General features: G+C 42.3%; 1 protein-coding gene across 3 annotated transcripts; it reads right to left on the reverse strand.

Annotated features, from left to right (window-relative positions):
- Positions 1 to 63,421: 63,421 nt before the first annotated feature.
- Positions 63,422 to 121,351, reverse strand: stxbp6 (syntaxin binding protein 6 (amisyn)). Of its 3 annotated transcripts, none has more exons than XM_034576325.1 (7): positions 121,017 to 121,351; positions 110,544 to 110,764; positions 76,423 to 76,553; positions 76,144 to 76,309; positions 72,595 to 72,693; positions 66,228 to 66,385; positions 63,422 to 63,796 (listed from the first exon to the last, which is right to left on the reverse strand). In XM_034576325.1, the coding sequence occupies exons 2-7, from the start codon at positions 110,695 to 110,697 to the stop codon at positions 63,773 to 63,775; spliced, it is 732 nt and encodes a 243-aa protein (XP_034432216.1). In that variant the 5' UTR covers positions 110,698 to 110,764; positions 121,017 to 121,351; the 3' UTR covers positions 63,422 to 63,772. The 3 variants fall into 3 exon arrangements, with proteins under 3 accessions (XP_034432216.1, XP_034432215.1, XP_034432217.1); XM_034576324.1 differs by having other exon boundaries at positions 110,544 to 110,769; positions 121,017 to 121,349; XM_034576326.1 differs by lacking the exon at positions 72,595 to 72,693 and having other exon boundaries at positions 110,544 to 110,769; positions 121,017 to 121,340.
- Between the last annotated feature and the right edge of the window lie 1,887 nt (positions 121,352 to 123,238).

Below are 123,238 nucleotides of genomic sequence, written 5' to 3' on the forward strand. Positions count from 1 at the left end.
TGGAGCTAGAGTCTGCGCAGTGTAGACACCGGGGGATGGAGCTGCAGTACCGAGGTTCCACCAACACACGTGCTCTCAACCAATCGGGAGTCAGTTTCAGCTGTCAATCGTGTCATTTCACCATGTTCTTAAAGCATCAAATAACTTAATATCAACGAAAAAGTGAGCACGAGGACGTACATCAGCATGATAAGAACTACCTAAAACTGTATTTAATGTGTACTGGGACTTTTTAGTTTGGTCCATGTCCCATCCACTAACAGGGAGGGGGCAGGATTTATGACCTAAACTGCAGCCAGCCAGCAGGGGACGGTCGGTAAGCATTGGCTTCACTTTCGGGGAGCGGCCATGTCGTATGTTTATATAGAATCTATGGTGAAGAGTATTGCTATTGAGTCTAATCTTTAACGTAATGTCAAGGAGGGGCTTTCTATGAGGGGCTAATCCCTAAAGCTCCAGTTAAGAGCCAGAAATACTGTATGATGAGGTTCAAAAATATGTTCCAGAGGTACCACAAAGGATATTTTTACTTCCTCAAACCCCTGCCAGTATCACGTCTGTCACGTTTACAGTTTAGTGCAGATTATGAGTCTCCTTCCTTTTTTCTTTGACGTGTAGGATGGGTTGGCCCTGGCGAAGGAATGCGCTCCACTCTAGTTGTTAACATGCACAGGTTTCCAGAGCAACAAGGGATTACAGTGACATCTCAGGTGGCTTCACTTTCCAATTCACCTAAAAATAACGTGCTTGAGATAGAAATGCAGAGATGAACTTTCAGGAGGATGAAAATGTTTGCTTTTTAACACATGCATTTCATTGCATTTGATTCATAGAACGTGTGTCATTAATATACAGCACACTGAATCACAGACGGCCTCGCTGACGGTTATACCACCATTAAACCGCTCTGACTCGTCCATGTTTAAAGTGATTACTTTTCACACCAAGCAGCAAACTCGCTTCTTTTCCCCGGTGACACCGCAGACAACTCCACATGACATCCCCGGAGAAGCATGAATTTAAACTCCTTACAAATTTCACCATTAGGCTGACAAATGAAATGCAGGCTTTAAGTCAGCAGAGTGCGCCTCAAAAGCTGGTATGGAGTGGATGGAAGGAGATTAAGGCGTAGGGCCTCGTCTCACCGCATACGGGGCAGAAATCGCTGACAGTCACGGCGATGCGGAGTGTCACGCTTCTGATGCACAAAGTCTGGAAGTTCATTACCCCTCATATCATCACCGAGCACACTGAGAAGAGAACCCCGGAGCTCTCTGCATTCCACCCTCGCTTCTGTCTCCCTCTCTCTCGCCTTCACGCCCTCTCACTCTCACTCTCGCTGTCTCTCGCTCATTCCCCACTCTCTGTTGCTGAAGATTATGAAAGATTTGGGAGCCCACAGTCATCATTATGCACCTCAAAACCCCTAAATGTGTCATGGTTGGGCCTGTCAGGAGGAATAATGGCCACTTACTCAGACTGCGAAAGCCATTCTGTGGTACAGTAATGTGGAGAGAGCGAGAAACGGGGACATGCAGGAAATATATTGATCTAATTTGGTTAAAATTGTTGTTTAAGTGCAACCGCAGGATCTGTGAAAAGGCAATCGCTCACGCTAACAGCTCACAATGTAACAGGTGCAATTGCGTTCATGTAAGAATAATTTAACTAAATTAAGGCGTTTAATCCGCCTCCCAAAGCACCTGCACGACACAGTGACTCAGACGCTTCGCCTCTGCATCTCCATGGTGACACCACTCCTCTCGCCGGGGGCCAGGGTCACCCACTCAGGCGAGCTCGTTAGGGCTGTTGTCACGTGAGCTGTGCTGCCCCTAGGTGCCTTTGACGATGACACTGTGTGTGTGTGTGTGTGTGTGTGTGTGTGTGTGTGTGTGTGTGTGTGTGTGTGTGTGTGTGTGTGTGTGTGTGTGTGTTTATTGAACGTGCTCATGTGTAAGCAAGTGTGCATGTCTTTTAGAGGTGTGTGTGTGTATGTGTGTGTGTGTGATATAGTTGGACAGCACTATGTTTTTAGTAGAAGCTTCTTGCTGCATATCAACGTTACACACTGATGCACACTGATACAAACACGCACGCACACACACACACACGTATACACACCGACCCCCCCTCGATACCCACAGAGAAGCTCCTGAGGAAAGTAAAGTGAGATTGATTAGTTCAGATGATTTCCGAGCCGCTCTCAATAAAGCGTGGCAGTGCTGGAGAGTAGTAGAGATGCAGACAAATGAAGCACATGGCAACGAATGAGACGAATGAAAGAGCTGATGAAAGGGAAAAGTTTTGGGTGAGGAAGACTTAATTCTGTTTGTAATGAATTTATTCCTTTGTCATTTGCTTGGGGATTGTCAGAACCTCTGGGGTCTTGTCTTTACTTATTAATTAGCTGTGACTTTGTCAGAGTGTGGCAGAGCGCTCAATAATAAATTGGCAGAGGAGTCATGTGACTGCGACACGCCCGCGCGCCCGCGCGCGCATGCACGCACGCACGCACACACACACACACACACACGCACGCACGCACGCACACACACACACACACACACACACACACACACACGCGCGGAATGGAGCGAGCTGCTCAGAGTAGAGACGGATAAAGGGAATGGAACCACCCTCCCAGTTTCTTCTCTCACCAACATGAGATGAAATGAAATCCTCCTGGGGGCTGATCTTATTCTGACCTGTTACCTCGACTCAGTGGGTGAGAGAGCAATACCTCAACTCACCTGTGAATCATCCTGTTTGAGTTTACTCTTTGGGATTCTGACCAATCGGTTTGGACATCATCTTTCCGCCTTGTCAGCAGGTCTTGATCAATTTTGTTGTGGATTTTACTGTACTGGCACGAGATAATACAATAAGGCAAATTGATCATATGCCTATTTAATGAAAACAATTATAATCTTAAATACAAAAATAAGGCCAGTGCATTGTATCATTTCTTTTCAGGAAATGACGACAACCAATTGACTGCTAGGGCCTGTCTATGTTAGTTAAACCTTTCTGTTCCAGTCTATAGGTGGCAGATTCCGCACACAGATTCCCTCTTCCTTGTACTTTGTTCTTGTCTTGTATCACTTCACTTATTGGATAGTTAACCTGATGTGGAGCATCACCAGGGAAGACAAGCAGCAAAGGACTGGACCTGCAGCCACCGCGGGGGGAATCGAGCCTCTGTACACGGGGAGCCTGCACCACCATGCAAATACTTTGAACCAACAGTGTCTTGTTGATTTCAGACAAAGGTAGAGACAGAAGCAGACCTGTTGATTTAGTCGGCTTTACACTTTAAAGCTAGATCCTGATGGCTTCATAACTGACATGTGGTAAAGGACCGTGGCCATTTAGTTTGATAATCACTGTAGCAAGTAAATGGTAAATAGACTGCACTTATTTAGCACTTTTCTACTCTAATTGACCACTCAAAGCGCTTTACACTACACTTCAGTCACCATCTCACGGATTCAACACTCACTAATGGTGCAATTATCAGGAGCAATTTTGGATTCAGCGTCTTGAAGATCGGAAGAGCTGACAAATCTGCAAAAATGATTTGATGTCACCATGGAGCAGAATCTCAAATGAAAGTTACCAACATCTGGTGGAATCAACACCCCCCCCCAAAAAACAACAACAACAGCCAGTTAGAGCAAAAGGAGGCCCTAACCAGTATTAGTATGGTGTTCCTAATAAAGTGCTCACGGTGAATATACTATATGTTTGTTATAGCTTGATGAGGGAAAATGTAAGATCAGACTCTTATTTAGCAAAATAATCACATTTGGCCATTTATAGGGAACAATTCTTTACATTTTCAAGTTAGCATGAGGACTAACCGATGTGTGGATGAGCTATCTGGAACAATGCTGTGTCTGTGATTACTGGTGTGTAAACTTTCCCGAATCCAATAGACAGCAGGATACATGTGGAGTTGCCTGAAACGCTGAGAGTATCCAGAACTGGCTTTACGCAGCGAGGAAATACAATACTGTGGATTTGCAAACACATACCCTACATGCTAATTTAGATAAGGATTCACGATGTGGTGAGGTCGACATGCTAACATCTATGCTATTATTTTGGATTTTGGGAGTGTCGCTCTTAGAACTTAAGCCTATTGTCAATTGACAGTCATCTTGTACTTAAATGAAATGGTCCCAGCTCACCATTTGTACTAGTGGACCCTTTAAAGTTCACATTATTCCTCTCTCTTGTTCTCTGGCGTACAATGCGTCCGCTGTCATCACAGTCGTCTGTCTTTTCTGTTTACAAGCTACAGATGCACAAACTAGAACTCCTCTGGTTTGTTTCCTGTGTGCGCTCTGAGAGGGGCAGACTACGCTGGCCAGCCTCCAGAATGGATTCGCTGTGACACTGTCTCTTCGAGGGCCTCATGAAGGGAGGCTCAGCTCCCCTCAGAATGGCCCGGGAGCTTGTCAGTGGGCTGCCTGTCAGCACGCGGCCGGGCGGAGGACGTTTGATGTACCCACACGAGGATGAGAGGTTGGACTGGAGGAGAGGGAAGAGACGGATTGGGAAGGGGGCGAATGAAAAAGGGAGGTAAGAACAGGTGAAAATAACACATGCACCAATGGAGGGCAAGTGTGGGCACAGCGCTTACAGGGTTTAGTGTTCCCTTTACGCTTGAGATTTGTTGATGCTTGACAGGTGACACATTTTAGGATAAGCAGCGTTGGATTTTCAGAGGAATTGATTAATACATTACTCAAGGCAGAAGGGGGGGGGGGGGTCGCTAATTAGACAAGTATTGACTGGGATCCACGTTTACTGCATAACCTTTGGGGTAGAGAGGCGGAAATGGAAAGGATTTTCCAATTAAGTGCCGACAATGTCACAAACTGAAGAGGATGGGGAAATAGGAAATTTTAATAAGGTCATCTTCCGAGCCAGACTCGGTGATGACGAAAAAGCATATTACACAGATCCCACTGGGTGCAAGAGGAATGTCCTATTCCACTGAAATGAAATAATTATTTCCATTTTAAATGTACCATGAGAGTGACCATGGAAACAGCAATTAGGCCCTGCTGTGTAGGAAAATTGCATCAAACTCATACTAATCACGACCCACATTTAGAAATAATTTTTGGAAACGGAGCAAAAGCTTCTTCCCTTCGCTGCTCTTGTCTCGACCCTTTTCGAAAAAGAACGCTGGTGTTTCAATTACATGACGGAGAGGGAGGAAAATAAGGGTCTTTTTGGGCACGCTGCCACGCCTGCATTCTTGGTGGCCTCATTAAACGTACATAAATAGTCGGACTCAAACAGCCGTATTCCCCTTTATCACACGCGGCACATGGAACATCGCATCCCAACCCTGCTGAGAATCTCCGTATAATGGACCCTCCACTGTTCTCTCGTTTATTCTGGGATCCTTCCATCCTGAAAAAAAAAAATGCTGAACCAATCACATTGTCCGTGAAAACAAGGAGGATTTTTTTTCTCTGTATTTTAAACCTGAAATCTGCTTAAACTCCCCCACCGCCTGTCACATTAGACACATCACTGCATGTGTGCGTATGTGTGGGATGTAAACAGCAGACAATCATTATCCATGTTTGCCGCAGTCCAGCACCTACTCAACTAACGTAGGGAGTGTAGGTGACTGGCCTCCAAACTCTGGGGCTTTGGGTGCGCTCCAGTCACACTAGAGGCACTGCACCATTTGTTGCCCTAATTAAGAATTCATTGGCCACTAACGATGAGTCCTGACCTCCATTTCCTGCACCTTTGTGTCCCCCACGGTGTGGTAAATCAGCCCAGAGTGATAGGTCTGACACACACACACACACACACACACACACACACACACACACACACACACACACACACACACACACACACACACACACACAAAGAGGATGACTGGTAGACCACGGCATGCACCAGAAACGAGGAGGAGGAGCGAGAGAGGGAGGTAGAGAGAAGAGGGAGAGGGAGGAAAAAAATGAAGAAGGGAGGAGATCGAGTAAACAGCAGAGGAAAGTGGGGAGTAAAGAAGGGAGGAAGGGGAGGAGAAAAGGGTTGGCCAGTCTCCAAAGCACACCACGTAAAGATGCAGAGTAAGGCTGGCATTAATATGGAGCCTTGGGGAACGCCTCTGGTGCTGATAAACACATCCGACTGTCTGTCTGAACTCTGTTATCTGCTGCAAGGTGCTGTACACACCACTGTTACCCCTGCGGGAGACGGGAACACCACTAATCTCCCCCTGAGGTGACACTTACACCTAAACATTCCCCAGATGTTGGAATGCTGATTCCTGCTATTATTATTTTTCCGTCACCGCACGCACTGTGACGGAGACAGTGGAGTTGTTATCTATGGAGCAGTTTCATACTCAAGCACACAGTCACGTCGGTGTGTGTGTGGTACAAGATGTCAGAGAAGACACAAAGGATTATAATGCCTCAATGAGATTAATTAAAAAAGGAAATTCTCAACCTGGGTCTTATTTAAAAAAAAAAGACTTATTAATTCTGTTAATGGTTTTTGTCGGACTCAGCATTTAAAAGTACTGTAGGCAAATTATTGTAGGCAAACATTGTTCACACCGATATGAGCTAACCTCCATTGATGTCCAAAGTTCCAAAAAATAGCAAATATTTCAGGCTGAATTTGGGAAAATGTTTTTTAAACATTTGAGCAATGGTAAATATCTAAATTTGGCACAAGACAACTGGTGTCTAAGGTTAGAATATTTCACTTAGCATCAGAACCTTAAAGCTTCACTGAAGCACAACACAAATGTAAAGGATTAGTTTATTATAATGAAACTTCATGTGTAAAGTGTTTTTACACCTTTTGAATGACAAGATTTAACATGTTAATTACTTTAGAGCTTCAGAGGTGATTGTAGGCATCTATTTAAAGCTCTGGACAGATCCAGACGTCTTTATCAGCTGCCGCCTGTCGCTTCATATTTATGTTATCAATCTCCTCATCTTACTCCGAGAAAGAAAACACCAAACCATTCCTTTAACTGATTACTTCATTTGCATTTAAGACTGACACTTCATTTGAAAGTGTTTGATCCAATCAAAATTGTGTTTTGAGATACACTGCAGCACAGTAATGTTGCTTTCAGACACGCACTGAACCCTGGATATTCTCCTGAAATTATCCGGAGGGGCTTGATGTCACAATGCAAATGTCTGAGTCATTTGCTGCTGACATTCTCTGGAGCTTGTCCTGCAAGCACCTCTAGTAAAAACTCCAAATGTCCAATCGAGCCCATGTGGACTTCAGCTGGATATTGTTTGAAGGATTCACAGCGAGCGAGTCGGCACATTGATGATGTTTCTAACATGGGATGGATGCAAAACTGAAAACAAAGAGAACACAAATATCTCAGGATGGGAAAGAGGTGAAATACACGTAGAAGACGCAGATGAAGATGTCAACTTGGACAGACATCGCAATTCGAGAGCTTTTGGTGATGAGAGCCGACGCAGGTGTCAATGTGCTGTCAATAAAAATACATGATCTCCGCAGTGGCATTTATACATTATGTCCTTCCTGCTTTACCCAGGCTCCACCCTTCACCCAAACCCTCCAGAGACTTTTCCAAAGGCAAACTCTGGATAATGTCTGGAGGAAATTATCCTAGACTCCATGCACAGTGAGGGTTAACTTCGATACATTACTAATAAATAGATATGTTATGGTCTCTTTCATTGTTTGATGTGTTGCAGTGGCACGGTCCGCTCGTCTCACCCTCTCCTCCAAACCTGATTTAGCGTCCATCAGAGATGCTGCAGCTCTTCCTGCTGCATATGGCAGAAAACAAACGGATATGTTCTCGGCATAAGCACTTCTCACTGCCAGAACAATGTCAACTGTTTTAAACTGCCACAGCTTTCCTGTCACCACGGGCAGGGCTGGGGCCAGGGCGGGATATGCTTGGCTGAATATGAGCAGGACAGATTGCTCATTCAGGCAACACAACGACAAAGACGGATCCTTCAAAGTCCCTCACTTGCATGCGCACATCCGAATGCACCAAACTGGCACGCAAACAAGCATCCTTCACCACCAACGCACACACACACACGCACACACACACACACTACTCGGCACGATAGATGGGAAAAGACACAAAGGTCAGCAGTCAGCAGGGCTTCACTTAGACAGGACTCTGGTTCTTTTACATCACCTTGACTTAAGAGATGGAGCTGACCCAAAGCGATCTTTTCCCCAGTTGTTGCACTGTAATACGCAGTGCCGGTCAGCAACTGTTTTAAAGGGGCTCGAGTGCTAAGCGGCCTCCAGTATCCCCACCGCTATTTAACCTGCGCCTTCCGCCGTCACGGCCCAACTGTTTATTATTACCCGTCCTCTGGCATGTGAAGAAGAGATCCCATGTGGTTGTGAATGAAATGCGCATTTATCTTGTCCCCGTTTGCAGATCAGCACTCCCGTCAGTGTGATGGTATATCTCCCTGAAAAGCTACCCTCCAGGGGAAGTGATATACAGAACATATCATTCTCACACACACACACACACACACACACACACACGCGAGATTACACAACTTGTCGCTGAGAGGGCGAGGTGACTGGTTGTCACACCCGATGACCCTATGTCTTCACTGTGCTGTAACTAGACAATACATACCGCAATTAATGCAAAGAACATGTGAAAGCTTCTGTTTCTGCTTCTACTTTATGCTGTTTTACCCAAGTATCTCAAATAATAAAGATTTTTGAAACTGATTGTCACATTTTGTCATCATCAGACATGTTCACGTGTCCATGGGGAGACCTCGGTGTGGACTCACATAGAACCTGTTGCAGGGCAGATTGCGGTTAAGCTCCTCTTTGCTTCCTCAGACACAATGGCACATATGGCCAGTGCCAGGATCTAATTAATGCTGCTTGACCTTGGTGTGAGGAAACCAAGGGGCAGTACAAAATGTGTGAGGATGAAGTGTTGAACCCACAAGGACTTTACACCTGATTCAGTTTACCGGCTTTATGAAGTATTTTTTTGTTTAGCTGCCAGTACCAACCAATGCCAGATTTACAGCCTAGCTTGTGAACATAGGAGAATATAGACATTTAAAACCCAATAAATTTCTCTCCCCCCCTCCAAAAAAAGAAAATAATTGAATACATTCACTGCAGTGGCTGTATACAACATGTATTTTGTCAATTCTTTTCCGATAAAACACCTGTAAAGTGTTTACCATCATCGACAGGTAGGCAGACTTTGGCTCAACATCAGCCCTGCTCCAAAGCTGCTACAAAATTACATACTATGCCCCAATTCCAAAATATGCCCCAATTCCAAAATATGCCCCAATTCCAAAATATCAATTTCACTCTGTTATAATGTGTCAGTGGGTTATTTTCAGCTCATCATGCTGCCCCCAAGTGGATAAAAGTAACTTGTGTATCTTTAATGCAAATAAAACATGAATGTTGGCAAATAATTTAGTTACAGTATGTGACAAGAATAAAACAAATACTTTGCTGATCCAAGAATTACAATAGAATTTTTAATATGACAATAAAAAATGTTTTTCAAAGAATGAACTGGAGTTAATGGCCATGAGAAATATGTTGCTCTATTTCATGCGAGTGCATAATGAACCTCTGATCAAAGCTCATATTTTGGTGACACTGTTTCAGTAAATAGAAATGCCTATTTTGATTAAATGGGCCAAGGCACACTCACTGCATTCACTCCGTGTGGGTTGAATTGGGTTTTGTTTGTTTCCTTTACGTCGCTGAATAAAGCGCAAAGTCTGTGGCCAATTATCTTTTGACTACAAGGCTTCACAGGGAAGCAAACTAACTTTGTTTTTACTTTGTTTGTCACTTAGCCTTTATCCCCGTAATGGAAAGGATTGAGATCTCATGACAAATCACGTGATCGACGTGATCCCCATTGTAACCTCAACCACTCAGCCGAGTCTCTCAGGGCACGGTTCTCTCTAGGACACACGACTACGAGTCTAGCCGGCAATGAGCTTGGCAGCCTCAGGTTGGAGAAGAGGGCTTAAAGTAACGGGATTGGGGAGTTTACGATTGGAGGAAGGGATGGTAAAGTGGATTACAATGTAAATGATTCAATTCCTCTTTCCAAACTGTGGAGCTATCTTGTGTCAGACATCAGACATCTGCCACTTGATGCTCACTTAGCAGTGTTACACAACATGGAAGACCCACCATGTGCATGGGAATTGGTGGCATGACCCCTCGTGCTTCTTGGATTTCAGCCTTGCATCGTTCACATTTAACAGACCACACAGGACACCGCGGCAAATAAAAATCATCTACCGAACCGAAGTATCTCGATGCATGTTGCTCAGTAGAATTACATATGAATGCTTTGTTATGTATCATGTTGTGGAAGAATTCCCATCAGCTGCCGTACGCCGCTACATGTCAACTTACGCTCAGCGGTTGGCAGAGAGTATTCACTGAAGTGTTGCCCAGCTGTGGATTAGCAAACAAGGGAGATCTGCTTGGCCACGGCTGCCGCTGTGGTGAGATAGACGGTGTAATTAGCGCTTAGTGCCAGCACCCAGGGCGGATCCACTGACTGGTGGGAACCCACTGGGACAGAGAGGAAGACGCTTGCTAAAGGGCCGGAGGCTGACTGACAGAGAAGAGGATGCGAGAGGCAGGGAAAGCAGAGGGAGAAAGAGAGAGAGGACGATAATAATTTGTCGTAGCTCTGGGGCCTTTGAGTTTTCGAGAGCCATGGGCCTCCAGTGCTGCGGTGTCCCCTTCAGTACATATATGTGTCTGTTACATGGAGAAACGGAGGGGAATGCGCTTACAATAACACCCATTTTATCATGTATTATGCATGTCCACACAGCATATTCATCCCAGATAATGGTAATGCAGCAAAAGGACTGTTTACACTGAGGGTCTGCTTGGGACGTGCTGTCACTTCAGTTTAAGTGATTATGTTCAGCATGGATACTTCTTCAGAGGGCTGACTGCAAATGATTCTTATTCAACCAAAAGAATAACAGTTTTTTTTTTTTATTTCAGCTGTTCATGACAGCGAGTTAACATTGTCAGGGACAGGCAGTAAATGTTGACATTTTCAGGAATGAACACAAGAGGGTCCGGACATTTTACGGAGTTTGCTTTCCCACGCAAAGAACTCAGCAGGAGATTCTCGGTGTCGGACGCGTTCACAGCAACAGGGAAATCTTCGGATTGTTTCAGAAGTGGGTGGGGGGGGGTGCCGGAGTAAAGGATGCAGGAGGCAGGACATGATATCGGCCCTTATCGTCAAAAAGCTCTCAAATCTTGTTCTCTCTCCAAGTTGATATCTTTGTCAGCATCTCCACGACACCTCTTTTTTAACCCAAGATATTTGTATTCTTTTACATTTGATCAGTTTTGCATCCGTTACGCATTTGAAACTTCCTCAACTCGCTTGCTGTGAATCCTCTGAACATCTCCAGAGTTTTTACTAAAGGGCTGGCAGGAGAAACTCAGGAGAATGTCAACTGACTCAGACATCTGCGTTCTCACATAAAGCCCCTCTGTATAACTTTGGGAGATTATCTGGAGTTCAGTGCATGTCTGAAAGCAGTTTTAGACACATGCAATCTGCACCAACACAGGTAGACATTAAGGAAAAATAGGTTTAAAAGGGATCTAACTCTATTTTAAGCGTTCAAAATGAATTACATGGCCCTGTAGTGACATAGCAGCGTTACAAGGCGTAGTACACTTAACACCATGGGTGATTCCCTATGTAGCTCCCCATGAGAGGGGCCGCTGACTGACATGCTAATTCGGCAGAATAAAAGGTCAGTGTGACAGAGACCCCTCTCCTGGGAACACTGGGACGACCGGTGTAGCGACTGTGTGAATTCTGTGTGCGTGTGACGTGATGTACCGTGGTGCCATTAGCTGCACTCACATGTCGTGAAAGGTGCAAGATGTGTAGTGTTTTTATGTGTGTGTGTGTTAATGCATGTGCCCAATAACAAGGGAGCAACAGTGTGTGTGTGTGTGTGTGTGTGATTGCAAATTGTGTGTGTGGTTGTTTATTGAGACAGAGTTAAGTGTGTGTTTTTTGGTGCGTTCCTGTTGGTGCTAGGCTGCTTAAACAGCACATCGTGATTAAGCGGCAGGTCAGTCTGGTGGTATTGAGGCCATCACTCCAATCCCTCCATATCCATCACAGGCTGCGGACCTGGAATCACAATGCTGGTCCCACCCTGACAGGTTAAGGCTGGACCTCCACTGGGCGGCCGGGCCCCTGTTTTGGGCTCTATAACTTATGGCCTCTGGTGCTATTTGGCAAAAGATTCATGGCCCTCCTCCCTGCAATACTTCAATACTTAAGACTGATGAAAATCTGTGATCAATAAGCAAATAGGAGCTGAAAGGGCGGTCAGGATCAGAATTTATCGGCATGGGAGACCGGGACGAGCTGGTGGTGTGGTGGGGGCTCTGGATCCTGCTGCTCCATCAATCCTGCAGCTCGACACCAGCCGGCCTGCTCCAATTTCAACTGGAAACTAGCTCGTGGAAGCTCTTTAACGGCCAATCACTGTTTATTGCATCTCACTTAGAACCTATTTAGCCAGACACCTTAGTTACTGCTACCACTATGGCTGCAAATTTAACCGTAGTTTTAGGTAAAAAAAAATCTTGGTGTAAATGAAGACAGTATGAAAATACACACAGAAAAAAACATGTAGGATGCAGGAAAATGTGTTTTATCAACATGAATATGATCACAAGGTTTATACTAGTGCTAGTGAGACATATCAAGAGGTGTGTGTGGAGGGCACTGCACAGGATGCTGAATATGAAAACAGCTTAAATCTGCCTGCGTCTACGAGGGGGAAGATTGATGAAATAAACAAATCACAGCTGTCAGAGGACTGCAGGAGTCACGGCTACTAAATCAGAGCGGGTGAAGATTCATAACCAGGCTACAATCTAATCCTTCACTGGAAATCACACGCTCCTCTGCCACGGAACTGTGTCAGCGGTCCTGAGGGAAGGGGGACAAAAAAGTAAGAGAAAATACTAATAGGAAATATTGTGTTTATTTTTATTCTTTCTGTAAAATGGATTTAAAGTGTAAAAAAACACAAAAAGAGGGGTTTTAGAGTTATTTAAGATGTTTTGAATTTTATGACGTCTTAACTGTTCCTTCAACTAGATGGTAATTCAAAGATGGCCAATCAGAGAACACTAAACCTTCTTGTCTCTGGATGCAGATGAACCAGATATTGCTCAAAACTGAAATTCTTAAATTTGAACTCTGGAAGCTGAACTCACTTCTGCATGAGATGGATAATATATGTATACAAACTGATAATATAATGATAATATACTACATCTACCTGACAACAACTAATATGTATGATTCTGCAGCTATAAGCTAAGTTGGAGTTTCTAATTATTCGGTTCACAGAAGACAATGCATACAATGAAACATCAGCCATTCTTAACTACTCTATAGGTTTGATGTCCACAATCTCTGAGTAAAAAGAGGAGAGGGTGTGTTTTTGTTTACACAGACGTAAACTCATAATTCTCGAATCCACAGTTGTGAAATTAAAAACTGACAAAGTATACAAAAGAGGGATTTAGAAATTTTGGGTTTGTGCATGATGCTGTTAAACACCGCGTTCATTAAAAAGGCCCCAAAAATGTCTACACGTGGATTGCGGTAGCAGCAGTTAGTCCTATTTGCACAGAGCAGGAAATTAATTACAGCTAAAACAAACAGTGACAGGATCAAATCCCTCAACACGTGACCGATGGCTGCAGGGGGAATTTGTGCTCTCTCTCTCTCTCCGCTCATTATGGCTGTAATTAATTAGCGTCTTCTGGAGATCGTCACAAATGCAGCTAGTGAAATGAATCCTTCTCTCTTTGTCTTTAGCTCAAGGAGAAAGTGCATCTCTCTCTCAGGTAATTCTCCTCATTTGACCTTTTGTTGCTGCACCAAGGGAGGGAAAAAAAAAAGTTCATCAGAGTGCATGGGAGTTCACTTCAGTCGCCGCGGGACAATTTCTGCATCAGCTCTCAGTAACAATTCGGCTTCTATCACATCCATCTGAGAGCTCAGGAATCTCTGTTTTAATGTGGAGAGAAAGCCTCCGAACGACATTAAGCTCTTCACATCAAAGAAAAAGAGTAAATGGTTTTCTGAGGGCTTTTCTCCGCGGAAAGGGAGAAGTGGAGGCTGATAAAGCACGGCAGCACGGCAGCACTGCATGGCAGACGCCGTGATTGAGATATCGACCTAATAATGTACAAAGGGCCCCTTGATGTACAATCTCTCTCGGTCTACCCCTATCTTTCTGTCTCTCTTTCCCCTTCCAAATCCTCTCGATTTTTTCCTCCCACTCCCTCTCTCTCCATTTTAAGGCCTGATTTTGCACCTCCCAGGAGGCTGGAGAAACTTCTGAGAGCACACCCATTTATCCCAATGAGTGGCTTTCAAACTCAGCTCATCCCTCAGGGACCGACGGGATTCCAAGGAGGAGACCAAGGGGAAGATGGAAAGAGAGAGATAGATGGAGGAAGGGAGGATGGGGAGAGGTTATGAAAAGACCGAAAAAAGAAAGACTGATATGAGTATCAGAGGTATGAGAGAATGAGAGCAAAGGCGAGCTGAGAGCCAGGGAGAATGTGTGAGTGTGACTCAACCACCTCAGCAGGAGAGCAGAGGAAGGACGAGCAGGTGATAAATACAGCGGGATGACATCCCAGCGCCCTGGAAAGCCTTCTGACGCATTTCCTCTCATTTCTGCAGAGCTCCACACTCCATGGAAACAATAGACTGGCCCAGGAGCTCCACGGTAAAGTGCAAAGTCATATCAAACCTATACAGCTTACCAATAGTGCAGCAGGAATAAATTAAGACAAAGGGGAGGTTTTTTTATTTTTTACTAGTGTCCTCTCTCGACCTGCAGTGCAGACAATTCTTAAACCTAGTTGGTCAAGTGTGATCATTGTAAACTCAGAGAGTGGACAGGCAAAAGAATCATCTTGAAATCATGTGTGGTGTTGTAAATGATGCCTGTGAATGTTTTAAGGGACTTTGGGGGACTCAGGCAAAAGGGACCCGAGGGGGCCCAAACCACCAGAATGAACATGTGATACCAAACCACATCGTTCCAATCTTTTTGTATCAAAACTATAAAGACAATAATACATCAATACGAATAACGAAGTACATTTTTAGTGCAAACCCCCACCACCATCCCAGGTACCTTATAAACACACATTTAGACGTTATAGTCTCTAACCAAACCTCTTAAAATGAAAATTAAAAGGTTTTTGCAGGAAGTTATTGGCCTGGGGTCTCGTTAGGGGGTGTCCGACTTTGGTGTAGTTGCAGTGTCCTGTAGGGTTGGGGTCCCAGGTGAGTGACCGGTTTGTCCACCTTGTTTCAAAGCCCCTGCTAATGTCTTTTCCTCATAAGGTCTAGAGCTGCTGCAGTGTTCACAAATGCTCTTTAAGGCTAAATCATGTCTGAAACAAGCAAGTGTTGTCTAACCGGGCGTAAAGGAAAAAGCGTTTGTACCTGTTCCAAATGGTCACACTCCAACACGTAGCTTAAAGCCAGAGAACACCACACAGTCTTGGACTCTCTTTAAAGGCATTCACCATGCACAACCAAAACCAAGACCAAGAGTGATAAGCTGTTCTGTAAAGAGAGCTCGAGACAGAATTTAAAACTCTCTGCATACGTTCTACTTCACACATCTGGCACCTGTGTGAAGTGGGTCTGTTTATTCCATCGGCGATTGAAGAAAATTGCAAATATTGTCCCCAAAAAAAACCTGTCACGGGAAAAGCGGGAGCCACATGTATAAACAATGTGTGTAAACAAAACCTTGCATATGGCATTTTCCACATCATTTATAAAAGAAGAGCGTGCAGCGTGGATGTGGGCACCTCATGCACACATTTCTAGAGCCAGATGTGGTTGACAGGAGAAGGTAGAAAATATATATAAATTAAGAGATGTAATCTTATGGAAATAAAAGATAGCTAAGTGTGTTTTGCCAAATTCTCAGACTGTGCTGGAATTCAAAATAACTGAGCGTTAATAATAATAAATAATTGTTTATCATCTTTCGGACACTTAACAATGATGATTGAGATAGTTCAGCCATGATGATTTACAGACGCAGTGGGGGCGGTATAGATGACAACAGCAGTATGTAATGCTCGTACATAAAGACAACTGCTCTGATTATGTTGGTCGTAATAGTTAATACACACAATAGGTAAAAGCTGCACTCTTTCTTTGCTGTTCCCACTGACAGCTCTAATGAGCGGTGGATCGGCCTGAAGTATCATTATGCTCATTAAGAGCATTTCTACATCCGCTGATGGCGAACTGTGTGAGTGGAAATGAGTTTTTTTCTATTTACACAAAGGCCAAAATTTATAGAACAGATGTCTGGTCTACATTTTTTTTTTTTTCCGGTTGATTTTTGTTCCAGGTTTGTTGGGTTTGAGATATTTAATGCTTCCCCTCTTTGACAGGCCCTTCATTTAAAGCTATTGAAGACTTTCCACCAGGAGCAGCTTGTGTCCTCAGAACCACGCAGGATGGGTACATAGCTTTAAGGCTTTATCCAAAAGGACAATCGACTGGGGTTTGATTCCTTTATTAAATCCACTTCAAGGTTCCAGTAGAGTATGATCTGTATTATTGTGCATAGCTGTTGAGCCTGCCTTTAGGCTAAATGCATTGTTACACTTCTATCATCAAATACTGAAAATGCTCTCGGTCTCTCTCATGCATATAAGCGAGCGCTTTGAGTGGTCATCCAGACTCAAAAAGGGCTTTATAAATACAGACCATTTACCATTTATATACATGCATGTTCATGGAGGCATTGGATTTCTAACATGGCAATCAAGTCTGACTTAATTAGTGATTGGTTATTCTTCTTGTCTACTAGAGACAGGCCCAGCTAATGAGCTTCCCACCCTCACACCAGGAGCCATTCGGGGAAGGATCATAGCTCACACATACACACACACACACACACACACACACACACACACACACACACACACACACACACACACACACACACATGCACATGCACGCAGCACACACACACACACACAAACACACAGGCAGATGTGCCGAATAGACAACAAGATGAGTGAGAAGAGAGGTGGCAATTAGAGTGTTGCAGACTACCTTGAAACAGCAGAATCGATGTTAGTATTAAGTCGACAAAGTGAAGCTTGTCGTGGTGGTCTCACAGGAAATGTGATTAATGAAGCACAGGTCAGAACTGGTTAAAATGTGCCTCTCGTGGAAAAACCAGGAGAAATAAATTCCCGGCAACTTCATATGAAGATCGTCCAATGGATCAAGTTCCTGAGAGTAATTGAACTATCCAGTAAATTTTCATATAATGAAAGACATGTCTATTAAATTATTTTATTAAGTAATTGCTTTTTCAATGTGATATGTAACAGATTACATATCTTTACAAAGCCTTGCTAGAGGATGGAGCATAAGTAAAAAAAAAGAACCCATTAGGGGCAATTCCAGATTGCAATTTTTTTTTTTGACATTCTATCAATTTCCCAAGAAATAATTTACGGATCTTGATGAAAAAATAGAATCTGGCCTATTTCTGGGACTGATGTCTATGAGTGTGTGCAATGTGGTGCAGCTTGGTTGACTATAAGGGGACCGTTGGGCCTTGTGGGAGGAATGGGCTCCACTCAGTGCCAATTAAAGATGTGCTTCCATTTATAGGATAATCAATCGATCAACAGGTCTTTACAGTTTAATAAATTTAGATTCGAAAAACAGACGCTCGGAAAAACCAACCCCATGTGAAAACAGCAAAGACAATAAAGGAGGTGTGATCGAGGAGACACCCAGAGACAGCCAATCCCAATGGACCAGAGGATACTTAATGATAATCCAAGCTGCAGTTGACCTGATAAAACAGTGTAGTTCAATCACTATATCCCAGTATAAGCTCCTTCAGTATGATGGTATTTCTAGTTCAGCCTTTTAAGAACCCAGAAAACTTGCCACAGTGGAGAGTTAAACCAAACACAAACAAACCGAGGGGGTCACACGCAGAGCCCAAGTTTCAACACGTCAACAAAAAGCCGAATCTGGAAGTGACACAGTTTTGAGGGTGATTAATTATACATTTGTTTTGATGGGATGATAACACTTCTCCTGGTAGGGTTGTTTCAGTATATGTGGATGCTGGGGGTTTGTTGACTGTGTCCTGCCCTGGAAAGCACAGGTCAGGTCAGTGTCTATCCATGTGGGATGACAGGTTACCCTGCTGATGTCGGCCTTTTTTAGAGGTTAGAGCACGACAGGACCGGAGAGGTTCTCTGCATCCGCCCGATGACATGAAATATCTACCGTGACACCCCGTCGAGAGAGGGGGGGAGGAGGGATTCCATAAAAAAATCTGCTGACACCTGCAGATGTCGTCTCCTATTGCACAGCAGCCATCAGCAAAGTCATTTTCATGGGATAGTCGTCCAGTGTCACCTGTTCTCTCTGCTCTATGCTCGGTTCTTCACTTTCCTTTTCCCTCCTCTTATTAATCGGATAAAAGGTGTAACACTCTCTCAAGTCCAAAATAGACAGACAGATATTCTTCACTGTCCACAAAGGGAAACTAATTTGCCTTAGGTACGTACCATACAGACAGTGAAAAAATAAATAAATCACATAAATAATACAACACAAAACCAATACAATACAAATACCTATTCTAAAGACACCTACGTGTGTTTGTGTTTGGATGTGTCTGAATTCATTTACAAATATCTAAAAATGAAGGATTTTTCATAGCTTAGCTTGTCATGCTTTGCTTTTTCATTCCCGTTATAGTCTAAATAATTCAACAATTCCTTCGCGCTTTTGTTTTGATAAGGAAATATTCAGATCTCATCCTGTGTACTCAGTGTGTTGCCCGACACTGGGCGGACGTGACTCACAACAACTAGTGTTTATGCATCAAATCAAATGGTTTACAGCACAGAAACGAGAGAATCATGCAGTTTTCTAGCATGGAACAGGAACATGATGAGCCTCTGAATTACTTATCACACGTTAGCACCGGCTAATGTCCAACGTCGGTAGAAAAACCTGATAAATATGTGTAGTAACCACCTGAACAAGTCACTTGGACAAAAGCATCTGCTAATGTAGCTCAAGGCCTGAAACGTGTACTCCCTGTATTGTAAAATACAAATATGCAGTGATTCATTATAATAAACAGTGCGTAATACAGAATATTTTTATTTTATCTGATGAGCTATTGAACGTCTCATTCTGAATGTAACCAGCAAGTGCAGCAACATGTTCTGTAGATTTCTCAGCCTCTAGCTCTTGTTTCTTGGTCTTTATTTGCGAACATCAACAAGCTGTAGTATTCAAATTTCCCTCAAGGCCACGAAATGTCAACATGATTCATACGTATACGAGTAAAAGGACGTGAATCAATAAATTAAATGACATTCATGACCTTTCAAACTAATGAGCACTGCTTCAAGAACATCTTATTAGCTTCAATAATCCGTATGGTCTCCAGTATTTTAAAATGATGAGGAAAACAAAAAATCAGGCATGTTTAGGGGACTGATACTTATGAGTTGCAAATTGGTGCAGATCCAAATAAAAATCTGGATCTAATGAATTTAAATGTGGTTTTATAAGGGGAGTATTGGGCCTTTCTAGTTATAAATACCTATAAATAACATGAAAACACAAATACAACCATATATATATAACTTAAAGATTTCTTACTTGAAACATAAAAGTAAACCTTTTCTTCATTGTTTATTGTGTCAAATACACATTTTCATATTGACACATTAAAGTCTCATATTGTAGAATTATCTACCAACCAATATATTGGTCCTTCTCTAGAAGAAACAAATGTATATGTATGTAGAATGTATATATGTGTTGGTCTGTATTTGTACATTATACAACTGAAAGCACGTAAACCTCATGTGTATATTTGTGCTTGTATGTGTGAGTGTTCGTGTGTTGAGAGTCATATGATTAAATGCCATTAAATGTTTGAGGTTTCAGAAGTAGCACCGCAATCATTCATTAATTAAACCTCCAGGGCTCCACAAAACCAGTACAGCAGAGGCCATTAAGATGCTCAAAATGGTGTGCACGTGATGGCTGCAGGGACAAGCTGAGACGTTAGTACAGCCTCTTCATAGGGCTCATTTGTGTCCTTTGCACACTCTACTGTCTTTTAACATGCAGCTGACTTTGTTCCAGAGGTCCACACAAAGATGAGTCTCTGTTAAATACAGATGTCCAGTAGCAGGTCAGTGCTACTCCAACTTCTTTACCTCGCTCCACCAGCCAAGATAATTCATGTGGCTTAATAAATGCGATGATTGAAGAGTCGCCACTGGTTAGAAAAAGCTCTGACATGTCAGTGTTACTCAACTGGACCTCTTGTTTTGATGCGTCTGCCCGGCATCAGTAGGGCGGGGGGGTACAAGGTCAGACGGGGTGACAAACACTCGTTGACAGACAGCTTAATGCCTGCAGATGCCACTTCACTTGCCCCAGACACCGTGTGCTATTCCCCCGGCCGCTGATCTTTTCTGCCACACTTATTTTCTGCTTTTTCTGACCATACAAGTCGAGGCTTGGCTCCACGTTTTTTAACCCTCGTTCATAGCCTGGAGAATCCATCATCCAGCCGTCTGACAGTCTATTGTAATAAATTCTATCGTGCCCGTCATAAACTATCCCCCAACTAAGCTTTTTATGAAGTGGGGTTTGCATATCACAGCACTTCCTCTCTGTCCTTCTGTTAAACGCTCAGCTCCCCGACTTTAATCGAACCGTGTCAAAATCACGAGGATTATGAGATTTGCATTGTGTGCAGATGAAGCCGAGTGGGGGGGCTAGTTTTCAGATGTGCAAAAGTGATCGCTTTGTTCAAAACAAAAACACATGCGTGCACGTGCACACTCCAGATAAGCTGCTTTCAGACACGCACTGAACTCTGGATATTCTCCTGAATCTGTCCCGAGGGGCCGGATGCCACAACGCAACTGCCCGAGCCATTTGGAAAACTCTCCTGCCAGCCCCCAAGTAAAAACTCCAGAGAATGTCCGAGTGAACCCATGTGTGAACACAGCAGGAAGATGTCAGGAGAGGAAATGTCGAGCAGGTGGGTGTGTGTATGACTTTTGAAACACGTGACAGATGAAAAAAAAAAAAAAAAAGATGTAATTTTGGAAATACAAGATGAGGGCCGACGCCGTCAATGTGCTGTAAAGAAAAACACACAATTTCTGCAGCAGAATCCATACGTGAGGCCTCCTGCATGCTCCACCCAGACGCCCCTGTTCCTGTTGTTGTGAACTATTTGTCTGGGACAATCTCCTGCTGCCTTCTTCACCTGTGAAAGGCAAACAACGGAAAATATCCCGACCCAAATGTCCGCACGTTTTCCAGAGTTAATGTGTGAAAACGGCTATAAACACACGTGCGGCTGTGCAGAATGAGGTATTTTAAACACAAGGCGAGGCCCACACTGGGATTTGAGAGGGGACGATCCCAGCAGCAGCAGCAGCAGCAGCAGCAGCAGCAGCAGCAGCAGCAGCAGGCCCTCGGCTTTGTCCACCTCAGCTCTCTCAGCACACATCATTAATAACCTCGCAGAAGAGGAGAGAGGGGAACAACTGCTTTTGATTTATGGCAGCGTCGCTGTATTTAAAAAGCGGATCCAGAGTTTCACAGCACAGGGTCAGAACAGCGGTGAGTAAACCAGAGTAAACCGCCGGTCCCTGGTGTGCAGGGGTCAAGGTTTGCTTTCAGATGGGTCATCTTGTTCTGGATCAGGGGATGGAGAGGGACTGAAAACACACACAGAGAGAGAGAGAGAGACAGGGAGCAGGGGAAAGAGGGTGTGTGGTTTCCAGACTCACATAACATCCCGCTGTTTCTCATTCAGCTCCTGGAAGGGATTTGTCCCTCCAGCGACTCTCTGTGCCTCTGTCTGTGCTATTTCAAGAGCAGCATGCCTACGGCTGGATCAATACATGCCCGCAGCAAACAATGAGAACTGAGCATATACCCTTTCCTGCTGCAGTGCAGAGGGGGGGCGGGATGAAAGGTGTGCAGACTCCACAATGTTCTGGGACGTGCTGTTTGAAACTGCTCTCCCATGCAGAGAGGGTTCCAGGTTTGGGCAGATGGAGAGGGCTGAGTCAGGTATAGATGCTTTACTGTTCAACAGAGTCAGAGTCGTGTTTGTTCTCTCCGTCCCTGCAACCTCTGTTCAGTCTCAGTGAGTGAAGGTGACAGGTAAGTGACACTGAAAGATTCTCAAACTTAGGGAGAGAGGATTGAAAAAAATATATAAAAGTGCAACAAGTTTCCTGAAGAAGAAATAAAGATGATGGAGAGCTTTCTTTCTTTTTTCTTTCCTTTTTGACAGAGTGAGCAGGGAGGGCGTGTTTTTAAAAACCAGCCTCAGTTCACCGCCGGTATCGATATGCACACGGAGGCGAGAATAGAAAATGTCCGACAAGCACCCCCCCCAAGAACCTATAGCGGGGGCCTGGCAGCTCCAGTCCCCAGAGGCCTCCGAGGCTTAGTGTCAGAAATGAGGGACGGAGAGGGCGAAAGATGGAGAGATGGGAGCACAGAGGCAAAGACAGTGACTGAAGGGTATGAGCAGAGGGAGTAAAGAAAAAAAATAAAAAGAGGATAAATGTACGAGCATCAGCACAAGTACAAAGTTTAGAATTTTTGTTGCAGCAGCAATTAAATAAGCAGAAATCTCTTTAGGCATGGGGTAGCAGCAGAAGATAAGTGGAGACGGTGTCAAGCCTTTTCTGCTGGATTTAAAAAACCCAAGAAACAGAAAGGATCAGATTGCATTCTCCCATCAAACCTTATCATTAATTCACACGTCGAAGTGAAGTTTTGGCCTGTGTTTAATCAAAATGCCCCGGCTGTGGCTCGGGGAGCCTGTTTTTCAAATCTGCAGCAGTTTTATGTTTTTCCATCATATCCTAGGGAGGAGGAGGAGGAGGAGGAGAAGCTGGTGTTTAATTAGATTATTTTTGGTGCTCTCCTGGCTCCTTTGGGGGAAACACCTGTGAGCTACATCGCAGTTAATAATGCAGCTAAAGAGATATACACATATAATGAGTTTAACAATTATCAAGCACATAATTAGGCTGGAATTAACAACCCGCTTTGGCTATTAAGCTACAGGCACTGGATGTAGCCAGCACAGAATAGAACAGGGTGGTACTGATCTTAGATTTACATAGTTTCATGCTAATGTGTTTATACGTTTCAATAACAGCTGGACTGTATTTTTTCATTATTATTTAATGTTAATTCATTTTATTCTAAATTGTAATGAGTTCATGGGCTCACCCTGGCCCATTTACATTGATGTTTTTAAAGGTCAGAGCTAATTACTGTATGCAGCCTCCTATAATTTAACAAGTGAACAACAAGCAAAGTTAATTAAATTGGAAGATGTCAAATATACAGTATATATATGTCATTAGAGCATTTTATATCAAATACATTTTTTCTTTGTTGTATACCTCCATTAAGGACGGTGTGTTTTCACTGCTGCTTGTCTGTAGCAGCATTATAAGGAAACTACAGAACCGATTTTCCTGAAACTTGGTGGAATGGTGGGGGATGGGCCAAAGAAGAACCCATTAACCTTTGGAGAAGATTTTATTAAGGGGGCAGATTCAGGAAATTGTTTTCACTTCCTTTGAATTTCTCAAAAAAGAATGCACTCTTAGCATATATGAAAAACATCAGGCATGTATACTGTATACCTATAAACATGTGACATTTGGTGCCAATTTTTTCAATCAAATTAAATATTTGTATGGGGGGGGGGGTGATCTTTATTCAATTACCGTAGAGCAAAAAATATTCTATCTTTATCAGAGAATGGATATTTTGCCTGCATTTAATGTGTGTGTACATGGTAAATGTATCTGAATCAATACATGCAATATGGTGATAAAGTGGGAGGTATACCTTGGGGGAGGTATGTGCTCTCATGTTGGAGTCAGGGTTGTGCACATCATTAATTCAACCAATCAAATGTGATTTGGGGAAACTAACCCATCTTATCAGATACAACTGTTACCTGCTGGTTTACAGAGAAAACGTGTGTTTGATCTCAATCTGGAAAAAGAATTAACAAAATAGCTTTTTTTAAATTAATTTGACTCTCATTGTTCTCTTCCTGATCTTTCAATGTGATGAGAAAAGTGTGGCTGGAGTTGATTAGTGTGATATCCCATTAAAAATGAAGAAATTCCCTCTGAAATATGTCAGACACAGACGGCAAAGATGCTCTAGCTTGTGTTTCACTGTGACTTTAAATAGGTGCCGCGTGTTGTGCTCCATTATGTAACAAAATCCTCACAGAGGAACTCGTGTCCTCGGCCTTGTGACCTTGACATGGCCTTTTAACAGGAAATTACAGAGAGCGCAGCTTATAACCGAACCGAGGTGAACAACTTTGTATGTAATCCTCATGACAGGAAAAAGAGCCTGTGAGGATTTGCAGCGGAACAATGACAACCTTTTACCAGGCCACCTCAAAGGTCAGGCTGCCAAATGCATTCCCGGTTCAAGGAATAGCACCGTTGCCAGAATACACAATTCTCAAATTCCCCCGGTGCAAACAGAATTATAGACACTATGTCAGCGCTTTTGTCTCGTCATATATTACAAGGTTAGTCGAAATGTCAGCTGCTCTCGCTGCCGTGGCATTCAGTTTTATGGCTTTACGTTGTAGTCTCTTCCCCCTGATTTAGACTTTACTCAGGATTATATGCACTCAGGAGCAGAGGGACAGCATCACAGATCAGTGCCACACCTGATAAACCCCAAAAATAAGCCATAATTTTAAAAGATTTTTAAAATAGATAATATACAACTTTCGGGAAACTGAAATATTATAGATTTGAATAACACTTGCTGATAGACTAAGAGATTCTGCTGTGACATCTCCTCTCCCTCTAGATACGTGTCACCTTTAAGTCATTGAAACATCTATGGTTTTCCAAATTGACCTTTAGCCGAGATTTCTTGACAGATTTCAGGTTTTGTTTCTAAGCAAGTTCCCGTCGTCTCGAAAAAAAAACACAATCATTGCATAATTGGTGGTTGATGTACGAGGGTGTACAGCGTGGCAGGCTTTAAGCACCATTAACCCTCTCTATAGATCCACAGCTCACTTTATGGGTCTTGTTGGCAGAATGTTTTCTAGGAGGGCGATTTTTCAAGGGCCCTATCAATATCCAATGGCAGCGTAAGCTCTGAGGGCAGAGCAGTGAGTGATGAAGGCAGCGCTGTCATCATGCAGGGAAGGCTAATGAGAAAACAGTTCCAGCGCCTGCTCCTGCATTGCACATATGATTACAGAGGTGGGGAAAAAGATGTTGTGTTAAATGATAGCTGATGACAAGGAAACAAATTCTCCGGCTCTGAGATACAGTATCAGTGCCATAAATGCTGCAATCTGCAGCCCTGTACATTTTCATGGAGCTGTAAAAGACAAGATTGAGTTACAGTGCTCTGCCTGTTTCCCTGACGTGGACTACAGCGTGTGGGTGGATGGGATGGGGGGGTGGGTGGAGGAAGACGAGTGTGTATGGGGTTGAAGGAGTCAAGGTTCCCCAGAGGGGGGGCTTGATGGTAATGTGGAAACAGACGTAATTAATCTCCAGATCAGCGAGGGGGTGCTGGGCAGCCGAGTGTCTGTGTCGTGCCTCTCTGTGCTGGGGTGTTTTCGTGATGGCCCCCACATCCTCCTCACACTGGGCCCCTGGGGCCATCCTTCATTCTTATTTATGAGCTTCCACACGACCACTCAGCTCTGCTGTACCACCTCTGCATCGATTCCTCAAGGTCGACCAGGAACTAAGCTGCTGCCGGTGAGCTGTATGCACGAACAGCCATAAGAGGAGAGCTGTGTGTGTGTGTGTGTGTGTGTGTGTGTGTGTGTGTGTGTGTGTGTGTGTGTGTGTGTGTGTGTGTGTGTGTGTGTGTGTGTGTGTGTGTGTGTGTGTGTGTATGAAGACAGTGGCTTCTGACAGTATTTACGTATAACTTTGAGCAGCCGTGCAGTAAAACCTCAGGGTGCCACACCCAGTCCTGCTGCAGAACCACATCAAGGTTTTCTCTCAGAAAACAGAGACACACCCTACAAATCATGACACACATGAGTCTTAGGGCCTCCTGGAGAGGGACCACTGTTTGAAAACCTCTTACAGGCGTGTGCTACTGCTCTGTGTGACCTTTGACCTTCGACAGAGTGATTGTAATCAGTTCATTCTTGAGTTCGACTGAACATTTGTACCAAATTTGAATAAATTCCCACAAGGTGTTCTCGAGATATCATGTTCACAACAATGGAATTGACGTACGAACAGAAGCATCGATGGACGGATGAACAACCCAAACATATCTGCTGTAGGAGCAAAAATAGATGAATAAAGCACAATATTCGGTATACAGACATACGTGAAACAGAGGATGGGGGAAAAGTTATCGTTAACATTATGTATCCTAGTGACCTTCGCCCCTTCCAGCTCCAGCCTACCTACTTCTTACAACTCTATTTCGTCTGAGCTACTGGAGCCTTGAGCCTGTTGTATTCTTCTATGACTCAAATGACTTATCTTCCAAAAGTCCATGCATCCACACATGCCTGCCCCGTACGCTGCGACTTGGGCATCAAAGTTTTCAGTCGAGCTGTGAGCCAAAGTCTGCAGCGTCATCCCTTCTCTGATAGAACTTTGTGGCCCTTGTGCATAACTGAACCGCTCAAGGTCAAAGGTTAGCAGCGAGGGCACTGGGATTCAAGTTCGGGGGGGGGGGGGGGCTGTCATCGCTGTAGCCAGGCTGCGAGATTCATGCTCTGGGGAACGGACTTCCTGCTCCGCCCCCTCGGGGGTGCACAGGCACTTGGTGGGTGAGTGACGCAGAGCTCATAAAACCCCTGCGGACGGAGGCGCTACATTTCACAATCTTACTCATGTTGCTCCGGAGCGTCTCCTGTGACCGTCAATCTGTGAGTCACACCTGGCTTCCGGTTTCCTGCAAACAGCGTTTCCATCCGACTCGGGCTTTGACTTTCATGAAGAGAGTTGACCGTCTGGTTGCTCTCACGGGACCTTTATTGAAATGGGGAAAGCGATCACCGCCATAACCGTGTCTCACAGTAAAAGTAGTTTACGGTTGTGGTTGGTGAAATGAAGACAATGTCCAAATGTGTTTGTTCAGACACGTGAAGCACAGGCTGCAAATATCCCAGAATTACCACACAACGTAAAAATATAACGACTCGGCGCCTTTAAGTTTATCATTTACGTAATCTTTTATAACATGTGGGGTACAGTTTTATTTCCTATACATGCTGTGGCCATGCATTTCCAGTGTTTTCATTATGTTATCCACCCTTTTGATTTATGACACATCTAAACTGGTATTGATAGTTCAATAGAAATCTGTACATGTGGTCATTACTCTTCGGACTTATATGAACATGCCTTCCTGGAACTGAATTATACTGAATGTTGTACTGAAACCGTACAGTTTCTAATATGCAGCCTTTGCCTGCTGGTTTGAGCTGCTGCAGCAGAAAGCTGTCTGTTAATGGGACGTATCTCTTCTTGCAATATGTCCCCAGGTGTGTGTTTATACTCTAATGTTGAAAGAAAAAAAATCATTTAGTCACACTAACTGATATGCATGAAAAAAAAAAAAGAACGCCTGCACAGTAAGACACAGTGGGAGGCTCTTTATTTCCTCGCATACGTTTGTTTTCTTTAATAATTCATATTCTCCTGTGCATTTGTCCTCCGATGTACAAATATGACATGTCGTAAAGGGTTTTCAAATATGTTTGCGCTCCTCTGATATGGTTGTCATGGTGAGCTGGCTAATTTAAGTCATTCCGCAAATTTACATTATTGTCCTGCTTCACAATATTACGAGGAAGATGAAAAATGCATGACCACAACATGGCCCACAGTGCCAATGGGCCATGAAGATGCCCCACCATCACTTGGCAGGCTAATGATGTGGCCATTGCTTTGATTCCAGTCGCGTCGGGAAAACTATCTCGCAGGCAACACGAAGCATGAATACCATCAGTGTGCGATTCAGGAGACGCAAGCACGAGGGACGATTCGTGGAGAACGAGCCAGGCAAATGAGAAGCTATTACAAGTTCAATTTCCCAATGTAAAAAAAAACAACCATAATGTATTAGCTGAATGGGATTCACAATTTTGGTCTCGTGTTGTTAACTGAACATCTGAAGACCAACAAATGTTAGTTTGACAATAACAGAGAAGGAAGGATGGATGTATATATTAGACAGGTGAAGTTAAAGTTATAATATGTAAGAAATCATTAAAATAGTCTAAAAAATATCATGATTTGCGCCTGAGTCCCGTCGGGTGGATTCTCATCAGCAATGGTGGTGAAGGCAAAAACTCCCATGATCCCACACTGCTTCACGACATCATGAAATTAGGTCTTTTGTTATTGTCTTGATTGAGAGACCCCTTGTGGCCGAAGTTACTCGTAAGTCAAAGTTTAATGGCAATGCACAAAATTGGACGATTGTAGAACATGTGACTTTCTAAATGTAAAGGTGCAAGGACTGACACATACAATCCTGAAGGTAACACAAAAACAGGGCACAAAGACAAACAAATACTCTTTTGATATAAAACATTTGTGTTGTTGTTTTAGAATTGATCTGAATGTTTTATATTTATTCTGTACAATATTTTAAAAGATCACTTTCTTCATAATTTTCTTTAATGAGGGTTCAAGTGGAACCTGACAGATGGTGTCATCTCCCTGATGCGCCTCCAGCAGATTCCAGTGCTCTTTGTCTAGAGCTGACAAATGAAGACCTTCCGGGGACACAGCTCCATCCTGTCCATTCATATATATAGATATAATACTGTCCATGCATGCATGTATTCAGTTACGCCGATATATCTCCCCTCAGCACTATCTGACCAGATCACAGTATAGTGGCGAGCAAAATTGGCTTATGGAACCAACATGGCCGGCACAGTGTTTAGTGAAAGGGCAGAGTGTAGCGAGAAAAGAGCTTTGTGTGGGAAATTGAAGAATGCTGAGAATAAATGTTTGCTCTATAGGATGTGCTGGCCACAGTGTGCTGTGTTGGTGAATAAATGATGAAGAGGAAGAAGGCCCTGTCCTGCTGAGCTTGTCAGCTTTGCATAGCTTTGTGTGTGTGTGTGTGTGTGTGTGTGTGTGTGTGTGTGTGTGTGTGTGTGTGTGTGTGTGTGTGTGTGTGTGTGTGTCTGTGTGTGCGCGCGCGCACGAGTGTGAGTGCAAGCAGAACTGACAAGATAACTGGTCCACTTGGGTTTGTTTTCAGGCATGTTTTTAAGTGAACATTTCATTGTGATTGAAATCATTTTTTGCAAAAGGTCAAAGATTTGTTCATCGAGCAGATTCTCTCCTCATTTCACAAGAAACATCCTTTTGCATTTCCTGTCTCTGAAGTAGAGTTTTAAAAAAGTCGTGTTGTTGCACAGAGTACACAGGCAACGAACTGACTTCTGCAAGTGTTATCAATATGAAGTTTGTTATATTTTGAAAGTGAAAAACCAAAAAACTGAGTGAGGGCATGCTGATATTTAGATGGTAAGAAATATGTTATCCATCTTGGTTTAATGTGGCAGCGCTAACATTTGCTCCTAGAATTACAAAAAATACAACTGAAATCCCTCTGGTTTTGCAGGCAAACAAAAATATTGGGCAAATTACAACTTAATAATTCATCTGGAGGGCGACACTGATTGCTCAGCCAAAATTCATGGAAATTTAATGAGGCCTCACAAAGTCTGAGGCCACTTTCCCAGACTTTTGGACCTCAGCGTGTCGTTCAAATCCCAAACATAAGAAACCAATGGTGGCGCTAGAGGAAAACCTCCAAGTTTCTAAGGTTTCCTCCTCTGGGGACCATGACAAAAGTTAACAGCAATCCATCCAGCAGCTGTAAAAGATGACCTGGTCTGGACTAAAGTGGTGAACTTTGATCATCCTTCATGGAGCCACTGAGCTGGTCTAAGTGAACAAACCACAAAATCTTCAGATATTATTATCTATCCATCTACGAATTCCAGAAATCCGTCTGTCTGAATGTGGAAGGTATACCTGGAGAACCGTCCATCTTATCGGCTTCACACTTAGCATGTGTGTTGTTAAGGGCCCAAGGATGAGCAAGGTTGAATTTGGTGTGATTTGGAAATGCTATATTAATACACTTTTAATAAACAGGTGACCAGTGCTCTGGCAGCAGCGGCTGGGACTCATTAATGTAAATGATTCATGTGAACAGCTCTATGTGCAGCAGCGGTGGAGCAGCTTCAGGGTTCTGCTAACCGAGTCCCTCGACGGGTCTTTACTTACTGCGGCTTACTTTTACATTTTCAGAAAGAAAGCGACAACCAGCATCCCCACAGGACGAGCAAACAGCCCATTCCAAACATGCAGGATTAGAACAGGCACTGCACCAGCTATCAAAAAACCCCCACAGAAACCAACACCTCCTTGCTGCAAGCAGCCGATATCCCAGTCATCTTCTCTGCAGGGATACTGGCATCTTAGCATGAAGTAATGAGATCCAAACAGACTAACCAGTTATCCATTCTATTATCATTCATTTTTAATCAAAATTCTTCTTTGCATGAAGCCTGACGAAATATTGTCCACATCCAAAATGTACACTATGGCTGCAAAGAAATCTATTGTTCCAGAGAGAAATTCTCAGTAAGTAATAGTTATTCCCTCTAGGATTTAATGATTGAAAGCGGCTTTAGGCCCCTTCGCGCTGTGTGCACACGCAAGTATTAGCATGTCTACATGTTAGAGTGTTTGTTGGGAATCTAGCAGCAGTAATGCAGCATGGAAACAGAAGAACTTTTCGAATACCTGTCAAAGGATTTGGGTTTGATTTGTGGCCACTTACAGTCCACGATCTACACAAAGCCTCTGGAAGCTCTTTACTGTGTGCTCCAGATACACATGAGACACTCCAAACAATCACAGACAGTCCCAGCAGACACATCGCGGTGTGTCACCAATCCATCAGGGACTTAGTCTGCTGCTCCCTCTGCAGCACATAAAGCAAAGATGCCAGGAAGTCAAGGACAACATCTTCGTAGTCTACAGGATGACGCTGGTGCCATTTTTTTCTTTGGCGCCACTGATATGATGTCACAGATGTAAAGCTGACATGCACCAACCCACAAAGAAGTTCTGAAAATCCTTGTGAAGGAAAACAGACAGATCTTCAAGGACATTCGTGCGGAGATCTTCGCCACGTGCAAGAGTGCATGTTAATGTTTAAAGGCGTCTAAGACAGGAGGCCCTGGCACCTACAAGGACACCAGCATACACTCTAAACTTGTGGTGTGAATGTGCGTGTGTTTGCATACGTGCAGTATTATGATGAGCCATGGAGGTGTCACCTGCCCCTGCATGTGGCAGCATTCCTCTGTGGTGTTGACAGGGAGAGGGGGGCTGTGGGATAGGAGCGGCGACAGCGGTCTTTGAGACTGCAGCAGGTGCTGTCAGCCCATTGTGTTCCCTCCGTCTCTGCCTTCATCTTCCTCTCTTTCTGGCTCCCTACAGCCTCTTTCTTTTATTCCAGCCCCTGCTGTGCACACCTCACTGGCTTCTCTAGAAATGTCTATTCTCTCCGTCAGCATGCATCGCTACTTCACATGTGTGAATACAGGTGAAAGGAGATTCACGGTATTTGTAGATCAATAATATATATTTTCGTCCTTCAAAGTCTTAAGATTTTAAGAAGAAAAATGTGAAATCACTGGATTTACATGAGAAAAATTAAATCCAGGGCCCAACCAATATGGATTTTTGGGAGACAATGTCGATACCGAATGTAGGGGGTAAAAAATTACTGATACATATACATCTGTAAAATATAAACATAAATCTCTTTTCTGTATTGTTTATTCTGTAAAATAGACGTTTTCATCTAAGCAAACATAAACGCAGGTATCGATATGTCTGTGGCTCATCTCATATTATTGTCCAAAAAATAAATGGGTCCGGCTCCACTCACAATATCGGTAACTTTAACTTTAATCAAAAAAAGGTCAGACGAGCAAAGTTGAAACACACTGCGCCTGAAGTCATGGCGATTATTAAGCAGCCGCTGTATGATGTTATTTAAGACTGGCTAGACAGCTGGAAGATTTATGGGATCATGACTTCCAATCAGGCCCAGGCATTTTCCATAATGGCAGAGCAGATGGAATGTCAGCCTGACCACATGTAACATGTCTAATATCATCAGATAAATCAACAAACATACCTAAGCCTGATTAATCTGCAGTGTCACGCATTTCAGTAAATAAAACATACAGGGTGCAAAATCTGTTCGACACACTGCTTAATGTAGATATATGGCAAATACACAACGCAAACATGCAGGGTGTGATTGGTGGTGAAACAACTGTACAGGGACTGATAGCAAACAAGATATTAAGCTGACAGCTGTCAGTCAGTGTTTTATGCCCCACAAAGGATTAGTCTGTGCTTTAACAAACACCTAATTACCAAACTGCTTTTCATTCAGATTCTATGAATATTTATTGGAACACAGTAATGAAATTGTGTAGACGTAAAATTAGCAGCGCGGGGCTAAACAGCAGAGCCGGGCGAAACTGCTATTATTAAACCACGCAGGCCGCTGCAGCACGAGGCCCCTTTTAATGCAAGAGTAATTAAAAAATAGGACGAAAATTATCGACAGCAACAACAATGCCATAACGCTCACTCACGGCTGAGGGATTTAAAACATAATGCAGTTCTTATCATAAATTTGTCTAGTAATTAGACGCCTGAGCTGCAGAGTAAACACCAATAAAGACTGAAACAACAAACTTTATGGGAAACACAATTTATATGCAAAAGCCCTTGGCTGCTCGGAGAGAAGCCATTAGTTAGCCAACCGTGCTAACTAGTCAAGGTATATTCTTCCTTTGAAAACAATGGAGCTGAAGCTGGACAATGCTCTCAGTAAGAGCCACCAATTAGCCTCTTTTTCTTGTGAAACCCGGGGAAAGAAAAGACATCAAAAGGGCTTGTTCCCTGATTTTCAGCTGCGTGTTCACATGCATTGTACTGGACAGGTATTGATCCTCTGAGAAATGAAGAGGAGGGGAATCAATAGCTTTTACATGAATGCACAACAAGCAGTTTTTAGTGTATGTGTGTGTGTGTGTGCAGGGTGAGGGCCGAAAGGGTAAAGAGCACAATCGCTACTGTAAATTCACAAAGTCAGACACATACTTTAAGGGTATATGGACGACAACAAGCCGGGATATATAAAGGAGTGCATGAGTTGATAAAACACTGTCCCAGACATTTACATATAACCAAATTTGTTGTTAGGGACAGAACCTGTAACCTGCTCCTGCCGTCATTACCTCCATGACGGTGAGAAAGTTGGGGCGAGCTGGCCACATTCCACAGGAGCGATATAATAGGTGTATGGATTATAGCCAAGGATTTCCTTCCTCTGGAGGATCAGGGCTGACAGTGGCTAAGGTTCCTCGTGATACGCACATTAAAACCATCAGAATGCATCTCTCACTTTCTGTATAACACCCCCCTCTCTCCCCTCAGAGAGACATGCAGAACATTCATAGTCCTGTTACAGATTAGGTCTAAATGACCTGTCATTACATTGGACCAACGGTTAATCAGAGCAGACGGAGACACAGACAGACAGGATGACGCCGGTTAGATCTAAATCTACAAGCCAATGTGCCGCCATGGCAGAGCGAACAGATCACCCACACCGCCCACGGAACCATCCATCAGCCACGAGTCCTGACCGCCATTAATCTTCGTTGCAGATCTTAAATCTCGCTCGTGCACTGAATCTGGCATGATGTCCAGACAAGGGTTAGGATCACAGTGCTACCTCGAGGATTGTTTCCTTGCACTGTTTTCCTTTATAGATTAAAAGCTGTTTTTAATATGTAGCTTCTGAAAAATTCTAATATAATTTGGGGCTAATCTGCTTCATTGAGACTACGTTTCCAGGATGTGATATTTTCAGACTAAAGCAGCAGTTTGTGGCAAAATCATTTCCATTTCAGTCAAATTGCTGTGATTAGTGGATTTGTTCCAACATTTGTATGAGGAGCCAAAAATGGAGGCAATTCATTAGCTGCGCGTCTTTGTGCTATTTATTTAACACTCCTCTGCCCAATGCTCCACAAACAAGGGAAATGATTTTCAGTAGGACAGGAGTTGATGGTCCGATTACGTTTTTTAGTGACTGAGAGATTTTCTATCATATAGATGCTTTTAGTTTCTTACCAACTCACAAAGTATGTCCTCAAAAAGTTCTGCCCTTGTTGAAATTTCTTCTTTGTTTCCTATGATTGTTTAACTTGAACTATCACACTGCCCCCCAAAGTTTTTTGGTGGTACTGCTCCGTTTCGTCCGTATCCATAAGCCTTTAGAAGATGTGCACATATACGGAGAGAATGAATGAGGAGTAGGAACAGAAGTCTTCGTCCATTTCTGTATATGTATCTAACCTTCAGCCTAAATGAGTCGAACTAGACTAGTTATCAAGTTTATGGCTCCACAGATGTATAAGGAGAGATGTTCCGACATGTTTCAGTGTTCGTATATATTTGCTGTAACCACTCTTAACACTTTTGCACAACTTTTAGCCCATTTGTGCACAAGCTACGTATTCAGAATCATTTTTACTTGATTTCCATTCGGGGTTTTTTTATTGCTTACCATGAGGTGTGTGGAGCCGGGTGTAGCACTAACTCCAAACTTGTGAAGAAGGCAGGAGCGCAGCCAACAAAGTGACACATCAAACGCTCCTCTGAGTTACAGTAATCAGGAGAGAGCCTAAAATCTGCCAGAGCGAGGCAGTGAGTAATTAAGCCTCGCTGGCGAAGCAAAGACGGCGGACAAACGTTTGATTTCGCTAATTCCTTCGTCTCTTTGTCGGTGTGAACGTGTCAGAAGTACGTGGCGTGCGTTCCAACGGATTCGCGCGTCCTTTCCCTCCTGTACTACGTGGTTTCATGCAGTCCTTGCTGTGCATTCAATAGCATAAAGGTCTAATGATTCTGTTGGAGTGATGTGTATGTATATAGGTTTTTTTTCTTATTCAACACACATGCACACACAAACCCACAACTGTCAGTGTGGGGCGTCTTGCAGCAGGAGCAGAGGCTGTCACAGAGACCCAATGTCAAAGCGGAGCTGAAGTCACACTTAAACCTGAAGGCAGAACCAAAGTCCCTATCAATTGTCCTTCCTCTGTATTCTCCATCTCCTCATTCTCTCCTTATCTTTTCACGATAACAGGGTAAAAAAGAACTTGGCTCACACGTTTGTTTATCTTCAGTTGTACCCGTTTTAAATTGTAAATCGCGATAGATCGGCGCCAGCGTCTTTTCAAATCACCGTTTCAAAGAAGCAGTCGCCTGATAAAGCAAGTGACAGTAAGGACCAGCAGTGCATGTTTGTGGGGGATTGGAGTCTTTTCCTCGTATGACACGTGTCTACAAACCCATGACCCCCCCACAGCTCAGCGCTGGCGGGCACATTAGTCACTGTGGGCACATAAAGCCCGTCGTCTTGCCTCTGTTTTGTCAGCTCCGGGAGTTGGATTACATCATATCTGAATCAGATTATTCTTCTCTGACCTTCTTCATCAAAATCCAATGGACAAGACTTACTCAAATACAGTAGGTTTATCGCAGGCAGACACAGCCACTTAGTGACACATGCACTAGTTTCGTTTTAACTTGCTTTTGGTCTGTTTCACTCTTTCCTGCTGAGCTTTTGTTTGTTTTTTGATATTTTACAGGAACAGTAATTTCACAACCATAGCAAACAATGCATGTAACTGGAAACTATTACAATTGAATTGAGCAATAAATGAACTGATGAGATGAGTAAAACCCACAATTAACTACCCATCAGATCATTCTCCATCACTTCAATTTCAAACCTTGTGATTAATTCCCTTAATAAAAAATGTCACTGATCATCAATTAATGATCATGATTTATTTGATCCATTTAATAAAAACGAAGTAGCTGCTGATCAAGCACATTAAAAGTAATTTATTTTACACAGAGGCCTATAGGTCTACAGAAGTATTATAAGGGAAATGACGGGCAGTAAAAAATATATTCTTCTTTAGGGTTACTCTTTCACACTGTGGACCAGGAAACTACTAGGACTACTACTGAAAAATTAAAACAGAATAAGGAAGTGTTGAGGCCACACTCATCTATGTCAGATGGAAAGGGAAACGGGAAAAGGAAGGAGGGAAGGAAGCATTTTATTTAGAAATTTTAATTACATTCCCAAATTAGTAGGTCTAGATCCAGATCTGGTGCTGGACTAAGTGACCTACTCGGCCTGACAGTGGCTGTAGTTACTCTCTTTCTGTCACTGCACTTAAAACCTGCTGACTTAGATACAAGGAGATTTACATAAGAATAGAGGAACACTTGAGTGCAGATAATTATTCACCAGTGAATCACTGTTGCCTAATTGAGTCACGATATCGTCCGTCCCACACAGACACATCAAAGCAGGTGCGAGGGCAGCGGACGATCAAAAGGGCGAACCCTGCAACTGTTGCCATGCTGATATTTGAAGTAGAACGCTGGAAGTAGAAGGTCAGCGAGTCCTTGAGCAGGTTTACGATCCTGATCTAATCCACACAACTAATGAGGAACAATCAGCTTATGCTCTAAAGGCGATGCGTGGACTACCTGGACCTGTGTGGAAAGACACACAATTCAAAACAAACCACAGGAACATTAGCTAAGCTAGTAAGACATTGAGTCTAATGAGTTTACGAGTAGACTTTATGTAACTTAATGTAACACTGCTAATGAGATAGAAGGAAACTGCTTCGATACACTGATGTTTCTCTCAACACTCTGCTGCCTGCTCTGCTCGCCAAGCAAGGATGTGGACTCTGGCCAGCAGGAGCAATGATTATTTCCTTGGATAACGTCCATAATGAAGCACCGGCCAGTGGCGATGACACTATATTACTCCCAGAGACAGCTCTTTCACCTGCTGGCCTCACAACGTAACTGTGCTTGTTTTATGAGCCTGTGTCTGGTAAATGAACAATCTGAGGAGAAGGCAACCTCCTCTGTTCTCTCTGGCTGTTTTATCACTTTGACTGTGATTATCAGCGTCCTTCCCAAAAAACCTCCTTCTTGATCACTTCACCCTTCTCTCTCTACGTGTCCCTCTCCCTCTCGACACTATCTTGTCAATCACGACTCTTTAGCAGTGAGAAGTTTCTCACTTCACTACAGCTGCTGCACTGATTAACCAACATTGGGCGCTCTTATCCGCCGTGCATGTTTCTCACTGTATGCTTGTGAGTGGACTGTGGCCCTGGATATACCACATGATTGGATGGTAATCTGGTGTGTGGTTTGGCATTTTCAATTTAAAGCATAGGTGCTATTTTTTGTTTGAATGTGCAGGTGTAGTTGAAGCAGAAATGTTTTTATGCATATTTAGCTACATGCTAATGTCCTGTGTGTATCTAGCTTTGATCATTGTGCATCAAATAGCTAAAGCCGCGTTTCGAGCGGCCTGGAAGTACCTGGAACTTTTGTTCTCATGAACTTTTTTCAAGGTTCCTGCAGATCACATTTCAACTGTGGTCTAAAGACCATTTAGCAAATTATCCTGCAGGTATATGAACGACCGATGGCTACAACAAGCTGTTCCACTCCAGTCCACCAGGCGACAGTAATGAAGACTATACAACCGCGATGATGCTACATGAATGACCTTAAGGAAATTAGATCCCTGGGGTGGAAGCGCACACAGTTTCTGCAAAGGTTCCTCGTCCTTGGGGAAATTCCTCTGGTCGAAAAGTGGCGTCAGTGTCTCTCGAGGTGACGCATTAGCCCCTAGCGTAACATTTTGCAATGTGTATATCTCAATGTGTGTATTTGCGTGCCTGAAAAAAGCCCATACGTTGCATTTTCATCTCTCCATCAGCTTTTCCCAATCAGACACGCGATATGCGGTGTCATAGCGTGAGGGAAGCTTCATGCATAAATCCGCTTACAGGGAAGAAGTTTCCCTCTGCCTTCTGCTCGAGAATCCATCAGAAATAAATCTGCAGTTCCCACTGTCTTCCCTGCTGTGTCTGTCTCACTGCACGTCTCCACGTTTGCCAAGCTGCTTCCTTTTTTTTTTTTATTCCTTGCCTCTGTCTTAATTTTGTTTCCCATCCCCCTTTTATTTTGAGTTTTTCATTTCCCCCCCCTGGATCCCTTTGCCTTGCTCACCTTCAGGAGGTGTCCTCTCGTCACCTCCTCCCCCACTTCTTCTTCCTCCCACGTGAGCGAGAGTATCGGTTTCAGCGCCAGGAACTCGTAGAACTGCAGCGGGTGGACAGAACCGAAACATTCACCACCACCCCTCCCTCCCTCCCTCCCTCCCTCCTCTTCACGGGGATCCATGCTGGAGAGATAGATGTGAATGAAGGTCATCTTGTAGCTGACTAAGAGCCAAACACATTGCTAGTCCTCCTCAGCTATTCAAACACTGGGGCACTGCTCTGTTTTCTCTGCTTCAGCTATGTATACAGCCGTGTGGACAAATGGCACTGCATGCATACGTGCATGTGTATATCTGTTTGTAACATGCATTCATCTGTGTTTGTCTGTGTGGTTCATATGTAAACCTGTGAGAGACCTGTGGTTTCAGGGGGGAGATCAGAAGTAATTACTATCGGACCTCACTTCTGTTCCTCTTTTACATTCAAATTACTTTTGCCTTTCTGTTTTTTTCCCCAGGTGCTTCGTGTTCGACGTCACAAACGCACCAAAGACTGAGGAGCTCTCTCACCCCACTGTTGTGACAAATTAGTGCATTCACCGAGGTGTAAAAACCTGCGTGTACTGCGAAGCCATTTGACGCGGGAGTGAATGCAGATCCATTCCCATTGCAGACAAAAGCCAGATGTTTAGTGGGTGTTATTGGCTTTTTTGACCTGTGAAAAAGAGGCTTTACTGACCCTTAGCATATATAACACCCAATAATGTATGTTTAAATACCTGATACGAGCAAAGAAAAGGGGAAAAGGAAACTTTTAGTAATATCTCTCATTTTTACAGCAAAAGTAAATCCCCAAGCTAAACCGCAGTGAACGTCTGTATTTCTATACGTTACAGAGCTTTCTGTGCAGCCATGTTCCGTCTCTGCTGAGGCTGTTTGAAATCTTTGCTTCGCCCATTAGGGAAAGAAAATGAACAGCACACATGAGTCTAAATCCAACCAATAAAGAAAAAGACCCCTCAATCAGACAAGGACGCAGTTATTATTCCTCCCTCTCCCTCCCAAACGCAGAAGTAATGTAAGAGAGGACCTTGGGGAGGACTTACAGATACAGGGCTTGTGCTTGTGCTACTCCCTTTTTATAATCCCCCCTTCTATTTCGTGTAATTCCAAAGACCATCAAATAGTACATGTCCTCTCTATAGGATGGACTGTAACTCTGCTCTGGTTTTCTATGTGTCCACTGCTAAAGGGTTGCTGACTGAATTTAATCATCACAATATCAACATTGATCTTTTTTGCCCCATCTTCATTTTTGAATCATGAAATAAGCAACTTCTGACTAATCCAAATTGGTATCGTGTGCAAAGAACTACAAGTAGTTTGCTTCAAATTTCAAAAAATATTTGATTTACTAACAATTATAACCTGACCTCCAGTCTCTAGACTCACTCCAGCCTTCAGCAGTGCTTGAGGACACTACAGAGGGGTATTTCAGTTGATTAAATCATTACATGATAATAACAAGGTTGTGTATCGATCTGCATTTTAGCAACAGGGTCATATATTGATCAGCCTTTGATTATCATGAGGGTCATTTATTGACGACTTCCATCCCAGATCAATCTGTGCCCTTTAGACAGTTCAATAGTACGCTGCCTCTGCCTCAACCTCCTGAACCTCTTCATCTTAGTTACTCTACCGAAACCGAAGGGGGGTTGTGGGATCATTGGAGCAAATGGGTATTGGTGCAGCAGCTGAAAAGGAAGCAATACGATTGGGCTGGAGGTTGTTTGGAATATTTAAGATACCAGATATTCTACCTAAGTTTTGATTTGAATCGGGGGGAAGATTTTATAAAATAAGTAAACTGTTAAGAATCGGATGAAGCATTCAACGCTTTGTTTGGATACTTGACAGTTTCAGATATTTCAGTGTGCAGACACATTTTGATCAGTACTCAGAAACTACTGAGGTCAATACAGGCCTCAGGAAGATGGGAAGACGTTGTCGAACATCAGTAGTACAATACTGTGCAGTATATGCACAAAAGTGATAGCACGTCTCCACTTAGAATCCAGGAGATAATACTGTAAGTGTCAGTGTGTGAGTGTGTGTGTGTGTGTGTGTGTGTGTGTGTGTGTGTGTGTGTGTGTGTGTGTGTGTGTGTGTGTGTGTGTGTGTGTGTGCACTGTATGTCTGCAGTGCAGCCTCAGCACCCAGATGAAGTGTCCCTAATAGGATCCCTGTGGGATTCCTCAGCAGCTTTCCACCGTCAGCAGTCAGCACTGACAAAGCCAGAGTCTAAAACTCAAGATAGGACACACCACTTTCCTGCTCACACACACAAGTCATCAAAATGCATCTGTCAGTTTCCAGCAAGCGTTTCGGAGACTTGAGTTTTGAGTCTTACCTCCAATTTCTCCAGGTGTTTTCTTATTGTCTCTCCGACACAAACATGAACACGGTCAGTGTTATGATCCGTTAGGAGGTTTGCTTATTAATCCATTTTTGGGTTTAGATGTATTGTTATGTGTATAGCAAGGTTATAGGGGAGACTGACACTGCACACAGGGGTGGGGTCAACTCCCTTTTTAGTGGAGAACTCGGAGACGACACCCACACCACAGAGCGAGACGACAGCGGACAGGTGGCCCAACAAACCTCCGTCCAAGACGTCTCTGAAGACAGTCACTGACCCACAGAAAGGACTCTTTTCGCGACACAGGGACACTTCCCCTTCAGTTATGAACTAAAACCATACGGCAGCTTCTGAGCTGGCTGAGCTCGTGGCCGAAGGGGACGCCCAACAGACACGAGGTGGCTCACAAGCCCGCTGGTGGAAGAAGTCGGGAAGTTCGTCTGAAAAGCAAGAGTAATCCATAACCTCCCTAGTCAGTTAGTCTGCCTACACCAAGGTAAGTGAGGCGTACCAGTAAACTAGTAGCGAGCCAGTTCACTTTGCCTCGGAACAGTTATTTAATAGGCTTGCTGACACACAGCTATTGATGTGTGTGATTCCTTGACTAAGGTAAGACACTCTCAGAGGTGATCAGACTTTCAAACCACTAATTGGCAGCCATGGGGAAAATAAAAAGCACATAGATGGGTTATTGTTCAACTCTTATGTATGAATAATAATAAAATAGATACATGGATTCTGTTACTTTTAACTATCTGATCTGTTGGCCATTAACACGTTTAAAAGCAGAATATAATGTGAAATAAATTGGCTGTTCTTGAGCCGCACACTCACAGAATCACCCCCTCCCAGTGCAACATCACGTATCTAAGAGCCTGAAGGGCTGGTGAACATTATAAAAAGTAATTAGCCAGTGCTTCTCTTTAGCTAATTGGAGATTGCGAGTGTGATAGTCATTAGCGGCTCCCATTTTCTTGTCCAGGCCACGTCGCACAAAATGTAAGAAAGGGCGAACGTGTGAACATATTCAGTTCAAGTGGAAATTTATGGAGGACGACAGAAGACACCAATTTAAAAAAGAGAAATTATGGAGGACACAATACGAGTGCTGCCCTCCTATCGGGTCCTTCTAGCCAGTTATCGCCGCCTCTGCCAGCTGGCTCCCATCGTCACTCCATTGTACATCTGATGCAGTCAAGACAGCCAGACCAATTTAGCAAATCAATGTCTTTCAATGAACGACTGAGTGCAAGATAAGGGGGAAAAAATCATGTCAACACATCTGTGCGACCAGACAGTGGCCAAGAAGAGGAGATTCTCTCTAAAAGTAGAGCATGTATCATTACGTCTCACGAAGCAGGGGCGATTCGGAAGCCGGTTCCGTTTTGTTACTGCCACTCTGATAATTATGTTCATTTCTTTCAAGCAAGGAGGATCCCTGGACTCTGTGCTGAGTGTTTAAAACGTAAGACTCAGAGAATCAACAGCTCTTAAAAGGTAAAGATAAAGGAAACATCATCATCCGGCTAAAAATGACTTGGCATGAGATCAGAGCTGCCCGGCTAAAATAAGCTGCAGTCAAGCCTGGGATGATTTCAATATGGTCCACTCGTGGAAGACGGGTTTTATCGAGAATTTGTCCAAATCATAAATTATTTATATTATATATTCTAAAAGGTTCGATCGATTATATATGTTTGGGTGTGGTTTTTATGTAAGTAATCACTTGTTTCTACCACAACCCACTTTCTACCATTTTAAACTAAATTAAATCCAATGCACACAATGACAACAACAAAAACAGATCTACAGCCATCTTACATAACCATAAAAAAACCAACAAAGCCTACACTTGGCTAGAGACATATACACACTTGGATATGGCACATACAAAATGGGGAAGAGGACACATAGCAATAGCTCACACATGCAATAAACTAGAATCACAAATATGCTAAATAACTTTGACATGAATGAATACACAGATATGTAGGAAAATACTCACTTACATTTACTGCACACATAACAACACACTATAAAGAAAGTTGTGCCCGTGGGGGAAGATTGAAGGCCTCTCTATCTTGAATCATGCAAAAAATACAGAGGCTATTACCTGTGTAGACAGGGTGCTTTAGTATCCAACTCATCTGTATGCTGCTGAGCTTGGAATTTGAACTCATTGTGTATTCATTATACTCTGCTGGTGGATAAAAGCATCAGCTAAATGCAAAAATAAAAAAATGTTTAATGGAATGTATTCACCTCTGTGTGCAGACTGACTGACCGGCTGCATCCAGGAGTCCGACTGTCTGTCTCTGGCTGTTTACATCAGGTGCCACCTTGATGACAGAATTACTCCTCAACACCTTCAATCTTTATTTGGTGACACCCAAGGTCGTTCAGTTGTCTGCGTGTGTGCATGTGTGTTTACAGCCCAAGGACATATACGCACAACCAATGCACTGCTGAACGTATGTGTGTGCAGGTGTGAGGGTGCGAGCAGTGTGTGCATGCGCCTTGTAACATCCTACCGCTACCTCCCAGCATCAGACACCTATCCTCAAGGTCACAAATCAGGCCAGGTGGCCATTGGAAAAGATTAAGGACATGTTCCTAAAAAAGAGACACCTTTGATTTATCATACACTGCCAGTAGCCACAGTGATCTCTGCTATACAAGGGCAGTAGTGAGAGGTTATGGAGCCGGGCTTGTAACAGACATCAGGTATCAGGCGAGAAGTTATAATCTCTCCTAAAGCCTTCTGCGTGTTACACCTCAAAATAATGGTGGTGAAAGTGAAGGAAGATAAAAAAAAGTGGGAGAAGGAAAAAGAGGTGAGAAGGGGGGGGGGGGGGGCTTTAAGAGGCAGAGTGTAAGTGAGACAGAGACAGTAAACCCCCACTAGTACCCTCTGACAGATGCTCGGTGGGGCGGCATGCCAGGGAGGCACAGTCTTAAGGTGACAGGCTCTGCCATAGTAAACACAATTGATAATGCCATATGGCTGGAAGAGTGCGGCTGCGAATTCCAGTCACGGAGCCACGAACCAGGAATAATCCCCCTTCTGCTGTTGTAGGACACGGCTTTACTCCCCCTGTAAGACTGGGAGGAGGGGAGAGGCAAAGAGGGGAACAGGGATCAGGAAGAAGGTGGAGGAGATTGGAAAGGAGGAGGGATATGCTGCACGAAGGGCTGCACTGATGACCACCCCCCTCTCCTCCTCCACCCTCTCCTTAGGTGCATCCCTCTGACTGAATAGGAAAATACTCTGTCCCATCTCATAGCTGTGGAGGATTTCTGGATAGTATCACAAGGGCTGACATAACAATTTCTTGTAAATCTAATAAAGACATGCTTGCGTGTACAGATAACAGGAGGATCTCAGCAGCCATTTTGCATACACGCCTACTGCAGGGGGGGGGGGATTGTGTAATGCCAGTGTTCACGCGTTAAGCTTTATAGAGATGTGAACTGTGTAAAATGCAGACTCACAGTCACCTTTTCCCCCAGGTACAGAGAGCAGACGGGGGGAGGCGGCGGGCCTATTCTGTGGCGAGAAGCAATTAATTTGGAACGTGCGGCACCAGGAGCTGGGAGGTTAGACTTAAATGGAGCAGAGCCAGCTAGAGACTGGGCCTTAATTGTTTGATTGATTGGCTGCGACTGCGAAGGCATATTTTCCTGAAGCCCCTCTCCGCCGATCAATGTGTCAATGAGCGCCTCGCCGAACCTTGCAGCTTCCCGGCCTTGCAATTCAATTAATGTCGAGGCCTTGGTGGCCACTGCCTGCGATCGTGTTACAGCCCTGGAGACAAGCCTCTGCTGCTCCCCCCCCCCCCCCCCCCCCCCCCCCTGCCCCCTTTGCTTCTTCATTGAACTGGGAAGCTTATTGCAGCAGATACAAGTGGGGGCAGGGTGTGTTGAGCAGGGAGGGGCCAAGAGGTGGACGCAAAGCAGAGGGGGTTGGCTTTATTAGATTGGTAACAGACACTACATACTGTATCGGACACAAATCGAGTTACCCTCCTAATCTGTCATTTAAACAAATTATCTTGGGTGGTGATGCATCAGCGGTATCGCTCCTCTCCAGGGGGTTGAGGTAAGGGGGGAGGGACGGAGGGATGGAGGAATGGGGGAAGGGAGGCGCCACGATGGAGAGTTGAGGCTAATAGAGACACAGGAGAGACTGACACTTTGTCAGGAAAGCAATGCACGAGTGGAGGGTGACTGGAGGTTCAGGATGCGAGCTGAGGTCATTTTCAGATTGCTGTATATATTCGCCTCAGTCCAGATCGTGATTAACCTGTGAGCCAGCGTAGCCAGAATCAGGGTATTGTTTTCGCCCGTGTGTGTGTGTGTGTGTGTACAAAAATAACTCAACAACACATGGACTTTTCACCAGGTTATCTCCAGATGATTCACCTTTGGATCTGCTCAGCCAAAAGTCAAGGTCAAGATCAGGTTATTAAAAATAAGGGCCAAAAAAACACAATAAAGGCTTCAATTGATCAGAAGATTGTATCATAAAGAAATCATATAAGTCACATGAAGTATCTGCCTCCTATAGGACTATACAAATGAACCTAAAGCTTATATAGATTGAATAATAATTATGAATATATGGAAGGAAAGGTGTCATCGTGACATCACTATGAAGGCAGCCAATAGGATTGTAGAGACATGATTTACAGCTTATTTAGATCAACCAATGGTATTAAATGAAATTATGATGGCGTCACTAACCAAAACAGACAAAATGATTCAACATGCACGACTGCATTTGACTCAACTGAATATTCAACAAGTCAAAAACAACACAAAGAAATAAGAGAACCAAGGGAAGAGGGAACAATCAATTAAATAAATAGAAAGTGTAGGAGAGTAGATCATTTTTTTCCAAACCAGCTGTAAGATGGAGAGAGATTTTCACCATCGCCGTGTGCTCTCCTTTAAAATGGCAGACAGCTCTGACATGTTGTTTGGTCCACGTCAGGGCCAAGACTGAACCCTCCATTACTGGAGACTGACAGGTTCATTGAGGGGAAGACGCAACGATAAACAGGCCGACACTCTCAACTGAAGGGCTGCAGTGCATTGTGGTCCATGCAGCACAGTGTAAACACAAATTAAAGTCGCCGTCCCGGTGATGTGTGTCATCAGGAATACTACGAACACTGTGAGGCCAAAAAGGTTCTAAAGGCAAAACTACAGGTTCTGATGTGATCCTTATCTTTCTACCTTGCCTTTATTAACACCAGAGACTCAACACTTTCTGGTCATTACTTATCTGGTGCTGAATGTCTATGTCCTCATCTGCCTCCTCCTCACCCACACATTTACGTTTTCATGCCGGATGTTACAAAAACATTTATTTAATTGACTGTCCGAAAGGCTAAATGTCAAATATATCTCAAGCCAGACACAAAACAGGAATGTGGTATTTAAGCGTTTTTAATTGAATTGTATGTACTTGTCATCGCAGATTTCCTCAGCACAACTCCTCTTTGTTATGGAGACTGCAGACGCCTGTAGCTCCAGGGAGCAGGTGAGGCGACAGTGATGTAGGTGTGGATGAGTGAAGTGTAAATTGAAGTGAGTTGTGTGATGTTACATCATTTCCGTGGGGGTTGCTGAGAAGGGTCGTGTATTAATTATTATTCCCAAATACAGTGTCTTTGCAGGGTACTGACATCAACACAAACACGGACACGCTGCAGTTACCAGGGTCAATGACGTTTGAATAACCTGTGCAAAGAATGTGTGGCTATAACTTTGTATGATTTTAATATCTGCATGCCCATGACTTTATAACTCCTGACTCAAATGCAGGATGTCAAATTCACTTTGAAAGGTAAGTGGATCTTGACGAGGCCTGAAGGAAAATGTTCCACTCTCTTAATCTGGAAAATACTTCACCAGGTGCCATAAAAATGAAACATTGTCAGAACAAAATTTATATGTCAGATTTAGATGTTCCCTGTTCAAACTAAATTCAAATCCCATGGGATGTGGTAAGAATCTGACAAGTAGTCATGATTATGGTAGAGTTTTATTGTTTATATTGTCCTAATGCTTGTTTTACAAGAATCTATATGGAGTCCCCAGTGGATTTATTTTACTTAAAACCGTATCCCACTGCATTGTAAAAAAAAAAAAATGCTAGCGCACACATTACATCACAGAGCGGGATGCTGTGAGCATTGACCAGGAGATCAAGGCAGGTCTCAGAGGCCCAGCGCCTCCCTTTGACCCTCCAACCTCTGGAGCGCCACTCAAGTGTCCCAGCTCCTCCCATTCCCTACATCTCATCCTCCTTCAGCTCCCTCTGTACAAAGCAGTGGGATGCTGAGTGCACACTATCCAACTCTGCCGACTCAGAGATGCAAAGGGTCAAGGTACAAAGGTCGGCTTTACATCGAGACCCCTGCAATTTGCACATGACACCAGTTTCCTCTGCAGAGCTTTGTTTCCTATGGAGTCCACTGCTTTTTTCATTATTAATTCAGGCAGCTCCTTGTATTATGTTTTCTCAAAGAGCAGGAGGAGGTGCTGTAACCTAACAACATGAGATGTAAAGGAAAAGAGTCTTTTTACATCACACATACAACGCAGTATATGTACTCACATGCATGTACTGATAATAAATACGTTTACTATTCAATTTACTTTCTGTGTATTTTCAGTGCAGTTTCTCCTCCAGAATACCCCGTTGCATTAACTGCATCGTTTCTAAGAAACTACACACCAGCCAGTGGAGTTTGTATGTGTCTGTTAGAACAGTTGGATTATTTGGATTGATTCATAATTTGAAATGCGACATCAGGTAAAAACCTGCAGCCCTCTCTACCATCAATGTTGTCTCTTTTCAATATTGTGTGCATGTTGTTTGTTTGATGACATTTATTATTATAATGTTTATTTTGCCTCAGCTACAAGAAAGGATATCCACTTCCACAGTGGCTCCAATCAATCAGTTGCATTATTGATTGGGTGCAATTTTTGGGGTGTGTCAAGTCGTTTTGGGGGTGGAGTTTCGAATGAGCATTAACGGGACTCGTATATTGTTTTTTATGTTAAATTTAAATATCAACAGTCTGACTCGCCTACTCCACCTTTAATTCCTACACTCCACTTTAACAGGTTGCTTTAGATGTTTGTCTGCTGTATAATATTAAATACCACCAATATAATTCTGTCTAATATAAGTGATAAGGAAATGTACCAATATTGGCCTGGAAACAGCAAATAAAAGTTTATTTTGTAACAGTCATTATTTCTTTTAACTCAATCATTCAGGGTTTGTCATTGCCGTAAGTATGAATAGATTATCACACTATTATTGTTTTAGTTATTTGTTTCACCTGATTGTTGTTTTACGAGTCAACACTCGTAAAACAACGATCAGTAATTTGTTGTAAATTAGGTTGTTTCTTAAAATGATAATTTCCCTTGTTTATTTAATGGATGTTAATGGGATCCTGATGTAAGGTTCAGGTTAATGGGCACAAATAATGGAAATTTAGTGGCATGTAAATTCACAACATTAAAAAACTATTTCACAGCCCCTAATGTTATTTTAATGGACAAATTCCACAGAATGTTCAAAATAAAGCTTGTTATTCGAAACAGTATCTGAGTCAATTTGACTTTAACTGATGCTTAACAGAGCAGCTGTTCCTAAAATGTCTTCTGTCAAATTTAATCCTTTAATTTTAATCTGACGACAAAGTAGTGATGAGTAACACAAATATACTAAAAAGCATTCGTCACATCTTTTCCGTGTGAATTCTTACCCACGCTCTTTTCGGGTAACACACGAGCGGATGATGGTTATTGAAAGCAACAGGCTGAACATGTTTTGGTCGACCACAGTCATGCATATATATTAAAGTTTTAATGCGGGAGACTCTAAACCAGCGTCCCTTTCCAGGCTTACCAGAGACACCCGACGACAAAGTAACGTCTCCGTTCACTGATAACAAAATGGGCTAAACTGATTATTTTCCATGAAGATATTAGACACTTGGGACTCGTTTTGTTCAGGCTGTGGGGAAACCAGCTCTCAAAACTAATCACCTCAACGGCCAATGAATAGCAGCTCTGCTCACGAATGGAGACATTTAATTTTCTCCAAAACGCTTCCGTGCATTGGATATCAAGTGTCAGGAAAACAACTGTGCTGAGTAAGACGGGGCTCATCCGAAGACACAAGGACACTGGAGACAAAGTGTGTGCATGCAGTAGGTGCAGCAGGACCTGTTTTCGGAGTGCCATTGTTAGTATATGCATGACTTCAGGAGTATGTGCTCAGTGCCTGTTGAAAAATAAATGCGTGGTGCAGTTGCCCTGCTTCTGGAGTCACCGTCTTATCGCAATAAGCTGGGACAAGGGAATTCAGGAGGCGTGGGGCTGCTTCTAAAAACCATTTCCACTGCCGCTAATTGTCTGTCACTCCGAGCTGACGGGCAGCAGGACACAGACGCTGGTCACACAGACAGGACATGATTGGATTCTGCGAAGATGGAGACGATCTAAGTGCCCGAACTGAGAGAAAGTCAGAGACGTGTTACACAAGATTTTATAATGAGAATACAGGAAGTTACCAGCTGTGGGGGAAGAAGTATTCGGATCTTGTATTTAAATAGGTGAAGGCTGTAAGATACTCCTGCAAAACCTTACTTGTAAAGTAAGTAGGGAAATGTTATCAGCAAACAGGAGGTACTTCACAAACGTAACAACAACTAGACCTATTAGTTCTTTAATCAATAGGTTGAACTGTTTCGATCGTTTATCTCGCTTATTGGGGTAAAATAGCTCAAGTAATTCATTCCGATCTATTTGATAATGTCATGTAATTCAATGATAATGATAATAATTGTCAGTAGCGGCCATTATCTCATCCCTTGATTCAAATATTGTAATTTGGAGCCATTGACATTTGGGTTTTCTTAATCACCATTTGCCTAAACATTTTATTTCAACATCTGAATAAAAGTCACAACATATGTTCACACAGGCTTCTGTGTCCTGTCATTCCCACCTCGTTTCCTCTCTATATAGTTTCAGGTAAAGACGGCATGAACGCTCCTTGTGGCAAATAGATCATTTCTAAAGCCCCAAAGTCGGGGTTGTATTTCCCGTGGTGATGCACCGTGGGTACTGGATGACACTGATTCCCCCATTTGCTGGCGTGGGGCCTGGCTGAGGGGTGAGAGAGATACTGAACCAAAATGCAGAGTGGAAAACAAACCACAAGAGGCTGAGGCGACACTGAGCAACACGCAGGTCTGAAAATACTGCAGATATGATCAAAATGTAATATTTGTGTATATGACATCGATATGAATAATTCTTCTTTGTGAATGGGACAGAGGCTTATTTCTTTTTGGCTCGGCCTTTCCTATTCATGTTTCCCTTTGTTTTTTATCCATGCTGAGAGAGAGGCTACGAGTTTCTCTTCTCTGGATCGTTGAGGATCTGCTGACCGCTCGCCTGCTCTGCCCCCCCCCCCCCGTCCAATCCGGCTCCCTGAAAGCATGGGGGCTCTTTACACCTCCCTCCAAGCCCAGATGACAAGGCCACCCTCCCTTTTGTCTCAGCTGCATTGCAGTCATCCTGAACACATCCATATTTCACTGGGTAAAAGACCATAGATCGAAGAGGAGGAGGCAGCTGAGGACAGCGAGTAGGGGAAGGTGCTGTGTACAGTAGAGACACAACAAAAGGTAGGGAAGACAGGAAAAGGATCGCTGAACAGTTTTAAATCCCTTGTCCAACATTGCATCATTAGTGGGACATAAAAAAATAGGGATTATGATTAGTCACAACTGTCATTACACACATCAGGATGTTGGTTATCTCCTCACAAGTGAAACACTTCATGGACACAGGTTTCCGTGCCACACACTTATACGATCTCCCTTTAATCAGATACCTCCCTCTCACTATTCATGACTTTCGGAGCTGCACAAATTAGATTCCTGCAGTCTATCAGCGGAGCAGACAGCATGCAGTAAGAGCTCAGGGAACCGAGCTTGCAGCAGGTAAGTCATCCCCCCCACCCCACTCCACCCCACCCCCTGACATCCTTTGGGAGGGAATTAAATAAGATGGGCCTGCAATCGTCAGACAGTTGACCTATAAATTCACAAGTGATCCGCGGGTGGTGGTGGTGGTGGCGGCGCTGGTGGAGGAACGGGCCTGAAAGAAACAGCTGAAGGAAGGAAGAGGGAGACAGAAAGTGTCGGATCAAAGGAGAGGTCCGGAGAGAGGAGGGAGGAGAAAATAGAAATGAAAGACGAGTAAAAAAAAGGGAGACAGACACATTAAAAGGGTATCATGTGCTTTCTTCCTCTTCAGCTGTCAGGCAGGACAAACACACCCAGACAATGAGACATGGCACCAGGGTGTGTCCTGGTTGGCCCTAATCCTCTCTCTGTGAGACTCACACCATCCCAGTCCCCCCCCCCCCCTTCTGTACTTTTACATGACAACAGGTTAAAGAAGATGATTTTTCATTCTGTTGACGATCACTGCGGAGAGAGCTTTGCCGCAGCCAGGAGCCGGAGAGAGAGACGAGGCAGAGTGAGTGAAAGAGGGAGACAAAGTGGAGAGTGGCAGCAGAAAGGGCATGATGAAACAAGTGTCGCTTGTGAGGCCGAGATCCAAACAACACTGAGCTTATCTGCGAATGTGATTAAAGCGCGAGTGTTGGGACACATACTGTTTAACCTACATACCCCTATCTCCAGTGATTTCCACCGAGAAAGTCCCTCTTATCTGTTAATAGACCTTGGTAATCCCTCAAACACGCATGTACTGCACACTGGCAGCTTCTAATGAATACTGAATGAGAGGCGAGACCAACGAGATCGTTTCCTACCCTGGTACCTATTTGTAGACGCTCCATCACTGGAGATAATGGTTTATCAAGGAGAATGGCCGAGTACTACTACTACTACTACTATTACTACTACAACTGCAAATACAGGTTACAGGACACACTCATTGGTTTCTGTTAAACTTAAAGGGATAGTTCAACCAAAAACGAAAATTCTTACCACCATTATCTACTCACCACTGTGCTGATGGAGGTGGTGGGTGAAGTGTTTGAGTCCACAGAACACTTTTGGAGTTTCAGGGGTAAACAGCGTTGCAACTAAATCCAATACAATTGAAGTAAATGGTGACTGATTCTTAAGACGTAGACGTTTGATCCACGTGCGAACACGGCTCCAAAGGAGGAAATCAGTAACATTTAGGCTAAAAACCTGGTGTAAATAACCTTGGTTCAGTTGCATTTTGAATGTCGGGGCTTACGGACACTTGGATGACACCACAGGAGCAGGATGGAGGCATTATACGTTTTTTTCTGTTGTTTTACACCATGTATTTCAATCGTATCGTAAGTGTTTTGTGGACTCAAACCCTTCACCCACCACCTCCTTCGGCATAGTGGTGAGAAGACACTAAGTGAATTTTCATTTTTGGTCGAACTACCCCTGTAATGCAGAATTTTCAAGGTAAAATATACGATACAACCTCTAGCACTGCGTCCTTGCGTCACATTTAAATTAATCAAATGAACTGGTAGCCCCCCCCGACAAAGACAGCTGACTTGCGAAATGTTAATTTAATCACTAATAATCAGCAAACTGAACAACACCGTGCAAGGATGAATCATCCAGGGGGTTTATTCAGATTACAACCTGTGATTCACTGCCACTGTGACTGAAATACTGGGAGGCCTATATGGGATAATATAAGGTAAGGATGTAATTTATCTTGGATTAAATTCCCCGTTTTAAAACCTGACATTAATGTGTGGTACTCTGATTCTTTATAAACTCTCCCCGGATCAACTTATTGTCGATCGGTTACTTTTTCAAAGTGGGAAAGTGCAGCTCCGAGGAGATTTGGGCAGAAATCAAGAGTGCGGAGAGAGAGATTGTGGACGACCAGCGCGGGAGATCAGCAGTGTGACCACATCCAGAAAATTAGATTAACTGAATTAGAGGGATTAGATTTGACTACAGCTGGATTGGACCTCGTGCTTCTCAGAAAAGGGAAAGATAGTGCAAGAGAGGCAGGGAGGGAGGGAACGAGGAGAGGAGGATAGCCCGCAGAATAAGATATAAACAAGTTTCTTTTCCGAGTTGGGTGGAAAAGTCGTATTGCGGTAAAGAGAGAGAGAGAGAGAGAGAGAGAGAGAGAGGAGCAGGAGGGGAAGTGGAGTCAGCAGGTTTGGGAATCCTGGGTAACTTTTAAGGGGCTGGCACTGAGGCGAGCAGCTGACAGTGTCGCTCCTAAAGGTTCAGCCGGGTTCTGACGCTCCGCGGGCCTCTGCTTGAGCTGCAGTGCCTCTCAGTGGTGGAGCCCGGACACAGACAGGGAGAGGAACCGCTGAGCAGGAGGAGATCAGTGGAGGAGATGTGAGGGCAGGGAAAGGACAAGACATGTTATACAACGGAGCTAAAAGAAAAGATTAGTGGAATCTAAATGGGAAAGCTTTGATGTGATTATTTCTCCCTGTAAAGATAAGAGCTTTTGAGTTATATTTTTCGGATTGAATTGATAATAATGTTTATGTTTGGGCAGTTTACTATTATTTCCTACGTATACATCAATTTCATTAGCTCATGCATAATGCACACGTACAGTTTACATCCTCATGCAAACATCCTGTGCCACTGCTCAGGAGTACATTTCTGTACAAATATTTTCTTTTCATCTTTAGTGAATATATGTTTCTTTTATTTAACTTTTCATTTTCTATTTTATTGCCTATTTTATTGAATTTCTATACTGTCATGTTTGCTTGTCTACTTCAGTCTGACTCTCTGGTGCATTTCCCCGGGATCGATAAAGTTTAGTCTTATCTTATCTTGTCTTATCTTATCTTATCTTATCCAACAAGAAAATTGTACTTTAACCATTTGCTCCCGGACTCATGATTAAAAAGTCATTAACAGACCATTAATATGGACATTATTGTCATGTATGAAAAACATGTGTGTGTGTGTGTGTGTGTGTGTGTGTGTGTGTGTGTGTGTGTGTGTGTGTGTGTGTGTGTGTGTGTGTGTGTGTGTCAGAGGAAGACCGAGCTCTAACCAGGGCCCTCGCATCCTAAATCAATGTAATTAATTCATGTTAATTGCTGCCCCCTGGTGTCAGTGCAGCAGTTGTCGTTACTTTGCTGATACACACGGTTTCGGGCGCCGCCTCAATGCTCACAAGATAAATCTCCCGAGTCGATGGAGAGACAGATACACACTCCTGCTGCTTCACAGCTTCACACTGCAGATTCCTCCGGCCCAGAGACAGCAAAAAAAAAACTGAAAACCCACCACACTTACAATAACTCGTCTTGCAAGATCCGCAATCCTCTGGTTGAATTTGGAGAATATTAAGAAGACCACGGTGATGGATCATAGACGAAAAGGAAGTGACAGATTTTGTTATGAATTCTCCTTACTGCATATTCCACCGTGATTCAGAGGCTTCACACATCCTGCACTGCAAAACTGCAGGGCGTTGTCTGCATACTGATGTCCTGCTCGCTGTGAGCAGGGGACTCAGAGGCTTCAATCCTTTTTAATGGGACTATCCTTCACAGGCGTAACTGGCCCTCATGAAAACACCCTGCACGTAAACATCCTTTAAAAAACAGAAACTCTGCATTTAAAGGTTTGTCTGACACACACACAGACGAGCGAGACTAGAGGTTCACTTGAGAATAAGATGAAGGTTTGAGCTGATTCTGGTGGAGCTACGTCTTCACATCACACAAACAGCAGAGCCCCCTTCTGCTCACAGATCAATGTAAACAGAGACGGACTGCAGCTCATAAGGATGATTAATGGCCTGCAATCAGTCAAACACAGTGACTTGGTTCTAATGTGCATGTGGGTGCACATGTGGAAGGTGGTACTCATCAAGGTTTGAAGGAGAGGATGTTGGTAGGTCATTATAATGAATTGTCTCGAGCAGAGATTGGAGCTTAAAACAAACCATTTCTATTCTGTATACTTTAAAACCAAATGCGTAAATTGTTTTAGCGTTTACAGATTATCATTTTAAGATCTTCCTCCTTGTTTTCCTTAAAAAAAGTTTTTGAGGCAAATCCAACTCCAAAATAAAGACTAACAAGTGCATCTGCGATCAGATAAACTCAAAGGCCAATCAACCACATTTTTGAGAGAAAGAAAACACCTTTATCAACATTTTCTATATATAAATAGAAAATGTTAATAAAGATATTAAAACTTGTTTAAAACAGTGGTTTTTGCCTCGGTTATAAGAATGAAACCATCATGGCACATCTATGAGCGATGTACCAGGTCATTCCGAGCTCCAGTGAAGAATATCCTACTGACTTTATCACACAAAAAGTACTAAAATGTGAAGGTCTGCACCTTTAATCCAGAAACAGCTGTATATATCTCCGGGGAGAAATCCCCTGTTTGATATAGTGTGTCCTGAGCGGGGGGGCTCCATCCCTGTGGCAGAGCTGGGGCTGGGAGTGCTCCCAGAAGAGGGAAAGATTGCGTGTCAGTGCTTGTTTAAAGCCAATCTGTTTCTTCAGTCAAGTCAATATTGTAAAACAGCTGGAAACACTGGAGGGGCCGGGGCCTCTAGCTCAATGACGACGCTACATCATAGCACGAGTCTTACAGGTTGTGTGTTTATATATGCACACACACACATGACAGCATACATCATGATTTCCTTCTTTCCTTCCTGCATGTTTTAAGGTTTAAAGGTGGGAGAGACATGAAAGGAGACCGTGTTACTGCAGAATCTGTCCTGCGTGGTTTACACTGCAGTTGTTGTTTTTTCCACAGATAACTGGAATTTCTATTGTTCTGTAGCTTGTATAACAGCAATAATCCTGTGTACGTTATACTGCACTGTGGCATTAAAGCATACAAACGTACACACGGAAGTGGGTCACTGCAGATGTCTTCCCTCCGCCCCCATTTGTCTTCTAAAAAGCCGTTGTCTTCTCATCTTCAGCAGAAGTGTAGGGTGGTCGTTGTATCCTTTAAACAGAGAATGTATCAATCTATGCTTTTTCCCTTTTCCCCAATAAACACTAGCAAACTATATTAGGGGTCTTTTCCTGGTCCGATGCAGAATAACACACCAACTCAACAGAAAGCTGAGCATGGATACAAACTCAAGAGTGCAGAAGGAGAACAAGTCTGTAAATTCAGAGCCACTTCCACATCAGAGGAAGCAACTCCAGATAAAGTGTGAGAGTGAGCTATGTGAGGCAGATACGTATCAGGGTAACAAACGATGATTCCAGCGCGGCTGACATTGCACTCCACGGGAACTCAAAGGCAGAGGGGAGGACGGGGAGGATGGGCGTCCCGATTTAGAGCAAGCAGCTGTTGTGCACTTCGCCTCGCTACACATCTGCCAAGTCACTGTGGGCAGGGCGCCGAGGTGACTTCCCGAGCTCTACCAGTTCAGCCTCTGCCTCTTCCTTACATGAACTACTGATTCACTCTCTTGATATATTAAGGTTTTCCTGCCCAGACGAACAACAAACATACTTGTAGAGTTTTACATAGAATGTTGTTGATTCACAGGTCTGGACGGCAGCAGGGAAAATCTACAGAATCCTCCGTCCACATTCAGCTTCGCAGGAAACTGCTGACTCTGTGGCTGCTTGGTGCCATGAGGTGACTTTACTCTGTGTGGGTGAGTGTTACATTACACAAGATCAAGCAGTTGTCAGGGTCGTCCTGTGTTTAACCTTTGGTCTGTTTTAAGCCTTGTTTTGCTGATTGTGTTATTTTCCATCAAGTTTGAATGTATTCAGATTTTGTTATTTCCATCACTCCAAAACAAAACAATACTCATTTCATAATTTAAGCTGAAGAAAAGAGTTTAGTATATGTTTCCAAGTATTTTCTGTAGAAATGTAAATTTGCAGTATATATAAAAAAAACATGTTGCTGCTGTAATACAATTTCCAGATCATTAAATAAATAAATAAAGTCCCTCCATCCATCCATAGAATTTACTCACCCTATTCATGTGGAATGTACATGTTGATATTTGACTTGAACCTTTTACCTCGTCCTTCGCTCTAACCCTACACCAAAGCCAACGCAATAAAGATTGAGGACAAATGACAAATGAACAAGCTATTATAAATCAAAAGCAAAGAATAAAATCATCAGGATGCAGGTGCCAAAAAGTCATTAAGGAAAAAAGCAACAGCCAGCATAAGAAATTCAGAACGAGTAAAGCACAAATAACATGACATCACCATGTAAACAGAAACAGCCAGAAGACACCACAACATCCACCACAGCAAGTGACACCAGCTCCATAACATCCACTCATGAGAAACCAAGCAGTGAAGCTGTTCCAGCTGCACTCAGCAAAGAGAAACCTCAACATCTGGCCCCAAAAGACACGTTGAAAGACCAAAAGGTCGACACGTAGATTCACGGAACACAATGACATCAGATTTCAGAACCACGCCAAACGGCCGTTCCCTCCACAGAGCCGCCCTGGAGCTTCGTGGAACTTTCTGCAGGTGAACTTACTCATGACATTGTTTTATGAGCGGCACAGTAAAAGCGTTGGAAGCGGCGATTCAGCTGAGTTAGCAAACGAGTGGAGCAGAGCGAGAGAGTGGGCAGAGGGCTGACAGTTTAAACACCTTATTACAAAAGGTGCACTGGATTTAGGAGCGTGTCATGTGGGAGGTCTGTGGAGTTCGCCCCCCCCCCCACCCCCCCCCGGACTGGCTCCCAGGCTCAACCTCAGATTACAGCCGTTAATTAAGGTGGGCAACACACGTATAGCTCCTTCTTCTTCTTGAAATCATTTCATTTCAAAAGTCATTATCAGATGTCCAAGGTGTCACAGTCTGGATGGGACTCCCGTTACAGTGGAGATCTACTGTACACGTGCTTGTTGGAGGGGAAAGTGATTGCAGGGTTGACGTTTTTATGTGACTAGTACAAGGCTACGTGGACGTGCGAGTAATTACTTGCTAAATGTTCTGTGCTTCATTTATCGCCCTTGGAATACCTGGCTATTAAAAAAGGGCTTGGCCTCCTTTTGTCCATGCATCAGTGCAGAGAAGCAAAACATTATTCCACAGCACTCTCACATTTTGGTAATAAATCTGTTTTTTTCTGTGGCTCACAAGGTCTCTAAGCATTTCACGCGCCGAAGTGTCCTTGGGCAAGATACAGAACCTCGGTGTATGAATGAGGTATGATAGAGAGATGCACTGTATAAATGTGAATGTGAATGGCAAAGCACTTTGAGTCAAGACTAGAAAATCTGCTATAGAAATACAGACATAGAGACATTTACCATTTTATATTTTTCATTTCCCAAAAAGAACATACAAGCCACACTGAGGCAGAGCTGTTCCTGTACGGTGTTCAAAAGTTATGCAGTGGAATCAGTTTGTAAATGACTCCAGTCCAGACACATTACTCTGAATCCTAATTCCCAGAATACCTTGGGGGCAAAGGAAATATCCTGCTGCAGTAATTCAACTTTGACTTTGAGGTAAAAACCCAGTCCTGAATAATAGGACTACTCTGGAAATCCCTGCAGAGATTTGTACGCGATAATGAGAAATATAGGTGCAGGCCCGACTCATTCGGGCTTCTCACCACTGGGTGTAACTTGTAATTACTCCTGTGGAGCTTTGGGGAGGCTGGCAGATTAAAAAAAGGAGCTGCCCCCAGGCTGGCTGTCCAGTTAGTTATTCAGGCAGCCACTGAGCCTCTGCTGATGTGACACAGACTCCCCGGCTGACAGGAATGTCAATGCACCTCTCAAGGTGAAACCTCACTGGACAGTTTCTACAGTCTGCAGTGCTAAGTTCACTCAAGGAATATGGTATTATCACATTGTGGCCAGCTCGTTTGGAAGAAACTAAGTTTTAAGTATTAGCTCACAAACTACAGCAAGTTGCAAGATTTATTTGACATTTTCACATGATCTGTTAGAGGAACCTATGAAACACATCACATACCCAACAGTCACACTGGCTTTATTAGCACTAAAAATACATCTTAACTTACCCTTAACACATAAACACATAACCAGAATATAAGTCAGAAAACTAAAACATTACTAGAATAATGACAAAAACAGTTATATTTAACTAGGACACCTAACTCCCATGAGCCTTTGTAGTCAAACTGTCCAATCACATCGACCGGCTCACAGATCACCACAATATTATTTGTCAGCCACTCTAGTGTTGATGTTAATGATGCATGTGAAAATCAAGGTCTTAGTATGAGTCTTAATTAAAAGTTACTTGAGTTTTTCCATTTTTCCTAATTTAGACACATTTATTTTGGACTTAATGTTGGTGGTTACTTTGCAAACCAAGATTTTTACATCAAAAACTATGACAGATTTTACATTTTAAAATATTTAACTACCTACAGCATATAAAGCAAATAATATAGGCAAAACTACAGTCAGTCAATCAGTAGTAGTAATTAATTCAATATATGTCTATAATTAGAGAGGTTGGGCTCCTCCATGAAGAATACTTATTCTGTTCTATCAACATATTTTACTGATAACACTTGTGTACTTTTAATTGAGCTAAATTTAGTACTTAGATACATTTCAGTTCCTCAATGTTATCTCTACCTAGACTTTCATGTTGTGATATTTTGCTTTTTCTCTACTAGATCATTATGTTTATCTTTGTTGTCGGTCCTTATTATTTAAAGTAATAACACAATTTACACAACACCCAGAATATCTTACAGGACAAGCTCTACTCTGTCGAATTGATAGAGTTAGTAGAATTGATACATTCGCAAACGTATTGAACGTTTACCTCCCTCCAGACTCCTGGTGTTTGTTGTGCTCCGTCTGCAGGATGCTCCCTGTAACTCAGGTCCCTGTCAAGACGTTCACTGTACCAATTACTGGGATTGAGCGGCTCTCAATCTGCCCTTAATTCACGCCTTCAACCTGCAATCAATGTATACATTACACCAAAAAACTGGTTCTGCTGATCAATGCACCACTGGGCAGTAAAGCAGAGAGCTGATCTTTACACAAAGCTAGTGCTCCCTCCAGTGGTTTGCTGAATCCAAATTGTGAAGTATTCTTTGTACACATTGAACGTGAAAAACAAATACACAAATAATCACTTGTTTAAAAAAATGGACAGACGTGGAGCCACTGTGCTGCCGGAGCAGGGACGGAAAGGGAGCGGGGAGCTGAGCGATTAGAGGTGGGTTTCAGAAGCGAGGGGTAATTCACAGGAGCTGGCAGTGTGAGTAATGGCAGCCGAGTCCTGCACAGAGGCTTTTATGAGGTGCTTACCTACCGCTCTGCAGCTCTAAATGCTATAGATCACATATATATCAGCACTGCTTTATGCTTACTACCGTTCTGCTCGCCAGATTGGCCCACATCATTAACCGGGAGAATAAAATACTATTAAGAGGTGGCAAGGGGAGGAGAGGATAACCCAGATGTTTGGATAAGGTTCATATCTGGTCATTTGACTCTGATACATACATGCACCAGCTCTTCCCTCAGTCCACAGGGAATGGTGCCAACGCTCAATGTCTTTTATGGAACTGAGTTCACAAAAATGTAATATCTGTTATCTATTATTGGTTTAATGTTCCCAATTGTCTCTGTTTATGGTCTGTTGTTTATTGCATATTGTTTATGTGCTGTTATGCTGAACAAAATATGAATAAGCCTATCTTAATTATGGATATAAATATGAATTCATGGTGGGTATAAATATTGAATAATACTGTCTTGTCTGCATGAAAAGCAAATCTGGCTTGGTACTCATCCAAAGCAAGTTTCCCTTAGAAGGAAACTGGTTTTGAGCACAGAGGTCAGTTTACTCGTCACGGCGAGAACTGCTCAGTCTGTGCAAACACTTTGATACTGTCCTCCGTGGCTGGAGAGGAGCTGTGTGAAGTCGGGAGAAGCCTCGAAACAACAACAGGGTTATCACAGCTTGGGTTTGAAAAGTATAAATATTTAATGGAAGCCTCCAGTGCGTTTTTGAAAGATGTGGGTCTTTACCATGTATGGAGGGGCTAAGAAAAAAAAAGATAAAAAGATACTGCAGTGTTGATTTGGATTATGGGAATTGGAGAATCCAGCAGTTTGGAGGCTGCAGACATACTAGGGAATAATATGACCTATATGGTAAAGTAATAGCTTAATCACTCTTGCTACACCATCAATGTTGTAAAATCAAATTATATAAACATACTTTAATATCTTTCACAGACTAATACCTCAAAGATGTATTAGAGAAAAGTGTTAAATGTAAAATGACAGTATTCTAGATATTATTTATATTCTTTTGCATAATAAAACCTTTTTGACCACATAGCATTTATAATACTATGAACCTACAAGGTCATAAAGACAATTAAAAATCGGAACTCTGTGTATTGTAGTCCAAACCCCCCCTTGCCACCTCTTGATAGACTATTTATGCATTACTATTAAAATGAATAACATTTTATATAATTAGTTATTGTATCTTGTATGTAAAGTCATTTATTTGATGAAAAGTACCTTTTATTTGACATCACTGCAAGCTCCAATAATTTGTCATAATGACCTGTGCAGGGTCGTTTATAGCTTACTTGCAATAAAGAATATTTTTTAAGCAGACCACATGAGGGCAGTATTTACCTCAATACGAGAGCGAGAGAGATAAGGAAAGAGAGAGATAAAGAAGGAGAGATGAAGAAAGAGAGAAGGGGTATTAACTTACTCTATCCTCTGACGACTTCCCTACACACTTAACTTTTACCTTGGCCTAACCTTATACCCAAATCTTAAAACATATCTTTACATTACATTTTTACAATGTGAAGAAGTATAAAGTTTATTTTTTGGTGATGTACAGAGTTTTCTATGGTTGACAGAAATGAAAGATCAACTACCATCTACAATAAATAATATATGTGTTGCATACACAATGTTTGACCACAAACTGAATTCAAACCTAGTGAAACAAGGCTCAAGTAATATTTAATGATGTAAAGTTAGGAAGTAAACAGCTAATCAATTGCATAAAAGTAGTAATTTTAAATGCAAATATTTGACCCTCAACTTCATACTGTTGCTTTGCATCTCTTTCCCCTGTAGTATGAACACAGTATACAGTATTTTAATGTTACCAAAAGTTTTGGTTGAGGACAGAGACAAAGAAAATGTGACTTTTCAAAGGGAACGTATGTAGAAATACAGAAATACGACAATAACACAATACCCAACAAAGCAGACTTCTGATTCCATTGTTTGATGGAAGTGCTAAAGATGGTTTTAATTAAAAAAAGGACACTGCATATTAAATTCATTTTTATATGTCTTTTTTATTAAAACAATAAACATCCAAAGTGTTAGAGAGAGGAATAAAAGCACACAGAGTTAGGCAACTGGAACGTTTCATTATGAACTCAACAGTGCTCTGCAAGATAAAAGTTGTCAGTGTATAGTAACATCATGAATTATAAAATTCAAACTATAAAAAAAAGAATCAAATACATTGTTGAGGGTGATATCTTGCCAGTGAGGAAGCCAAAGGTACAGGCAGTGTGACGCCGGCACAGAAAAATAAACTATCAAACACCGCTGCTGCTGCTATTTGGGACATTTAGTCCTTTATCTATCAGTACAAACATCATTATTATGAATATTATTCAATCCAAATTATACAAAAAGCACAAGAGATGACTAACAGATGTTTAAAGTGGAAATACAGCCAGGAGTAATTTCAAAACGCCCCATATTTATGGGACGTATTAGCTCTACGGACACTGAGATAACAGTACGAGAAGAATCACATGTTTTGCTTTTTACAACGCAGAAGCTGGTTCACTGAAATCCCCTCACTTAACTTAAATTATCATAATGAAAAAAGCTTAATCAGAAAATGAGCTCTTCAAGTACACTTCCAAAAATGTTGGCGGCTGTATTCCATGTTGTTTTGGTTGTTTTTTTAACAGTCTAACAGAGACCCACACATTTCAATCCTGTTCTATATTATGTCATCAGAAACACCTTATTCAGCGCCATCTGCAGTTTGTGAATATCTTGAAAACATTTTTGGCGAATACTGTTGTAATAGAATTTGAAATCATTGACAGAAAAACAGACCAGAAGAGTGAGAATCAACACTTTTTGGATTTGGTCACGCAGACGGACGTGTTGCTCTTCTGAATGTGTTCAATAATTATCTGGGTGCAAAGTAAACATCAGAGCAGAAAATGCAGGCCATTGTCTGGTATGTGTGTGTGTTATACATATTTGTGTGGTAATGGCAGCACACAATCCAGAACCACACCTGTGATTCCATGAGAGGCTCAGGCTCACAAAGCTACAGCTCAAACACGGCAGGGCTCATAAATAACTGTTAACATTGGATAATCTGCAAAGACAAGCTATTCTTCGTCGTGAAGCGATGATGACTTGGCAGCACGTGAACACACATCAGTGTCTGAGCACATGAAAACAGGAGGGGGGGGGGGGGGGGGGGGGGGGTTGGGGGGGGGGGGGGGGTTGGGGGGGGGGGGGGGGGGGGGGGGGTGGTTGTTTTGGGCGACTGTAGTTATCAAATAAAGTTTGAACCTTTTTTTGGGGCAAAACAAAAGCATGAAGCGTTCTGTTGACAGTCTGAAGGAGCATTGTACACGTCTCGTCCCACCATCCGATCGATGCATCGTCCCCAGAGGACACACCAGAGCACAATAACCCCCAAAACATTAAAATGTTAACATTGTTAACAAATAGTAATAATATTAAAGATTTTTAAAAAGAATAAAATCTGGAATCCTTCTTCTGTACAGCGACTGGCGATAGGTGAAACCCCACCCAGCCCAGTCGGATTTGGCAGTGGTCTAACACTTGTGCTTCATGGCAAGCTGTAGAAAGATTGGGGTGGGGGGGTTACAGGATAATACCATGAGTAATACAAGAAGACAGTGTTCAAGTGGAGTAAAAAGCTTGAAATAATGAGCAGATGCAACAGGCTGACCACTGTCCCCCACAGTGAAAACAAGAATATGAACGAATAAAATGAGGAAATGTGATTTTAATTCAGATTAGATGACTTTAGAGCTCATCCACAGAATAATTATAAGCTGTTAGCAGAGGTTTACTACACAGGTGCTGGAAGGCAGGCAAGGGGTCCTGGTGTTTTTGTATTCAGGCAATGACGAGGCAGGTTCATTTATCTCATTAACAAGGGTTCTAATGGGTCTTGGCTGAAGGGTCGTTAGAGAGATGACCGGGGACACCAAACTAATACAGAGCTACAGAAGACAATTAAGGATGGAACACACACACGGTCGTGTCTCCATGACTTCAGAGGACATTACATAGACTTAAATTGACCTTAACCATAGTTACTACTTGCTTAACCCTAACTTAAACCTTAAAACGTTTTCCCCTTAAAATGTACATTATCTGGGCTTTTTTTCCCCATTAGGACGACAAGCTCCCATAACGTGAGTGTGTAAACAGATTAAGGTCCTCACAATATGAGTAATAGCAGGGCCACACACATGCACACACACAGTATGGGGTATGCTGTAGTAGAATGAGGAGAATTGAATTCTACATACTGAACAAGTGGGGGCAGCAGAGCAGCATGCAGAAAGGTTGATTAAAACTGAGCAGCTAAATCGCCTGCTGTCATGCAGTGAGGCGCAGTGAGGGAATTACAGGAGGGAACAAAGGAGAAGAAGCAAGGTGACCCTGTCACAGCACTTCAGATGCACTGGGCATTGATTTAAAGTTACACTATGTGCATAGGTCCACTTTAAACACATGCAGATGACGCAAGTAGCAGAGAAACTCAAATCCTTCATAAAACCTCCTGTCAAGCCAAAGTCATTCTCAAACAGAATTATGAGAAAGTGCAGGAGTTAGAGTTTGTTGATTCCCGCAGGATTGACCGCTTTCACCATTTCTATTGCCTTCAGCAGAAGGCTCCAGACATGCAGCAGTATGAGTTTGATATTAATATGCAGGATAAATGATAAGTTATAAAGGAAATGATTAAAAAAAAAAAGCTAATGGCAGCAAGTGAAATGAGAAATGCAGACAATCGAGTGATTCTTCGTGGGGGTCCTGCTGTCGTTTTCTCCAGAAACCACCGCAGCCGAGACATATTTCTCTGCTTATCACAGCTTTTGTAATTCATCACAGTGGGGAAGCTCATCTGTGAACAGTAAGAGCCGCGCAAGGCTCCTCAAATGTCTTTCAATTATCCCTCCATTACTGGTGCGGCGCTATGCATCACTCAAAACAGTCATTTCAGTGGGTAGTGAAAGGCTTTACTATTGAAGTCAGTGACACCACTTCAGCGGGCTCATGTCAAGCCGCAAAACCAGGGGTCGGTGTTATCCTGTGTGCTATTAGAGAGGCTGCTGGTCATAATCAGGTGCTCTCATTACAAAGCAATAGATGTTTTCATTTTGTTTTGAAGAAAAATAATCATATTATCCTTATAACCTCATTAAACAGCTTGCTAGTGGTTTTCCTGACAAACATGAGATACGGGACAGATGGAGCATAAGGCGAGACGAGAAAAGAGAGTAAACGAGAGGAGAGGATCAAACGTATCTTCCCACAGCAGAGAGCAACTCTGCTGAAAGGTCGGAGTTTCAAAGAACTTCAACTTTTCTGTTTAACCCATAAAGACCAGATGTGTGTTTATATCTTTAAGACCGGCTGCGATGTCTCTGTGCTTCTAAGCCGCATGAGACCTCTGCGTCTTATCCACGATGTCATTGTTTTCCAGACTGATGAAATACGTCGTGATTCGCTGAAATACTCTAGGGAAAGGTGAAATGTATGATGGGAGTTTGTTTCAGACGATGGCCGACGATCTTAGCGACAGGAGCGATATTGACGCAGGGCACACCAGTGTTTCATTGACGAAAACAACCATGAAAACAACAATGAAGAAGATTCAGATGATGTTCCTGCTGACCCGCTGAGGAAGGAGGGGGGGGGGATCTCTCTTTTTTCTTTATGAAGTTGAGGGACACAACAGTGATTTACACTGCAAACCAAATGTTTAAGCTATTTTATCTTTATCTGCTTCAGGCTGGATATTCTGTCAGCTCTCCAGAAGACCTTCAGGTTTTAGGGGGTCGTTTCCAAACAACGCTCAGTATGTAGGGGGCAATTTTATTCTGCACATTAGTTCTTAATGGGTTAAGTCAAATGTTCATCTTTTGGCTGAAATAGAATAAGTTTAGTCCCGAAGTCAACATTTCAAAGCTTTGTGTTAAAACACCCTGAGGCTTTGCATTGGAATGCATCTTTCCTCGCACATGCACTCACCTTGTGTGCAGTGACAGCAAACTGCTCGGCACTGTTCATCATGTCTGCGGTCCTCTCCTCGGTCCGACCTAATCGCTCACCGCGCTCATTCAGAGCCTGGCTGGCCTTCTGCACAGCACTCGTCACGCTGTCGGCGGCTGAGTGGAGTATACTGTTACCTGCAGATAACAGAGGGGACCAGGGAGAAGAGCAGATGGGCAAAGAGAATAAAGAAAGTGAAAGAGAAAAGACAAAAAGGAAGGAGATCATCAGTCCTTTGGTCAATATAGGGGAGCGGCTGTGAAAAATGAGCGTGTGACATTAGATGGGTGTCGTCCAATCAGTGACCCGGGGTATTCCTGTTAATGGTGGAGGACTAAAACATGAAAAAGTAAATGGCTTTCCATCAGGGCCAACGAGGGAAGGTGGCTAATGACTTTTCTTCAAAGCTGATTTACTTCAAGGAAAGAGCAAGTGAAATTAACCTTTTCAAACTTAAAGGAATGCAACTGCGACACATGCAACGCCGGATTTAGAGTCTCTTTAAAACGGGAGGATGTCATTTCTGTTGACATCCAGCGCTGCTTCGGTGCCGGCTCTGGGATTGTTCTTCTCTATTCTAACCAATAGTGCAACACAGAGAGGACGTGTGGGCTCTGGCTCACTGGCAGCCCTGGAGAGAAATCAGCAGTGGCTGTAAGACGGAACACATCTTCAGAGAGCTGTGGCAGCCCCGCGGATGTGTCTCCTGACAAGCCATTAATCCACCGCGTGTCGGGGGTGCTGCTGTTATGCACTACGCTAACAACTCGAGTAGGAACAGCAATCTTCCTGCTGCTTTCTCTTTGTTGGCGATACAGTTGCATTCTTCCAGTGGGGTATAATCTGTCATTAACACACACATATATATATATATATATATATATATATATATATATATATATATATATATATATATATATATATATATATATATATATATATATATATATGAATGTACCAAAGGACAGGATGCCAGTGTGAGAAAATATCTGCATTGTTTTTAAAGTTGTCACCTACTACTGATGGGATCTGCTATTTAGTTGGCCGGAAAGAGACGTCTTGAAAAGTCATTTTTAATTACAACAGTGATTATTAAAAATGAGAGCAACACATAATAAATTCAACACTACTTTATTTGACAATGGCTGTCGCTGGATGCAAGATACTAATAAGGTACATTTACAAAAGTGAATAAAAAAATTGATTGTGAGACTAAATTACTTTCAGCATGTCTTAAAACATGTGTTCCTGAGTACGGCGATTTATCAGCTGCTGTAAAAACACCAAATGGCATTTGTTATTAAGAGTGTGGATACCCCACCCAGTCAAGTTGGGTTCGGAGGCTTTTCTACTTGATTTTTCCACAGTGCACATGCCTGTAATCATGGAAAACATCCCACTCAAGTCGGGTTCAAACAGAAAACACAGAATGCCTGTTGGGTTCAGGTCCAGCTCGATTCGTTTTCTCTCTATCGGGTTTGGGTATAAAGTTGCGACCCGACCTTCTCCCTATTTCTTATTGCTTCGGCCCGGTCTGAATTGTTAGCGAGAGGCTGCTGAAACGCCGAATTCATAACTTTGTTGTCTACTCCTGCAGACAATTTCAAAAAAAAGTTGAAAAGTTTTCAAAATAATAAAGAAACTCACCAGGTGATGCGATAAGCCAGAGGAAACGATATTCTCACATAAACAGTAAATGAGTTTGAGGAGAAGAAATAGACAGAGCAACAGCTTGAAGGTACTGACTGTATTAAGACCCGACCATCTTTTCCCACAGGAAACTACAATACAGTGAGTCTATGTCCCGTAGCATCAATGCAGGTAGTGAGTGACAGGTAATTGGGACAGTTCCACTGCAGTGGGTTATAAGACAGCCCCAAAAGCAGACGGCGAGGCCAGCTGGTTTTCTTTCACAAGAAAGTTAACTTGATAAAGTCAAAGCAATTTGGTGTAGACACACAAATGTGCCGCAGACCCACACAGATGGACACACTGCTCTTCATACCCACGCACTAGAGGAAATGGAAACTCTTACATCAGCTAGTTTTCCAGAGATTACAGCAAATGAACCACAGGTGCGGGAACACATCTGGACCTATGGTGAACTAAGCCTCACCCGATTAATAAATTTAAAACTAAACACCATAGTTAACAGTAAAATGACACCGGACAACGTGGATGTAGTATTTAATCAATCTATCAATCCAATTGTATCTGTATAGCCCATATTTACAAATCACAATGTGTCTCATAGGGCTCAACAAGGCCTGTACTTTCTTACCTTTGAACTATGACACCATGAGCAAAGTTATGTAACCACAATACCTGGAAAATGAGGATTCCAGATCACATACAACACATTCCTGCTCCGCTTCTGTCTGAGGGGGGAAGAAGAAACATTTTCTCACAGTGGCTTTAGGTCTTCACTAGAAAGGAGACCTTTTCACCTTCAGACAGATTCCTCTTAATCCTCTCCTCCTGGAGAGTAACCCAGGGAGTAATACTCCCATCATCCCTCAATATCACCCCCCCCCCCCACCCTCGCAGCCTCTCCACACCCTTCACCCACAGAACATGTCTGCGCACCATCTTCCTTCTCTCTTTAGATCAGTGGTGGGCGGCAGCGTGGGCTCCCCCAGTGGAGGATGTAATTACAGAAAAAAAAAGGTGTGTGGGAGTGGTTTATGTTACGCGGTGCCACCGCTGTGATCGGCTTTAGTGTGTCTCAACTTAAAATGGTAACACATCGGCAATCGCTGTTATTAGTGGGGAGAACAGCAGGTCTTTTGTTTCACTTTGGGGATTCGCTGGTATTAATTCAGTCTTAGTTTTAATGAGGCAGGAGTTCACAGTTTGTCCCATTATGACCCTTCTGCTGCACTGGTGGATCTAAAAGAGGAGCCTTTTCATCCACATACGTTGTTGATCCATGACACGCCTCTCTCAGAAATGCACAAGGAATTTTGTTGCTGTACCCCATGATGTCCTCACAATAAGCCAGGGTTTCTTTAACAATGGAGAATCAAGAAAAGGGGGAAGTTGTTTTTCCATCGACAAAATACTGTAGAAAATAGGAGCTGGGGCCAAAGAAACATAACAAGGAAGAGGAAAAATCATTCAACGTCAACTTCTCTCCTTTTCCACTTCAGCTGTAGGCGCGAGATTACAGGCTACACTGCTGATGGACATCAACGGGAACGTGTCAGAAAATAAACACTCAACAACTCATATTCACTCCCGAGGCAAACAGGATCGGATGGTTAATTTCAAGAAGAAACACCTACACAAAACAGATTCATGCAAATGATACAAGATGATGAAGTGCCTTTCATACTTTCACTCTGGCAGCGTACATGCTCATATCACCCCAGTGCAGGGATAATGCTGTGGGGTGCAATGTGTGGGTGTTTGAAGAGAGATTGTGTGTGTGTGTGTGTCTTACAATAATTTCCTTACATACTTATCTGCACTCCGACAAGTTCCATCAAAAACGTCTCCTTATTACCCAGAGATTACCAGAGGGCTTTAAGGCTGCTGTTATTCACTCACAAGAAACACGAAGCGCTCCGTCAAGGACTTCTTTAAGTGATCGCAACCCCACTCAATCGCATCCAGGGTCTCTTTTACTTTATAGTAAAGTGTAATTGCTATTATTTTAAACCAGGGCGTTCTTTTCCCCAGGTTTCTGCTCTTATGAGATCACTTGTTTTATTGGAGGTTTATGTAATTTCAGTTCACAGAGAGGACATACAGCATGATTACATTATCCTCATGTTAAGTTGATGATCTGACTAATACTTCCAGAAATCTCTGTCTGATGATCATCTCATCGGCTTCACACTTGACATGTGTATTGTTAAAGGCAGAAGGAAGTGCAGTGTCAATTTGGTGCAATTGTGACACGTGATGTGTTCAATATTAAGAAACTTTGAATAAACAGGCGACCGGCGCTCTGTAGCATCAACTTAACTGTGATGCTGTTGATAACGACAACAGCGCGTTCACGTCAACAGCAACGACAACTGATTCCCCAGGGTTCTGCAGACTGAGTCGAGCTTCGCTGAACTTTGAATAAACAGGTGAACAGCAGCGATGTAGTGGGTTCAGGGCTCTGGAGCAGGTCTTTACTGGTGAGCTCAATTACTGCAGGTGAGGTTCAGCATCACCACAGGCCGAGCAAATGGCCCATTCCAAACAGACACACTTACAACGGGCAGCAGTGCACTGGTTAAAAATCAATGACAGAATCACAAGGTACAGGACAAGTACTGAAACTGAAAGATAGCTAAACAATATCCAACTTATTTTGGGTGATGAGTGCGCAAAGGATCCAAACCGCAGCCTTAGTTGGAATTTGAGTGTTATTGTGATAAAAGAACGTCTTTAAATGTATTTTGAGGGGATGAATGAAGCTGAAATACAGTAAATACAATAATCATGGATGCATCAAGGTTCTTTGAATGCTTTTGTAGACTGATATTTAACAAGATTTCTTATCTGACGACATTAAAATTGGCAAAATCTTAAGAAAACATAATTTCAATCTGATTTACGTATAGTCCTTAATTTATCATGTGTAAACTGTTTCCTATTTCATTAAATACTACAAAGTCAAGTTTAAGTATCCTATTTTCAGATGGATTATGTCTAAAATAAGAAAAAAACAGAGCCGGCGATTGTAATGGTCACATGGGTCATGCTGCTCCTGCTGCAAGAGAACCCCCTGCTGCAGTTGAATTCATGCAAATCCTGACATTACTGTACATTACCTGCAGCAGCATAAGATCAAACTATAGCAGAGGTTCCAGGGAGGTCACCTCCCTCTGGCAATCCTGATACACACCTATTATTTCTCCCTAGTCTCTTATCCAATCACTTTCCTTCACATTATTCCTGTAGTTATTCCCCATACAGTTAATTCACTCTTTCGATGGTCACCCCCTAAACACCTTTCATAGAGGGCAGTTCTCTCTATATTTCCAATAACACCCCCCTTTCCACCATGAAGTATATTATATCCGTAAGTACAGCTTACTGTATATGTCTCATATACATTAAATCAGAGTCTACTAGGCAGCACAATGCTGCACGTTCTCATTCCCACCTCCGCAGGCGTAGGACCTCAACTTGTTGAACATTCGTCATCGGCATATAAACTCGGTTGTTAATATAAAATGTGGGAATCAATGTTGAGCTTCAGACAAATGATCCTATTATAACCAGTAATAAATCTGTTAGTGTGGAGGCCCTATTACCTTTTTGGCCCCTCTGGCATGATCCACATTTGATTCACTTCTAACACACTTGTTATTGCATTATTATTTTGGATGTGGAGCAACCGAATGACACCTTCAATCTCGTCAAACTGGGGAAAAAGCAAAGGAGATCAATCTGCCCCTGACACTTTTCTGTTCGACGGAAGGTTTGGCCTTTCTTACTGAGCTGGCCTTTTGTTTAGTCATGCTGGTTAAAAGGCATCAGCCAGACATGGAACACTCTGTCTTTAATGCACCTCAGCACTGACAGAACAACAGCTACTAGGTATTAATGAAGAGAAAACTCTGTTCACAGAGCACATAAGCACATACTGATATCCATCATTAGAGTCTTTACTGAGCTTCAATGTTATTCTATTTTCAAATTATATCAAGAAGTATAGAAAAGTAAGAAATCATTCAATCAACCTTGTATCAAAGTGTGAATTACCTCTGCACATTCAGTGAGGAAGGAGGAAAGTGAGCACAACTCACACAGCCTTTTAATAGAAACTTAAATTCCCTTCCAGCGTGTACTGAACCCCCACAGTGCTAACACACACACACACACACACACACACACACACACACACACACACACACACACACACACACACACACACACACACACACACACACACACACACACACACACACACACACACACACACACACACACACACACACACACACACACACACACACACACACAGGGGAAATGCTGACCCTGTGCTCACTGGGAGCACACAGAGGGAATCTGTGTGTGTGTAAATTGTAACTACAGCACAGCTCTGTAAAATTAACAACACGGGTCGGTTAAGTCCCTGAGAGCCAGGAGCACAGCCGCCGTTCAGACATTTGGAAAACTGGATTAATTTTAAACTTTTAGAAATCAAAATTAATTATAATAAGACTTTCAAATGTTTCTTATAGTACTACTTAACATATTGCTGATGCTAATCTCAGATGGAAATCGGGTGCCCCTTGTAGATATCTCATATAGGGAGATGTTATTTGTTTAATTTTAAGAATTCATCATGTTTTAGTAAGGAATCATTTCTTCCAAGTTGTTTTGTAAACCATTGTCTTACCTTGTCTTAGCAGATGACCGTGGCGGGAAACAAATTCTTTCCTCTTTCTGTTCAAATAGACCTTGCAACGGAAAATGACTGAATCTACAGCTCGGCCTTCTGCGGTGAGAAAATATTAACAGTCATGGTCAGATTGGATGTTTACAACAGGATATGGTTTTTGAAATTAGTCCAGATGGGTTATTTGTTTTGGGAAATGAAACCACAAGTTAAAGGGTTCAGTTCTTTGTAATTGTCATGCAACTGTTAAAACTGGTTACTGTTATATAATTTATCTGTTGGGGGAAATGGATACTGCACAGTGAAACGTGTATTAATGGTTATTTTATGTTCAGGAACTTTAACTAGTGAGACATGTTGGCAAAAAATCCACTTTACGCTTGTTCACAACACACTGAAGTAGTCTTAAGCCAAACACTCTCCAAGAATGTCCATGACAAGTTTGTCTCAGGTTGCAGGTTTAAAAGCTTCCACTTATCTTACTGAATTCAATTTCAACCTTGAATCTAAAATGTTTTATTGAAATTGCTTTGCATATCCACATCAAATCCTTTATTGTTCTAATATATATATATATATATATATATATATATATATATATATATATATATATATATATATATTCACATTTTGAGAGTCAGAGAGCTATTTTGATTATGGTGTTTACATGAGATGCTAATAGAATATTCTATTCACATTACCGTTTACATATTACAGCACAAACCCTGATTATGACATCATTGTGTCATTATATCCTCTAACGTCTAATTTTGCAAAAGCTGCAACTCCTCTCTATTTTTCCAACTTGTTTACACCAAGGTCACGCGTCACCGAGCAGTTGGCCTATATCAATGTCGCAAAATGCTTTGAGAACTATAGGATGTTATACTGCGAATCAGACATATGTCTACATCAAACTCATGTCGGAATACTCCAAATATCATAATCTGATTATTACTTATTCAGAGTATGACCTTATCTGGGTTAAGTTAATCAGAAAACACTGTTTACACAGCAGTGTCTTCTTCAGAATATCAGCTGAATCGGGTTAATATCGGAATATTGGTGTCAAACTGTCCATGTAAACAGTCATTGATGAATCACATTGACTACATGGCCGTTGCTTGCAGTCTACTATCATTTTCAACTGAAGATTGACAGGATCTCGTGGAGTCAGCCTGGGAAAACCGATCGAGATGAGGCGTGTGAAGAACCGAGCTGCTGGCACTGCTGACATTGTCAAGTTTTAACATCCCCAGTTCAGACATGTACGAACCAAAACCCGTCCTGAGAGATCTGTCACTTGGCAGTAACATCCGCTACATTAATCATGTGCTTGTTAACTTGAATGACAACACATGTTTGTCTTCAAGGGGCGTTAAACCAAATGTTTTTATTGCACCGATTTGCGTGTCTTAGTTTCTCTCTCCTGAATTACCCGTGTATTTTTTTATCTTTTCATGCAACTGCCACCCTGGGATGTTTTTTCTGCAGGTAGAGTCTCCCACAGTTATGGTCCCACACCTGAGCAGCGTCATGAGTTTTGTTTTGCACTGGTGTGAGACTTAAACTGGAGTAGACACAGATGGCTTCGGGCCGGAATCCTCACTGTTCCTCTTGTCACAAAGTGCGGGGGAGGGGGGGGGAACTGTCAACTTTTGCATCCGTCTCACGCACAGCGTCCCTCCACACACACTGGGAGTTTATTATCAGATCATCACCCTGAAGGATTTCCAGCACGGTGTCAATAGCTAGATCAATAGATGATGCTACAGACCCTGGTTTCATGGCCCTTAAAACGTGATTTTTAAATAGGACATTTATGTCGGTAAATTCATCGATATATTACAAGGCTGTGCTATGTGCCTGATAATCATCTATGACTTGTGCAGTAAAAATAACAGTGTAAGTGTAATTTTCAGATCTACTGGAGGTGTTTTGCACCAGGGGTACATGTAAGCAAGTTTCACATGGTCGGGGTTTGTGGAGTAGGAGGGAGGTCAAGGCAACGTAACAGAATAAGAAGGAGAGGCAGCATCTTGGTCATGAATGGTCAGATAGTGGGATCCCCACACACAGGCTGAGGAAAGGAGCGAAAGCAAATTTGATGGTAATTATAGTACCACACACACTCTACTGCTTTATAGACCATACAGTATATTTTCCACATTTACTCTATATTACAGGTTACTTTTTAGACCTATATTCTAGCTGTTGTAAATACTGTATTAAACATATTTTACATATTTTTGTTTACATTTTTTTCTGTATATATTGTAGTAAAATGCAAATATTTAGATCATATTTGTCACATACTTCTTATGTATATTCATTTGTCTTTGTATCATAATTCTCTAGATCTGTATACATTTCCAGTCTATTATAACTTTAACAAAACACAATTTTCCCGGAGAAAAATCAAATATTTGAACAACGATTTGAATGAAACGTACAGCTTTTTAAAAAAAATACTTTCCAAAGCTAAACATCACACAGAAACCCCTTAAAATATTTTTTTGGAATCAAGACTGACAGCGTTTTCAATATCAATTATTATTAATTCTACGCCTTTCTTGCAGTAAAATTTAATTTTTTTGTGATACAGTCCAAAGTTTTAAATCTGGTAAAGCAAACATTTTCTTTTCTATTTCAGGTAATTGATTCCTGTATGTGGGGCAGATGGACAACCTGCAGGCGGTTATGGGGTTTCCATAAATAATTCCATGAATAATACAACAGGTTGACTGGTGCTCACAGATGAGGCATGTGGGGGGGGGGGGGTAAACAGATCAATATCTGATCAAGACACGCAGCATGCTGCATTCTCTACTGGGTTGCACTGCAGAAAACAACAAGACAACCCTTCACCTACCAGGTAAACAAATCCTTTGCAGCCAGGATATCACCAATTATGTGGTTTTACTTTCACATTTCACACGTCCGACCTGTTTGGGAATCGGTTGTGTTTGGACATGTTTGCTCAGCGTGTCTTCACTTTACTCGTCGGGCATGAAATCAATGTTATTTTCACAGGGAGAGGTTAGCTTTGGACTGACTGTTTCTCCTCAGTCTCACAGACTTAATATCAGTGTCAGACAATAATTAAGGGACTGTTACAGCACTTCAATGTTATTCTAAAGGGTGGAAACCCATCAAAACGAATGAGTCTCACACTTCAGACACACACGGCGAAATATTAAAGTCATATAAATTAGAGAATAATTATTGCTTAGTGTTGTATTTTCTCTGTGCTGTAAAACCAGTCGATCTGTGTCAATCTGTGCTTTGAGTCACAGCTGATGCATTTTGTTGGACATCCTCGTCGACCTCACTTCGACAGAGAGCTCAACAGATGCTGTGTACGAGCGAATAAGCATTTTAATATGCATTTTCATACGCAGCAGGTGCTGGTTGTCATCGTACATAATCAGATTCGGGTTGGCTTACAGCACAGTGTGACAGCAGCGAGTCTGTCACTGCAGAGCCACTGTGTTATCAACAGGAATATCAACCCAGAAGAGTGGGGGGGGGCTTTTTAAACGGTCTTACCCCCCAGCAGTTTGGACTGACAGTTGATGAACTCTGGTTTCCGTGCCGCGCTGTAGCGCTGGCAGGTGTGGTGGAGGATCTGGATGAAGGTGCACTTCTCTCCTGCTGAACCGGCAACCCACTGGTCGAAAGCATTTTCAAACATCATGTCAAACTCAGGAGAGTCCTAGGAGAGATAAACAGTGAGAGGGTGGGGGAAGTTATTTTGTCTCTACGGATCCTCGAGGGTATATTCAATAAATAAATACCAGTGGCTGAGAGAGAGTCAAAATTACGTACTTTGTTGGGGTCGATGCCGTTGACCTGCCGTAGCTGGTCAATTGTCCACTGTGACCTTTTTATGAAGGCGGAGGATCCTTGAAACTGCTTCACCTTCGTGATGGATAAGTGGGAAGGTTTCTTATTTGTCACTGTGGAAACAAAAGCAAGAAAACACACCACGTGAGAATGCTGCAGCAACTCCACACACCTACATTGAATTCCAGAGAACGAGGTCTTTGTGTAACTTCTTCAGATGACATGCAGAAGTTTAGATTAGGATGAATGTGATAGTTTGAGTCACGAGATGAGGAATATTAAGAGTCACGCAAAAGAGGAATAAGCTGCTTTCTGTGGGCGGCAGAAACAAAGGGATCCATTAACAATGGACAATTCAGTTTTGGCGCCAATATCAACAGAGACCCTGATACCATTTCTCATGAGAAGACAGAGCCCAGCCATGAAGAGACAAAACCTTTACACATGGATTTGGCTTTTGTTGTTACCCTGTCAAACTGCTATAATCGTATACATGTTGTGTGATGAGTATCTGTTGTATTTCAGCTAAATAAAGCAAACATTTCTACACAACTGGTTTGGAGAACACAAACACTTGTATTGCTCCTGTCTAAGTACGAATAGCTGAGTGGTTTTATACAGTGCTGAGCACAACTCATTAATCTCCACACAAGTGATGTATTTCCTCCGCTGCACTTGCTGACATAATCTAAGTGGCTAACAAATTACACATTCAAGCATTGAGGAACTGGCTTTAAACAGCTCACTAACGACAACAACAAACTGGGGTGAAACATTGTGTTTCCATTAAAATGATTAGGTATTGCAAAGGTTTTATCGGTCGGTGCGTTCACAAGTTGTATTTTGTGCGGTTCAGGAAAAGAATAGCTACATTTTATGTACAGCAAAAAAGTAAATATTCTTATTATGAATGGAATGATTTGCAGACAGATCAGAAAATATACATGTTTATATCTACTAAACAATTTTTAGGGGAATCAAAGAAAGTAAATTGTTGTTCCTTGTTCCTTGAGAAGCCATCGAATGGAAATTGCTGTTTTTGTTACATGTCAAACAAGTGTTTTTTTAATATGACATCAGTTTCTACTTCTTATTCTTAGAGAAGGCAAAAAAGGGTTTAGAGAGGTCACTGTGACCTTGACCTTTGACCATCGATCACCCAAATGTAATCAGTTCATCTCAGAGTCCAAGTGAACATTTGTACCAAATATGAAGAAATACCATCAAGGTGTTCCAGGGATGTCGCGTTCACAAGACCAAAAATAAATAGGCCAATAAAGTGTAATATTCATGAATGACTAACCAGGATTCTTTTTCAGCTGCCAATAACTTTCCTCAGACTTTTCACCTTCTGTCCACTGACCTCATCACTTTGTCCTCAACTTGGCCACTTGTGTCCTTGCCCTGAATATCCATGCTCGACTCTTCCTATATAGAGATGACCCCCGACCACGTGTTTACAGATCACAGAGGCTCGCAGCTGGATGTGTGTGCGTCTGGACACTGAACCCCTTTGTCTTGCTCAGGGGCAACGTGCTCCTGTGTTGCTTTTTTAACCCCGGCAGCGAACCTCTGCTTCCGCTCTCTCTCTCTCTGTCCCATATTTGCCGTTGTGTCATCTCAGACAGAAAGGGAAGTGTCCGGGTCACTTTCACTGCTGCTGCCCGACACTCTGCTTCTCGTCTCTCCAAAAAAAACACGGCTATCCTGCCAGCTGTCATGTTTTACTTCAGCCTTTTGTTCAGGGTCGCTTTGTGAAAGCTCCACCACACCCGTGATTGGATTTTTAAAAAATATAGGTAGGGGGCTGAGTGTTAGATCAGGTGATGCGTTCAGTAAGTGAACTCCCCTGAGAGGAGGAATGTTTGGATTTCTTTTGTGTATCCATTTAGACAGCTGCAGTTAATACTCGAGGTGCGGCGCCGAGGTTGCAGGGTGGAACAGACAAAGGCAGACAGATACAGTACAGGCAGACTGGCAGATACTTCTTTTTTGATTCCCTTCTTTGAGGATTTATTTTTATTCAAGCCGACAGCCACAGCCATGACAAACAGATGAAGTGAGTGATCAGAGCTGTCTCGGGTCACACAGTAGGCTAATAGAAGAAAGACGATGACAGCTGCATGTAATGAACCGCTGTGTTGAAGGGAAGACGTCCGGAAACTGAGGTCAATGAATTCGCAGCAAGAATAATTTGTCTCTAAGCCACATTCACGGCAAATGATTGACTAATGCACAGAGCTACATTGTCTGAAACGATTTGGTAGAAAGTGGTTTCAGGTTTCAGGTTGGTAGCTGAGAGATAAAACACGAGAGAGTAGGAATTCAACAAGAAACCATCTCTCTCTTAGACGTGAGCCTCACCTCCAACTTATCCTTCCAGAATCATCCTACTACCAAACTGTACAGGGCTGAGAATCTGGGAAAAATCAAACACAATTAATTTACGTTGGTTTCAAACAAAAACTGCTGCAGCCACAATTACAACTAGTGAATATTTGGTATTTTTTATATAATAAAATCGACCAATTGTTTCAGCCCAGCACGATGTCAGCTATGTGATAATGATGTGATCTCCCATCCAAGCCAAATATGCCAGGCTGCATGCAAGTGGGACACAGCAGACTGAGACTAGAATTACTGCCACCAAGTTTATGTTAAATCTGCAGACATTTCTTTCCTGGACTAATAATTTGAAGAGGCTCCCAAAGGCCAGTTTTGAATTATCATGTTCAAGACAAAAACTGTTTTTGTGATATTCTCATCACTTCACCCTTGAGTCAAATTGAAATTTTTAACCAAATCTGAAGAGTCCTTCTTGAGATCTATTCACAAGAATGAGGGGGACAGACTGAAAAACGTTAAACACCCCGACGCGGAGGCATGAATACAGAAACAGTGATTTTACAATAAGCTGTACTCATGGTTTATTGGTTGTAATCTTTTTTTTCAACCTGGAGCATATTGTACAACATAACAGATGAAAAATAAATTCAGGATAATAAATGAGTGCAATTGAGAGAGGCTTTGAGAGAGACGTCCCTGCATTAGCATATTTATCACAGGCTCCGTGGTGAGCCTGCCTTTTGAAACAATCACACCGACTCCAGGATTAGAACAGTGGAGAAATGGCATGAAACACGAGAAACTCATCATTGCTCACATGGGGAGTAACATTTACTGCACATTCAAACACAATCCACTGGCACCAAACTTTTAAACCAAACTTTAACATTTCTCTAAAACCTGACTACTAAACTCATCTAATATACATGTGACCATATCTCTGTGGAAGTGACGAGGCGTCTCGAGGACAGAGCTAAATTGTCAACACATCATCACTGAGGTCTTAATCAAAGTGCCAGACACCCTCCAGAGCCTCGGAAATCTATTTCATATTCATATTCGGTTAACTCCCACCTTGTCTGAGTAGCTTCCCCGGCCTGTTGATCAATTACTGAAAGTTAGGAGAGCTCGCCTTATTGAAACAGCAATCAAAGATGAGTCTGCGAGGAAAAAATGTACCCTGAAATTAAACCTCATGTTGCTTTCACAATAAATATAATCACTGAGTGACAGAGTGAGTGCAGAGAAAGAGCCCATAATATTTTGGCACACATCGAGAAAATCTAGATATAGTGGTCCTGGGTTTTTTTCCCACTTATTTCTGACCATTACCAAGGGAATGATGCTGGGATTTTAACAAAAAAAACATATTATTCTTCCGCAATGGGGATTATAATTTGTTTTATTGGCTTCAAGGCGACTGGCAGGCGATTGGCAGAGGTATGTGCTCTACTGAGTGCCAATCCAGTTTTATTATGAGTGGTCACAACAAAGTTTGAACTTTTATGGATGAAGACGTATTTTCCCTTGTTGTTCATTAACTGAAATGGATAGAATATGATAACTTCTTCACTTAGAAGAGGATACAACTCAAACAATTTGACTTCAGAATACTAACACATAATAAACTCGAGAATGATCAAACACGAGTTATTACTACATCATGAATCTAGTTACAAGGGAAAGACCACGACCACTGACAGGCTGCCAGGGCCATTGTTTCCATGAGGGCTGGCTGTCAGAGGAAGGCCATGCTGGGGTTCCTGTCCTGCTCCTTTCTCATGCTCCGATCGTGACATGCTCTCACTTCCTCCAGTGGATCGGTCGCTTGTTGTGCTTGGCTGTGATAGAGCTCTGCTCCCTGAAGGAAAACACAAACTGTACCATTCACATACTGTGGCCGCCACACATGAAAAAACATTCTCAGGGTCAGCTCTGCCCCGAGGGAATGTTATAATAGTTGTGGAAGTTACGAGAGAAATGTGAGCACTTGGGGGATTTCTGGCAAAAACAGTACCGACACAAATGATCATGTGAGAAGCGTGCAGGGTGTCGGTTTTGAATGCATACAAGAATTTGTGGAAATGTTGAATTAAACACTGTGAAAACATGGATCATCTGGAACAACTGTGGAATGTATGGAGAAGTATCTGAGCTTGCCAGAGACACCGTGACAAGCTCATAAAATCTGAAGCAGGACCACCCACACGGGCAAAACATTAATAACTTCCTTTCCCCTCGTATGATATAACTTAATCCTCATTGTCAACACTGACGCTTATCAAAAATCTACTTACACGAGCTATAAATATGATATGCATCAACATTTTTGGGCCATCCAAGCGGAGATATGAAAATCCTGCACCAGGGAACAACAATAGATCACATCAGATATGGAAGATAAAGTGTCGTTGTGCTGGTGGGGAAGTACAGTGTTGCTCTTGGAATCACTGGTTGTTTCAAGTTTTACCAAATTAAAAACCTATCAGATCTTCATCACACTTTCTGATTACAGTTTTGAAAAAATACCCTGTTACTCAAGCTTAAAAGATAAAAAGCATGTTTACCCATCTGCCCTACTTCATTTTACAGCCTCTATCTGAACCATGTGGGCTAATGATCTCTTGACAAATCAGACCTCTTCAGTCAATGGGCCCCTTTGCTCTGACATTAAGTAGACACAGTTGCCATGGCAATCTTATTTGCATGGCACAAAAGACACCTGAGAAGCAGAGGCTAAAACCGAGTCACTCTCATGCAGGGAGAGCGAGCGAGAGGGCGGTTCACATGTGACTCTGAGTCGACGCCTGTTCACAATTAACAGGCTTTTGAAGCCATTTGGATATTGTTAAGATAGTAGGAAATGTTAATGGACAAAGCGCTTGGCCACAAGATCTGTTGTACTGTAGTCTGTTTGGCTTGGCCGACGCTCTCACTCCATTGTAAAATAGGAATGCTCTCGAGGGATAGATCATACGTGGTTGCACAAACTAAACAGATGAGGCCACATCACGAGCGGTGAGCGGTGAGTTTAGTGCAGAGTTCATGTGAGGAAAAGAGTTCGCACGACGCTTTCATCTCAGGCAAAGAATGTGTTTCACACTTTGTGGAATCACTGAAGTCGTTATCAGTGGAGTTGAGGTTCTTAGAAAGATGTATTCGGCACATTTCATGTCCCCATCTCTTGAGGCAACAGCCTGAAATGATCACCTGCATGTGGGCAACAGAATTTAAAAGAGCTATCTTTTTTTGCAAAGGACACTATCTTGCAAGGTAAATATCCAAACAGTTTCCCTTACAGGTTGAGTTCTGCAGCGTGTTATTAGAGCTGTCGTGTGAGAGCATGTCTAACCCTTTTCTCCGTCCGGGCCTATGATTACAGGTCTATTTTAAAGCTGCCCCCACTCTGCTGGAGCAGGAACACACTGTTATCTTCAGAAAGAAGCTGTCACTGGGATGAACCACAGCACTGGCTAGACTAGCAACAAGAACAAAGGCCTCCACAGTCTATTCACTGGTTCGGGAACACAGTGGCTGCTGTGTACACGCCACCAGGATGGTGCACATGCAGAGGCAAGGCACCACAAGTAAAAGGGAGTGTATATAGCATGGTGAATAATAGCTACAGACACCATTGGCTGAACACAACAGCAAAGTTACAATGGAGCAATGCACAGCTGCACAATACAACAATAAATTCTGTTCCAAGATAATAACACAATGCAATAAATCTGAGTTCGACAAGTTCTATTGTGTGGTATATATATATTTATTGATTTATCTCTATAAACTTTCAGTTGGACTGTCATAAAGTTCAAATAAATCCCAGATGACTAAATATATCTTATCCATGAAATTGTTTTATAGTCAGCGAGAAGCAGATAGTAAATATCTGACTTTCACTTTAATCAAGATCAAACTGCTTTAAGATTTCAAATGACATGTTTTACAAACTCTCAACAGAAACAAAAAAAGTATTCTTTAAAAACTGAGCAAGACATTAAAAAGAAAAGTTCATGTTTTTTGGGGTTATGCCACCAATGAGTGCATTTGAACTTTTGAACTAAAAACAACAATCATGCACCACTGAGGTTACTGACAAGGGTTACTGCTAATGGTTATTAAAATGACTACAACACCAGGAGACTAGATATTATTGTTGAAATCTTAATCTTCCAATTAAACAAAACTTAACTTGTGCATTTATATTTGAATTAACCTGTGAATGAAGCAGCATTGATAAGCTCATGTTCAAGCTGTACACTCAGAATGAAAACTAGTTTTGAGTCTTTGAGGATCTAGTGAAAGTCAGTTCCTTCATCCGACCGCATTCAAACAGTCCCCAAAATGATTTTGAGAGCCTAGCTGCCTTTTTGCCTCCGGTCACATCTGTTATCCATACAATTATAACACTCACCCAAGGACAACACATTAAAAAGATTTTGGAGGCTTGACGAATCGTGGGCGTCAGACATCCCAAACGAAAACTCTCATTTGAGACACCAGAGCTTTTTTAAGTTGAGTTCAAACCAAAGCAAGTCAGATATCATTAAATTACAAACTGTGTCTGCAGTGAAATATTCATCAGATTTCATGTTTTGGGTTTTAAACATGTCTTTTACAGAGTCTATACTATGGGATATGAACAAAATGTAAAATAATGTGGTAACTCTTTAATTCAATTCATACTATGGCCTGAATTGAATCATAAACTTTGTTCTCAGCTACTGAACTGAATCACAGTGAGACTATCTCAGCTGCACTTTGGTCATGGGGGCGATAAGATGCTCTGTTGACAGTTCACGCTACAATACAAACACGCGACTGATCACTGTGACATTTCCGTCGATATCAGAGATTCCAGGTGCAGCTTGAGGAGTTGAATCATGAAGTTATCACAGAGGGAAACTAGAATGGCTGCTTTAAGGTCGTTTGCATCCGCCGACCTGTCAAGTTGCAGTTTACATCCATGTCTGTCCAGACTCATAATATATGTAGCGACTTTAGGAAGGAATTTTATAAAAAAGGTATTAAGCCTGCAGCCACGGATGTTTCCTGCTGAGGTGTCAGAACGGTTGTTTGTGAGAAGATGAAAAAAGAAGAGGAGAAGGTTAAGAGGGAGAGGAGCCATTTAAACAGCTGTGGCACAGAAGTGAGATGGTGAGAATTTGTTGAGCAAGTTTGCTAATTGAAGACTTCGACCTCCCCAGAAGTTGTTAATGATAACCCCCCCCCCAAATGATAGAACAATGTTGCGAAACAGAGCAAAAAAACAAATTAAACCAAATACAGGGTAGATGTTGTCTTATAGCAAGTGATAAACAAGTTCAGAGCCACAAGCACAGAATGCATTTAATCACTCTGAAAGATGAGCAATCAATCTTCTACGAAGAGAAGCAAAGGAAAAACTTCATCACCAGACACGGAGGGAGAAAAACAATCACACTGTTCACGGAGTAAAGTTTCTCCGTCTCATCTTGCCTCCTGCTCCTGTGCACAACCAAGGAGGAAACACAGGGTCTATTGTGACGCCTGTATTCCACATGATGACCCGCTGTGCTCGTCCATCAGCCGGTGCCGGGTGAACTATTCAGGCTTGGCCCGAGTGCACATAGTAGACATTCCTTTGGAGCCGGAGCCCTTGGATACGGGGAAATATTTAATTTCACTGGGGCACTGACCTGAGGCTTCTCCCCTACTGGGATACTATGGGATGGAGTTAATACCTCACTGCCTGTCTAGGCTCCCAAATGGCCAAGTACACTCTGAACTGATTGTGTTTCTTCACGACTTCACCAATTACAAGTTTTACGATTGAATTACGTCTTTATTGCTCATTGATCGGCATGACTAAACTTCTATATTCCACTTTGCAGGGCAGAAGTGAGAAATAAAAATAAATGGAAAGGTAAATATATGTATGCAAACTAACATCAGGTCATTTCATTCCACAGTACTAACTCAGCTTGGTGCGGGAGAAGATAAAACGCATACAAAGTGCGTTGTCTGTACGTGTGAATACAAGAGGACCTGATAACAACCTAATCTGGATATCGTCACGCAACAGTTTAGGCCTGTATTTCAAACAGTCCAAACAAGGTGCATTCCTCAACACTTACTTCTTCAGCATGATCTAAACTGATGATCCCGGACCAGAAATCCTCCAACCGAAAACAACCTCTGTGTCAAAGCCGGGTCACATAGAGTTTGACAGAACTTGTTAGTAATGTGCAGGTTTTGTGTGCAGGGGTGGACGTTGCATTCAGATGAAGCCAAATAACCGCGCGCTGTTCATCACAGAAACACGCCCTCCCTGTTTTACCATAATCCAGAGACATCTCTTTAGAAAGTACCTCAAAAAAACAACTCGTTCATTATGTCATTCTTCCGCTTACCCCAAACCCAACTGGGTGTAATACATCCCAACGCTCCATTATACATGGTCAGTTTAGGAAACACAAGAGTACTCATCTATCGACTGGGTGGTCCCTGATGTTTGCAATCGAGGAAATGTAACCGACTCATCTACCGTGGCCCTGATTTATCCATTACCCCTATACTTTACGTTGTTCATTGCAATTACCGAAACGTCTGGTGGAGTTGGATTGAATACCGGTGAGTCACCCTAGTTAATTCTACCTTAAGCTTTAAAAAGGGAAATCAAATGATGAATCAAAGCATTGCATCTCAGGCGTGTTTCCAGATCGCGTTTCCTGAGCCCATCTGTTCTGTTTTACACAAGGTTTAGTGAAGCACTGTCTGTTTGCAATATCGAAGGCGAGAGACACGGATTAATATTGCACGGCCCTCTCCGAGCGCTCAAGAATACATATCGCTCTTCGGTTTGAAACGAGCCTCAAGAAAGGAGACAGGTTGCACCGTTATGGAAAGTCAGAGAACGATATTTTTTCAGGGACGACGGCGGCAGAAGACAGTTTCTTCTGTTTCTTCTTCTTTCTTCTTTAGCAAAGAAAAGGATTCCATGTAGAACTCTGTTATATGGTGGTTTGTTCTTCCAGCTTTGATGCACTGTTTACTTTTCACAGGATTAAGGCAAAAACAAAAACATTGCTATTTTTTATTTATTGCTGCCATTTCAAGGGACCTGCAACAGTCAAGAGGAAAACACCTATATACCAAAAAGCACCATCTAATAGGTGTGTGTGTGTGTGTGTGTGTGTGTGTGTGTGTAGATGTTTGTGTCAGGGATTGAGCAAGGGTCACGTTCACAATTCTTATCGCGTACTGTATAAAACACACTTTCTCTGTATTGCAAGGAGATGTCAATATTTCATGTGGCGTATATAGACGTTTCATTCAGTAAAAGAAGTCAAGTCAAACTCCTGCAGTCTACAGCTCTAATCTGCCTGAGAACTAACCTTTAAGTCATACTTACAAAAACCATGCACTCAGAAAACATGAGAATTCATCTTCAAGGTTGATTAAAGATTGAACATTCACTGCTACGGCTGCCGTTCTTCTAGCAACATTCATGAAACAGCAGAATCTGTTTACAGATTACGACGTATGCATAATGTCAGGGAGCATGGTAGATGTGGCATGTGACCCAGGAGGGACGGTAAGGAGCAGTTATAAGTCTTCCTCACTGCCAACAGGCTCCGTGAGGACTCCTCACCCTCCTCCAGAAATTAGACCACACTGTACAGTGTACTTGAGTAGCAGGTATTCTTTTAAATGATTCTGATCCAGCTTTCTACTTTAGTGATCGTAGTCTCCTTTCGTGGACTATATCGATTGGAATTACACGTTGTTCCCATAAAATGCTTTTTTCAATTCAGTTAAAGTGCATCAGTGAGGTTTTTCCTTTGTAGAGTGCACAGTGTGATCAAGGTCTTGAAGCTAAATCGACTGAGCCACACATGACATTGAACAAAAGAGGCATTTGTGCACAGGACTTTTCAACGAGGGTTTGGAGAAGCAAGCCAGTAAATTTGTTTTGCCGTGAACAAATTTGGTGCTACCTCTGGTGATGCCACTATTCTGTCATGGATAAAATGAGCCTGCCCCAACTAAAGCCCAGTTTCCTCCAGTTGTGCTAAATAAACTGCTCTTTTCACTATCTGAGCCTCGTGGAGTGAGCGGCCTGGACTTTGATGAGTAGTCGTCCCTTTGGCAGACAGCCGTCACTTGTGGAAAGCACTGGTACAGAACAGAAGGCTCAATTAAGTGTGCTTCTTAGGGGACAACACCAAAGCCCAGGAGTTATTACAATATCATTTTGAATTGGTTCCTCTACACCAATTGCAATTATATAAATAAAAAAAACACTAACTATAATAATAGGAGCCTAGGGCCTAATTATTTTATGCCTCTGCTGGATATTTTTTTCCCCCCATCATAGCAGCCGTTTATGTACAGATGACATGACCTAATCTCAAAGATGACTCAGTGCTGACAGATGTGTGCAATTAGAGGCCTTTTTAAGGCACATATGTAGTATATTAAACTGGAAGATGATGATTAACTAAGGGATAGTTCCCAAAATGATGTGTATAGTAGTAAAAGGCTAGTGGATAGTGGAAGGTTATCCAGGACGTGAGGGTCACATTCATTTCATTTTACACTGTTTAAATCCATTAGAGCTGTCAGGTGCATTTGATCAAAGCAGGAGTAGGAGAGGAGCTGAAATACTTCATTGCATTACAAAGGAGTCATGGGTAAGAACATATATATATATATATATATGGGGGTGGCCTGACCACATAAGTGTATACATTGGTATGTAGAGAACATATTCATGCAGTGATATAATAAACAAAGATTCTGCACACCCTGGATTTCTCTCGTGAAGTTAAGGATTACTCCAAATGCAGTCTAGGCTTTGGGGGGTGTTACACTTTATCTGTGCACTGATGAATGTATGTTGCGATCTTGTAGTGCCTGAGTGGTTGCGCCAAGTGCATCAAGGGGATAAAACAGTGAAATATTGGAAAGGTTTGCCGATGTCAACATTAACAAACCTGAAATCCAGATCCATACTCTCTTCAAGTATTCAATTAGGCTTCCAGGCTCACTCACTGTGTGTTTATCTTGGTTCTCAGCCACTCTCCACATTGGGGACACCTGAGTGGCTTATTTACCAGATTACTCTTCATCTTTAGGAACTTTTGCAGAGGAAGAACAGAGATTTTAAAAAAGAGTTATGCATTCTTGCTGATCGAGGTCCCAGGCACAGCACAAACGATGACAATGTAAGAGTGAGGTACAGTTCAAACCTTGCTCACTGACAAAACACTACATATAGGAAACTTTACACAGAGAGTTAAGTCTTTTTTTATTTTCTCCTAATGAACACGCTAGACAGTTTGGGATATTAACTTTGCTGCCAAGACAAGTTGGCAAAGCTTAGCTCAAAGACTGGAAGAGTAGTGAGGTTAATGACTTCTGCCAAAAACAAGAAACCCCATGTTACTCTTGGAAGTATTGGAAACTTACTTCATCTGTTATCTTGTTTTTCTAGCCTAAAGTCATATCATTTACAGTTTCGGAAAGTTTTCCAAAGTTTTGAAATGTCAGCTGTTTACTCCTGGTCAGACTCCTTCAAATAATCTATTCTAAACACAACCCGGACCAATCTCTGTAAACTCAGCAGAGAAATGAATCAGATTTCAAACTTAAATTCTGAGTGAGGGTTTGCGGGTGAACAAGCAAACTTCCCCAAAAAGTCAAAGTTTCCCTGCAAGTGCCACATCCTGAGCTTAAGGTTCATCCCTGCCGGATCAGAGGGAGTTACAGTTCAACCAATGTGTGACCGCAGAGCACAGAGAGAGGAACGATAACGGCCCCTTGAGACCTGTCACAAAAACAAAGACATACGCTGAAGGGGCACAGATTGCTATTCTGCCAGGATGGATCACGAACGAGGCAGGAAAAGTTTCATCTGTTCCCTCAGTCAATGAGAGTCCATCTGGTCTTTCCATTAATCATGTAGCAGGAAGCGCAGGGGGGGGGGGGTGCGAGAACAATATTAAACCGTGGTATCATTCTTCCTTTCCTTCCTTCTTTAGCAGGAAGTGTTCAGCGTCATTCTTTTGTCGTCCGTTCATCTTCAAAGTCTGAATTATTTTATCCAAACTAAAAAGCTAAATATTTAAATAACACCTTATTTGTTCTGATATCAGTTGTTATTTGTTATTTGTTCTCCCACTAATGCAAAAATAGATTTGCATCAATGTGCATACCTTGTGTGTGTTTGGCATCCCACTAGCACTCAGTGTGTATCGATACAGTGCTGTCAGGGAGCCGGCAGGAGTGCTAAGACGTGCCCTTCATGTGAAATACCAGAGCAGAGCCCACCCAGGGCCTGACAGCGGAGGTCTCAGCAGTAGACCACTGGAGTTCCTGCAGTCGGCTGTCACCAGGCCGGCCTCAGCCTCACAGCTGCCTGGAGAGACTGAGATGCCAAGGTGCCAGTCCACATCCCGTCTGACCTTTAAATCCTAAATAACGCTAAACATCAAGTTGCCCGACACCTGCTAAGAACAAGTCATGTATGGAAGAGGTGATCTTTATCCATCAACTGCAAAGTTTTATAAAACTTTACAACTCCACTCCTAGCCCACTGCCTTAAAAAAATATCAATAATTATCGCAATATGATTTTCATCAGTAGCAATGACTTATTTCAATATTTATCGATGCAATGATTATCCACTGTTTGCCTGTTTGAAAGAAGAATTTTAAACCAGAACCGTCACTCAGGGACAAAACGTTTTTAAACTTAAAGAAATAATAATGTGACATTAATCACAATAATTATCGATATCGGCTAATATGAAAATGTTTATCTTGATATCGGTTTCTACTCTCTTCTGGAGCTGTTGGTCTTGTAGTATACGGAGCAAGCCTACATATTACATATTAAGTATTTCATTTGGTTACTTATTTTACTACAGGTACTATTTACTCTGAATTCTTCACACAAAGTTAAGGTGATACGTGTGCACTGAATTTGACCTCAAAACAAATTATGCACTCAATTGAAGCAGCATTAGGGGATGAGCAGGAGTGAGGAGGTGGTGGAGCCAAAAAATAGCATTTTATGCTGCTGTGATAAAAATTATCATTTAGAAAACATTTTCCCAGGCTGTTATCCTTTGGCCGTGTTCCCACACACTGCCGCAGAACACTGCTCCCCAGTAAATCCATGTGTCTGAGACTTTCATGATTGTTGCATTTTCAGATAAATAGAGGGATTTCATGTTCTGTCCAAATTCTAAAGCTCACGAAGGTGATTCACTTTCCACCAGATGTTTTGCACTGCATTGTCACCTTGCTCAAATAAAGATTCTTTCTCCAACTTTGTGAAAAATTGGTGTTTGGAAGACATGGTTTCATCTTTATAGAAACACAAGGGAACTGATGGAGGGATAATGGGCGTACACTACGCATGGCTGTGACCGTGTGGTCTTAGAGGACAGGCAGATTGACATAAAGGTCACATTGAAATGAGAAATAGCAAGATAAGGTGTCGGCCTTCTGGTGATAACAGAGAGATGTAAAATTGATAAAAACAGAGATTCAACGAACAACCAAAAAGAAAATGTGCCAAAATATTCACAAATGACAACAAGATGCTCAAGAGAAAAGTCGATGCTTTCGAACCCACAGTAGAAACAGTTATTCGATTATGATGATTATGCAATTATGGCAAGAATGCAAAAAGGTCAGAGTCTGTACTGAGTTCAACCAGCTACAATATTATTTTCTCATTTGTGAAAATCTGTCCGTAATTTAATATGACATTATAAAAAATTGAACCTATTAGCACCACATGGATGAAAACAACAAGCAAGTTTCTGTAGTGGTGAATGCATGGTTAAGGTTCGCCGTTATTCATGTAGTCATGCAAATGAAACTACAATACAGTACTTCAGTAATCAGTAGGGTTACCATGTTACCAGTGTTAATAGACATTAGATATATTTTTGCGTATTAGCAAACTATAAAATGCTAGTTATCAATACTTAGTCTGCACAACAGCTTTTATTTGGCTTAAGTTTCAGATTTAACCGTAATGCCAATAGGTGACCTCATTACATTGATGAGGAAATCTGGAAATTTTAATGAAGGCTGCAGTATTTAAACACTCTCACCTTCACCTGGAAGACAACTGGGCCTCACAGGTGTTATGTCAAGGTCACATGTCTTTCCTTGTAAAATATCCACTATAATTGATTACACTAGTTTTCCACACTGTAGCATCTCTAGTATTCAGTAATTGTGACATTCATCAGGAGGCCATGAAGTCCACGAGGATGTGCAGGTTGCTGTGTTTGCTTGATTGCAGTTAATCATTATAATTAGCCATACCTGCTGAAGAATAACCTGACCAACTCAGGGTTAATTTAGCATATTTCAATTTCCTGTTGGTCAAAAGTCACGCGATGTAAATTTAAAGACAATGCAGCTTCTTGAGTTCATTTCAGTCCAGAAAGTTCTGTCTGACTTGCTCCAAGTTTGGACGGCAGACCTCACAGTATCTCACGTCTTGCAAGGCTCTGAGCTCTCCCATTGAATTTCTCTGTGGCAATCCCTGAGAAGGGTGTGAGGCAGCAGGTGGGCAGCATATGGTGTTTCTTGGTGTCCTGGTGAGGATCACGCCAGGCAGAAGCTACCCTGCAGGGAGTGTTGTCCATACAGAGAGGGACTCCAGCTGCTCCTCTAGGTGACCTTCATTACCACAATTAACATGCACGCCACTCACAGGCAAACAAAGCTGCACTGTAAGCATGGGCTGAGAGGAGAGGATGGACGAGGGACATGTCACAAATGAGTTGGGAGAAAATTAAATAATACAATGCAAATTAAAATAATCACAACAATACAGAGTTAATCAAAAAACGAAAAGAGTCGATGATTTGTTTTCGTTTATGGTAAATACCAGGTCAATAACCTGTTGTGTTCAAGGTAGGTCATGTAGGAATCACAAACATTACAGAATAACAATTTATCATTAGCTAATCGTGTATTATCCTATCAGCTAATCCTATTATCCAAAACTTCTGTTTGATATACATAAGTCCTGTCATCATCACCCACACCGGCTGCGTCTACCTATACTTGACATTGATTGGTTTGTAGACGGCCATGTGCCTGTCTGACATCAGCCTGTTGTCAATATGGTTATTACATTCGTCAAGTTTTGTTTGGTTAATTTAAGTGGTTTCACTATCCAAAAAAGTGTTCTCACATTGCGAATGAACCGAACTCCTGCCAAGACCACTTCTTTTGGTCGGCCTAAGTTTAGGTTGGCAACTATCACACATATTATTGTAGTTTGGACGGAACAAAAAGTCCAAAAGTCCAGTCAACAGGTCTTAAATGTCAGGTCTTGTGCTGAAAGTTGAAATGTGAGGCAGAATACAAATGTACTGCTTAGCACCACTTACTGTCTGCATCAGTCAATACAATACACGTATGTACACACTATGTACTTTATAGAAATGAGATGAGCTGTGCTTATGGAGCTGATGAGCCACAGCACAAATCAGTCATTACGTTCAACAGTCAATGCCAGACTTAAAGTTGGACAGTTGCTTTAGATTATCTAAAAGATCCACAGCCTTAGTTACAAAACACTGTGCTTTGTGTCACCGACCCAATAAGGAGAACGGCTTTTTGTACAACAGCTAATGGGCACTTTATTCAGGAACTTCTGTTTGTTATTCTCAAGCTAATCAATTGGAGACCACAGAGGCCAAACAAGGTGAACGCAGAGGCCGTTACCTCCTTCCTCCCTCGGCTCCTCAACACAGACCCAATCATTTACATCCCTGACCGGGTCCCTTGATACTGAGGCAGGCCAAACCAGAGCAATGCTTAATTGGTCAGAGAGCAGTCGTGATATGTAATGAGAGAAGAGCAGAACGGCCTCCAACAGTTCTTACTGACCCGGCTGTCTGATGGTTAAAGATTATCGAGGGAGCTAATCAAGGCGAGTTCATCTGTGGAAGTGCGATCAGTGCATATGGAAGATCTACGGTTGATAGAAATTAAAGAGTGTAGCTTTTAAGAGCTAACATAACAATCCTTTGTGACATATAGGAATTAGTTTAGTTTGGTTAATCTATCTTCAGTAAATTCAAGCCGACACATCAGAAAAAAATAGCCTTGTCACCGTTTATATATTTGAGGGTACTTATGCCAAAACTAGAAAACAGCCATAAATTATCATAACTTATAATCGATAACAAATACGAATAAAATTGATGTTTGAATAATAACTACTTCATTATTCATAGCAAATGCACATTTGAGGGTCACAGACTACACATATGCACATTACAATAGATTTTTCAATGCAGCACATTATTCAAATCGTGACCCGAGGTCATATGACACACTTTTTAAAGCCTACTGTGTATGTTCTACTGTCCACTGAACTAAACCCACAGACCTTTATTGACATGCTAATAGAAGCCGAGCCAATGTGAAACTGCAGTGGTGTTATTCGCTGTCAACGAGACACCTCAAAGTCTTACGGCATGGTTCCTACCTGAAGCTGTAAGTGACCACATGAACTAACACCTCAGGTCGAACCACTACGAAGGCAACGAGCATAAATCCTGCAGTTCTTCACCAAATGATGAATAGAGCTCCAAAGAATCTGTTTACGACTTAAATTAAATATGAATATGTCGATTTTCTCAAAGGAAATTCAAAGTAACAAACCAGCAGAAAACAAGCACAGACGTTTACGCTAGGTTAGCATTTGTCTTCCTTAGGTCAGGATCTGGAGAAAGCTCGTCATTATGACAGATAAGAACCGAGCAGAGGGAGTCCTGTTTAAAAGAGTAAGGAGATAGAGACCAACAGATGTTGAATATAAGGTAAAAGTTCAAAGACGTTAAAGTGAAGAAATCAAGACAGGGAAAGATGAACAGATAAAAGTTATGGGTGGGATTTTTTTTTAAATCTGTTTAGCCCCCACGTGTTTGATTAGAATCATAGATTTCATGGAAGGAAATACAGTAAACTTCATATGAACTTTTTATCAATCTACAAAACAAAGTGTAACAACAGCTGGGTCCAGGGTGAGGCTGAGGTAAACTCCATCTCAAGATCCCTTCAGGAAAAAGTTCCTCAAATTCATATGTCAACTGAAGGGGTGCATATAAAACCAGAAAACCAGCATGAGGTCATCAGCTTGTTGATTAAAAGGCATTTGCGCGGCAGTATTGTTTTTGTGAGTAGATGCATATCTGATACAGAACTGTGTTTTTGTCAGTTTCTCTAGGTTTATAATCAAACAGCCACATTTTTCTTTATCTGTAACTTCTTATCAGAAAAGGCCAAATTCAATCTGGTGTCCTTTTAGTTTTTTGGCACCACTTTCAGCCTGTTGGTTCCTATTTATGTCCATCATAAAATGCCTTGATTAAAAAACATATTTTGCATTCCAGATAATTGTGCAAGATGATGACTCACACTTCAAATGTGATCATAGAAACCTTTCTAAGGGGGTATTCCGTTTTCAAGCTTTCAAAATGTATTAAACTACACCAATGAAAAACAGGGATCGTGTTCCAAACTCTCCCCCCCCCCCTTAGCAACTTACATTATTTGGTTAGAAGAAACAACAAGAGGCCAAGACTAGAATTCAGAATCAATAGAATTGTCTAATCTGTGACAAATGGGTAAACAAATGGGTCAGGAAGAGGGATTTTCATCATTAACCGTTTAATTGTTAACCGACAATAAGAAATTTGACCAATTTTGAACTCTTGGTTAATCTGTTAAAAAATCCTTGCTCATTAGAACCATCTGAGGAGGTATTCTCCGCCGTGGGTCTCACATTTGACCGTACTCCCTGTGAGCATGTTGCGATATCTGAATAATAACCAGTAGAAAAAGCTGTTGGCTGACGACTAAGTGGGCCTGGCCTGTTAATGCCCACTGAACTTGTATGCAGTTTACTTATATCCTCGAAGCTGTATGTACTTCAGGTTCTCTCGCTCCTTTTCAGAACTAATAACTCAAACAAAAACTTTAAGTCCGTCCTGTGAGAGACCAAGTTTACCTCGGGGCTCTCAAAGAGTTACAGATGTCCTATTTTGAGTAATAAGTCAGTTTAGAGATTTTGTAACATCTGACATGTCCCTGTAAAATGTTTCACTGGGGTGAAAGTCAGCAGTTGCACACTCTCACCCCAGCCAGATGTTGTTTCCCCCTACTGTGAAAATAAAGCACTCCCTAGTTGGACTGTGGCTTATCCAATCAATCTCTTTCTGACTACCTGACTTGACCCTGACGCTGCTCACGATAGTTTACTGGCAAAGAGGAAATTCTTTAGCCAGAAAGCCATTTATTCTAACCTCACAATGGGCCGGCGTTCATCTGATAACGTTATCAAAGAGCGGTTTTATGGGAAGCTGCGTGAGGACGAGTGTGTGTTTGAGTGCAAGTGTTATCACGAGTGTGTGCATTTACCATAAGTGGGTCTGATGTTCCCCACAAGGTCCAATTACTCAAGCTCAGTAGATTCAGTGCTGTCTGCTTGTATCAAAGCTGATCCAACATCTAATGGCCTGATGTACCGAACACGCATTCATCAACAAGCAAACTAACACATTCATAACCACCCAAACAAAACGCTGACCAGTAACAGACCATGTCATATGTAACCTAGATCAGTCCAGTCTGCAGCCGTGGGTGAACTAAGGTGGTCAACCTGACAAACGAGAAAACAAAAGTTCACTGGATAAGTATCCTACACTTCAAATAAGTGTCTTGTGGAGCACGACAGAAATTGGCTGATATGAGCCGTTCCCCAGACGTATCGGTGTCTGTGTTTATGTTTGCAACCCACGGGGGAGAACATGCAAACCCATGACTAAACTGGGATTCTAACCTGGAACATCCTGGCTTTTAGAGAATAAACAATGCAGAAAACATGAGCATGTATGTTTACATTTTACATAAATACCTTTTTTCTCTATTCAAGTTCATTCTAATTCTAGACATCTTAGGATTCATTGCCAAGTTTTTTCTAATGTCTGCAATTGGTTAGTATATCATTATTGGAATTTGTTTACATACATTCAAATCATTCAGGCCTCAAACATCAAAAATAACACAAACATAGAAAGATCAATATATATATAAAAACATATATACATATGTCAACTGTTATATTAGAAATATAACTTTATAATATTGGTATCAGACCCCAAAAGTTCATATGTATGTTGCTGCCTCACACAGCACTTTGTGATGCCCGAGGCAGCTCTTTGCTGTCACCACTGTCACTCTTCTATTAATTTCTCACTTGCGTTCTATCATTCAGTCACTAGTTTGTTAGTGGCCTCTGAGGGGAAAGGATTAGAAACAGACTAAGTCGTGGATGTGGGGGACTGTTTTGGACCCTGTCCCAATCACTAGCATAAGCACCCCGTACTGTTAAGCACTAAAGCTCTCTCATGTAGACTTAGCCTTGAGTGCATGTTTCTCAGGGAGCACCAATCATTCACTGTGTTAACCTCCCCACCGAGGCAAGTGTAAAACTGAAGTTGTTATGGATCTGTTGATTGAAACAGTTGTTTTCTACTTCTCATTCCCGAGAACTGCAGCAGCACCTTGTCTTTAATAGCAGACAAATACCATGCTAAAAAGATAAAGTATCAAATCCGACGCATCTTGTGAGACTGCGGCTCGACTCAGATCTGCTTGGAAGGCAGAATTCCTCTCGGTTTCGGTGCAGTAGATAAATCCCCTCTCCCTTTAAAGCGACTGCTGGAGTTAACTCCAGATGCACTGGCTCAGCAAATCCATGTGCCTCGCTTCAAAATCAATACTACCGGCTTTAGTGTGATATAAGAATCATCAGGCTCAGTGAACATATGACCGTGGAATACGGCTCCGAATTCATTACATCTGATGGTATCAGCCTGCTCTACCCTATTAGAAGCCGGCGTAGAGAAGCTTTTCTTACTTTACTTTTAAATCTTCCTTTCTCCCCACTCTTTGACAGCTGTGGTCTGACCAAATCATCCTGAACAAAGGCACAGAACATTTCTGCAGAGTCTGAAAAATAACTAAAAACTTCAAGAACAATGAAGGCAGTTTCCTGCTTTGTAGCTCCCTGCTTTGGAAAATCAAATCTATAAAATTATTTCTTTATGCCTTCAACTTCGATTTCACTGCCGACAAGAACAGAACAGACAAAATATATACTTTTTTAACCCATGACCTCATAAAAATAAGGCTTGTGACATTGTCTAGTCTACAGCTGTGTTATTTCAATGTGCCAGATACACTCAATATTTATGTACTGCAAAATAAGTATGGGATCAAATTCTGATTCAGCTGATACCCGATATTAAAGACTTGGATTGGGACCCCCAAAAAACTTCATCAGGATATGACTCATGATAGATAAGTGGTAAATTAGTAAACAAGAATGGCACTCAGAAGGCAAACCTCCGCCAAGGTCCAACGCTTCCCTTAAATTCAATCCCGCTGCATCTGGGACATGGTGTTCATGTCGAAAAACAACCTATCTCGCAATGTTAAAGAAAGTGAAAGAAAAATAACCTGCATCTGCCCCTTGATCCAGATTCACACCAAAATGTAATGGGTTCTTTCTTGGTCCGTACCACATCCTTCCACCAAGTTTCCTTGTAATCCATACGATAGTTTAATCCTTTTAACTAACAAACAAACACTATCGATGAAAACAAACTCTTTGGTGGAGGTAATACGTTTGATTGTGTCCAAAAGTCAGGTCACATGACTACATGTAAGCCCTAATACTAATAAATAACTAATAAATTACTTCATAGATGGAATAAATGAATGAGCACTTTGACTGAGTCTCTTCATCAATGAGTATATGGGCGGAGTACTTTACGTTACACGTTTGCTTTTCCAAAGTATAATTCCACATGTGCTGTTTGCATTTGTTCTCGAACCTCCGGGCCAAACAAATATTTACTGTGTGAGCTGCAGGAGCTTTTTTTCTGCAGTACACTCTTATCGATTATTCTCAGTCTGTGCCTCGATCACCTAGAGGCAGTTAAATTCCAGCTCCACTCCCTGAGCAATGGAAATGTTATAGCACAGGATTATAGAAATTATAGAAAAAGGACAATGTAATTATTTCTCTATTTTACTCTTTGCTGGAGAATGGGAGGGGGGGGGGGATTGGAGACTGCATGTTAGCAGCAGGAACATAAACTCACAAGGTTTCCCGACAGGATATCGTGAAGCAGAGGTGGCAACTTACCCAGACTATGATAGATTCCATCTTGAGATCATTTTAAGTATTAGATAAAAGTCTAAACAGACTAAACTTAACTACTAGACAACATTTGCTGTGTTTTTTGCCTGAATGTTAAATATCCGCCTCTGCCACATTAAAACAGAGGAGAACCCTGCACTGTATGATGAAAGGGATGTTAAATCAGGCTAGGTTTTTAATTTTCACTTGGCAAAACTTAAAATGTTAATGTGCCGTGGATAAGCCATGTTCATTTATGTTCCGAAATCCTGAACACAGCCAATATCTCTGCCAGAGGGATAGTGACAGGATCATGAAACACACACTCTCTCACTAACTACCGTACTTTAAAGATATACAGACAAAAGATAATTGGACAACGAGAGAGAGGGAGAAAGAAGGGGGGGGAGGCAGCTGGAGCAGAAAACAAAAGCATGTTTCTCCTTAAAAGGTCTCCAACCAGGCAGATGAGTCCCCAAGGTTAATGCATGGAGATTTCAGTTTTCTTTGTGTGTGTTTGGCTGCGGTACATCCTCAGAGACAGTATGCTTTCAGCTTTATTAGCCCCACGATACAGGTTAAGGTTGAGCACATGAGACATCTCAATGCCGATAAAGAAAAGAATAAAGAAAGTTGCTTTGAGAAATCATATTAAAGTGCAGTACATCAAACTTTTTTTAATGCTTTTGATAAAGCTAAAGAAAAGGAAGAAAACAGCACTGAGAAATGTGCATATGTTAAATTTTGTGTGCAGACAAAGACAAAGGAGACGCTGACACTTTATAAAAGGACATGCATAAATTGATCAGCTCCCACGGCCCAGGCAGATTTATTATGAAGGTATTATACACCTTTCTGGCCATCAAAGGAATTGTACATCAATGCACGAGCAGGCTGTAAAAGAAATGTGTCTCTTAACCTTAACAAAGACAAGACTCGAGAGATATGCAGAGAAAGAAGATAGAGTACACTTTCATTGTGGTGCACTGCACATAAATGTTAACCCCATAAAATTTCAATTTTGAAGCAGAGGAATAAAGAGACTAAGACATTAACTCATGCTGGAAGGATTGTGAAATACAGTACATCATCAAACTGGAATGGCACGAGTCGAGCGGATACCCCGGCAACGTAAATTCAATCAAGCCCCACCAAATTGCAGGCACATAGAAATTAGTCCCCTCAACGTCCCTGATTTATCTAATCAAGATCCAGGAATTATTCCCTTGGAAATCGGGGAAAATGTCAAAAAAAATCTATCTGGATCACAACAAACTTCAAAGGGTTCTTCCCCTGACACGTACATTGCATCATTCCACCAAAATTCTTGGAAATCCATCTTGTAGTTTTTGCGTAATCTTGAATAAAAACAAATAAAAGGAAAGGGGTGAAAACTTAGCCTCCTTGATGGATGTCATCCTACTGCATCATAGTTCCTCAGTTCATACAAAGCCCATTGTGGTGTTGTGAGTCATAAACAAAGCCACTTATTTGTGTTTCCATTCTACATCAGACCAAAAAACTATTTGAGTCAGGTTACATTTAAAAGTTACCATGTGTCTGCGATAGTTTCCAATGATCAGATGTATTTAATGACAAGAAGAGTCACAGAGGGACTCGTGAAATGAGAGATTTCCTCATAGATTTTACATTTCAAGGTGTTATAAAGAACAGAAAAGGCTTATGATTATAATTAATAAAACATTCTCATATATTTCAATTATAATCGATGTGCATATCACAGTGAAGCACAATTTAACACTGATTCTATTTGTATATTTCAAAATATGTTCAGAAATAAAAGAAACTATATGCAAAGTTGTAAAATATGACATCTGGCAGCAATTTGTCCATATGCGTTCATAAAGCTAAATACTTTTTGCAGATGTACCGAACTTTGTCAGCCAAGACGATGATAAATTGTACAGGAGGCATCAGGCCAGGATGATTATGTGGTGTCAATACTCCAGCCAACAGACACTTTGGTAAGTCCCTGTTTGCTGAGGCTTATCCAACAAACAGCAGGTTGAGCGACGGTCAAAACAACGTGAATTTACCTTTAACAACAAACACATTTTCAAATTTGTAGTTAGCCTGATAGGGTGATAGCCTGATAGCTACTACTGTCTATCCATACACTGCAGGACTTCACCACTTCTCGGGTTCTTCCATCTCTAACCCATTTCCTCTTCCTCCAGAAGAAACCATGGACATGTTTAATAGAGTGACACGTGGAGAAGCCCTCTACTCTAATAATAAGTTCATCCTATCAATCTACTTTCCCTTACTTGCAAACAAACAAATGGCCCAATCAGGTTGATTGCAGTCAGGTATATTAATTACTTCAACACCCACAGCATTCTGGTAGTGCCTTTGTAAAGGCTTGAAGGACAGATGGCACTGGCCGCTGGGAAGAAGATTACCTAGTTCCCTTTTTTAAGTGTTTTCATCAAGGAGTGTTGTAGCTTGTGAGATTAAATGTTCCCTCTATTCAATAAATGTTTTGCAAATGCAGTTGATTATGCCAGTTGAACAAACTCAAAGATTGTAAGTAAACTACTAAATATCTCAGAGACCCTACTACAACACTAGAATTGTCAGATTTAATTAACAAAATAAATTGGTTAATTCAAACTCTATTTCATCCATCCTCTGACGATTCCCCAAGTTGGCAGAAGCCATATGAGAGAAAAACAAGTCCTGTTTGTTAAATTACTGCTTGAAGAAAAAACACCACTGCCCAGAGATTACACAGAAAAACAAACTGTAGAAAAGAGATTAGCTGATCGAGAAATATGTATCGGCAGGGAGGTGGCGTCGTGCAAGTGGACTGCAGAGAGTTGTTAGAAAGCAGGCAGTCCACAGCATTGACTCGGACTTCCTTGTTGTGAGAGCAACATAAAACAAGTGTTCCTCTCCAAGTCAAATGCACTTGTTGGCAGAGGGCCAGGTGCAGTAAAAAGGATCCAGACAACATTGAGGGCTTGAATTAATGGAGTTGAGTAAAACTCTCAACCGTGTCCGGGACAAAAACAGGAGAGCGACATTACATAAAGAAAAAAGAACAAATCGGCAGTCACGCCCTGATCCCCAAAGGATAAACAAATAATTTATCTCCACTTGACCACGACCCTTAGGCTACATCCTACTATTATGTTTTAGTTTACACACTGTTCCATGGTTTTTTAATACCTTAAAACAGAAACTTTTGGCAATGATGACGCACCTAATTGGATCTTATCAGTCACGTTTCAACTAACAGTAGTGAATGCAACACTTTTCTGAGGCCTAGTGTCAGTAACAGCTCCACAGTGTTGTCGGCCCAAGTAAATAAATACCAGGCCTGACTTTTCATCATTGCTGTTCCTGGTTCATGACCAGAGTGTGTGACTGGTCATGAATGTGTGACATTTTCAGGTGCGTCAGCAGGGACAGAGATTATTTCTGGTACAGAGCTAAAGCATTTGTTGTATAAGGGTGGAAGACGCCTTAGAACCAACAGTAGGAGGCAACTTTTTCCACTTCTCAGGCAACACCTCGATCTAAGGGACAGCTGTTATTATGCTCAAATTCCTGTGCTGGGACTTGATGGGAGAGACTAAGAAAGCGTCTTTATAAAATGCCTAATTAAAATGCACTGGCAGAACATTTTGTAATGATCATCAATGTCGACACACTGTGAAATGAGAGAGAACATCTGCTCAAATAAAGTTGATTCCAGACAGGTCATAAAAACATTTGTCTTCATATGAACCACTTGAATATGTTTTAACACAGACAAATGAAGTGGGTTCGGAAGATGAACCGGATTGAGTAACTACAGTTGATTATTAAATGCTCAGTCGTGAAGGCTTTGTTTGACAAGAACAAAGCATCAGCTAATTTTATGGACGGCTGACTTTGATAAGCCGGGGTCTTTGTTCTGTCATTTTAGCTCCATCTTGTCTTCTCACCTCTCCTTCTCTATTTTCTCTTCATTTCACACAGATGAGAGGAAGGATCCGGGGTACGCACTTTGTTTACACAGCACAAACGCTGAGAACACAATGAAGATGACTTGTCTTCCAGGTACACAGGGGATTGTTTAAGTGAGCTCCATTAGTGAGCTAATGCATATTGTCAGAGTACACACTATCAAAACCATGTGTGGTGTGGTCCTCTTTTTGAATAATTATGTCCTCAGTGATTCTTATGTGGCCACATCACCTCGTGGCCCCGCGCCACTCCCTGCTGTTCTGTGCCATCAGCGCCCCAGCAAGGAGGCCAGGGACAAAACCTCTCCGCACAAACAACTGAGAGCAGCCATAAAGTCTTTTAAGGTTGAGAACCGTACCTTGTTCTGTTGTCGTAACGATTAGCGGAGACTGTGTGGATGCCGAAGGGAAAATCCACTCTTTATGCATCAACTGTGACGAAGACAGTGAGAAGTCTTTCTTTACATTCTTATGAATTTAACAGTCTCTTAACATTTCTTTCAGAACTAATGATTGGTACATACTAGAGTGCGGATACCCGACCCTAGCCCATCAGGTCCCAACAGGTCGGGGCGGGTTTGGACAAAAATCTTGAAATGATATTCAGGTTGGGGTCGGTCACATTCACTTGATTCTCTACACTGCACATGTCTATAATCAGGGGAAACAATAACTCTGTGTCAGGGACAGGGTAACAAACTCAGTGCAGCTTACGTTAACGGCATCAGGACACAAAAGACAGAATGCCTGTTGGGTTCGGGTCGGGCTCTGAGAGTTTTCTCTCGGGCTTGGACAGTCTCGGAAAAAATGTGGTCTGAGCTGCACTTTAATACAATTAACAACCAGACCACTGGATTTCCCTATAAACATCCTAACTTTAGGGATGTATACGCTTGAGAAATCCTTCTCTACACCACAACAACTATAAACTACTGTAAACAAACTGAAACTATCCGCTCCAAGTCACAGCCAACCACAAATTATTCCCCGATGTCAAATATATTCTCTAGGCACGCCAGGCACAAGAAAAAACTACCCCCAGTCCCATCATTTCCATCGCTTCCATCTCCACAGCGTTTCCAGTGTAAGCATGAACCCTGCCGAGTCCTAAAGATGGTGTGGGACCAACAGCAGCCGAGGAGTGAATGAAAAGTTACAGGGAGCTGAGCAGAGTGTTCCAGACTGACGACTGTGCACTGCCTCCACAACACCAATTAACATATCTCTGCTACAGAAAAGCACCCCACAGATACTGCTGGGAAAAAAAGAAGACACAAACACAAATACACACACAGGACAAAAGCAGTGGCAGCTAAACAGCACACATGGCTGATTTGTGAAGGGAGTCATGAAGAGAAGAGGTGTTCCGCGAACCAAAGGGCTGTTTGTTTTGACAGAAGGCGAGCAGACTGAGCTGCACAGTCAAGTACAGAGGAGGAGCTGATGATAGACAGTTTGGCTTTGGGAGCGGAATGCACTGCGATGGGATCTGTCAGAACCACTGGGGCATGTACTGATTTCCCACCATACACTGTGGACTGGATGAAACACATGGGCCGACTCCGCAGAGGTTTCTATGAAAAGTCCCACACACACCTCAGCCTTTCATCTCTCCGACTCCACCTGCTGTGAGCATGAGCATGAGCGTGTGTGTGTGTGTGTGTGTGTGTGTGTGTGTGTGTGTGTGTGTGTGTGTGTGTGTGTGGGCGAGTGAGCAAGTGAAAGAGACATCAGAGACCGTGGATTCTTATTATGCAACTGCCAGCCGCGGCTTCTATTAATCCATTGGTCCGTTTCCACAAACGTTTTTTATTTTAAAATTGGATCAACTGAATCAGTGATGAATAAAACATCTGACTAAAGAAATAGGCCAATGGCTTACGTGTTAATAACCATGTTCAAAAGTTTATGAATCACATACGACCTCACAAAACAATAAAAAGGTCTGTCTGCTATCAGGACTCGTGTTAGAGCCGCAGGACGGGACAAACAAACTACCATAAAAGGATGAGTGCACTGAATCCATAATTGTAGACTCAAGTGCTACACAACAATGACAGGAACCAGACATCTGTAGCCATTCAAGCATCAAGGTCAGGCCTGCTGGACTAATCCAAAAATGTCAGCTGTTTTCTGTGAACTACGTTTCGCAAAAATGTCAAAAATGTTATTTTATGCCATCCTCTATTGAACATCAAAAAGATAACTTGGTGTGATTCAAGTGGTCGGTTTTCTTTTTCATCCTCATTTGAATTTCAGCTATTCGTTTACTCTATATTGCAAAGTTAAACGTTGAGTAAAAAATGGTCCAAAATCACCTTTTTCTTTAGTTTTGCATCCGTCACATGTTAGAATCCAAACACCTGCTCTATTCTCACATGGAGTATTTACCAGGGGGCTTGCAGAAAATACCGTGGGGCCACAATTTTCTGTCTGAACTCATCCTAAGCCGTGAGAAAATTAACCCAGCCCGACCCAAACCTGACAAGCACTCTGTTTTTTGTGTCCATACCTGACCCGAGCCCGATGGTTTCCCCGATTACAGGCACGTGCACTGCAAAGGTATATAGCTCAGCCAAATTGACCAAACCCGACCTGAACCCGAATATCATTTCAAGTTTTTTGTCCGAACCCCAGCCTGAGTCAAGTATCCACTCTCTAATATATCCCAGAGGCCTTTCGCTTGCTATACCCAAACTTCCAAAAGATTGTCATTTCATCACTTCAATCTTTTCACTTTGCCATCACTTCTTTACCCTTTATCTTCCATCTTAGCCAACTCTCTAAGGCTCAGAATCTGAATCCATTCCCAAGGCTTTCAAGGACTCTCCAAGATGAGGTTTGCGGCCGAGGGGAGGTTGACATGATAAGCGGGGGCAAGAGTGAAGACAGTTCATGTGTTGGAGGGGAGTAGTCTGGAAAAGAAATGAGCTGAGCGGCCGCAAGAACCCAATTAGTGGAGATAAAGGCTTCCCTAGCCCACTGACACAAAGAGATTTGGTATGGATGGTATGCACATACGCACGCACCGCAGGAAATGTGGTATTAGTGTTGTGCTGATGTATCTGGTCCTGTGTGAGTGGGCTTTATGTCTTTGCTCTCAGTTAATACTGGGAGGCCGGCATCAGTCACTGCAGCTACACTGGCCCTGTGAGAAACCCACAGAAGGCAACATTCTTCTCAGCAGAACGCCGACCACCCACACACCCCCGCTTGGCTAAACCTCGTTAACAAACATTTGTCCAGACTCCCTGATATGGTTTTTAAAAAGTTCCATCTCGGTTCGATGCAGCAAAACAGTGAAACCAAACTAGAAAAATCCTGTAAAATGCACCAATCCAACAGGGAGCTGAACTTCTTTATAATGGAGGAATGGTGCGTGGGTAGAAAGGATAGAAAACAAACAAATAAATATCACAAAGGAATTCAAACTGATCATTACTGTATTATAACCTTTTCTTATTGTATATATGTAATGGCACAATATAGGTTTAGGTTAAAACATTTTATATAAATAGTTGGGTTATATTTTTGGAATAGAGTTTAATCGAAGAAACATCTCTGCATTAAACTACCTGAGCTCTGTGTGTTTACAGCTCCCAGATCGTAATAAATCTGTATGCATGGTCTCTTATTTGTGTTCTTATCTGGACTTGTAAGATTGAACAAACTTTGGAAAACACACCTACAAGCTATGATGTATGTGTGCGGATGCATTAAGTTAGACTTTGACTGAGTAAACATGCCCTGACTTTACGATCGGTCTAAGCAGCTTAATATACCAGTGAGCTACACCGTGTGCTCGCCCATCCATCTCCCCAGCGAATCAATAGCTGCGAGGACACTGATGACAAATGGAGTGAAGTGGAAACCGGTGCCCTAAGTGTGGAATTTCTGTTGTAAAGAGCCTTGGAGAAAAGCAATGATGCCGGGCTGTGTTACTGAGTCTAACGTGTACAACTGCCATATGTTAAAGATATTCAAATCAAACAATCCTTCTGTATCATACGATTAAGTGTATCCATTCTTGCTCGAGTGATTCATCAACCAATTTCATATGTATAAGTATCTGCTTTTACATTTGCCGATATGTTACCGCAAACATCCATATGGGTCGGACTGTAGTTTAAATATCAACAACAACAAAACACAATATAAATGCCAACGCAATACCAACCTCTGCATAGCACATATGCAACACACAGCCTACACATTAAATCAAACATGTAAACCCACCCACAAAATAACATGCCTGCATAAACACACGGTGCATGAATACACCCATGAACGTGGATACCCACTTGCTTCCCACAAGGAAATTCACATATTAACATAATGCATTGGTGTAGCCGAACACACAGAGAATGTGTCGGTGGCAGAAACTGGGAGTAGGATGGTGATTCATGAGGCTTGTGCAAGGTTACATTGTGTAAAGGATGGCATGTTTTAGAAACCAGCAGTTGGCTCCTCATTTCCTTCCTTAAACCCCCGAAAGCTGCCAACCTGTAGAAGTTAGTCACGCAAAGGTAAACAACAAGGACAAAAGAAAAATCATGAGAACAAGAATTGCTCAAAGGAGCAACGGGATGAGGAAGGAGTGAAATATGTTTTCCTCTCAAATCAGCAAAAATGAAATGAACACCGTGTGGGCTAATGGGCTCTTCGAGTGAACCTTCAGTGTCTTATCGCGCTCAACGGGCCTCACATCTCTCCTGCCAAACATTCTGTGGGCGGTCCAGTGTTTCAAATCTGAGGTCCAGCCACACAGGCACCGCGTGAAGCCCAGTGATCAAAGAGGAAGCTCGCCACCCAACTTGGCCCGTGTTGATCTTCCAGCCCACTTCGCTGTCATCAGGACCCCTGGTGTTGTTGTGAAAGCGTTAACGTACGTTTCTCCCGGTGGTCACGCAGAGCTCAAATCTCACTGTTTGATAATGAAGATTATATTTGATATGCAGAATTCATTTGTATTTAATGGGCGGCTAGAAAAAGAGGAAGGGAATACAGCAACAGCGATCAGCATCATCAGCAGAGGAATCGGGGAAAAGCTGTTTAGCCTGGCCTTAAAAATGTGTGTCACATGCATTAAATAATGCTGTGAATGGTCTGTGTTCCAACCACAGCAGATTTCATTAGGAAGCAGAGGAAGATCAAGAGCCAGAAAGAAACCCAGGAAACTGTGGGAGCTAACTGCAGAGCCAAGCAGACAAAATGGTCCAGGTTGTTTAAACCACACAGGTTTACGAACAGCAACTTACAGATGCACCCAAAACAACCAAAAGCCTTTTTAAAGGAGACATATAAAGCTCATGTTCAGGTTCATAAGTTTAATTTTAGTTATTACTTGAAAAGCCTCTGTCTGAAACAACGTGACATCACAATTACCCGGACATATCAGATGGACTACTTTCGAGAGAGAAGCTCACTTTACTGTGGACTTTGGGCTTTTCAACTTTGCAACCTTTTACAATACACAAAAAACCAATGTGACACACTAGAGGAAGGAAACACTGATAAAGCAGAATATGTCTCCTTTAAAGTCAGCTCACTGATTTAGGCCCCATGAACAGGAAACCTACTCTAATGAAAATCTGTTTCTTGCTCCAGGTTGTGTCGCCTCTCAAGAACAGCACTGTTCTGCTGTGGTGACCCACGACTGTTTTCCAAGATTCCGTCCTGAAGCCAAACAAGCCTTTGCTCAATGAGCTGAACCGGTCTGGTTTTCCTGGAGCCACACATAATTCTGGAATAAGAATCCCTGCTCTCCAAGTGGCAGCCATCCAGGCCTTTCTGTCCCACTAGCAGATGTAGCAAACAGTAAAAATAGATCATTCAAACACTCACACACTCACTCACCCACATGGAAAAGTCAGCTCAAACTGGGTATTGTGGTCAATTGCCTTAAATTCATATTACATGCCTGTAAGCGCTGTGATTAATTCCAAACAGAGAAGAAGCGTCAAAACAGTTGTTACTTTAAAACTTCAAGTTAGAGTGTGTGTGCGGTACAAGTCATTTGAGTTGAACATATCTTGTTTGTCTTCTGACAGTGTTAGGGCATATGCTGCTGGACTTAGAGCAGCAGTGACGGCCTGGTGTTTCATCGTGAGCGAGCGTCTTGAGCGTTGAGGTGCCCGTGGGCTGTCGCTGCAGCTCTGCTCCTCCTATTATAGCCACGACATGCCACAGATTACATAACCCGGCCCTCAGGCCTCAACTATCTGCTACTGTAGCCATGAGACTGCCAGTGCCCCCCCCTTCCCCCATCGCTGCATGCATACACAGAGCTTTCACATATTTACACACACACACAACCATTAAAGTCACACACACCAGCCTTGTTTTCTCCAGTCTGTAGGGAGGCGGGCACAGGCTGGTTTCACACTCACGGGTTGGCTATAAAGTACACACACACACACACACACACACACACACACACACAAATAAATGCCACATGACCAAGTGAATTACATGACAGTGCTCGCCTTCACTACTGTTCTTCCACGTGATACAAAACCGCAGCTTAGTCAGGAGACTGTTAATCAACAGCAGACGGCAGGAACCTTTTAACAGGCCAACTAAAGCAGGAGACTAACTGGGAGGAATGGTGGTGATGGTAGTAGACTCTACAAATCTTCATCCTTCTCTGGAAAAAGATGAAAGATGATGTCTTGCTCATAATAAGAGAAATGAGAAGAACAGAAGATGCCTATTTATTTGGGTTATCGAAAGAGTAGGCGAAAAGAAAACTAAGAATGCAACAGCCCACAGTCACACAGTTCAACGTTAGATCTCGTCATCCATAAAGTCGGGTTGGATTCACTGACTGAATCCAACTCATCTTGCTCCGTTGATGCAATGATCTAGGATATAAATCCTCCACTGATAGTAACTTTGAAGCAGTTTAAATTGGCTACAGCTCGACGCGTCACCTGGGATTTAAGACTGACCCTGCCTCAGTCCGTCAGACTCACACACACACACACACACACAAACACACACACCCAAGAAGACACACCCACACAAGAAGAAACTGCCTGGTAGCGTTGCAGCCTTGTAGTGTAAAAGAATGAGGGGCCCCAAAGAAACAATCAGAGGTTAAAGGTGCAATCACATAACACAGAGGGATTCATTCTAGAAAAATAAATGATTTTCCTAAATTATTTCTACTTTTGCTTAATAACGTATTTCCCTGTGTGTTGGATGTGTCTTGTAACAGTGTCATAAACATGGGTCTTCTATGCTCACACATTGATGCTCTACAAAAAGAAAACACGAACGCTACCAGTCTACGCAGCAGTGATCGGGGGGGATGGAACTGTGGTAGTGAGGTCTTGTTGATTCGCCTGCTCGACCAATCACAAGTCAGTCTCGACTGTCAATCGTGACTTTTCACCTTGTTTTTATGGCATCAAGTAAGTGATTGGAAAACCACACCTCCTGGGAAAAACTGCACTTGAACATACATCAGTGTGATAAGAACACCTAAAATGACAGAAACCATCGTTTGAGGTACTTTGGCGTTACTTTTGCGGAGCAGTCATGTTGTACATCTTTATACACTACAGATGTATATGTACACGTCTATAGGTGGGACCCTAAGGAAAGAAAAGGTTGGTTCCCATGTTTTCACACCTGCATTGGGATTCAAACCAGCAGCTTTCCACTCAAGACTCATCTGAAATCGAGTTATTTCATGTCATGTATTCCGTTGTAATCAGATAATGTATGTATATGTAAACAGGGCACAGAGGGGAAGGCTGCTGCAACAAGGAATAATCAAATAATACTCATGTTCACATCAGAGAAGAGATGACTCATCATAAACACTTCAGAAAAGCAGCGTCCGCTCCAACAAACATGAGGTTAATCTGTGACTTGTGCTTGTTTTTCATGTGCTCTTACCTGAGAGAGCAAACATAGCAGATCTGTGTTCAGCAGCTACTGGAGGGTAACCTTCAATTTGAATCCTAAGCAGAGAAAGCTCAACTGGCCCTTGTGTTTAACTGATTTACTTTAAATTCTGCCGATTCACCATAACTTTGAATGCTTGTTATGTGATCAGATAATGCAGAAGCAGACATTAAAATGGCGGGATAAAGAAGTGTCATTGATCTTCGTAAGCAGTTCTGCTGGCACTGAAATTAATAGTCTCTTGTTATTCTCATGAATAACATGCGTGGTTAATTCAATTAACAAGCAATATCTCAGCTAATGCTCAAACAGAGGAGAAAAAAACTAGAATCATTAAAAGCTCAATTTCTGCTGAAACAATTATTCAATTTCAGCGTAAATCTAATCTGTTTGAGAGCGATTGACGTAAAGGTCGGCAGTAAATCGATTTAGCGTGTCATTCTATTGGCATTGGAAACGTAAACATGCTCATCAGTGTGAACATTAGCAGGAGAATTAAGGGAGACATGTGGAAATTTAGCTTTGGGTTACGACAGCACGGCAAACACAAACACAGAGGAACACATAAAAAACAATTTAAAGGAGAGTAGAAGAGACGAGGAGGAGGAGGAGATTCATTTGTTCTCTGACCTGAGAGGCAGATGAAGGTCATGTAGTCTCCCTGACCACCAGTGGCCAGGAAGGGGATCTTCTTCTTGGTCCTGCGCTTCACCTGCACAGCAGCGAGCATCTTCTCGTCGTGGGGTATGAACACCTCCTTGTTGATGGCCGACTTAGCGCTCATCTCTCAAGTGGGCGTGAGGAGTGGAGCAGGTGGCAAGAAGGTCAAGTGGGGAGGAACGAGAGCCGCGCTTCACTGAGGAGAAGACGAGAGGAGAGAAAAACAGCAAATGAAGCCAGGCAGAAATGGCTTTTTTCTCACTTTCACACAATCAAGAGATAATACCGTCTCCCTTGACTCTACTGTTATCTGCTCAACCAGTTATTTGGCCTTGTTCTAAGATATACAAGTTTCATCCAAAGAAATAGTCCCTGTTAAAACTGTTGAAAGGGTGTTCGGAGGATTATCTAAAACCACAGGGACACCGATACTGAAGAGAGATAGTGTGAGCTGCACGGAGGAAATCTTCACCTACACTGCACTGGGATGTAACCAAACCTATCTGCATGGCCCGATAGCATTAGATCAGTGGTTACCACAGAGCACAGGACAATGGCACTGAACCACCTTCAAAGAACATCATAAAAGACATCACACATCCCGAACAGCATCTACTTAAGCCCCTCAGATCTATCCCCATACACACAAACAGCTTCTTTCCCAAAGCTGGGAAAGACTTATTTTTACATTTTTAATATACATTTGCTTGATTTAATATTTGTATATTTTTCCGTAGTAAATCTTTATTACAGACACAATTTAAATTGAGGATGACACTGTATGTGATTTTGTTTTGCTTGCACAAGGACAATAACGTTCTTGAATCTTTTGCCTGGGACCTATAAAGCCATGGAACACTTACGACCCCTCGTCACAGGCCTAAAGATAAAGTGTATTTTTCAAATAACTTCTGGTTTCTTGCTTCCGTTATCATTTCACCAAATGTTTGTAACTCTTTGGGGAGTCTCTGCCACCAGTTTTTGAACCACAGCGCAAGAGGGAAGTGTTTTTATTTAATACGGATCAATTCTTATACAAAGATAAAGACATTGGATATACAGTACAATGACATTGAATAAACAGGAGAATTCATTGTGTTGGAATTGTAAACCTTACGTCTTTTGTGCACACACAGCCAATCTCGACTGGTGCACTCTCTATTGCTCACAGTGTATTGCACATTAAAGTAATGACAGAGGGAGTGAAGGGTCCCAAATGGAGAAATGGCTGCATCTCTCTGTGTTACAGCCAGTCTCCATGCTCCGTCTCTCTAAATGCTTTGCCAATGTTCTTCTTGGAAGCACTGCCACTTGCAGAAATGAAATGACTTCAGCAGAAACTGTTAAAGAGTACGGGTAAGTCTTACGGATACGGAGCATCAATCATGTACTCTACTCTTACAGCCAAAGCCTAGTGGTGAATTTATATTTCTCGGTGACCGCGAACGTGCTTTGAGAGACGCAACAGTACCGTCTGCGTCACGGAGAACTGGGATTGTGCTTAAGTGCAGGACTCAGTCGCAAGGAAATTGGGTAATTAGATCCAAACGCTCTCACAAGGACCAGGGAGCTTAATCATCTTCTCAGCCAAACATATTCGCTTGGGACGCACAAGCACTCGCAACAACACACCACAAAGGCCGCCCAGATGATCCCGTCTGTCTGTCAGTCTCAGACACTCCACTGCAAGGCGAAGCCGGGCCAGACTGCAAAACAAGGCCTTCGTCAGATGGGGCTTCATAATAAAAAACACGAAAACACTTAGTCGCTTTCTGACAACGCCGCAAATCATGTGCTCAGCGAGTAAACAGGGTCAAAGATTCAGTCCTGATTGTCAAAACGAGCAAAACCTGCAACTTCTCCACACCCAAGCTTAGTGGCTGAGAGGCTGCCATTGTTGACTGGTGCTCCTTGTTAGAGTACGATTACGTGGAGCCCGAGAGAACGCTTCGACAGCAGGGAACACGAAACCTCTGAAGACACTCACGCTGCTACAATAGAATGCAATCTATTAAACAGCCCTGCAGTCAGAAGTACTTCCATGAGGCAATTATTGTTCATTTCTGGTGAGTGTATGAGCTCTATGGTAATTCCTAAAGATGGCATTTAGTGGTGGTTTCACACTGAATCGCATTACAGGAACAACGTGAGCTGAATCATTAACGCTCCGACACAGTCACCTGCAGAAATGTAACATTAAGAAAGAAACCGTATTGCCTGTAAAAGCAGCGTATTACTACCTACAGTTGCATTTTATAGTAACATTTATTAACCTAATAATAAAATAAGTACTTATTTTAACCCAGGTTGTTTTTTTTGTCCCCTCTCTGAACAACGCAGCAAGTGCAGTGCAAACCTGAAAGGGCCTGTAAAAGGTCTAGTGTCGAGAATTTAGATTTGGATTAGTGTTTAATGGTCTGCACATAAAATCGCAGAGTGAAACTTTCATATTCAAACACAATCCACCACTTTGCGACGCCATGTTTCTGAAGTAGATCAGAACAAACTGGCTGCAGAGATGGACTTCTATGGTTTTATGTTATTTGAAGGAAACCACAGGTCTTTCTATACACTTGAGAAAAATGCAGCTTCATAGCTAGACACCATTAAATCCTTCACACTGAGGCTACTTGTTTATTATTGTTACCATGACAAACTCCGGGGATACGCACAACGAACTAAAGAGCCACAACGAAACTATGTGGCTCTTTAGACTTGAGGACTTGTTGCATATAAATGGCTCAACGCATTGGATTAAATGAGGACTCAAATTTGAATTATAAAAGTGTAAAAATATGTATCACTAGGTACTCACAATGAAACTCATATATGACAAGGATTGTTAGTAATTATAAAACGTCCACATCTACAACGTTTGTTCTTCTGCACTTGTTTCTGTATAAGACCGACGTTTACATCCTTCTTGAATATGCTCCTTTTCTAACACTCTCCCTTCCTCTCTGCTCTGTCAGCGATGCAATGCTCCACAGTAAACAAAACTCCAGGCCAAAAGCTTGTGGAGAGTAATTAGAAGGGCTAATAAATATGTCTGTTTGGAATTCAAGTGATGTCCAACATCTCCACACGGAGCTAGAAAATACACCCTAATTTTCCTGACATTATTGATTTCAAACAGAAAATATGTTTTGCACTCAAAAGGCATGACAGCTCATTCAGTTTGATCATTTTAAAGGAGTCTCACGCAAAGTAACAACTGTGCAAAACTCAGCTTTTCGTGTGCAAAAAAACAACTTGTATCGTGTTCTCTGAATATATAACAAGCTTTTTCAATATTCAGAGGTCGGCTCAGAATGTGTTTAGCCTTTACATGTTCACCGAGGAAGGCAGTTTAAAAGACGTGCTGTGTATCTGCGCTTTCAGACCTTCTACACACTCTGAAGCCAACAGGAGCAACAAGGATTTTCCCTGTTCAAGAGCAAAAGAAGACATTCTCCATCATATTATGCAATAACCAACCTACACATACATATATAACAATCATCTGTATTCATACTCATTTACATGTGCACAGTAACAGTGTACTATAACCCCTCCCCTGGCAATCCATCCTTTAATGTCTTCCCTCCCTTCTCCCTAACCCAGGATCGCACAATGGAGAAAACAAAACCAGAAAACCTAAACTAAATGCAGAAAAGTCACAGGTCTTGTTTCTCTCGGCGGAGTTCCTCTCTGTGGAAGCCCTAATCCTTCTCCACCATTCGCCAGCTGAGACGGAAGGCTGCCCACATCTCCCTGCAAGCTGTCACCAGGCAAAGGGGATCGCATATCCCCCCCTCAGGTGGCCCACCGAAGCATGATGGGAAAGAGGGTTAAGGAGGATGGGGGGGATGCGAGGAGAAAACAAGGAGGAGGAGGAAGAGGAGGAAAGACAGGAGCCTGCAGGCACTGAAATGTAGCCAGCTTCAATGCATAGCTAAGGGTTCGACTTTGAGCAGTCTTATGCAATGCTCACCATGAGCAGTTGTATTGTTGGGAGCCAATGAGCTGCTGCGGCAGTGAGAACGACGTGTGGATAGTTTACAGCTGCTTATCAGCCCATTTCCAAGCAGAGCCCCTTTCAAAAAACACTTCATTAACTGTGGCTGTGCGTTGCCAAGCAGTCAAAAGCACCGGTCGTCCTCATTCGCCTGCGTCCCTCTTGCCCAAGTGTGTTTGCGTGAGATCTGTTCGCTCTGCGCTCACGGCTCTCCGGACACCTCATTGGAGTGGGGTCTGTCTTTGAGTTAGCTGCGCAGCCACTACTTTGAGCGCCAGCACAGTCCTGACTCTCCAGCCTGGGCTCGCGGGCTCACGGGAACCTGGCACAGGAGCTGAAGCAGCAGAGGAGGAGGAAAGGGGCTTAAAAGACAGGTGGAAGAGATGGGCCATATCACATTGAACTGAGGGTGCTTCTTTAATTTCCTTTGGTGTGAGGTACAAACTCAAAGCCAGACTGGCACAAGCTAAACATTCATCTAGGAGGGAATAATCAGGTATTAGAGATGCTCCGATACCAGTTTTCTCTTCCATATCCCGATGCAGGCGCCGATCTGATTCCAGTGCATTTAAAAAAAAAAGAACAACTCATATAACGCGTCTTACCAGCTGTATGCTAAAAACCCTGTGTGGAGGTGATGATTGCTGTCATTGTTGTTTTGGTCTGGCTCAGATTAAACCCCTTTGAAAAACAACCACATAAGACAATGACTCCGATAGAATGTCTTTTGTTTTACAGCCATAACTGAAAAAAGCACACAAATAACTAAATACGAAACTGAAGTCTTGCATACGGTGCACGTCAGAGTTTTACTTGGGGCTTTCCAGCCTGAAATATCGCCAAATTGCTGACATATTCGTTAACTATGGCTAACGGTGCACGAGAGGAAATCAATTCTTCTTTCTATAAATAAATTTGCACTTCTATCAAGGTGAAACTGATATACCGACCGTGGTATTGGATCGTTACATAGATTTACGTACTCGCCGATGCCTGATGCAGCATATTCAGCAGTATCGGAGGCATTTCCGATGCAGGTATCAGAATCAGAAAATCTCTAATATGTATTCTGCTGCTCATGTAGTTGAAATACTGGTAACTGTTGTCTTTATTATTAACTTAAGGTGCCATTGGAAGTCACCTAAATATGAATCTGTGAGCAGTTGTGAGGATCAATTCTTCAATTAAGCTGTTTTCAGACAGGACCTCCGTGTTAAATCCGGAAAAGTGGCTGCAGCGTTCACCCGGAGCGGGAGGTTCTCTGCACAGACGCGTTCACAACAACAACAAATCCTCCGCATTATTCAGGCGAGAGGTGGAGCAGCCAGGTGCAGCAGACAGAGGCAGGAACTAACGTATTAACTCCACTCAGGAGATCACAGGATTTGGGTTACATCACCAGGAATAAGTTATATTATCCTTAACTTAGAATACCTGAGATATTTCATTTTAGAAGCTGCCAGCTTCAGCCAAACCTCTGCATGTTTCCAGCTCTTTGTTATAACTGGAAATGGGAAAGTCGACTCTGTGTACACAGCCAGAATTGCAAAACCCAGCACAAGAAGGAAAAGTAGTGTCTTGGACTAATGCTAAGAAAACAGTCAAAAACAGTTGTTGGGTTGCTTTCAGGAATTTACTATTTGTTAAAATTAGCCAGCTGGGAACAATCTATCACTTGTAGTTTTAAAGAAACACTCCGAACATTAACACAACACTTTATTTCCACAGGAAAGCGTGCAGTATTTTGAGAGACAGATACCTAACATTCAGTAAACATGCACTCCTCTGGTGTGTCAACAAGTATTATTGCTCAGGGGTAAGACAGTAATATGACAAGGAATTAGAGTCCGTCTTCCAACAGCAGAGAACAAGAGTAAGAGCAATGACAGAGCTTTCACTTCAATTTAAGGGTGTCGACAAAATCTCAAATACATGAATATGATTTACGAAAATATGGAACACAATGATAACTGGGAAGATAACAAACTCAAAACGATAATAAAATCCTCCTCTTGAAGCAATTCCTCCTCCGCGTCTATTCCTCCCACTCACTTTTGACTGACTTTGAAAACTTTCATTGCAAACTGCACTCTCGTAGATATATGAAAGAAGTCAACATCACAGCTGCCTTGAACGCATGTCTTTTATGATGTTGACTCATCGCCCTACACAAGGTCCTGATTTCACAGAAAAGCCTCCCACCGTGAACACATCTCCACAGAGTGATGTCATGCAACAGTTTCTCTTTGAGTGAGCGGTACCTGACGTCGCCACATGCACAGATGGTCGATGTTACCTCTCTTGAAATAATTAAAAGATTACACCGTCTACCCTGCTGCGTGTGTGGTGTCGATGTCAGTCTGTGGTCTATTAAAATCGAATCCTAACGTTAGTGCTGCATTGAGACAAACAGTCTTGACATGTGCAGTCAAAGTGTTTTATTCACAGGTCACTTTAAAGTGTCATGTTTGTTGACAAGTGCCAGTAACACCAAGAAATATATCACCCAACTGCAGTTCATGCTGTGGAGAAACTCTAATGTTTCATAAGGAAAGCCAATGAAAAAGTGCCAATAATTACAATAGTATTTCTACAATGTAACACTCCAAAACTCCTCTTCTCTCACTGGTATCTCTACTTTCAAGCTGGATTGTGAAACATTAAGACAAAGGGTGTTTTCTCTGAAATTACCTTGTGGAAATTGTGCAACCCAACAATTTTCTACTACAAAGTCAAACAAAACAAGCAGGACCATAGGAAAGCTTGTTAGGGCTGAGTAAGACCACATTTGGCTGTCCACATTTTGAGATGTAAGACCAAATCCCCCCATTGGAACCAGCTCAATGTGCATGGCAGGGGGAAAAGCTCATTAGCACAGTTTTCTGCCATCTCAGACATCCAGGAATCTTTAAATATGCCGGACTTCAAATCTGCTCTGCTGTCGCAGTACAGTGTGTACTGAGAGGGTACTGGGCAGAACGAGTGAAAACTAGAATGGCACGGAAAGCATATTTAATTAAGCCACTGTTAGATATCAGTCCCAGAAATATGACTGATTTTCATCAAGATCTATGAATTATCCCCTGGGAAATTGGTGAAAATGTAAAAAATATAACCCTCTCTTGTAATGTTAAAGAAAATGGTTTTAAAAATGTAATGGATTCTTTCTTGGTCCATGTTCCATCCTTCCACCAAGTTTTGTTGAAACCATTGGGTAGTATTGGAGACAGCAGGGCATCTGGACCATGGAAGCACTCCTTACTTGTTGATGGGTTAAAGACAGGGGATGTTGCACCTTGTTAAGCCCTGTGAGACAAACTGTGATTTGTGAATATGGTCGATATAAATTGAATTTGATTGATCCTCACATCCAATACCAAATAAAAAGTCTTTTCATGTGCGACTCGAAGCCGGCATCACACTGAAATTACAAGAAAGAAGGATGTCTAATAGAAGAAGATGATCAACATGACCATGATCGGGGCAACCCATGTTAGTATCGATAAGTGCATATTAAAGCAGTTTGTCTGAACCATTGACTGTTTGTCTGGAAAGTGATGCCAATGCCTGAAACCTGTATTCTCTCCAAGGACCAGCATGATGTCTACTTTATGGTCCAATTTAGAGTAAAACAGTCTAGTACCCTCCAATGGGTGCAGGTCAGTCAGCCCCCCCCCCTTCACAATAAGAAAGGCAACTAATGGTGCAGGGGGGGAAAACAACAATGCCCATGAGAACAGATACTGTCTCGCTGAAGTCTATTTTATGTTGCAATCACAAAAGAGAAAAAGCACCATCAAAGCACCAGGATAAATAGGACCTTGGTCTTTTCACCTCAAAAAAATAAAGTATATGGAACGACCCATCCATTTTCCTGGTTGACTCAGCTGCTACTGAGGATTATATAGTGCCAGGGAGGCACGGTCCATTCATGAATCAATGAATGACCCCAAATGAGCTCATTGTTTATGTCCCCCCACCTTATGGCAATAAAACATTTGGGAGGGGCAGAGCAGCAGTTGGTAAACAGAAGGAAAGCAAACGTAGAGCACTTCCCAATAGAGGCGTCCAACACAAGTGCAGGGATCATTAACAGAGACTCAATAATAGAGTGAGGCCACGGCTCAAGGCATTAACGATACAAAAGTGAAAGTACAGTTAGTCTGCATGAGGACAAAGCTCAAAGCAACTGCAGTGCATCAGTGTACGTAGACCACGTAATAGATTTAGATTAACGTACCCAGAGCAGAAACATAACCAGCCACGTGTCCAACTTCACAACACAGAGAACACAAAATGTCTGTGAGGCAGATTCCCTGCGGACTGCAAAGCTACGTGTCGTTTTGTCAGAAACAATGACTGGCAGGTTTTAGTTTCTCAATTTAATTATATGATCCACTGAAGAAACAAGGCTTTTTTTGTCTTTATGTCTGCCGCTAAGAGTATCTGTCTGCTGTGGCGACAGAAAGGAGCAGAGGTGGTGGGAGGGGGGGCACACAGCGAGAGAGCCATGCTTGACAGTTTACATTATGCCCCTTGTAGTTGGGACACTGAAATATATAGGGAAAGGTATAAACGTATCTTTTACGGTGTGCCGGAGCAAATGAAACCCTGAACTCCTGCATAGGAAGAAGTAATCTATTAAACGTAAGCGGGTCAGGTAACAGCATCAGGAGGCACAAGGGCAAGATTAGGAGACTCGCAGCTAATCGGAACCAAACGGGCTTCCAGATCCCAGCCTGTCGCAGAGATACACCAGAGACGCGGGGTAATTGCTACTCAGAGACACTCGCATTCAAAAACAAGCAGATTCCCCCCTTTTGAATAATGATGTCAAAAACTCAAATGGATGTCTCTCAAAATATTTCAGTTATGCTGAGGTTTTTGGATTGAAAACATCCATTTGGCACTTGATTATTTGCTTGTTTTGGGGCCCCACAGGTGGCCCCTAAAGGCTTTTAAAAAGGCTACTGAGTTAGTAGGTAAAAAAAAACACAGTATCAAAACATTTTTTCAGTGTTTTTATGGCTGTAAAATGTCTTGACTCTCAAAAGAAAAGCAACCACGAATGACAGTCCAACATTTGTAATTAACATTTTTAAGATTTAATGTTAACATTCAGTCAGGTTTTGATTATTATGGTGATAGTCAATACTGTGATCACGGGAGAGAAATATCTGCTGCTGGTTTAAGAGCAAACGGTGATGATAGAGGGGAACTCAACTATTCAAGAAAACACTCGTAGATCATGGATCGAGATCATGGATCGTGTTTGTGGTGGCAGCTGAACATAGATCGTGGATGGTGGATCGTGATCGTGGATCAGGGTGGCAGTTGATCAGGGATTATAATTCTAACTAGATTGCCTAGTTATACATTATAACCTCCTCACATATTCTGTAACACCTCTACCATTACAACTGTCATCGCTGCTCCCTTCCCCTCTGTCGGACATTGTCTTATGTACAGATACTTTAATCATGGATACACCTCTCTGTTTATGTCAGACACTCTATTATCTTATTTTGTGGCGGCATCTATTGCACTTCTGTCCGTCCTGGGAGAGGGATCCCTCACGTGAGGCTCTCTCTGAGATTTCTACATCTTTTAGGGCAGTTTTTCCTGACTCTTGCTGAGGACAGAGGATTTTGCACCTTGTTAAGCCTTATAGAGCCAAACTATGATTTGTGAATATGGGCTATACAAATAAAATGTCCATATTCTCATGGCATTCCCTGGAATAGTTGGACTTCCAAGTTATAAAGCTACAAGGCGAGGAGGGGGTAGAGTGGTCGTACTCGAACCAGAAGGTCAGCGGTTCTATCCCAGTCTTCCCCATCTGCATGCCGAAGTGTCCTTGAGCAAGATACTGAACCCGTCTCATAGGTGAACTGTATAAATGGGTGTAAATGGGTGAAAAACCATAAAGCGCTGAGTGGTCATCAAGACTAGAAAGGCTCCATATAAATACAAACCTTTTAGACCATTTACACTTGTTCTGATGAAATATTGAAGGTTGAGGATTTTTTTTCGTTTTCATTGCTACACAACCGATAAGCTCTGTTTAAACAGGGAGACACGGTTCACCTCAGTGAACTATACTAAACAAAACAGGTTTCCTACAGTAAATGAATTTCAATATAGTACTTTTTTTTAAAGAAATGGTAAAAAGACTATTTCATCATAATAGAAACATTCATAAAAAATGACAATAAGTTCATAAAGACAAAATATATGAGGTTTAATGAAATATTTTCATCAGTTAATCAGACGCCAAAGTTGCCAAAGTGGCTGAAACGTTCTTGACGCAATTTGCGTACAAAGTGCGGCTGAAACACGCGAAAACAAGCGTCAAAATAAAACGTTCCCTGAACTTTTCCCCTCATGAGTAAAAACCTCCGCATGTAATATTCTCCACAGCGGGAGAAGGACCGGAACCCACTCACCGAGGTGTCTCCGCGGCGGTGTCCACGTGTGGAGCTCGGATCCCGGGGTTAATTTCTCCAGCCGCTGTCACAGTTGTTCCGAGTTGTTGTTTCCGTCAGCGGGAACATTTCTCCCTCAACATCGCGTCCACTCCACTTTGTTTCCGCGACAGAAGCTGGTGCGTGTGAGCCGCGGGAGGAGAGCTGGTTTCCCCTGTCTCTGCCGAGGGAGACCGTGTGCGTGTGTGTGTGTGTGTCTGGGAACCTGCTACTGGTTTCTCACACACACACACACTCAGCCGCCAATCACGAGCAGTGTGACACCAGCACGTAGCTGCTGCTCACATCTGCAGCCTCTGTCTGAGTCTCAGTGAGAGGAGAGAACACAGAAGCTTTGGAAACCAAATGTGTTCATGGGTCAAAGTCAGGAGTGAGAAGTAAAACTGCCTTTAGCAGCGTTTTCTATGGGTTAGAGAGGAATGGTGGCCTTGAAGTGCACAAAACACTGCGACATGTTACAAAACTCAGTGTTCAATAAGAGAAGTCAATAAGAAGACACAACGACACCTAAGAAGACACAAAGACACATAAGAAAACACAAAGTAAAGTAAGAAAACACTAAGACAAGTACAAAACACAACGACATAAGAAAACACAAAGACAACAAAACACAACGACAAGTAAGAAAACACAACGACACGTAAGAAAATACAAAGTAAAGTAAGAAAACACTAAGACAAGTACAAAACACAACGACACGTAAGAAAACACAAAGACAACAAAACACAACGACAAGTAAGAAAACACAAAGACAACAAAACACAACGACAAGTATACAAATATATTTACAATTTACAAAACACAACAGCAAATCACAAAACACAAAAAAAAATTGGCGCATTTTCTTATTTGCCGCTGTGTTTTTTGATTTGCTGTAGTTTTATTTTCTTTGTCATTGTGATTTGCACTTCAGGGCCACCGTACAAACGTGAAAGGACACAATGCAAACATCAAAGAACCTTCATTACAACTGCACATATTTACAAGAAAAGCATAGTAAGTAAAAAATACTACGTGATTACTGAATATAACGTAAGTGACACAAGTTCGTATGGGAATATTAACTGGTGAAGGAAAATGATGACACAGTTTGATGATTTGGTCCCTTTAACTTAATATCTCTTTAATATCAACTCAATATATCAATATCATATTTCTTAAGGTCACGAGAGAAAGAAAAAGCAGCTTCATGTTTTTAATACTTGTTTAGACAATCCGTCTATATGCTTACATGCTGAAAAGTTACTTTAAGTACTCAATGGTGTGTAACAGGCCGTAATGCTGCCTGTCCCTGTCACTCAAACGTTGCATAACATTGACTACAGTAGGCTAATCTCCCAATTCTGCATGTACTGTACAATAACAATGATATATTGCACAGACAGACTTGAAGAAACTTGCTCGCAGGACTTGTAACAGTGAACTTCAAGTCCCATAAGATTATCATGACGGAAAAATCTGCATCGTGTGGTTTGTATTTCCAGTTTCTTTGGCTAAAGTGTAAAATACCTGATCGCAGTTGGTGCCCCGCTCAACAAAATCCATCAACAGTAACGTCAAAAGAAAATGTAAAGTGGCTCAACGTCTTTGAATGATCTGTTCGGGCAGGTCTTCACTTAAAGAGGTCACCGCAGCGACTCTAAATCCTCACGATGACTCAAGGCTCAAATATCTCTGATTATAGGAGGCTTCCCACGATATGACTTCATGAGCAGTAACTCGGTCGTTCCCCAGGGCCACTCCAGAAAAAAGTTAGTGTCTCTGTGTTCCTTGTTCCGACAGGCCTGCTCTACCTGAGCTTACGGACAGCATACACAGCCAAATCGCCAGCAGCTGTTGACCACCATCTTTGGTTTTTTACAGCCATGCCAACAGAAATCTGTTCCCCTGGGAATTCACACACGGAGGCAGTGGAACTCTCTCTCCCTCTCTCTCTCTCTCTCTCTCTCTCTCTCTCTCTCTCTCTCTCTCTCTCTCTCTCTCTCTCTCTGCGCGTGTTTGTGTGTGCGATTGTGTCAGCCGAATGTTTTGCTTGGCTGATTGTGAGTCATCCAAATTCCCTGCAGAGATCTAATTCCTGATAGATTTGGCTTCTTTTACGAGCTCTCCCTTCATTTCGATAAACAGACTTGGACGCCGACGCCGCCGACGCCTCACTCGAGATAGTTCAAGTTAAATGGGCT

Source organism: Hippoglossus hippoglossus, chromosome 22 (assembly GCF_009819705.1).
Source record: "Hippoglossus hippoglossus isolate fHipHip1 chromosome 22, fHipHip1.pri, whole genome shotgun sequence".
Lineage (NCBI taxonomy): Eukaryota > Metazoa > Chordata > Actinopteri > Pleuronectiformes > Pleuronectidae > Hippoglossus > Hippoglossus hippoglossus.

Coding starts and splice junctions, on each gene's coding strand:
- stxbp6 (XM_034576325.1), bottom strand. CDS start 110,697: ATGAGCGCTAAGTCGGCCATCAACAAGGAGGTGTTCATACCCCACGAC. Junction 72,694..76,143: donor TCAGTCCAAACTGCTGGGGG/GTAAGACCGTTT, acceptor TTCTCACCGCAG/AAGGCCGAGCTGTAGATTCA. Junction 66,386..72,594: donor CGGTCATCTGCTAAGACAAG/GTAAGACAATGG, acceptor TGTTATCTGCAG/GTAACAGTATACTCCACTCA.